This window comes from Curcuma longa, chromosome 12 (genome assembly GCF_044706935.1).
Source record: "Curcuma longa cultivar G26 ecotype Majalengka, Jawa Barat chromosome 12, ITB_CL_G26_1.1, whole genome shotgun sequence".
Classification (NCBI taxonomy): Eukaryota; Viridiplantae; Streptophyta; class Magnoliopsida; order Zingiberales; family Zingiberaceae; genus Curcuma; species Curcuma longa.
This window is the reverse complement of record NC_133872.1, coordinates 6,470,559-6,609,303: the sequence shown is the minus strand read 5'-3', so window position 1 is coordinate 6,609,303 and position 138,745 is coordinate 6,470,559. Positions and strand designations below refer to the sequence as shown.

Sequence of the window (138,745 nt, the reverse complement as noted above, 5' to 3'; positions counted from 1 at the left end):
ACCATGTCTCGTTCGGATTTCCAAGTCAAAAGTTATGACTCGTTAAAGTTCGACTCCTCATGTGTTGTCCTTGCATCAGTAAATAGTAAAAAATAAGTTCGAAGACGAGGATGGAGCAATAACAATGTCAGATGGGGCCGAAAGTGAGCCGGTACGGGTTTTAACCAGTACCAAATAAAGGTCTTTGAAAGAGCTTCGAAACGTATCTGACCGTGCCTCGTTGTGATTTACAAGTCAAAAGTTCTGATCCGTTGAAGTTCAACTCATCATGTGTTGCCCCTGCATCAGTAAATAGTAAAAAATAAGTTTGAAGATGGGGACGGAGCACTAAATTATGTCGGATAGAGCTAAAAGTGAGTCAGAATGGATTTTACCTGGTACCAAATAAAGGTCTCAGAAAGAGTTTCGAAACACATCCGATCGTACCTCATTCTGATTCCATTGTCAAAAGTTATGACCCGCTGAAGTTCGACTCCTCATTTGTTGCCCCTGTATCTGTAAATATTAAAAAATAAGTTCAGAGATGCAGATGGAGCACTAAACGATATTAGATTGGGTCGAAAGTGGGTCAGTATGAGTTCTATACGGTATCGAATAAAGGTCTTTGAAAGAGCTTTGGAATGCATCCGACCATGCCTCGTTCTGATTTTAAAGTTATGACCCTTTGAAGTTTGACACCTCATGTATTGCCCCTGCATCTGTAAATAGTAAAAAATAAGTTCGGAGACGAGGATGGAGCACTAAACGATGTCGGATGGGGTCGAAAGTGAGCCGGTACTGGTTTTACCCGGTACAGAATAAAGGCCTCTGAAAGTGCTTCGAAAGGCATCCGACCTTGCCTCGTTGTGATTCCCGAGTCAAAAATTATGACCCGTTGAAGTTTGACTCTTCGTATGTTGCCCCTGCATTAGTAAATAGTAAAAAATAAGTTTGGTGATACGAATGGAGCACTAAACGATGTCGGATGGGGCCGAAAGTGGACAGGTACGGGTTTTACTCTATACCGAATAAAGGTCTCTGAAAGAGCTTCGTAACACATCCGACCGTGGCTCGTTCTAATTCCCGAGTGAAAGGTTATGACCCGTTGAAGTTCGACTCCTCATGTGTTGCTCCTGCATCAGTAAATAGTAAAAAATAAGTTTGAAGATGCGGGCAGGAGCACTAAACGATGTCAGATGGAGCTAAAAGTGAGCCTATACGGGTTTTATCCGGTATCGAATAAAGGTCTCTGAAACAGCTTCAAAACACATCCGACTGTGCCTCGTTTTGATTCCTTAGTCAAAAGTTATGATCCGTTAAAGTTCGACTCCTCATGTGTTGCCCCTGCATCAATAAATAGAAAAAAAATAAGTTCAGAGATACGAACGGAGCACTAAATGATGTCGGATGGGGTCAAAAGTGGGCCGATAGGAGTTTTACCCAGTATCAAATAAAGATCTCTGAAAGAGCTTCGAAACGCAATCGAGTACGTCTCGTTCTGATTCCCGAGTCAAAAGTTATGACCCGTTGAAGTTTGACTCCTCATGTGTTACCCTGCATTAGTAAATAGTATAAAATAAGTTTAGAGATTCAGACGGAGCACTAAACGATGTCGGATGGGACCAAAAGTTAGCCGATACAGGTTTTATCCAGTATCAAATAAAGGTCTCTGAAAGAGCTTCGAAACGTATCCGACCGTGCCTCGTTCTGATTACTGAGTCAAAAGTTACGACCCGTTGAAGTTTGACTCCTTATGTGTTGCCCCTACATCAGTAAATAGTAAAAAATTAGTTCAGAGATGCGGGTGGAACACTAAATGGTGTGTAACGACCCGACCTCTCATGCTTACTTACAAGGCCGGATTCGTTACTTATATACATACATAAACTACAGCGGAAGGCTTACTAAGGTGACAAGAAAGTGTCTAACATAAAATTTCCTTTGAACCCTAACTCAATCCGTATTTAGGGGTTTGAAGTGACACGACCGTGCTGCTTAGCACGGCCTGCCCGTGTCGGGTTCTGGACGCACGGCACTCCCACGCCAAGAGGCTACTTGGCACGGTCGTGCTGTTCAGCACGGCCTGGCCGTGTCCGTCTCTGGACGCCGAAGGGCTGTCTGGCACGGCCGTGCTGTTTAGCACGGTCTGGCCGTGTCGCCCTCTGGAAGTCGACGGTGTCCAACCAATTCACAGTAATATATGTCACCCTGCTCTAACATGCATCACAATTATACTACTATGGCTAAACATAAATCTTGGCATAGCATGAAGCTTCTATAAGAAATTATCATAGTCTAAAACATGTCCAGAATTCATAACTAATTAACCACAAGTCAAATTAGATCGTAGTTCCAGTTCCTTTGGCCCACACACATCTTTGCTTTTGCATTGATCTTCCAGCGTCCACCAGTTCATCAATCTCTTTTTCCCTTACCTTTATCTGCAGTGTAGGGAAAAATAGAATCTGTAAGCTAAAAGCTTAGTAAGAAACATTCTACCTCACTAAAACATGTACGATGCAAATGATTTGAAAACATGCCTCTTGAAAACATATGTGAACAGGAATTACATAGCATGGCATCGCACTACAATATCATCTGAATAAACTGTTGCATCATGCAATAGAATTATAAACAGCTTATATTTGTCCTTTTCTCTAAACTAACCTTATGCAACTTTGCTATTTCAGATGAATGAACTAGTAAACTGCATCTAATCATTACCTGGCTCTTCTTTGTGGGAATAGTTGTGTTTCTGTTAATCAATCTGGTAAAGATACCGCCGAGTGTCTCAATACCCAACGACAAGGGTGTGACATCCAAGAGCAGCAGCTCCTTGACATCTCCACGGAGAATACCACCCTGTATGGCAGCTCCCATAGCAACAGCTTCATCTGGATTTACTCCCTTACTAGGGCTCTTTCCAAAGATTTCAGAAACTATTTCCTGAACTTTTGGAACTCTAGTCATTCCTCCAACCAAAAGAACCTCATCGACATCCTTGCTACTTATGTTGGCATCCTTCAAACAACTTTTACAGGGATTTCTAGTTCTTTCAATTAAATTATTTACCAAAGCCTCAAATTTTGATCTTGTCAGAGTGATATTCATATGCTTTGCTCCAGAAGCATCGGCAGTTATGAATGGAAGATTTATATCTGTCTGGGATGTTGATGACAATTCAATCTTAGCCTTCTCAGCTGCTTCTCGAAGTCTCTGTAGAGCCAACCTGTCCTTCGAAAGATCTATTGCATCAGATCTCTTGAATTCATCAACCAAGAATTCCACTAGCTCATTGTCAAAATCCTCACCACCTAAGAAAGTGTCACCGTTTGTTGCTTTGACCTTGAAACAAAATTGCAAATCCTAAGAAATCAATAAAAGACAAAAGGAAGCACCAACTTTGAGTGTAAAAATGTTTATACCTCAAATACACCATTAGATATCTCTAAGATTGAAACATCAAATGTTCCACCTCCAAGATCAAAGACTGCAATAAGGCCTTCTTTGTTGTTCAGCCCATAAGCAAGGGCAGCTGCTGTTGGTTCATTGATAATTCTTTGCACATCGAGCCCAGCAATTCTCCCTGCATCTTTTGTAGCTTGACGTTGAGCATCATTGAAGTATGCAGGAACTGTAATAACAGCCTTCGAAACAGACTTCCCAAGATAAGATTCAGCAGTTTCTTTCATCTTTGTCAAAACAAATGCACCAATCTGGCTGGGAGAATACTGTTGGCCATTAGCTTCCACCCATGCATCCCCATTGGGTGCCTTCACAATCTTGAAAGGAACCATCTTCATCTCTTTCTGTGTCTGAGGATCATCAAACCGCCGGCCTATCAGACGCTTGGTTCCAAAAAGTGTGTTTGTAGGATTGGTGACTGCTTGACGTTTTGCTGGAGTTCCAACAATTAGTTCTCCCTTTTGGTTAAAAGCCACAACTGATGGTGTGGTCCGAGCTCCTTCAGAGTTCTCTATGACTTTAGCATTCTGCATTAGAATGCACCGAGATAATAACGTTGCCATAAACTTAAGAAACTTAAAATGATCAAATAAGGCAGCAACTATAGAAAAGATGGATAAAGTGTAACCTTCCCCTCCATAACTGCAACACAACTGTTTGTAGTTCCCAAATCAATTCCAATTATATCACCGCCAGCAGGCTTTGAGCTATATTAAAAACATAACATTAGTGAAAAGAAGGAAAGAATAGCATAATGCAATATATGACATTGTTGAAGTAAACATTAAATTGATACCTGAAAGGTCTGAACAAACTAGCCCACTTGTGGCCCAGAGATGGTATATTATTGCTTCCGGATGACTGCAGAAATAATAAGCAAATAAATATATAAAGACTATTTTGCAACATCTAGCTTAACGACTGTCATGTTAGTCACTGCTTGAAACATCTATCATTTGCAAAGTATATTTAAGACTTATATCATCAACATGTTTTCGTTTATGCTGGAAACATTCAATATGAAAAACTTAAACACAAAAATACAAGTAAAAGGAAATAAAAAAGGAACATGAAATGGGAAAAGTAAAGAATCATCAAGACTATTAAGAGACATGAGAGCATTTCAGGCATATAATTAAACCAAACATCATAGTTTAAATCAAATTGATGGCGCATTTATAAGAGATTTATATATATATATGCATTTGCGATTTTAATAATGGTAAATATGCTATTTCATAGTTTTATAAATGTAAGTATTTTGCCACATTTATATATGATAAATTTTAATTTTTGTTTACAAATTTGCATGCAGGTCAGAAACATACTAATAAGAATTATTTAACTTTTAGATCATGAAAAGTTTTGGCAATTTATAAGTGTAGGTGTAATTTTGACTAGCTAGTTTCCGTTCATGTATATATTTCAGCTTCAATTTTTTCGTGCTTTTGTCACTTTGCATGATGGGCATTTAGACATCCGATACATTTAGTATCCCAATTTCATTTAAAGTCACTTCTAATGCTGTTGAGTTCTTCTTGATTTAAACTCACAAACAAGCCTATATCAAATGAGTATATATTTTCACCAGAGTTTACACCCCGAATTTGTGATGTATGCATGCAACTTTAGTTATAATTTTTTTTTTCTTTTTTGAGTATTTGTGGTGGTGATGGTGTAGGGATTGAGGTTAAGAGTTGTAATATGTGGTGGTGATGGTGTAGGGATTGAGGTTAAGAGTTGTAATTGGAGGCTCATGGTTATGTGATGATGTAAGCTGCAAATTTCAACATAGTAAATTCTTCTCTTTTGCCTATGGTTTTTTACCCATTTAGGAATTTTTTGCGTAAATTTGTGTGTTTCTTGCTTTGTGTTGTTTGCCTATCTTCCATATTATTGTTGCAATTTTAATCAAAAGTAATATAAAAACTAAAAGTAAATTAGTTAGACCAACTTTTTGACCACTCAGTTAAGCCCTAAAATCCCCATACAATTTCTTAAGATTCTAAGAATTCCTAGTTATATTTATTTAATTTTTTTCAAAAAATAACAGGCTTACTAAGGTTTCTATATAATGACCTCAATTCTCAAACTAATTTCATGAAAAAATTCTAAACATTTGGAGAAAGAGAAGATGTTGTCTTTTAGATTTATGAGGTAGGCTCTTCCCTTTTCTTCCTTTAGTGGTGCACACCCTTGTTAACTTCTGTATTAATCTTTCTTTTGGATTCTTTCTGATTCATGAATCTATCACAAACAATACTCTAGTTATAAGCTTAGATCTATATAAGTAATATCTCTGATTATTACTTTTTGTTTCATAAAAAAAGATCATTGTTATTCATCTATGAGATTACATTGTTTGGCTTGTTCAAAATAAGGGAGTTTCTTATAGAGGTTGCAGAGTTATCTGGAGATAAAAGGGATCCAAAGGATCTTCATCTATGGTCAAATAACATTATCAGCTAAGTCGATTGCACACAAGCTCAACTAAGGTGGAACCAAATATGTAGATCATGTTGGTGCAAGAAGCACTAGATCTTGCCTAGAGTTTCGATGTTTGACAATACACCTAGGTCTGGTCAGTTTGACCAAGGGTTAATCCAAACAGGACCCTAATGTTTGGATGTCAATGAAGTCTAGTCAGATGACTAGCAAGAAGTCCTAGTCAATTACCAGGCAATGGAAGTCCTGATTTGGAAGATTAGGTAAGGAAGTCCTGGTGAGTGAAGCTAGACAAGGAAAGTCCTGGTCATAGGCCAGGCAAAGGAAAGTCCTAATTGTAGGCTAGGCAAAGGCAAGTCCTGATTTGGAGGATCAGGCAGAAGTCTTAGCAAGACCAAGTGCACCAGGTATGCAGTGTCAGAGAACCGAGAAGCATGACCAAAATCCAAGCGAGTACGGTCAGGATGATTAGAGGTTTAGTAAAGTCTAGGCGGTCAGAAGGACCGGGAAAACCTAGCAGCAAATTCCTGGGGACTAAGGACCATGGTTAAGCGGGACTTGTTGGGAAAACTTTTCCCGAGTGGAGTGGGTAAAGGCACGTTCCCGGAGTGGAACAGTATGCGTTAGACTAACCCAGGATTTCAGTAGAAATCCGAAGTTAGACCCATAGGGTAAGGTTTAGGTTGTTTTGCATGTTTGAATGCTTGTCTTGCAGAAACCAGGAAATAGAAGCAAGATGGAGAAAGCATAAGTGAAGCAAACAGAGACAACTGAACCAAGCCCGGGGTTAACTCAGGTCAAACCTGAGTCAACTGATTCCAGGCAACCAGAATGATTCCAGGCGATCGGAATGTTCCAGGCGACCGGAATGAATGTTCCAGGCGACCGAAATATAAGACTCAACCCGAATAGAATCGAGAAGATCAAATCGGATCAGATCCTTATCCAATCGCCCGAATAAGAATTCAAGTCGACCGAAAGGTGCTATAAAAAGAGAGTGAACGTGCACAACAAGAGACATCAATAACAAGTCATCCTTCCCTTCTAGTGGTGATTCAGAATGCGAACGGGGCCAAGCATGTGCAACCGAGGAAGATCCAGGAGAAGTGTGCGACGCTCAAGACTTCTATATCGGCGAAAGTGTTAAGTTTAATTTTCCTTACTTGTCTTACTTTGCTTTAATTTATTGTATTCTTTATTGGACTGTAAGACGGGTTTCTTCGCCTCCGAACGAACGTTCGAAAAGGAGACCACTAGTGGACGGACACCTCTCATACATAGGCCTCGGATGTACTAACCCTGAGGGGTTAGGAACCAAGTAAAAATCCGCATGTCCCTGCTTTTGTTTCTAATATCCGCTGCTTAGTTTTCTGATAGAACGAACGAACGAAAAAGCGACGACCGCGCTATTCACCCCCCTTCTAGTGCGTTACAAGATCCTACAAATCAAATCACTTTAATGTGTGCAACTGTAGAGCAAGCCAAGAGGAGCAAGACTACTCTAGAGGATCACTTCAAAGTACTAAACATGTGGTGGACCAATATTTTAGAAAGTTGGATTGTTAGGTTTGTTTCAATACTAAAAGTTTTGCCCAAGTGGCTTAATAGTGCCACCCTAAATATGTTTTTTTTTAAATAGCAATATAATGGTTGAAAAATCATCTATGAATTTCCTAGTAGTGGAGTATTCTAGAGCCTGGGAGATGCCATAAGGTGTGTTTGGAGGCCATAGGAAGTTGAGAGGCTTGTAGAGGACGCATTTTCTTTTCAAGGAGATTTTTTTGTCTCCATGAAGTGAGGTGAAGTTTTCACTTTTTTCCATTGATGTTAGGAGGGCAGTCTAGAAAGTATTTTGAGGGGCTCTTGTACAAGGTGGGCTACAAGTTTGCTTGATTTTCATTATACTTTTGCTCTCATATCACATAGACTTGAATTTTTTTTTTGTGGGCATAGGCTATATTATGTTATGTTTTTTTCTAGTGTTAGTACTATTCTATCAAGATCCATCATATTGATTTGTGGTGGTGATTATTCATCATTTGAGGCATCAAATTTTATCTTCAAGTGTATAGCTTGAAACGGTCAGATCAAACAAGCAGTGCTAAGGTAGTCTTCAACCTCATCCAATGGTATTAAAGGCACTTATGATCCCAAGTCCCAACAGTATGTTGCACTTAACACTACAAGTTGACACTAATTTTACCCCTTTTTGTCAGGGTAAATTCTCATAGTAACCTATGGTGTTCATGGATCTTCATTTAAGTTTAGAGTGTCTTATATAACTGGAAGCGATAGATGATCATAGCTATGACAAATTTATTAGCTATTAATTTTCTTTACATCTATCTCATCTAACAAATACTATGCACAACATTGTTTACTGTTGCACTCCAGGCTCCCTTTCTTGCCTCTATTACATCTGAAATCATACACCCCAATCTGCCAACAAACCCTTGCATCTATTATACTTTAAACCAATATACCTGCATTACCACACACAGATCTGGCGCCTTCTGTTTTGTTGTTCCCCTTCGTCAATTTGTACTATACAGCTAGTTCTCTATCCAACTAACTGTTTCATAATCCACCAGAACAAGGAACATAGGTTTGAACTTTAACATTAACCCATATAAATGCGATCTTTGTTAGCTTGTTTTTTCATTTCATACCTAAACCAAACGAATAGATCACGTGCTCCTAAAATAACACAGACGGAAGAAGAACCCGTTGTCTGACTCTCAAATAGATGCCAAGAAAACATTTTTCGTTCACAAAAAAGCAGGAAATTCGGACGCAATGATCCAATAATCAAAAGAGAGCGTACGGATCCCAGGCGGGAGTAGAGGAAGGGCGTCGACGGATTGCGCCGCCTCACAGCTCGAAGCATCACGGAAGCAGCCATGGGTCCCCGCGTCCGAGGAGAAACCAGTTGAGAAGGAGAATGGGGTTTAGGGTTCACTCGATGCTTAAATAGCAGCTATGGACTCCATTCGTCGCGGTCGGCCCAAATAAATTAGGAAATATTTTATTTCGGTTCTTATAATTTTAACATATTCAAAGTAGCTCCCAAGGAAATCTCAAACTGATCATTTTACCCCCTAAAACTTATTATTTTACTCCGCGAAACTGTTAATTGTGTTTGAGAATCACGTAGTGGTCAAAGTTCAACTTTGACCCTGCGTACTAGGGAGTAAGCGATGAAAGAGATCATGCACCTACGTACTTTTCTATGAAGGTTCCTTTCTGAAGTATATATCAGATTAAAGTGTAAATTATTTAACAGTTTTGATTGAATCACACACATCTTCTTTGATATATCCTACTGTTTGAAAATGAGCCTTCACAAAAAACTTAGATTCTTTGCAGGCCCCTCCATCCCAGTTTTCTGCCAAACTTACTCATCATGAATTGCTGAAAAGTAGTGTGTATATATCTGTTTCTTCTCCAAGTCGAAACAGAGTGTTCTGCAATCTTCTCAACTTTTAAATCAAAAGTATATATATCATGATAAAAAAGACAAACTAAGAAAAAAGTAGGCTTCTAAATCTACCAATCATTCACGACGACTCAAGAACCACAACAATAACTACAAACTTTTCCCGTTCAATTCATTTACGTCCAACATTGTCAAATGGGAATTTCTGCAAGCAAAGTCCGGGTGATTGATACAATTCAACAAGATTTTTCTTTTGGGAAAAAAAGAGAAATCAATTATGCTCGCACTCATGCACGCTATACAATTACACAACACCCAAATAATATAATACACCATAAATAATCTCCACCAAGAACTTAATTAATTACCGTCAGATTTGAGTTGTTCATCGATTAAGTGAACATGTCGTCGATGTTGGACGGAGCTTGATGAGGCTGATGATGATCGCCGGCGTTAATGATATCGAGGTTAATGGAAGAGCCTTGGATTTGCTCCCAGATCAACGGGCTGGACGACCACTCGCTGCTGGTGTCGCCGATGTTGCTCTCCATGCAGTCGTCGACCAGCGCCGCGAAGTTGCTCGAGTCCATGCACGTGCCAAATGCGAGAAAGGGCGGCGCCGCCATTGCATTAACAATGCTTGCCTGGTCCTGTGAGCTAGGGTTCCACGTGGTGGCGCTGCTGCGCGCTGACGATCCGGCGGCGGTCGAGGCATCGCCAGCGCCGAAGTCGAACATGAAGAGAGGCGAAGGAGGAAGAGGAGGGGGAGGGACGAAGAGCATGGCGTCGAGTTGGTCCGAGGAGGCGAAGAGGGGCTGGACGTGGTCGTACCCGGATATCGAAGTCTGAGCGGATTTGCTCACGTTCATGGTCGATTTGTGGATCTTCTTTTTGATCCACGAGTTCCAGTAGTTCTTGATCTCGTTGTCCGTTCGCCCAGGCAAGTGGCTCGCAATGTGAGCCCATCTACAATCGAAACACCAATCGACAATTAAGTGCAACGTGAGAAGGCTCTTCAAACACACACACACACAGATTCATTACGATCGCCGGCGATTCCACGACCTGTTTCCGACGATCTCATGGAGGCTGATGATTAGCTTCTCTTCCTCCGGTGTGAACCTCCCTCGCCGGATGTCGGGTCTCAAGTAATTGATCCACCTCAACCGGCAACTCTTCCCACATCTCTGAAGACCTACATTAATCAATCGCACAACCAGTTAAAATATGCTATAATCAACGGCAATGCGTGCGATATATATGAATCAAAGCACACTCACCGGCTTTCTCAGGGACCTCGCTCCAGCAGCCGTAGCCATGGGCGGTGATGTACCTGATCAGCTTCTCGTCTTCCTCGGGCGACCACAAGCCTCTCTTCACCTTCTGTTGGTTGCAGCAAGAGTGGTGCCCCATCACATTAACCAATAACGATATCTACAGCTGATTCACCCTATAATTAACCGAACACCTCGTCGATCGCTGGCCGGTGGTCGGACAGAATTAAAGCTCGAGCCAGCTATATATATAACCATTAATGGCGCAAAAGGTACAGTAGATCCTGATCTCTCTCTCTCTCTCTCTCTCTCTCAATGTGAATGGGTCGCTGTTAATTACAACGACAAGTGCACCAATTGGGGCCCTTAATTCCGGCCCTCCCCTTTGCTTTAATTATATCTAACCCTAAAACGACAGTGCATCAGACGCTTCTCATTTTCTCAAACCGGAGTAGTTTTCCACAAGCTCTTCCCGGTGGCCGGTGTGGGTATATGGCATTCTTCAGTTATACATCAACATAAAAACAGGTAAGATGAGAGATTAAATAAATACACATATAAAGCATATATGCCATTGTCTTGTTAAATTAAAATTGGTTATGACTTTGAATGCACTCAAACTATATATATATATTCAATGCATGCATGGCCTTGGTTAACAATAACATCATTTATGAGCTCATCCAGTGTCATTGTGAACTTTTGGCTGCCTTTCAAATGATGAGCCAAGAGCCAATTGTTCATATAGTTTAATTCTTGTACCTTTTTTTTCTTTTGTTTTCATAGCTAGTGGAATCACTCCTAGTAATGACATCATATCATGCAATGTTGGTAGTAGTGCTACATATATGCTAACTACGTCTATTTGTAAAAAATTAATTTTTTTAAGAAATGTATATATCACACTCTAACAGTGAAAAAAATTCTCCAACTATAAGTATAAACTAGCTAGGCTAAATGATTTTTTTTGTTATTATGGTCATAAATGTAGGGCTCTTTTGTATTTAGATTAAAAGTGATGCTACTTATTAATCTTACTGTCCTTAATATTTAGAATTTCAATGATCCAATCAATTACTCATTTAAGAAATCCAAGTACAAAATTGACACTCCAATGCCTCCTGTTTACCTATCTGTCTTCTCCGTCACAAATTAAAGGAAGCAACCATATGTCCAAATAAAAGTCACAAATAATAATGGTTTGCATCTCTTTTCCTGCTGCTTCATGCTTATTACTTAAGCACTCAAAAAGGGGGAAAAATCAAACAAATATAGAGGAAGCTAACGTGCATTGTAGGAAATCTTTTCTCTATCCAAAAAAAAATTGTAGGAAAATTAAGAATCATTCTTAACTAGAGCTCGAGAACATATACTGACTCATATTCATAATTTAAACTTCAATCTGTCAAAGTTTCCATTAAACAAATTGAACTGAGAATGATTTAAAGTCAAATTTGTTATTCATGTTTTGTTTTCTTTTGCATTTCTTATTGGAACCGTAATCATACATATTTTGACCAAAACTCGATAAAAAAAAAAACCATAAGTTGGTGAGTCGTCAGACGAAGAATCATCCATCTTCCCGGCCGGTTCCAAACGATATGCACACATGGATCATATGGCGCACTAAAACGCAAGTCCATTTCACAGTCCTTGCGGTTTTGACAAAAGATAGAGGGAGCTTTCACAGTCTGGTACCTCATCAATTTGTTCCTCTCTCGATCGCCTCAAAAAGATGAACTGGCAATCAGGTTAAGTAAGTCTCATTAATTGATCCATCGAATACCTCAACTCCCAACACTTTAACAGTATGTGGCAGGTATATGGCCTGGTTCGTGTTGTTATGGAACGAGAGACGGTTGCTGTCAGCTGTTGATGAAGTCGACGTCGTTCACGTCGTCGGGGACGAAGCTCCGCTGTCTGCCTCAGGGCATCGTCCCTCCCGCATTTTGTCGAACACTTAGCTTGCCCCTGGTGGACCAGCAAAATCCTGTACAGAAAATGCCATGCTCACCAACCAAATGGGCACTGGCACGCATGCAACGCAGCTTGATCTGTGCCCAAGATAGTGCGAGGCAGTCAAATTTTATACGTTGATTGATTTGGAGTGATTGATCGAGGCCAGTTACTGATCGTCGTAGGTGTTTGACGTGGGAGTGAGATCGAGGAGGGCTAGGCGATCGAATTAAGCCAGTTTTGCGTGGATGGATAGCAAAGGCTAGCTGTGTACTGACTGTGGTACAAGGGATCAAATCTGAGAAAAGGAAGTGAAATGATTAGCAGATAGCTTTGGGGAAGAGCAAGGGCTAGTGCATTGTGTGTTCCTTCGATCGGTGCCATTAATTGACACAAGGTTTCGGGTGGTTAAACCAACATAGTCTGGGACAGATGAGAGGTCCCTCGCTTGCTTATTAATTCAACCCTACATGCATCATCGCAATCATCCTATTTAATTAATTAATTCATTCATTCATTATTAAAATGACTTAAAGCCTTCTTATTACTTCAATTGGAATGAATATAACTAGGACTTTCATGCCCCATTAATTAATTATTATTCCTTGAATATGTATATATAATATATATATTCATAAGCATATTGCAAGGAATAATAATTAGATATATAATTGAGGAGAAGGTTCCTGATAAATTAAAAGTGTCCTGACCATGTTCACTTTTCCAAGGCAAATTAGGCTTATATATGTTGATTATTGATCGAATCATCTTTTGCCAAAACATATTTTTGAGGGTTGATACCTCTACTACAACTTTAATTTACAATACAATTATCGTAACTATGCTCAGGCTTTGATCGATATGACAATCAAATTTATCGAGGAGGCTCTTACTGATTGCCCATCCACTCCAATGAAATTGTAGTTGAGGCATTATGATAAATTCAAGTTTGTTAAATGCTGTAAAATAACAAAAGGATGTGGTAGAGATAAAGATATATACCATGTGGCATGGTTGACGTCGGATAAAATAATAATTATTCTAGAGGTTAGAGACAGATTTAGGATTTTAGATTTGTGGGGAGGGAGGTTGGGTTGATGTGCCTCCCAACTGTGCCAGTGTGATCGGTCGATCGATGGCTGATAACTCAAATTTTTCTTCTGCTTTCGAAGGTGTGGCCGGTGGCCCTAGTCCTATAGTAAAGTCATCCTTGTTGGAGGCTCATTTTCATAGTAAAATTTCAAAAAAGATATCAAAAATCATCAAACAGAACTGAGAGAAGAAGTCGCCTTTAAATTTTTAATCGAATAAAGTTGATTGAAAATTTAAGATAATACCCTAATAATATCTAAATAAAGATTTAAATAGTCTAAAATCTTATGAAGCAAAAAAATAATAATAAAAATAAAAATTGGAGCATCTGAAAAGGCTTTAAATGAGATTTTTTAGACCTAAGATTAGGTCGTTACGAGGTACATCTGGTAAAGAATATAGATATCTGAATAAATTTTGATTTGATAGGTTAAATGTCCTGTGATTCAATCCGAATCAAAAGTTAATCTCTTAAAACTTAGATCCCCTGCATCACAAAGTTTTAGGGTGCTGCCACTGTACCACAGTGATGTTGGTAAGCATGTGGTTATGTTGACTATTGGATATCTATGGTTGATCGAATACGACCGTGTCAGGGAACACAATCAGATCATGTTCAACTCTAAACTTCTCTTCGTTGGGTGCTCAAGCTTTGATCGATATGACCATCAACAAAGGCATTATGATAAATTGAAGTCTTTAATTTAAATGTTGTAAAATAATAAAGGATATATACATATAAATTATTAAGTTTCATATATATATTTTTTGTTTTTCTTTTACTCTCTTATATTTTTTATCCAAGTAGTTAGTTTATTTAATTTTTTTTTGTTTCAATGCTATATTTGTATTCTAATCCATTGTTCGTTTGAAATTTTAACTGTCTGAAAAATTAGATTTGGTCGGTTGGTTCATAAAATTCCAACATGGTGAAAAGGTGGAGGGGCATAGCCCAAATAAACATGGCCCATTACCTTCCCTTAATGACTAAAGATTTGTTTTTTGTTTCCATTTTTATTTTGTATTTTCTAAAAATAAAAATAAATAAAATAAAATTATTATTTTCTAAAAATATAAAATTGAAAAAAAATCTTCATGGGACAAATAAGGCCTCACAATGAAATTTAAGGTCTCATATAAAATATCACAATAGCCATTGCAAATTAAAGAAATATAGTATCATCTAAGAGGGCTTCATAGGCATGAAGGATTAAATGCAAAAGACAATTTTCTAAGCTTAATGAGTAGTAGTAATATATAAAGCTCATTATACATGGGCATGTAGCAAAGATTTTGTTCAACGATTTGCGATCGAGATGAAAAAAGAAATTAATATTAATTATCTAGGTAACAAGGATGTATATATAGGGCTTTTGTGGTTGTTAGGTAGATTGAGACATCAATTTGTTTTAGAATATTTAGGTCTATAAGTGGGCGTGTCATGTGTCATGAGCTGAGCTAATATGAAGGATAAATACAACGCCAAGGAATCATATATAAATCACATGAACCTCATCTTGTCTCACACATGCTATGCTACGAATGGAGGCTTCAATTGTTTAGTCACTTAGGGACTCGCCACCAAACTATGATCATTAACATTTAGAGACACTTTTAAGATATTGCAACAATAATTATATGGAATATTTTAAGGATGCAAAGAGAGGTTAATTAACGACAATTTAGCGACAAAGAGATAAAAAGTAGTAATTTCACGAAGGCGTTTAGTGATGATCTCAAAAGGGGAAGTAAAGATATCTTCATCGAGTAATTTACTTTTAATTTCTTGGCATTTTTAGGTGGAGTTCCAACTTATTGTAAGTCCCCCAAATCAAAGGCACAATTATGGAGAATGGTATTTTAATTTGTACATAGGGGTTTAACCTTTGACCTAAGGATAGGGGACAAATGTCTATTCTATTGGCTAGATTGGCGAATGTGTAATTTCTTCTTCGAGGTAGCTAGTTCTTTTGAAGAAAAAGGATGATGCAATTGATGTTATCTTTATCTGTGAAGTAGTTGGGTTTATTAATGATGCAACAATGACACAAGTAGTGATGATCAAGATGGCTTTGATATCCTTAGTCAAGTTCTTATATTTGTGTTCTAAATTAAGTATTATTGTTGCAATGATAGGAAAAAGTTAGATTAATCTCTTGGAATATTAGAGGCCTTAATATATTGGTGAAAGTGATATGACAATCCATTATAAATCTTGTTGTAGATCATGGCAATGATGTCATAAGGCTTCAAGAAATGAAAGCTATTTTGGGAGATATATGATTTCATAGCATTCTTAAATATAAAGGGGTCATGTACTCTTCCATATATCCTTTTAAACCATGTTCCTCCGTATGCTTTTAAACGAGTTGGCTTTGGGTTACTTGGTCATGTTCACCACAATTTTTAAAGAGCATGCATTTGGGGCATAAGAAAATGTGGTGGCTTGACACTAAAATGTATTCATCCTTTACTATATATGTTTTGTGCATAGCATGATATAATATTAGGACCTTACGAGCTATAAAAGGGGATTGAATAGTTCAAATTGCTTCTCTTCTTGATTGCGGACAGCGAAAATCTTGAAGTGACACAAGCATGATACACATAATGCTAACTTGGATGATTTTACTTGGTATCTATCTCTTTAAGGTAACTAATCAACAGGTCAAGGTTGATCGGATACTAGGCAACGAGAAAATCTCGACAGAGCAAACTTTCGAAGGTCATAATTTTTAATTCGAATATCAAAAAGAGACAATATAAAGTACGAAACGGAGCTCGTTCAGAGATTTATATTTTTATTCAATATTAATCGACTAATTTCGATCAGAATCGAACATAAGTAAGTTGGTTTGATTGTTCGATTTGATTGATGGCATTAGTCGACTGATGGTTTCGTAAACTAAACAAAAGTGAGTCAGATTTCCTTGTTTATCCAACTGATTTATTCATTCAAATGATAGTTTACATCAGTTGACTGATATAATCGTTCAATGACAAGAATAGTGTTGGAGATATATCAATTGACTGATAAGTAAAATCAGTCGATTGATAGGCGAAAATCAATTCCGATCTAAAGGTTTTAAAAGAAGGATTTCGAAGAGATTTTCTAAATATATTCTTGGAGATTCTAAGGCAAAGTGCTGGTGCATTTCCGAATCAACAAAAGGCATTTTCAAGCAACAAGAAAGCATCCAAAGTAAATTTCTCATTGTAAAGTCATTTTCGATTTCATTTGTCTTTGTATTCGTTTTCTTGTTGTATTCTTGTAAGAATATGTTGTGAGAGGCTTCTCCGCCTCTGAAAGGTATCCGAAAAAGAGAAGTTCATACTGGAGGGAGATCGATCACTAGGACTAAATCTTGGATTAGTTGCCTAAGAGGCGGATACAAGTAAATTCTCCAGTTATATGCATGTGGCGTTGGTACTGATTCAAATTCCCGTTGCACATTCAATGACGAACATGAGATAAAGACGAGAAGCGATTGAAGTTATTCATCCTCCTCTGGCTTGCATGGGTCTTAACATAAACAACTCAGAATCGAGTTATTTCTGTACCTTTTGTTGCTACCAATCGATTGTTGACCATTGACTATCTGTTGAATGATTCTCCATATCAATGACTGATATTACCTTGATTTTGAATTCCAATAAATTGGTGGGAATTGTCAATCGATTGATAGTGCCCAATCGATCAACCAATCGATTTGCTAGACTTCTGTTCGCTCGAGAAAACTCTATCAATCGATATATAATGCCCCATCGATTTATTGATTAGTATTGCAAAATTCAAAATGTCTTAGTAATCGATACTATATCATGCATAGTATGTGTCATTTTGAGTTTAGGGTATAATATTATCCACTTTGAGCCTAAGCTCTGATGATTTTATTTTTGAAGTTTACCCAAAAGACCTCATTCCAATGAGAATATCTTCAATTTCATCTTATAAACCTGTGATCTTCTCCATATATTTTCAATGTGAAACTTTGATTGTAATCCCAAGTACACCTTCAACTTTCTTGAACTTTTTTTTATCTTGCACACTCGTAACTCGAGTGAGATCAAACTTATTTACATAAACTTAAATAATTGTCAATCATTGAAACTTCTCATCCAGAACATAATTACACCAACATATAAAAATCCTACAATTTAAGTTTAGAGCTCCCACCTTGGGGCTCTCCTTTCTTAGGCTAATTCCCAACGAGCTATGTAATTCTTCGAGTTGAGACCGTGTGTTCAGATTAGGTTGATGAGTCAGTAAGCTAGAGATGGTGAGATATCTTTGTATAGGATATGTCACAAGGTGGTGGTTAACTTTGTTGGCCTTCATTATATTTGGCTTTCTCTACAATCAAATGAAAAGTGGTCACTTGGCTAACCATTAGGGTTGATTAGGATGTGCCTCTTGTATTTAACCTTAGCTATGGGAGCACAAATGATTTGATTATTAGAGAAAACCAACCACTTGAAAAAGCCAATGACTTATCTATACTCCACGACGACTCATGATCTTCAATGGAACAAAAGAAAAAATAAAGAAAAGCATAGAATTCAATCGATAATTAACACCATAACTTCTCCTTGGCACATATACTTGGATATTATTTAGTGAAAATTACAATAACTAACACCTAACTCAACGATCACCATCACTCGGCATTATGAACATTAACATATGCTAGCTTTTCGCTTTTAGGATGTTCAATTCCCCCTATTTGGATGTCAAGAATGAACTCAAATGACTTCATTATTTAATTGTTTATTTTTTAAAATATACATACTTTTGTTTTGTCTAATAAATCATTAATGCCAAGTTTTATTTGATTAAGCTATAGGTTTAATTGATTGGGTGTAATTAAGGAGAATAAACATGTGTACAGGGATCGGTGTAGTTAAGCCAAGGAGATGAGTCAATTAATAATCTAGTGCATGCTATCCACTATCATCAACACTTTAATAGCTATAGTTACACGATAGGCTCTATCATCATAGTGGGTCCCCCACCATCACATGGCACGCACACACTACTCCTTTTCATCTTTTCTAAATGATAATAATATTAATAATTATTATATATGCTTTGATTAATTATAATTAAACTGATGCTCAGCTTGGCCTCTGCCTCTAAATCTAATCTAGATTTGCTTTGTCTCCTCCATTAGATCCGCCTTGTCTCCTTGCGACCAGCATCCCATAGAACACTCTCATGCATGCTCATGGATTTGGCACTGTTGGATCGATCGAAACAACTGCATAATATTCATAATCATGGATCATATTCACAACAGGATTAGCTAGGGTTTGCAAGCCATGCATGGTGGAAGTTTAATTTTTAAACTGTGAAGGACTGATTACTAGATCTTCTTCTTCGATTGCCTGTTGCATGCATGCATGCATGCATGTATGATACATGCAGGTTAATCATGTATATTCGCTTCCGCACAACATGCATGTGACGCGATGAAGAAGCTCATGGCTCGAGGTATTGGGAAGTGCGAATCCAATCAATCATAAACTAATTGATTAATTAATAGCCATTCCATTTCCCCATTTTTACTGAATCGCCCTTCCATTTTAATTCACTCAAAACACGCTTTATATATTAATAATTTTAATTTTAATTTTTAACCCCCTCATAATCAAGGATCGACCTTTAACTCTTCGTACGTAGTTTTTTGATCGATTGCTTCTTCTTCGTAGTTTTGATATCTCTATGATTAGGTGTATAAGACTCTTTGAACAAAATTCATCCATTGAAAAGAAAAAGAAATGGAAGGATTATTGCAGAGCGAATTTAGTCAAAGTTGACTTGGCTTAGTCGACCAACTTAAGACTTTCTTGGGATAGGATACTTTTAACGGTCCTAAAGTAGAAAATAGTTGGGGGCTTAATATTTTTTATAAAACAAATATTAATTTTTTAAAAATAATTTTTTATATAAAATATTATTAAAGATATTTAATTTTATTAGTAAAATTTAAAAGAATAACTAGGTAGAGAAAGCCCTAATAGGTTAGAGACCGAATGTAAGGCAAGAAAAATCAAAAGGTCAAGGATTGGATTCTTGGCAAGAGCATGTCTATGCAGGTCAGAAAACTAGATGCAAGACAAAGAAGGTCTAAGAAAGTCAATAATCAGATTCTTGATAAAAGGAGGAAACCTGAGTAAATCATTGATCCATGGCAAGGGTGGATGAAGACTTAGAGATGAGAAAGCTCCAAACATGAAAGGCCAGGAAACATGAGATTCATCTGACATCAAATACTTAGGTAGTTGAGATGATTAAGTGATTTCAGCTCTTAGAAGGGCTGACAAAAGAGAATCAATTGACTGATATAAATATCAATCGATTGATACTCTGAAAATAGAAGAAAGGGTTCGGATTTAAGTATCAATTGATTGGTGGTGTTCATCAATTGACTAATGTCGATCAAGAACCAAACAGAAACTTATCGAATGTGACTGTTCGATTCGACTGATGACATCAATGATTGATGGTATACATCAATGAACTGATGTCGATAAAAAATTGAACAAAAACATATATATCAAATGCGATTGATGACATCAATCAATTGATCGTGGACATCAATCGACTGATGTCGATTAGGAACCGAACAGAAGCTTATCGAATGTGACTGTTCAATTCGACTGATGACATCAATCGATTAATGGTGGACATCAATCGACTGATATCGATCAGGAGCCAAATGACAGATTGATCCGTTTGCAGGATTCAATTGATTGGTAACAATCGATTGATGTTTAAATTATTGACATAATCAGACAAATTTAGTAACCGTTCAACGACATGAACAATTGTTCGAGACCATACCAATTAATTGATGGTGTTCATCAATCAACTAATGGCTGAAAAGCAATTTGTAACCTAGTTCAAGTTAAACTTTCATATAAAAGAAAAATGAGGAACATTTTGAAGTAGAGTTCTGATCTGAAGCCAACATTTTCATGCTAACTTCTTACTAAGAAGATCTTTAGCTCAACCTCTTTAATTGATGAAAGCATTTGAAGAAGAAGAAGTCATCTCTCTCAAGTCACTCATTGTAATTTTTTCTTGTTTCATTTTCATCGTTGCACTTTGTAATCTTGCTATAAGAAGGTTTCTTCACCTCCAGTTATTATCCATGAAGAAGAAGTTTTTAGTGGAAGTAAAGAATTAGAAGTAGATCTTTGGATTAGTTGCATCAAGAAGACGGATACTAAGTAAAATCACTTGTATTAGTATTGTGTGTGAGTTGTGCTAATTCGCTTCAACATTTCTGCTACCAAATCTCAACAAAGAAACGATTCAAGCTATTCAACCCCTCCTCCTTCCTTCTAGCTCGCAAGGTCTTAACAATATATACCTTGTTTGGTGGCGTCCAAACTAAGCCAAACTAGGTTTCTCAATCATCCCCTTTGAAGGATCTAGTTTGGTTAGCTTGGCCAATGGGTTAGTCGATATGCCTTATGGTCTTGACTTAATCGGCTTAGTGAGCCCAACCCAATGGGTTGTTTAACCTAACAATAGCCACACACTTAGTCTAGTTTAGTAAGCCTAAAACAAGCCCAACTTGATCCATAGCACGTAGAACGGATGCAACATGTTTGACATCTTACGTTGCTAGTGGCAACTAATTATGAGATCCATGGATCATAGAGAGAAAGTTGTAACCAAGAGATCAAGTCCATTGAAGAATCGATACCAATAGCCCTAGCTCGATTGATGATGGTGGTTGATTTAGTAAGATGCCTTTAATCAAATGTAATTTTAGGAGATTTTTTTTCATAAAGGAAGTAAAATACAAATAAAAAATTGTTTTATAAATTCAAATATAAAATGATCTTGTGGTGTAAAACAATTACATGATCATTTCAAACTTAAAATTTGGATCTTAAGGTAGAAAGCACTCTAATAGGTCTTTGTAGTGTACTCGATACTTTTTAAAGTGACCAAACAATTTAAAATAATTATATAATAGTTTTGTTCATAATTATTTTATAGTCATGTTTTACTCAAAAATAATTTGAATATATAAATACACTCTAAAAGGTCATTGTAGTTCCATAAAGCTATTATATAATTATTTTTACTTAAAATCTAAATTTAGATATATATATATAACTTCATTTAATAAATAGTTTTTGTCTGCAATTAAATGTCCTACCATGAAATGTAATACTTACCATAAAACAATTCTTGTCGAAAATTACTTTGCCATCATTTTTTGACTTGTTTTAAAATTTGTTAGCTCAAAAGCATGACCGAACTCTAATAATAGTCTCATAGAGTTTATTTATAATTTTGAATTTAAAATTTAAGTAAAAAAATCATGTAGTAGAAGTTTTGGTAAACTGTTATATGAATTTATATAATTAGATTTAAAATTTTAGTAGAAAATGATCATGTTTACTATATAGTAATTTTTTAAATTGTTTGGTCACTTAAAAAGTATATGTGAACTCCTGGCCTTCTTGCAAACAAATTTAGTTTAAACTATCAGATAATTAGTTTTATATATATTCTAAAATTTATATTTTTAATAATTTGTAAAAATTATAGTAGAATGTATAACTTTGCTCCATATTATTTTTTAAAATAATTTATATATTTTGATTGAGTGATTAATGTAATTTTCTTTTTGGACACACGTACGAACAAAACCATACTAGTTAATTAGAGAGTATTAATGCAAAAGATTTAATTTCAGGTGGAGTGTATTTTTAATATTTTTTTAAATGGCACTCTTTAGATATTAAAAAAAAAGCTGCATTTAAGTTTCGCCTAAATTATCAATATGATTTTGTCTCAGAGTGAAAAATGTCTTTACTATATTTTCATACATATCAAATTCAATGCGTATTACCCATTTTTTCCCGGCATTTTCTTAATGGAAGCATCTAAGTTTTTTAATTTTTAAAAAGATACATCATACTTTCATATTTATGAAAGGATGTATTTCTTTTTTCTAAAACATCATTTTTATTAAAAAAAATAAAAAATTCTTCCATCGCAAAGATAGCTCCAAGCATTCCGACCACGCGGTTAGGACTGTAAATGAATTGAATATTGATGAACAAATTTGATATTCGACTTAATAACAATTTAATTATGTTCGTTATACAAGATCAATTAAATAAATAATATTGAACACGTATATATTCAATTCGTTAATATTTATAAACAATATTCGTTAATTATATTTGTGAATTATATTAAGAAATTATGTTTATCAACATATTAAATAAATAGTTTTTTAAAATGAATAAATAAATTTATATTATTAAATTTAATAATCAATTAAATAAATTTAATATATAAAAATTTCAAATAATCAAATAATTTTGAATAAAAAATTTAATAACATCTAAATAAATCAAATTCAAATAAATTTTAAAACTACGTTTGAATAATAACATCAATAATTTAGATCATTTTTATTCGATTCAATTATCCTATCAAATAAATTTAAACAGTATACTGACGTGCGAAGTCAAGAAACTGCAAGCCTTGTTCTATCTCTCTCTTTGCTTTTGCCCTCACCCACTGAATAGTGTACTGACGTGCGAAGTCAAGAAACTGCAAGCCTTGTTCTCTTCTCCTCGCCTACACAAAACACATTCGGATGCATCACGGAGACCAAGAACCGACGCGTTATCGAGCGCCTCGATCCTCAACACGCGGCTCGTTTGTGACCCTCCAAGGTGTAAGAGACGATCGATCCACGATTAATTTCTGGCGTCAAAATCCAGCGCTTACGACGAGGTAATTATTGCCGTCAGAGCGAGAAAGAGAGAGAGAGAGGGGGAGAGAGAGAGAGGTGTTGGGATTGGGGAAAGTGGGGGAAGGAAGCAAAAGCTGGGAATGGAAAGAGAAGGCCAGCCAGAGAATTAAGCGCAGTGAATGAATGGGAAACCGAGGCCGCAGCAGCAGGAGCAGCAGCAGCACCGCCGTCCCCTTGGCGGCGTCGCAGTAGATGCTGCAGCTGCCTCCTTTCTTATCTCCTTAAACGGAAACTACTGTTCCTCTTCGTCTCGAAATCGAAGCGTGATAAAAGTTGCAGATCAGAGAGAGGAGAAGCCGGCGCGTCGACTGCCTGACAGCTGTCTGCCTCCCTCCCTCGCTGCTGGCCGGGGTAAAAACGACGACGGCAGAGAGTGGCTTTCATGCTTTACCACGCCCGGGGAATTAGGAAAACAAAGCCACGGATTGAATTCCTAAGCAAGCGGAGGGGGAACAACGTAGCGCTTTATTAAGCATGTCGTCCGGATTCCCTTTTGGCGGCGGCAGAGGAGACGGCGGCGGGATCCCTCCGACGGAATCCTTCTTCCTTTATGGCGGCCGCGGCGGAGGAAGCCGGAGAGACCCTGAAATCGGCGGTAGTACTTACACCCGCGGATTCGAGCTGACATGGCAGCAGCAGCAGATCGGGCAGCAACAGCAGCACTACTCGGCGGCGGTGGGGTTCCCCGGCGACCTCCCGCTCGTCGCGGGCCCCCGCTCGGAGGCGGGTAGAGGCATCGTCGGGGGGCATAGCTGCCAGGACTGCGGCAACCAGGCCAAGAAGGACTGCTCCCACCTCCGTTGCCGCACCTGCTGCAAGAGCCGCGGCTTCCAGTGCTCCACCCACGTGAAGAGCACGTGGGTCCCCGCTTCCAAGCGCCGCGAGCGCCAGCAGCAGCTCGTCGCCGCCGCCGCCGCCGCTGGCGAGTCCTCCAAGCGCTCCAGGGAGATCGTCGTCGCCGCTACAACCACTACCACGTATGGTACTGCAACTTCTCACTCGGAATCCAACATCGAAATAGCCATGGGAAAAAAAAAAAGCAAATCGTGCTAACTTCAATAATTACTCTACTAATAAAATTAAATAGCAGGAGGAAGTCAAAATCACGAGCTGTTTCCGGCGGAGGTGAACGCGGAGGCGATGTTCCGGTGCGTGCGCGTGAGCCCCGTGGACGAGGCGGAGGAGGAGTACGCGTACCAGACCACGGTCAGCATCGCCGGCCACGTGTTCAAGGGCGTGCTCTACGACCACGGCGCCGCCGGCCCCGGCGATCTCCCCTCCTCCTCCTCCTCCCGCTACCAATTACTCACCCACGGCGAGGACTCCTCCTCTCCCGCCACCACCGGCGCCGCCCCCATTGCCAACGCCAGCGCCAGCGACGCCGCAAACACCGCCGCCACCGCAGAGCTTCTGGAGCCGTATCCGACGCCGCTGAGCGCCTTCGTCGCCGGCACACCCTTCTTCCCGCACCAACGCTACAGGCCTAGCTAGCTAATCAATCAACTTCCGTTCCGTCCATGAATTAATGCGTGTAATCGGGAACATGCTATCTTGAATAACTCCATGACCGATCGAAATCTACTGCTGCTCTCCTATTATTTCCCAGCTTAATTAAATTCTTGAATATCAATTGGTGTCAGTTAATCTAGCTTGGTTCATGGGGGGCGATCTTCTTCTCTATTTCTTGTTCGTACACAGACTTTTAATAAGTTGAATTAAATCGTCGGAATGAATGCAGAATATCTGTGTGGCTTTGGATGGTAGTGGAGGATGATCATACGATATAGAGGGCATGGATGAATGCTTCCATCTCTGAAAGGCTGAAATGGTTCCAAAATGGAGGAGAGAGAGGGAAGCCTATATATGAGCATGTGGCTCGAGTAAGTAGATTGGTATTTAATTAACAGTGTGCTTTTGCTACCTATGCATGCTTTCCTTTCCTCATTATTTTAAGTTCTTTCTTCATTATATGGGAGCTATATATTCGATAGAAGCAGCATATAACCTAGTTGTTTTCTTTAATTTCTAGGGTTATGGTTTAGTTTGTTAAATATGGTCTGCTTAATTCAAGGAGACAGTAGTTTCTTTTGCTTTAAATCACGTCAATTTTGACATCGCTTTTCTTTTCTAATTTGTTTATTTTTTCTCCTTTAAATTACTACTCAAACTTTCAGCTGATATAATTAGTATTCATTAAACAGTGCAGTCTCTATTGTTCCAGTATAGTAGAAACATTTAATTGTACAGTAGGTGAATATTTTTAACTCATATACATCCGTTCCTCGATCACAATGCAAAATCATTTGAAGATGATACATGTTTAATCAATTAATAATGTTCACTAGCTATCAATTTTGTTGTGTTTGTGGAACTAATTGCAAAGAAACATGCATGAAGATAATATATACATGCATGCTTAATATATTTATCTTAACATGTGTTGTTTGAAAAATTAATGTCCTTTGCATATCCGTATATGGTGCATAAACTATTCATTAATTATTCTAGCTAGTTTCTTTCATGACAAAACGGTGAAAAAAATTGTTTGGACGACCAACATTGTATAACAATGAAATGGCTGAACTGATATAACCTTAAGATCTGTACATCCTATATTCTCCTCCAGAGTTCATATCATTGGTAGGTTTTACTATGCATTGATTTTTCTTACATTATTAATGTATATATATGCATGCAGTATGTATAGTGAGAGGGCATGATGGAGAGAAATGCACTCAAACTAAGTGATTTCTCTCGTTTGATGTGCTTTATAAATGGATTCAAGGAAGGTAACAACGATAATATGCAATTTTTGTCTGTCTCAGCAATTTTATAGATGTATAGGCAGTTAATTGGCTAGCGTCTGGGAGCCAGCTAGCTACTTGGAATATGACTGTGGATATATAGAGCGCTAGCATGCATGTTTGAAAGTGAAAGGAAGAGAGCTAGGAATTACTTTTGATCCAAATGAAAATAGTCTCAGGTATGAAAACAACTACATATAGAGCAATTTATTCATATAATCTCAGTATTTTCACTTTTGCATATTGAACTTTAACACAATCACTTATTTCTTGATTTTGCATGTACACTGCTAAGTTTTCTCACCAATAATCAGTATAGTTGATCTTCTAGTGTAAATAATGACTTTTAAGAATTACTGAGATAATATATAGGGCAATATTGAATTCATTGGTTTGACTACGAACGTCAGAAATAATCGTCTAAAACCTATTAATTCAAAAGAATTCTAGAAGATAAAAAATAAACCACACTGTCAAAAATATTATTAAACTAAAATTTTCTTTTACAAGAATCCTAACCCTGTTTAAATAGTCTAAGAAAAATTAAAACGAAAAAGTAAAAAAATTAAAATCTAACTTAGGTTTAGAAAAGAAAATTAATAAAATTAAAAAATAAAGTCTAAGCTAATTTTAGAAAAGAAAATTAATCTTAAAAATTTAAAATAAATAAAAGAAAAAGAATTTAGTTTTGATGCAATCCAATCGTGCCAACCGCGTCAGGAGGTCACAGGTTGGTCATCTTCCTTGTCGGTAGTCCCAATTGTCCTTTTTCAAGGTCCAAAATGGTTGGTAGTCTCGATTTCTTCTCATTACAGTTTAAATATAATATAGTGGTATTGGAGGACATAAATTGATTGTGAAAAAGTTTAAAGTCTGTACCATTCTTGACACATTTAAATGTTAAATTGATACATCTTTCTTGGATGAATATACATAAAATTTTTGTTTATTAAGGGAGAAGCTAGCAGGTTAAATGTAATTAATTAGCTCACTAGTTAATTAGTGCCTTTAGTGTTATATTTTTGATAACTTACCATTTTAGATGATTTTACTAGGGCAACAATGTTAGCATTTAGACCTGATCAATAGAGGCGAAGGAGCTAGGTGAAATACATTAATAATGGATGCTACACATGTCAACGGCGACTAAGGGAGATAGTGGTGATGAGTTGAGGAGGAGGAGGAGGAGGAGGAGGTAGGGGTGGGCATTGTTGAGAAGGAAGAGATGGTCTTCAATATGAACTCAATGGTATATAGTTAGAGACGATCGATAAAACATTAATTGGATCGTGCATGACCTAATTAGGTTTTTCTAATAATAATAATAAAATAAGAAAATTAAATAATAGAAAACATTTAAAAAAGTATATAAATAATATATATATATTTTAAAATTTTAATTTATTTTATTATACAATCATAAAATAATTATTTTCAGTATGTTTTTTAATCGTGGAGACAATTGATGTGTTCAATTTTTTCTTCTTCTTTTTCTTTTTGTTCAATTTTGTTTTGGTGCTTAATTCATCCCTTCCACACCCAAATTCTAGCCCACCTCTAATTCCTCAATCCGTTCTTGCTGGTGACCTTCAATTGAGCCCATCAACTACTGCTTGTGAGTTGGCCGTAAGTTCACGACTTCGATATTGAATCCATCAAAAAAATTTCTTTACGAACAAGAGGCGATTTTTTTTTTCTTTTCGAGCTAGCTCGTGAAGCTAGAAAAGTTTTCCTTTTTGTTCTTGAGGTAAATTAGAGATGGATATCACGATATCTTTCTGTTTGCATGGTGAATTCTTATCTATTGGCGTTATCCATCGATCCCTCTATTATTCGTCTTAATTATATTATGTAGTAATAAGGTGGCATTAGCGTGCTCCAAATAATAAACTAAGCATTAGGTTCTAACACTACGACGGGTCTTCCTATAAAGCTACTTGGGATTCCAACCTAGCTAGAATTAGAATTAGGGAACCAAAAAAGCAATATTCATTTCAATCATCATGAAGATGGGGATCAAGTTTCAACTCGGAAAAGAAGTCTCTCAATTCGATCGGGTAGAATCACATTCGTTGACTATGTCATGAACATGGTTTCTAGTATCAAGCAGCATGGAAAAATTTATCATCTTATTTTTCGCGGGGCTTAGGATTTGTTGCGGATCTTAGTCACTGTAGCAATCATACTTCCTATAACAGAACCCTTAATACTGTAGCAAATTTTAAAAATACCTCAAAACTTAATTTTGGAGTTTAGAGTCCATGGATCGATCAATTCACCCAATCAATCGATTAATACTCGTATTTCAACCTTTTCAAGGTTGAATTCGATCTCATCTTGTCTAGTATTCGATTAATTTCAACCTATTAGGGCTTCGTTTGCTCAAGATTTGATTAACCTTGACCTACCGAGACTTTTTGTTGCTTAACATCCGGTCAACCTTGACTTATCGGGATTTCGTCGTTGCATGACATTAGATCAACCTTGATCTATCGGGACTTCCTCGTTACCTGACATCCAATCAACCATGACATATCAGGACTTTCTTATTGTTTAGCATGCAGTCAGCCTTGATCTGCCAAGACTTTCGTCATCACCAAGTATCTGGTCCTCTATGACCCACTTAGACTTCATTTCTCATTAAGTGTCTGGTCCTCCATGACTCACTTGGACTTCCTTTATAATGTCAACTCCCTATTGGATTTTCAATTACTAAGTGTTCGATCAACTCCTAACCCACTTGGATTTTCCACTTGCTATCTTTCTGTTAGTTTTCTGATCACTAAGTGTCCGGTCAACCATGATTCATTTAGACTTTCCTTTTGACAACACCCTGTTGGATTTTTGATTATCAAGTGTTTGATCAATCGTGATCCACTTAAACTTTCATCTGGCCAACTCCCTGTTGGACTTTTCATTTCTTATCAAATTTCTGATCAACTTTAACATACTCTACTCTTATTTAATCAACTAACATATTGATTAAACATCTAAATCGAACTCGAGTCTTCTTGAACTTAGTCAACCCTCCTCGATCAACTTGATCAACTTTGATTTTAGGTCGATTGCACCAATAATATTTTATATTTTGAGTGTAAAGAAAGAAGACACTATAAGAGCAAGTGTCTCACATTGACAAAGAAAAAGACTCAAATGACACACAAGGTGAAAGAGAAGCCAAAAGAAGTCAGAATCTTGATATGCAAAGGCAAAGAGTACATTGTGTGCTTTTCATGCAACTAAAATGGACTCTATCAAAATCAATGTACAAAGGAGAGGAATCCAACTAAAGACCAAAGACGAAGCTCAAATCAAGGGGGAGCTTCTAAGATTCCTAAGGTATTATTTTATAATGTAATTTTCTGATATCATGATCACAAGTATGTTATGGCTCTCATGGCTTTGTTCTTGGGCTCTCCCCAAAAGGCTGTTCAATGGAAATACTTTCCATCCTTTTAACCCCATGATCTTTTCCATGTACTTTAGATGTGGGACTATTTATCATAAAAACATGTTAGAGAAATAGATTTTATCATCTTAGTGCTACTTATCATAAAAATTAGAATTATGGTAGACCTAGATACTTTAGATCATATCATGTTAGAATAATCTTATCTAAGGAAAGGAAGATAGAAAATAATCTAGACAAGAATCCTAAATAATTTAGACATATGCCTAGAAAAAGACATGATCAAGTTAATCATGAAAAATCAAAATTTGAGGATTGAAAATCAAATCTTAACATTAAGACTTAATAAGCTAGAGAAGACCCTTAGCAAGATGAAAAATACATTTAAAGGGTCAAAGAAATAAGATCTAGGCTTAGATAGACAAGAGTCATCTAAGAATAAATGAATTTGGGATACAAATCTAAGTTTAAGGAAATCATGACCTCATCATACTATAGAGTTTCATATAACTATGAAATTAATTTTAGATCTAGAAGTCAAGTCAAGATTACAAAAGAAGTTATCCCTAGTGTTGACTTTGAAAAGGCTAGCGGCTTCTAAAAAGCCTGAGAGAGTCATTAAAAAGACATCTAGGGAGGTTATTCTTAGTATATTTAGTACACCCAAAGAGCTCTAATAGATATTGGGTTCTTAAGAGAATAATTTCTTCACATTAAATGAGTTTTTAAAGCTAACAGATACTATTCATTATCTTGTTGCTTAAGCTGTTTGTATTGTAACTTTTCATTCAGATGCATATTCTTTGTATCACTTCTTTGAGTTGTTTGTCTAAATGCATAGATTCTAATTGTTTGTAGCAAATATCATTATTTTTTTACATACAACAAGGTTAGGCCAATTCGTTTATTGCCCACTAGGTTGTCCCCTCCTCATGTTAAGAGTTGTGGCTTGTGACATTCTGGTTCCCATGCCTCAAACAAGTCTCTTTTTTTTAAGCACAATAGGCTTGAGCCACATCAACAGTTTTCATAGATAGCCACCTACTTCCGCATACAAAGTGTTGGACATCCAAAGTGCTTAGCATCCTGAGCAAGAGTTGAACACCTACTTTGGCTTCGAGGGTGCTCAATAACTTAAACACCTTTTCAACTTCCGAAGTACTCAACTCTCTTTTGGCTTGCCTGACATCCCGAGCACCTACCTCGACACCTAAAGGCATTTTGAGTAGAGGTTAAAACCAAGTTTGGCTTTCAACTTTGTACCTTAAGCACCCGAAAAAAAAAAGATAAATTCCAGTCAGTTTGGCTTTCAAAGTGATCACCAGGGTAAATCGATCCGTACCCACCGATCACCAGGGTAAATCGGAAAACGCATACGGCGGCCAATCCAGAGCATCCTTATGCATTCCTCATTTGAAGAAAATTCTTGTACGCCGTAGTTGGAGATCGAACCGCGGGTCTCTAGGTCAATTTTCAAATATTTTGTGGAAGTCAATTTTCAAATATTTTGTCCTAGTATGGAAAACAAGATTAGCAAAGAATTTGCCTATCCTATCTGGTGCAACAAAATGTTCATTATTTATTTTGTGCTACCAAGTAAACAAAAGTTCGAACCTCAAGATCTTTCTCTAAGCTATTTTGAATTCCAAGCTAGGGTTAGGGAGACCAGGAGACCAAAAAAAAAGAAGCAATACTGGTTTATTCATTAACAATGTCAGTGTCATGAGTAACCTAAAACTCAACCCAACGTTGATACCAGAAGACTCTGCTTCTTTTCAGTCCAGCGGCTCTAATTCATATAGAACATATCCGAGATTCGATAATCCATTAGCAATGCTATTCTTCATCTCCATTCAATCCAGCGCGTTCAATTCAGTGTTGATTTTACCGTCGGAGAGTTCGCATTGATCACGCCGGTGCCCACTGACACAGGTTGCGTGTAGGTTCTGGAGCAGCTCGCTGGCCGTATCTGAGATGAAGACTCTACCGATGTGACAGTAAGAAGAAGAAGAAGAAGAAGAAGTCTCTCTTGCCAATCATCCTGTATTAGAAATTGACATGATCACCCATTCACTCACTCAATTACAGTCTGCGTTGTAACTAATCAAATGCCCAGTGCAACGTGTGTGGAAGGCATGCAAGTCGCCTGAAAGACGAAGTCCTAGTCAAATTGAGCTTCCTGGAATTTACGAGCAGCAGAAATTTCCACAATGATAAAGACAAGCGTGTGGAAAATCAAGTCTAAATTAATTATGAGAGCACAAGTCGTCGTGGACCTTTTCTAACTCCACACAGACGATCATGCTTCCTTCCTCTTTAATTTCCAACTTCAGCTGGAAGCCTGCAGCTTCCCTCAGTTAATTCTCTCCCCTTAAAAATTTTCGCCATGAATCGCCTACTCCACCCATATTCACTCTGCCTTCTCCTACTGCTTCTCCACGTTTCCAAAGCCATCGATACTTGGGCCGCTGAGGATCTGGAGGGGGAGGAGAAAGAGGAGTTCATCAAGGATTGCCAAACTAAATCCACCTGCGGGGGAATAGACGTCAAATATCCCTTCCGCTTGAGCTCGACTCCTGAGTACTGCGGCGCTCAGGGCTTGGACGACGTCTCGTGCTCCGCTGCCGGCGACGCCATCATCACGCTTCCTCGTTTAGGGCCCTGCAAGATCATCGACTTGGATCCTTATTCTATTAGAATCCAGTTATTAGGGGATGAATGGGCTCAGTGTCCACTGCGAAAGCTCAGCTTCACCAATCTCACCGGCTCAATTTTCGAGGACGGCTACTACTACCCTTATTATATGCTGGTGAACTGCTCGAGTGAAATAGAACTTCCAGATCGGGATGTGATCACCGGACCCATTCCGTGCCTGGGCAACGGGAGTCAAGGGCAGTGGGTTTATGCAGCGGATGCTTGGGCTTCCATGGACGAGCTCCCGTCAGGCTGCGTGGGCACTGGAATCGGTGGAGGTTGGATCGGATATACAGACGACGCACCAAGATTTCGAGATCGGGTTCAGCGATTCATTGGAACGCTACAGCTGGATTTATCTATTAATATTCCGGAATTGGCGAACTGCAGATCCTTCTGCTATAGCCAAGGAAAAGAATGTGGATTTAATCGCAGAACAAATCAAACTGCCTGCTTAGCGAGTGCGAAGCACCATGGTAATCTTCGTTCCAATATCCTCACTTTCCTTCATATTCTCTTGTCCAATAACATGATGAAATCTTAAGGAATACTGCCATGCTATTGATTTGGAGTTACCCAACTAGATATGCTAGTTTAACGATTATTTAAAGAGATGTAATAATTAATGTTTGAATGAAAAGAATTTAAATCATCACTGATTGCTCGCTTGCTTTCTTTCTATTTACAGGAATAAACATCGGACTCATAGTTGGTGAGTCTTCTTCAAAAACTTTGAGAAAATAGTTTCTGCATAATTAGTTTGTTAGGATGAAATAAAATTTTTATAATATTATTAGTTCAATCTCTTTATGGTGCAGGAGCATCTATTGCCGGCCTTGTAGTTGTATTAGCATCTCTCATTATATTGTACATTTTGAGGAGATCTGAGAAGGATCAAGAAATTCGTTTCAAGGTAGAACAGTTTCTAGCAACATATGGCGATGCAAAACCAACTCGATACTCTTTTTCCGATATTAGAAAGATCACAATGAGGTTCAAGAATAAGTTGGGGCAAGGTGGATACGGAAGTGTGTACAAAGGGGAGCTACCGAACGGTATTCCAGTAGCAATTAAGATGCTCGAGAGTTCAAGAGGGGATGGTCAAGAATTCATCAATGAAGTTGCAACCATCGGAAGGATTCATCATATTAACATCACTCGTTTATTGGGATTTTGCTCGGAACGATCAACTCGTGCTCTTGTCTATGAGTTCATGCCAAATGAGTCATTGGAGAAGTATATTTTTTCAAGACAAGACAAAGGAAGCAACAAACCATTCAACATGGAGAAATTGTTGAATATTGCGATAGGCATTGCTCGAGGCATCGAGTATTTACATCAAGGATGTGAACAACGGATTTTGCATTTCGATATTAAGCCACATAACATTTTATTGGATCATGATTTAAATCCAAAGATTTCAGACTTTGGACTAGCAAAGCTTTGCTCAAGGGAGATTAGTATGGTCACTATGACTGCTGCAAGAGGTACAATGGGATATATTGCTCCTGAAATGTATTGTAGGAATTTTGGGACCGTGTCGTATAAATCCGATGTCTATAGTTTTGGCATGTTGTTGTTGGAGATGATAGGAGGTCGAAAAAATCATGATCCTGAAATAGGAAGAGAGAGTGAGATTTATTATCCAGAATGGGTATATGATCGATTAGTTGAAAGACAAGATTTAGTATTGACGATGGAGATAGAACAAAAAGATGGAGAAATATTAAAGAAACTCTCTAAGGTGGCTTTATGGTGTATTCAATGGAGTCCAACTGAAAGACCTACTATGACCAAAGTTCTTCAAATGCTTATAGGGAGCTCAGAAGAAGTGCCGATGCCTCCTAAACCATTTGTCTCCAATATCAATCATGATTATGCTAATTAATTATTTTGTCAAATATACATGTGAGTTCTCTCCTTATGTGTGTCAGCTCTAAGTGACTTATAGTACACATGTAATTTGATCATGTCAAATATATTCTATGTGAGGAGGACAAGAAGACAACTCTTTATTGACCTTCTATTCTTGTACATAAAGCATATTATTATGACTTATTTATACTACCCTGTGTTTCTTATAAATTCTAAAATGTTCATAACTACTACCCTCTTTCTCATGTTATGATTGTGGCATGTTTTCGGGTTCCCATGTTGAAAGATGGTTAATTTGTGTTGACTTGAATTACAAGAATTATTTTTTAGAGAACAGTCAAGTTCCTGCCTACTTAACTTAATGCTAAGAAAAAGTTGAGTGAAAGATATCAATTTGACACTTCCTTCCCTACTTCTGATTCATTCACCTGAGTAGGAATGATGTCAGATAACTTCCTGCAGTTTTAACTTCCTAATGCTTCATAAGATCGAAACTATCACAAGTTCAAATGTTAAAGGAGTAGAAATGATGTTAGAATGAGCTTTTTCCTTTCATCTTTTCCCGAAAAGCAACTTCTACTCAATCATTTCTGTCATCTTTGTAATACTACTGTTCTGAAAGAAACGAACAGGAGAAAATAAAGTCTGAAGACTATGAATTCAGTTATGTGTAGATACTGAAAACGTCAATGATAGGACGAACAGCTAAAGGAATTCTAACCCAATGGACACCATCTTCCCATGTCAGACTTCCAAACAAGTATCCACTATGCACCTTTAGCTGTGACCGGAACGTCACCTTGAAGTTTAACTTACTGATAGTAGAATTGAACATTAGGATTGAAGGTTTGACACGAACACTCACTCCAGGAGGAGCTTCAACATGAGCAGTATAAGTGGATGTAACCGGACCAATATTTGTAACTGTTCTTGAGACTGTTAATTTGCCTTTTAATTCAGGTATGGCTATGGATGGAAGATTCAGATCCTTCTGTGATTTATATGTGTTGTGGCAGACAGTGGGTTGTCGCACAATGGAACTCACAGCAGTATTGTTATGGCCCATGGAGCACAAGAAATGCACATAATCCGACGGCACCATATCATATAACAAACCGGGATGTATGGCTCTGTTTGGATTCGCATGTCCACCTCCATAGTCGAATGGGTTTGCTTGCTTGTTAGGAGCTCCTTCAGCTGCTATATTAAGGGCATTTTCATCGTTGATAGAAGCTGTTGGTAGCACAAAACAATTTAGGTCACAAATGGATTGCTCGACAAAAACAATTCAAGCAAAGTGAATGCAACTTGCCTGTTGTGATTAGTGCAGATTTTATTGCCGCTGGGCTCCAATCCGGATATATTGCTTTGAGAAGAGCAACAATTGCAGTAACATGAGGACAGGACATGGAGGTGCCTGACTCGATTTTAAAATCAAGTGAAGGTCTACTGTTATGTGGAGAAGCAGGTGACCAAGATGCCAAGATATTTACACCAGGGGCAGCAAGATCAGGCTGAAACAGATGAGCAGATAAAGAATGTCAGCTTATTGATATTTAGAACTGAAAGTGATTTCACAAAGTGAAGACGTAACGATTGAAGTGCAGTTTCACCTTTAGCACATATGGTGAAAGTGAACTAGGACCTCGAGATGAGAAGTATGCTACTTCAGGAGCTGTAACAGTCCCCAGAGCTGTTTTTGTGGGGCTAAATTTAATCACTGGATTCCTGTGACACAATCGCGTTGAAAACTGTTAAAATTTGAAGTACATGTTCAAAAGAACCTGTTTTAGGGCACACCTTGTGTTGCCAATGTACATGAGTATATTTGTTCCAGTTTCCAGGTCAACTTGGATGCATGGAAAATCAAATGCAAAGGAAATGTCCTTCGTCAAGAACTGTGCAAAGATGACAGCAACCCCATGAGCTCTTCTTACAGTATCTGAAGCAACAAGCGGGGATCTTTGTTCCCGAGTCTGAAAGCAGATGACAACTTTTCCTCTTGTCAAAGTCGAGTTTAGTGAACCTGCACTACAGCTTCTAGAAAAGGCATCATAGTTAGAGAGTGCATTTGCCTTTAAAATGGATGTGGAAAATTTTGGACAATGAAAAAGGCCTACCGGGCATCAGAAGCATCTGCTTTATCTGAAGCAATATCTTCAGCATAAACAATCCCATAAAACTTATCTGCATGCTCTCCAAGGAATAAAGCTTGACCCTGAATGTTCATGATCAAAGATCAGATCAAGGTGTTCTTTGTTTTCATAAAATTGATATTCAGATAATGGAATATGGACTATTACTTGTTAATCCTAGTATTTCTCTCAGTCATAAAAGGAGATATCAAGTAAAGCGAGCAAAGCAGTCTCACATTCTGTTTGCACAATTAATTAAATAGTCATAGTTAGAAATTGAATGTTTGAACTTGAAATCAAGATGCAATGTATATTTTATCTCAATCAATTTTTTAGAATCAAGAACCCATGAAGCAAGGAATCAGTCACAAACTAATGGAGCATTTGGTTTACAGAAAGGAATTGAAAAGGAATGGGATAACTATTCCAAGATAATATAATTAACAAAGAACAGAATAGGAATATTTATCATGGAATGAAATAGATGTTTTCCTGTGAATTTCTATGTTTGGATTATAGTAATCTTATAAGTATTAGACAAAGAATAATGCTCATAATGATAAAGTATTCCTACATAAAAATAATTTGTCCAGTTCATACAACTTATCAGGCTCAACCTAATCCAAACAACCTATACCCCCACCTAGCCAGACTACCAACAGACCTAGTTTGCCATTCATAATATATATATTTACTCTTTGGAAGATTAAATAGAGTAAATTAGGCACCTTTGAAGAAAGGATAAATAAAAAATAGTTATTCCTAAAACAAAGTATTGAGTAGCTATTCTTTATAACTAGGAAATCATAATTCAATGGAAACTCATACTCACTCATACTCCGAGTTCACTTTTATAATCAAACATAGGAATACTTATTCCATGAGAATTCATAAGTCATGGAATAGTCAGTCCTATGAACCAAGTGCACTATAATTGATAGCCATTGGTATGGAGAAAAGGTACTCAGAACAGTAAAAAAAACAAAAAAGAAACATTCAGCCCAATGAGTTAGTTTCCTTATCTACCATTTACCATTACATTGAGATGTCTACTAAGCTGATAAGAGAGATATTTACTGATACTAGGAATGAACTGGTATTTAGTAATCATTATTATAAAGTGGCTAGTGTTACAATAAGTTATCCTTTTGTATTAATAAATTCAAATTCTCGCATATCATCTACTTTAGGAGCATTCCTATTCAATTAAATTATGGAAAAAATTGATTATAATATTTGTTTATTTAACTTATAAACTTATTTGAATAAAAGTCCAATTTTTAAATAAAAAAATACTAATTTGCTAAAAGAAATTCGAGTTTACATCCTTTTATGTCAATTTTGTTGTAGTCATCCTCACTACTACCACTTTCATGCCCCATGATTGGTATAAAGACGTGAACATCATCCTTGCTTGATGATATGCTGAGCCATTTTCTAGTTTATTGGAAAGAACAACCAAAAAGAAAGGAAATCAAGTCAAAGCCAAAAAACAAACAATAAAGTGAACTATTTTTTTATTCATTGGAAGGGATGCCAAGATAACAAGATGATGAAGATATTATGGCAAAAAGCTACAATTTGGGCACAATGCCAGTGGCCATAATCCCACCATCTAATGTAACAACCCAAAAAAGAGAGTTTTAGCACAATTTAAAAGATAAATTAATTTTATATTGAAACACACTAAAATTAGCTTAGAACAAACAATCAAAGAGATGAAGCTTGTGGTAGCACAGTTAGAGAAATTGAATGGACATAGAAAAGTAAAGAACACAAGGTACTTGTCAATCTAGCAAACTTGTGCTCTTTTAACTGCTATGGGTTCAGAATTTGCCACTATGCATGCCCAAAGTTACAATAGAAACAAAATAGATCTCATGAGTTACAAAACAATTATAATAAAATTAATTATCTTCTAAAGGTAGTAAATAAATCAGATTCTTAAGTCAATCATAATCAACACCTACATATGAAAGCATGAAACTTACTGCTTGAATTAGGTTATTCCCGAGGGTGATCCTTGTCACAAATATCCGATCTATTGTGCTTGCTGCAACAGTTAAAATCCAAGGAGCAGTGTTTATCACAGTTTGTGAATAAGGTCCAGAATTTCCAGCAGAACATACAACAGTAATTCCTCTTGCTACAGCATGAAAAGAACCAATGGCCAGAACATCTTCAACATATGCAGGAAGTGGCGGTGATTGGCCTAAAGACACTGAAAGCACATCTACCCCATCATTGATTGAATCATCAAATGCAGCAAGAATGTCTGCAGAGCTGCAACCACCAGAAGCCCAGCAGACCTTGTAAATAGCCAACCTGGCCTTCAAAGCACCTCCTCTTGCTAATCCACGAGCAATTCCCATAAAGCTTGCATTGCTAACAAATGCACCAGCAGCAGTAGATGATGTGTGGGTGCCATGTCCAACGGCATCTCGAGCAGAATGATACTCAACAACATCACTTGTATTTAACATCCCATATTCAGCTTCATATCCTCGAATGTACCATCGTGCACCAATTATTTTCCTGCAAAAGTCACTATAATGAAACTCCAACCACCACACGGACAATTTTACTCAAGATTCATCTCAAATACTAGTCTGGTACTAGTTTCAACACATGGTCCCCCCATATGAACTCATTTGTTCCATTAATATTACATTGATACATGGGATTTTATGGGTACATTTGAAATACAGGATTTAACACAATGTATTAGTGGTTTCAAATATCGGAATGATCCATGCACTTGTATTGTCTGAAATGTACAATTTGAAAACAAATACCGAACATCTTATTAGTGAAACTTGAGATCAACAGAGAAGTGTTTTCAAAACTGAACATGCAATCATCATCTTAGGCTGAGAAACAAAACAGGCCTGCGACATTTATTCCAATCAATCATCTCTTTTAGAATCAAGCTAAAATATTCAATTATGCATATAGGAAATATGACAATATAAATGAGGGCTCAGTTCCTTCTGAACTAGGCTTCTAATTTTCAACAAAAATCTGAGAATTATGCTTAACTAAACAAAAGAACAAAAGATAAAGAATATCAGATTGGAATATCCTACATGTGCTTTATTGTGCATCCAATACTATTTATATTGAACTTTCCCATGGATTTCTACAACCAAATATTGGGCATGCCGCTTCCAAGACTTCAACAAGATTTATTTGGCATTATTTGACAGTTAATAACTTGGTCATAATCCAACAGAATTGAAATTGGAAGAGATTGAAAAACTGGCGGCCTCTACATTCAACCCCAATTTTATCATTGGCAAGAACCTGTTTCAGTTGTTTTCCAAAAGGGATTCAATCAACTACTTCTAATGCAGTATCAAAAGAACTTGTCAACTTCAATATCCATGTGTTTATTAACTAAATGATAATTGGCACATACAACTCATCCAGCTACTTCTTGCAAGTTTTCATAACTTATGCTATACAAATGGGATATGTAATTGCAATAGATGCCTGAGTTATTATGTATATCATGATCAATGTAAAAAATATATATATCAAGGCATCTCTTCCTTTCCTGGAGAAAAGGAATTTTTTATTTTGCATGTCAACAATCATTCATCATGGAGTTTCTACATAAATTAATAAAGTGACAAGCATACTTCCCTTTAAAGAGTCTATCACTGTACCAAGGCAATCATATCAAATGTAGGATGCAAAACATGAACAGATAGACTTATAAAAAAATTAAGATATATTTTAAATGCTTCCTTTATTCTTACACATAAAGAAAGATCTTGTGCTGTTCCAATACACCAAAGAACACACCACAATTCAAATTCCAAGGTTATCTTTAGTGAAAGACCTAATAATACTAATATCAATGATGTTAGACTCAATGCTTATCAACTAAACTAAATATTTAGGATGAAGAGGAATACATAAATGGGTCACACAATATATATTAGCTGTCATGCACTGCTTAAATAAGAGAATTGGTCTATTTAACTTATCACACCCAAGCACTGCCCAAAATGCTTAAAACAAAGTTAATATGGTACCACATCTAACTTATAAAGTTCTTATATTAGCCCACAACTCAACATGGGGGAGCATATTGAGGTGGTACATTAGCTTTGCTGCATCTTAAACTCAAAATCACTTGAATTATGATTTTTAAGGGGTTATTACAAAATTACAACTAGGTTATAACTAGTACCTTCATAAAAAAAAAACATTTACATACAATGTGAAAATAATTGGTAATCAAGCTAGGGTATCATTAGAGTTGTCCACAGTCGTGCTTGAGCCAGGTCTCTGTCCAACCCATTATGACCCATGAGCAGCCGTGTTGAGCCACACATGCCCAAATTGGATGAAGTTCTTGCTTAGAACGAGCCCATGCCCAAATGAAACTGCCGGGCTAGAGTCCAACCCATGATGCCCCATGTGAAGTCATGTTGAGCCAAGCATGCCTAAATTGGCAAAAGTTCTTGCCTAGCACGAGCCCAGACCCAAATGGAGCCGAGCAAGACCTAATAGAGCTTGCTCTTGTCGAGCCTAATTTTTTTAAATATTTAAATATTATTTTTTAAAAAAATACTAAAAATTAATTAAAAATCCAAAATCAGATTTAATATTATTAAAATTGATAGTTTTATTAAATATTATTTAAAATTTTGATATTTATTATTAGTATTAGTATCGGGCTCTGCATTTAGTATCATACCCCATATAGACTCACATTGTGTTGGGCCCCACATGGACCCACATTGTGTCAAGATCTGCATGGGACCAACCCATTTGTGTTTGGACTGGCTTGGGCATGATTTAAACCATGTCGGGCTAGACCAACCACAGGCAACCCAACCTAATTGGCAGGTTTAGGGATCACAAGTAAGTTGACTATCAAGTACCCTATTAGACGCCCAAGTAATCTAGAAAAGATAATAAATGAATAAACTCAGCTTACAATATGAGAATACCTAACTTTTTAAATTGAAATCAACACAACAAGCATTTTGATACCTTGAGAACAGATTTCAAGCTAGATGACTGGAAATTGGTGTTCGATCCTCATTGTTGAAGGAGTGAGGATAGTGAAATTTGAATGTTAATCCAATATCAATTGTTTTATATAAGAGCTCACAATTTGCATCCCTCTTCCTAGCATTGATCATTGTACGCTAAAACACTCACTTATCAATATTGGTGCTGAAACCAAGATTTGTAGTTCAACAGTATGCTCATCTTATAGTAGTATATGCAATATTTAGACACATGTTAAATTATATAAATATCTTCTGATAATCTGAGTTTGATGTTGAATGTGAATAGTATCAAAACATCATATTTTACTAATAGTAGGAAGGCAGAGTTATGGTATGGCCTACCACAAAACACAGACATGGTACTCCTTCCTACGGAACACTTTAATTGGTGCAATATTGTCAGAAATGAAATTTAAAAAGAATAAAAATGCAAAATGACATTGCAAGTTTGGATTGAACCATATATCTAGTGGTATGATTTAATCTGACATGACAAAAAAAAATGTAATTCGCACCAGAAATTTAACTGAATTTTATGAAATGAAAAAATAATAACCTATTGCAGTTAGAAGCATTAAACTTCTCCCCTTGTTGGCATGTTCCTCTCCATCGTGATGGAATTTCGCCAATATCATGATCATTGAAGCTCTCAGATTCAGGCCATATCCCTTCAATCAAAAATAGAATTTTTTTTAAGCATAAATTAAAATATCTTGGTCTTGGTTACCGTTCCAAACTGTACACAGTTGAGTCAAAATTACCAGTATCTATAACACCGATGATCGACCCATCGCCTGACCTACTCATCGAGATAATCCCATTTGGAAGGTTTGCCTCTAAATGCATAAAATCCCAACTCCTAGTCGTGTGCAAATCAAGAATCCGATTTGGTACAACATGAACAACTCCTGGGTAATCTGCACTCCACGACTAAAAGCTTAATAATTCTATTAAGGCATGTTATGTACAGAAAAATAACAACCAAAATTTACAAGCTTACTAGCAATGTGAGCCGCCTGAGACTTGGTCAAGACGGCAGCAAATCCCGAAAACCCATGCTTGTAGTTGTACAAAATCGAGGAAGTGGCAGCTTCTTTGCTGAAAAAAGAATCAAATTTACAACTGAATCTGACTTCTACGAGCAACTACAATGGGTATGAAAAGGGCCTTGGCATACCACCCGAGCACGGTGGAAAGCATTTCGTGATGCATCTCCACCATTGCCTCGGTTTCATCCTGATTCTTCTCTCCCATATAAACAATGTAGACCTAGTACAGCAGCAGCAGCACGAAAAGCCATTGTTTAAGAAATTAAAAAAAAAAGTGATAAAGGATGAATCAAATAGGAGGAGAGTTCACATTGCTCGCAAAAAGAAGATCCGGGATCAGAAGGTACTGCAGAAGGAGCAAAGGAAGCATCAAGTGGGAAGAGGAAGAAGTCATGATTGGAATCGCGACAGCTGCAGATAAACACAGAAAATAAGTCACAGCTGATACATAAGCAACTGTACTTAACTCGATGCAGCGAATCATGGGCTCACCTTCTTCCTTTCTCGTCCCTTCTCTCACTCAGAAAGGGAAGGAGAAGCCAACGGAAAGGATCGCTTTTTCCGCCGTATCCTTCGATTGCTCCATAGAGCTTTCCCCGAGCAAACTAACCGCGCTTCACGTCCTCCCAAAACTGGGCGGCAGCACCCCAAAATGGCGGCAATACCCTTGTATCTGGGCGCCTTCACAATTCTTCTCGATCGGCGATCTACTCCAGCACTCGGTTATCGCCGGGTTGCCTCTTGGCCGCGTCCTTCGCAGTCACGGCTAATCCGGCCGCGACCTGGAGCATCTTCTCGCGTGCGCTTTGTCGAGCGGCGACAGCGATGGAGATCGAGAGCGATCTCAGGGGAGTGCGAGCTCCGGTGACGCCGCCAGTCAAACCTGGAAAGCTGGAGCCAGTAAAGGGTGATATATTATATTAATTTTAGGAAAGAAAAAACAAAAGTATGAAAAATCTATAATAAAAATATAAATATTTTTTATCTTTTTTTTTAAAAAAAAAGATAAATCTCTCACGAGACATTTTTCAACTGCCGCACTTGATTTTAGATTTTAGATAAAAAATAAAGTGTTGCGATTGCTATTTGAAAGTGAAGCACTTTGTGAGTGTGTGCGCCCTTTTTTAGTGAAGCACAAACCAAAGTAGGCCTTTGAAACTCATTTAATGCTATTTGCAGGCATGCTCCTTTTCAACTCCAGCATTTTTCAACTTGTTATGTCAACTGAGCTGGGAAGTGAAGACCCCTATTCACTTGGACTCAATAACAATAAAGTCTTTATTCTCAAGTAAAGTTAGGGCTTTGATTGATAAATTTGTTAGATAATAAATTAAATGGTGCAAAGCATATTATATTTGAATTTTTTTAAAAATTTTATGATGTTAAATTGTCTGCAAATTTTATTTAAATATTTGTAAGAATTTTGTCTTAGTCAAAATTTTCATGGGATTAAATCAATTACTTTTAGAATTAATCGGATTGTAACAGTTGTATATATGGATTATACCGACGTATGATTGCAAGATGTTTTTATAGTGGTCGGTGGGAAATTTCTAATTAAAATGCACGGTGCCACCTTTCTATGGGATCAATCTTGTAAGGTTGGCTGTGGAGCACTGCATCTGAGATTTATCATTTTTTTTGATCAAGTAAAGTTGATTGTGCTCCGACTATTGATCACGATAATAATCGATGAAAGGGAATTTATTAGATAATAAAATTTTAAATCTGATCGAAAGTATATTATATTTAAAATACCTTTTGAAAATTTTATGATATTCGTAATTATCTGTCAAATTTTATTTAATTTTTTTGATTTATCTTAATGGTTAGTCAAAAATTTCTATAAGATATTTTAATTTCATTGTTTGTTCATTTAATATTCACATGGCTTATCACTTCTCATTAATAAATTTTAATAGGACAATAATAATTTGATAGATAATTAGAGTATAAAAGGACAAGCAAATATAAAAGATATTTTTAAGCAATAGAAATAAATATGAATTCTTAATTAATTTTTCTTCTAATAAAAGTATAATTTAAACCTTAAATGTATGTATCCCTAATGTTCTCCTCATCAAAGCACAATCAAACATAAAAAAAAATTAGTATTTATTTTCTATCTATCATGCACTAAATTAATTCATAAAGACAAGCAAGAACATACAACACAATTTATCGATCTACTCTCTATTTCATATCAAACAATTTATAAATGATTTTTTTTATATCGCCATAATTATTTAATATCATTTATGTTGTATATTTAATGCGGAAAGAACCTTCACATATTCGTGTCTCAAATCACACGGACTCGTCTTAAGAGACCTTATGCTCCTTCCACGAGTAGATCAACATGTGTTGTAAATAGACTGTCGAAGCCAACACGAGACTCAGGATTGTTCTTCTTATTATGGTTGTTGATACGGCGAACACCCAGTGGTCCTATTTGACGGTGAAAGTCCCAATTAGATCAAGAATAGATATGACGTGGAAAAATAAGATCAAAGGCCTAATCCTTGTTGACCAATGCATTTGATCAATCCCACCCTTGTTAACTTGACTTGGTCTTCAGATTTCGATTCGTAAGGGTTCGATCAAATTAAACCACCTTGTCCCCCAAAGGGCTTAGCTCCCTTTCCGATTTAGCAGTCCTGATGATCAAGGGCTGAGCTCCCTTTCCGGTTCGACAGTTCTGATGCTCAAGGGCTCAGCTCCTTTTCCGGTTCAACAGTCCTAATGATCAAGGGCTCAGCTCCCTTTTCGGTTCAGCAGTCCTGATGATCAAGAGTTCAACTCCCTTTCCAGTTCAGCAGTCCTGATGCTCAAGGGCTCAGCTCCCTTTCTAGTTCAATATGCCTGATGCTCGAGGACTCAGCCTCATACTGCTTCAGTCATATCAGACTACCATGTCCTCCAAGGACTTAGCTCCCTCTGCCGCTCAACAATCCCTCTGTTCAAGGGCTCGGTCTCATACTGGCTCAGCATCCCTGCTGCTCAAGGGTTCAGGATCATATTGGCTCGGCAACCCTAATTCCCAAGGGCTTAGTTCTTCTTTCGATTCAACAGTTTTACTTCTTAAGGGATCAGTCTCTGCTCTGCTAGTTCGCTCAACCATAACAGGTCACTCCGTTAACTTAGCCACCTCACCCCTCCAGGGTTCGGTTACCCAGCTGACCCCTGAGTTAGCTCGGGTTTCTCTACCTATAGACACGACTCCCCTCTAACTATCTACGACGCTAGACGATAATAATACGTACGATCAGGATTAGAAAGACAAGGACGGTTACTAGGTTGTCAGGCCCGGTGCCCTAGATTCTCGCCTCCTTCTCCTCATAGCAAAATGACAAGAATAATCCGCATGGCTAAAATAGAAGGTGGTTACGAGGTGGCAAGTCCGGTCCCCTATATCCCATCCTATATACATATCTGTCAGTAATTTGCAGAGTTGGTCTGTTTAATGCACGACATTGGCTCACCTCACTTCAGATACACAGCTCCTTCCATGTGAGTATAAAACTCCCCCTTCAGGTATGAAAACTCTCTCTAGACTCTCGCAATCACTACTATTTATTCTTCTTTTCTCAATCGAGTATTTATTGACTTGAACGTTGGAGTAGATCTGTCAGGAATACTCGACACCTATCTAATCCTTTGTTCAGTCCTTATTCGCAGGGTCTCAGTGCGTGCGTAGGAAGATGAAGAACGATTGAGGTAATATAATATTAACTGATGTTTTAATTAATTGTCGCCGGGATTAACCGGAACAGTTGTCATCTTGTAGTTGGGGGAATTTGGGGACGACAACAAGTAATGAAGATATGGGAGGCAACCTCTCCGCCCAGACCAGTGGAATAGTCCAAAGACACGGTAACGAGGTCCGTGACAAGGACGACGGACAGATGTGGTGAAGCTCCGATCCACCGTCACCCACCGCCTCGACTTCCCCGCCGCCTAGCCTCTGCCTCCCTCGCTTGCTCTGATCTTCTGTAGTAGTGGACGACGCTGTTCTAGCATGTTCTCATCTCTCTTCTCTTTCTCTCAGTTTGCTGCATTCTTGTCGCCATCGCCATAAAAGCAAATGAGTCAACGCAGTGGCGCCGATGCATTCGCTAGCTCTCGTACGGCCCACTGGAAAATCACAAGACACTGTCAGAGCACCAAACCTTAAGGCTGCGTCTACAGGGAGGAGATTGGTAAGAGGGCAAATGGTGGTCAGCGGTCAGCGCTCAGCGGATGCGGAAAGGGAAAGGTGAGAAAAGGAAACGAAAAAGATTTGTGGTGTGGATTGTGGAATTGGTAAGGAGTAGTTATTTTATTGTAATTAATTTTTTATTTAATAAATATTTTTATATTTGAATGTAAAAATTATTTTGCAATACTAATTTTTCAAATTTATAATTTTAAATAATAATAAATATAATATTTTATGGGTAAAAATAAAGAAGGTGTTTTGTTTTTCAAATCATCAAAGAGATTTTATGACCTTATGTAGAAAAAAAGGTCAAACTCAACCACTCAGTTCTAAAATTAACTCGTGGACAGTAGTAACTAACTCTCGCCTCCAAAACCGCGCGCGCCATTTTCTATTATAGAACTTCTCCATATTCAGTATTTGGCCCCTCTATTTTCGTCCATTAATGCCACCGCCGGCGAAACCATGCACGTACGTGCATGCCATTTTGAGCCAAGCACGTCTCTTTATATAAGGCCCTGCCCGTCGTCCACCTCTCTTTATCAAGTTCCTGAGCGGGCTTGGTCGGGATATGCTGCAGACCTCTCTTCCCTTCCCCGTACGTAGGCAATATGGCAACCTCCTTCAACTTCCTCCTCCTCCTCCTCCTCCTGCTCCTGGCCGGAAGCACCGCTGCATTTCCTAACTTCTTCCTCTCGCCCTCCTTCTACTCCTACACCTGCCCTCAGCTCCAAGGCATCGTCCGGTCGACCATGAAGGAGGTGATCCGAAACGACACCACCAACATCGGCGCCGGCCTTCTTCGCCTCTTCTTCCATGACTGCTTCGCTGGCGTAAGACATTAATTAATTAATTCCCTTTTGAGTTAAGAATATCTGTTGCAATTAACTCGATCGATCGTCCGCTGTCAGGGCTGCGATGCGTCGGTGCTGCTGGATGACACTCCGGAGTTCGTCGGGGAGAAGACTGCACCGCCGAACAGGAACTCGCTCCGCGGTTTCGAGGTCATAGATCTCATCAAGAAGCGCGTCGAGGCGGCTTGCCCGCGGACGGTGTCTTGCGCCGATATCCTCGCGCTCACCGCTCGAGATAGCGTCGCATTGGTCGGTGCATGTTCTTTTAGCTGCTCTGTTTCGTGAAATTTTACGCGAAATGAAATGACACGCGGTGGCTGCTCTGCTGTGCTCTGTTTCGCAGCTCCATGGTCCGAGATGGAAAGTGTGGCTTGGGCGGAGCGACTCGATGGCGGTGGACCAGAACGCCGCCACGTTCAGCCTCCCGGGTCCGGGGTCCAACCTCCCTATCCTCCTCGCCATGTTCGCGGCGAAGGGCTTCAGCGCCCGCGACATGGTGGCGCTCTCAGGCGCCCACACGCTCGGTCGGTCCCACTGCAGCCTCTACCGCGACCGCATCCACGGTGACTCCAACATCGACCCGGCCTTCTCCGCCGCGCTCCGCGCCACCTGCCCGCTCTCCGCCGCCAATGCCACCGCCACCGCGCCGTTTGACCGGACGCCTGAGCGCTTCGACAACTGGTACTTCAAGGACCTGGTGGCCTTCCGCGGCCTGATGAAGTCGGACCAGGCGTTGTACGGCGGCGGCCTGGTGGATCCGCTGGTGGAGATCTACAGCGAGGACAACGAGGCCTTCGGGAGGGACTTCGCGGAGGCGATGGTGAAGTTGGGGAACCTCAGCCCTCTGTTTGGGTTCTACAGGGAGATCAGATTGAACTGCCGGAAAGTCAACGCTTAATTAATGACGACCAAGGGAACCGGTTTGGAGGAAGTTGTGGAGGATGTTTGATTAATTGCCATCCAATTCAATATTTTTTTATAAATAATTAATATCCCATAAGGCATAAAATCTTATCCATATCATTAACAAAATATTTTTTAAAAATTATCAAAACAACTCTCCACCTATTCGTAATTTAATATTCAAAATATTACTTTTATACTCCATCATAAAATAATTTTGATCAAAACTACGTTAAACATGAGTTTAAAGGTATTTTCAAGGGTAAAGAAATCTAGAAAAAGATTGAAATACTCTTTATTTTTATTAAAAAAAAAAAGACTAGCTTGAGAATATTTTGGGCACCTTCGGTGTAAAATCATCAAATCGACCTTAAAAAAATTTAAGAAGTTCCTAAGTTTTTTATATAATGCCCTCCAAAGTCCAAACCCAACTCTAATAGCTCGTCCTCTTAACTTTGATTCTCTCATCCTCATTCTCAACTCACTTGCTTTCTAATTTTCTTACTTTATCTCCCTAATTTTATTATTTACATTACAATAACATCTTTTTATCCTCATAATTTCTCATGATGTAAAATCCAATTATATGTTTTTATTAGAGCGAAATTGTGCGATGGTAACATGTCGCACAATTGATGGTTCATCAACTTTTATGGACTAAAATGTGGAGAACTCCATGGGTGGTCTAACAAAGAATGACACATGGAGACATCTTAAAGAGCTTAACACATCCCAAGGACTGAATATTGGACAGAAGCACAGGAGCTTAGAAGGTGTTGTCGAAACCAATAGAGTCATTTGGAAGAAGTTAAATCGACTGACTTGACTTGGACATGTTGGTCATAGAGAGCTATTTGCTTCAAAATTTTACTAAATTGCAAACTACTATAATTTGTGATCGCTTAAAGCTTGTAGAAGGAACTAAACAAGGGACTTGTAATTATCAGATCCTCGTACTAACGTGTACTTGAACAAAAGATTAGAATGAAAAAATATTGTGCACACAACAATGGTCCTGGTGTTACGTTGTTCTCCTAATCCTGGGCCTGTCTTTGTATAAATGAAAAAAAAACTTTAATTCAAAATGCCACTCTTAATAAATCAAATTATCTTATAATTCCTCTTCAATGGGTGGTACCATGATTTATGGGGTGACTGTCCAGGTGAAAATGAAAAAAAAAAATACTCACATAACTTTTAAAAGGTACTAGTTCACAATGTTTTACCTCAAATAACTGCTAACTAAAAAATGTAATGAAGCTTAGGAGTTAATATCTTATTATTTGTCACTATTGTTGTGTCTATTAAGACACTAAGACATCCTTCCACCAAGTGACATCTTTGGTTATTCAAGGTGGCCCTCAAAGGGTGATTCAATGGGTAGATTGCCTAATGACATAATGATAAATTAAGAGGTGTTTGAAGACTAGAAGATGCTAAGTGTACCTCAGTTGGTATTTTCCTATTTCATGGAAAAAGAACTCTTTTTTATAAATTATATTATTTCCTCTAAACATGCATTATGATAGAGCTAAGTATTCCTTAAACTATAAATTAATTGTTTGGGTTACTAACATGCTATATCTACATGCTAGATACTTAGCTTCATTGAAATCATTACCATGTTTTGTTTTTACCACTATTAGCACACGAAAAACAGTATCCAAGTTCTTCAGTACTCTGGTTTTATTTTCACATCTCCATTTGGCAAAGTATGCTGGGACTGTGCTGGTCTCCTTGATTCCTGCAAAAAGGAAGCCATACGATCAGCAAATAGACTCTTTATTTTGTCAGCGTGAGAGAAATAATTAGTCCAAGCAATTGTCGCTATGAAATGTTTGCATCTATAAGCTTTGATGTGGAGATTAGTAATATATCACGAGTAGTTTGGATGATAATCTATCGAAAGGCATATATTTCCATTTAAGCGTATAGATGAACATTTTATAACAAATTGGCATTCTGTTGCCTATATTACTCAGAACTATGATTTTCAATGTATTCAAAACTGGCCGCTGAAGGTTAGTGCACTCAATGGCCGACTAGAACAGTATTTTCTGAATCTATATACAATCTATGATCTGTCTTATTTCTTTTAGACAACATTTGGATGTATCCATAGCCTTCAGGTTTGTGCCCTCACAAGGGGGAAAAAGTTTTGGTGGTTAATAGTTCATCAAATTTACAGCTATTGCAGCAAAATAGAATGTTCAATATGATTCAATTTCTAGTAGTTGATATTCAGTGAAAAAAAAACGAATTGAAGTGTGATCTAGCAGTAGGTCATTCTATTCATGCATTTGTACAAATTTAGTAGTTGGATATATGCAGTAACGAGTAATCAGAGCAGAAGCACAAGTTAGCATATGTCCTGAATAGCAAAAGAAATGTTGGATTTTAGCAAACATTTAAGGATGACTCTGAAGTGTTAAGCTTTTGACTTACAGCAGCAGAAGTACGGATCTCCCTGTACATGTCTACTTCATCAGGAAAAGCATGATCAAGCTCCTCAAGGAGATGCTTTCGAAGGCTCTATTACCATAGTAAAGATCATGAGCCAATGCAATGATATGCAATAATAAAAAGAAAATGGCTAATCAGAACATATTGTATAAAAGCTATTGGCATTAAAGTTATTCCAAACTAAGAAATTATAGTCGATCACATTCTCAGTTGAGAAAGCTTAATACATGAATCAACAAGATTAGTGACATTCAGGATAACTAAAGCAGGACATAACAGGACTTTAATTCGAAAAGCAGGACTCGATAGAGAGTATTAGTACAACATGTAACATCAAAAAAGTGCAACTTGAAATTTTCATTTTATGCAGAAAAGTAAAAAAATTAAAATCTTCATATATATTTTAAAATTTTTTTATGTAGGGAATTAAAGTATCAAATTAATATTGGAAAAGCAATGCATTAAGATTGAAATCAATCTACCAATTTTAGAGGTGATTTGAATGGTAGAAAAAAAATTGTGGACTCCTTAAGATTGAAAGGTCAACAAACAAGTTATTACATAGCCCTAAACATGACAAAACTTCTGCTAAACAGAAATAAATATGAGGATTGATCTGAAACTCATTATGCATTCATTTATAGTTGAATCAAGGTTCATATCATCAATCATTTTAGAGAATTTTGAATTGTAAAGTGCATCAAATCATGAATGTCTAAGGTTCAATTAGGAATTGTAAAATAGGTTACAAATTTCTTGTATCCTATATATAAATAGTGTATTATCCTTATTTAATAGGATAATACTATATGATAAATAGACATATTGACCATGATTTATAATTACAAAAAGAAATGTATGTTTATATCTCATTTGATAAAAAAAAGTTCAAATTATCTAATTTCATTTCATTTAGAATTAAAATAAAATGAACTATATTTCACCATCAATTGCTTCCGAAACAAGATGGTAATCATTCACTCCACTCTGTCTATTGACTTCAAGTCTCTACAACACTGATGTGGTTGAAAAGAAGATGATGACGCTAAAGTGGAAAGAGGGAGGGGAAGACAATTTCAATGTCAGAGGATTTCTTCTCAAAGATCGACAACTCCACCATACCCATTGACTTTGCCTTGGCGCACAAGACTTGTTCTTCTTAATCAGCATTGAGTTTCAAGTCCACCCTCACCATCAACTCTGGGTCTTCAAGCATAGAGATTTATTCTTGTATGTCACCAGCAACTCAAATTCCACCGTGCTTGATCTCCATGTAATAGAAAATTCAATTTTCAAATAATGTAATGGGTTTAATTTTGGATGGGTTGGAATTGATTTAAAAGGCATGTTAATTTTAATGGCTTGGGCACAATTTCTGATGGCCTTTCCCACCCCCCACAAATATGATTTGTCCAGTCAATTGGGATCATAATGATTCTTTTTCAACGCATGAGACATGTCCTTTTACATCTGAATCTACCACAATTCATATGGCAGAAAACACAAATTGTGCAATTCTAACAACTATGGCGACAATTTAGGTAAGTGTTCAATCGCATTGCAACAGAAATCAAAGAAGCAAGTCTTTCCTCTCGTGATAAATAAATCCTGAAAAAACAAGGGAAACAGGGAATTTACCTTAAAAGCATCGGTCTTTCCTTTGGTTACCTGGTTCTTGGCAACACAACCATTTATCACATCCTTAGTGAACTCATCAGGATTCTTCCCATCATCAATCAAACTTCATGGAAAATGGAATCTTTTAAAGCTATTCAAATACCGACGGAAAGAAAGAGATGAATAAAACAAAAGGAGCCCAAATGAACGGGGATCAGAAACCAACCTGACGACCTCCAAAGGGATCTGAATGTTACACTTGTCCGCCATCTTCTGCATCGCATCGAACTCCGCTACCAAGGCGTTCCTGCGGTAACCAAAATACAAAATACCAAAAAACCCTAGAATCAGAGGCACCAGCATCTCCAACGGCAAACGAAGCGGAAAGAGAGTGAAGCAACAAAGGGAGAGGCAGAGGGCTTACAGTCTTTGGAGGAGAGGGAGTTGCGATGCGACGCTGAAGGAAGATACTGTGATGTAGAGCTGGTGGAGGATACCAAGGGTCTTGTCGATGGAGTTGATGACCTGGTTGAGGTTCTGCTTGGCCTCCTCTGCGGGGTCGGAGGCGGCGCCTGAAGTAGGGTTGGGAGCGGGGCTGGGTGTGGCCGAGGCAGAGGTGGAGAGACCGCCGTTACCGGTGGCGGAGGAAGAGTTCTGCGGCGAAGGATCCATGGAATCAGTAACAAGGTCGCAAGTGATTCACGCGACTATCGAAATCAGTGGTCAAACACTACCGGACCAATAATAACAACATTAAGTGGGCCTCCAATAAATGGGCCGATATTGGGCTGCACATCACCAAGCATATAATGTTCATGCATTTTTCATATTAAGCTGTAATAATAATAATAAATAAATTATTATAATTATTATTATTATTCTAGAGATTGCATTGTTTTCAACTGTTCTTTCACTCGCCAAAAAGAAAAAAAATTCAAAAAAAGGAAAACTGACCATCCTGAGTAACTATTAATTACCAGATATCAGTAATGTTCAATGAATCCACAATTAAACAATTTTCTCCCTGTTAATTATGAAGAAATATTAATGATTACTGTAATTTTTAGTTTTTCTTATTTTCCCCTCAGTGTTCAAACTTGTTTTTCATATCATGGCAGGACAAACTGACGTGGCATTCCTATGGTTTTGGAAGGTCAAAACCTATAGATTCTGTTTACATATCTAGCATTAAAATAGCTTTTTTTTAGAAAGATTAATGAATAAAAAAGGATTTGGTGCTTTTTTATCACTCAAAACTACTGAGGTATTTGCATTTATAAAGAAATTAATATTTAATAGAAAGGAACATGGATTCCTAATTAAATTTTATAACTCAAATATCATTATTAAAAAAATTACAAAACCTCATGCAAAGTGCAATGGTCTATGAACACATTAAAGCTAAAACAAAGAGCGTTTCAGTAATTTCCTAAAATAGCTCTCTGTTTTTAGATTGAAGACGAAAAAAGATTAATAACTAAAGTTTGTTTCTGACAGAAAAGCCACCGGAAACAACCCGCCTGTTCCCGTTCGCCTCCCCCACCAGCCCCCTCCTCCGGAGCACCGCCGCCGATAGTTTCCGCCGTTCCCCTGGCCACGGTCCTGACGCTAGGCCGTTCGAGGACTGGCACGCCACCGCAAACAAGAGGCACGACGTGCAGAGGATCGCGCAGAGGCGGCCAAGAAACACTGTCGCCGACAAGCTCGCGACGAGCATGAATGCGCCGGTGGCGGCGTCGTTGATGCATGGCGACTTCAGGCGAAAAGGCGCCTGCTTCCTCCGCTCCGCCGGCTCTTCCGTCTCCGAGAGAGAGGACAAGGTCGCCGTTGACACGCGCGAGGAGGAGCAAGAGGAGGAGGAGGAGTAAGTGAACAAGGAGGAAGTGGAGGACGACGAGAAGGACCCCGTTCGGCGCTCATCCTCCTCCTCTGACTTCTTCTCCGACGAAATCGACGGCCGCCACGACGAAGACTGGTTTGCCTTCTTCCTCTGCATCAAGTTCGTCGACAAAACATTAATAAAAACTGACAAAGCTTCAATTTTGATCATGTAAACTGATCAAAAGAGCTTTTTTTTTTTTTGGTGTGTGTGTATTTTGGTGTTCATACCAAATGACTGAAGATCTTGCGAAGAGACCGACGGTGAAGGCGGTTGCGGCCTTCGCCGACCGTCGCCGCCGCCGCCGCCGCCTTGCATTCGGGATCCGAGACGACGAAGCAGGCGAAGAGGCCACTACTGCGACTTCTCTTTTCTCCCATCTCAGCAGAATTGAGCGGCGCTGGACGGCCTTCAGTCTCTGTTTCTCTCGCCCAATGAATCGACCGGCGCCCCTGGAAGCGCTTTATAGAGACGGGCAGAGACAGAGACAGAGACAGAGAGGCGAGGCCGTGAGGGAGTGGCTTGGCCGTTACGTCCCGTTCCGTTCCAAGCCCCTTCTCGTCTCAGTTAACTGCTTCGGTTCCCGCGGATCATCTTCCCCACCCAACAGCCAACAGGCAATTTCTACGACATTTACGTAGGCCCCATTCTGTCTTCACCAAATAGCCAATCGGATGGGCGGTGGGTGCAAAAGAGACGGGTGCCACGGAGCATGCAGTTTCATACGGTTGCAGTGTCGTTGACATTTGACCGAATCGTGGGCAGTTTCGTCCTTGAATGTCGGAAATGGGCTTAGGAATCTTGCTTGACCGAGTCAACCCTCCGCGTTCTCGAAGTCATCGATATGATTAGTAATTAGCAGAAGGGCAATAATTTACATGCTAATTTCATCGTCTCTCTTGTCACCCTTTTCGTCCCTAGATGGAATAAATTCCAAGGATTATTTTTTGTCTAAAAGATTTAGAAAGATGGTGGAGGGAGCATCATCTCCTGTTGACTTGATGAAATAGTCATTTCCGGGAAGTAGACAATGCTTTTCAGTGACAAATACAGGACAAATACACACCTTAATCTACCACAGAAGGACAAATACACACCTACTCGCATCCATTAATATCCATCCTACATCGATACTACAGACAAGAATCTAACATGAAGATTATACATTTCGAGGGTGGCCATGGAGTTTCAGCAATAACTTGTCCTCTCATAGTCTGGTGGTAGGGATGGGCATCTCTCGTTCATGTGAGGATACGGCTCCATGGTGTTGTATCCTGGTAGTTCCATCCGATATCGGCCCTTAATTTGACAATAAGGAAGTTTCACATTGTCGTATCTGTTGCACCACTGCGGCAGACGGCTCGAGTTGCTCTCGAAGAAATTGAGGGTGTAGGCATCTTTGATCTGCATGGCACCGGGAGTTAGTAAAATCGCAGTTACAAACTATGGAAAGTTTTCCAACAAGTTCAGAGGAGAGGACTTACAGTGAACTCAGTAACTTGTATCGAGCTGGCAATTGGGTCGAACAATCCAGCTGCCTTGTACAGTTCGAGAATGAAGGCGATACATGATGTTGATTTTCCGTCAGAGTAGATCCAATCATCTTGTTCAGGAATCGTCAATAACTCATCGAACGAAGTTCCGTTATTTTCTGCTTCAACAATGATTTCAGGCAGATCAAGATCCTGCATGGAGATTTTATATTTGTATTCAGAAAAATCTGTCATCAAACAAGATTTTAAAGACAAATATCCTTTCAAGTATATCATATTGAATCAAATTATTCCCCAATGATGCTCTTCCCAACAATATGCTAGCCAATAATTTTCAAAGACATCTAATTTACAAATTTGAAAGGAAATCTTATCTTAAAAAATATCTCAACACGAAGAAGAAAAACTGATCTAGCATCATAAATAGATGTCATTAGTTCAAGTAGATCCATTGAACAGGAAAATAGCACAAATACATGAAAGGTGAAGTATGCCAACAGGATCCAGACAGCATACCTCAGTTCCAAGTCGCTTGTTCAGGGCTTCATTCCACATATTCGCAGCATAGTCTGGCTGGATTTTATTCCACATGGTCATCACAGAAGCCACCTAGAGGATCAAAACTAGAACTTAACAACTATTTTTGAGGTTAAATGCATAAATAAGACTATTGTGAATTTCAAGGGGAGACTTGTTATGAAGAATTTAGTTGAAAACATAACAGCTTGTGGTCTACACCCAGTGTCAAATAGTGCAAGTAGATTGACTGTCTAGGAGTAAATAGTTAGCTATGAAAGACAAAATTAACCATGAAAATAAAAGAAAGAAAAATAGTTAAAATATGGTTCATAATAGGAGCATAGAATCTGCTGTAGTAGACATGTATTAGTTAGAATCAGTGAAATTTCCAACGGATTAATATATTTAAAAATATGTAAGGAGACTCAAAATTTTGTAGTATGACTAACTCTGCAAACATGAGTACCAGGCAAATAAATGGCACAAAAATAAAAGACTTATAAGCAGAAAACCAATATCAAGTGTGGCAATATATCCTAGAAGAACGGCATATTAGCAAGATATAAGTGAGAAAAAAAATATACCACATAAGAGACAAAAAGGAACAGAAAATAGGCTTCAAAAGGAGACACTAGCAGTGTCATACCACATGTGAATCAAGAGGTGGTGGATAGTTCCCACTTGTAGTATCTATCCAGCTGAATATCATGTTATGATACCCGTAAGGCTTATTTGACATGCTTTTAGCATACTCCCAAGCTGCAGTGTTGTTAAATTTTGCTCTGGTATCTGGATGGAGAGGAAGTAATGCAATGTGTGGATTTGAGTCATCTTTGGTGAGCTCGAATTCCCACCACTCTTCCCATGGTAGAATAACTATTATATCCTCTCCCTACAAAAGAAGAATCAGTCTATGATAAATAAGAATAAAAGAAAGACCAAGTGTAAGAAGAAGGATTACTTTATTGATATAGTATGGTCCAGAAAACACAACTATTAGTTACCTACTCAAATAGTCAGAAGAAAAGCCTGAAACTTTAAGAACATCCTCTCAAGAGGCCAAAAGAAATCACATGGAAAGGAAAATTAGGAGACATTAGGAAATTTTGATTTGTTGCTGATATATAAAAATTGATGGAAGTTTGACTCCTCATAGCCATCTTAATTACATTAATGAAAGGTTTATCTTAAATTGATCTAAATTACATGTTCAGAAGCAGTTCGTGTGTATGCATATTACAGGTGCTTACGGATAGCAACAATTCGTTTCCCAAGATACAACGACGACGTCTCAGAATAGTAGCACATCAAATTCCGAGACCAGCGAACATTTTCGTAGACTTTTTGGACTCCGAATGCACAAGATGAGATAAATGCTCAAAGGATGAGTTGAATCGATGATTCGATGAAATTTCCAGCATCTGGAGGGATCTATTTATACAAAGGAAAGAGGTAGAATACCCTTTGGTGAGTGGTTGTGACCTTTGGGCAAGATCAATCTGGGTCGTTCGATCTGGAGGGTTGTAACCCTTCAGATAGTCCTTTTAATCTCATCCATCAGATCTGGAGGGTTGTAACCCTTCAGATCCCCTTTTGTCATCAGTCGTTGGATCTGGATCCAATGATCCATTCGATCTGACGCTTCAGATCAAGCCTCATCAAACTCTTCGCGATCCATCGCTTCAAATCGCATCACATGCGATCCATTACACCTCTTTGATCAACGGTTGTCATCCGTTCGCCCAGTCAGCAGTCCAGTCATCTCTCCCTGCCCACGTGGATGCCACATAGGCACTGTCACGTCACATATAAGCCTGACACGTCGTCCGAGTGCCACGTAGGCCACTGCCACATCCTCTGGAGCATAAATTTAAGCACCTCAATTATGAAGTGCAAAGTGCACCAATAAAGCGCTCATTGCACGCGTGGCGGGTGGCGGGTCACAGGCTCACAAGTGCGAGCACCTGCTCGCCCTTGAGAAGAGAACACATGAGCTTTTATGTTAACTCTATTAACACAGCAACATTAATAAGGAAGGGAAGTCCATCGAATTTTTCCGATGTGGGACTATTCCCCATACACTTCCTTATATAACATTAATTAACAATTAATGTTGTTCTGTGCTGACTTTGAACAATTAATTTCTCATTCACCCTTAATCGGTTTTGAGCAAATTAATAGTCTAAATCTATCTACGCGAAATGTAGATTTCAATTTTAAAGTCAATTTTGACTTTCATCGATTGATGACACCATGATTTTTTCACAAAATCGTATTGGTCCGTTAAGGCTCCAATATCCAACAGTATATCCACTACCTCAACAACCATTAGGTTTATTATATGTGGCAAAAGGGCAAAGCAAGGTGTCGGCAGGAGATTGGTCTGCGGGACCAAGTGAGAAATAGTACCAGCTACAATGTGGAAGGCCAACTAATTAATTTTAGGATTAACTTGGAATGCGACAGGAGGAAATCATTTGTCTCACTAGGTGTCCACTCTGGGACAGTTGGACACTGATCCTGAGGCTTATAAAAAGAGGTTGGGTGCTAGTGTCATGGGGACTTTGTGCCAAACTACTAATCACTAGAGACAAAAGGGTGATAGACTGGCTGATAACAGGCCACAATTGTGATTGGAATCCTGGGTCTGCATCTCTAGTTGGGGCTACTTGAAAAATTGAATCACCTTGAGATCAACATTGAAATATGAATCAACTTCAAAACAAGCAGTGTGCTGCAGGAGTTGCAGGCACCTTAGACAATTGAGAATAGGCTCGTGGCACTTTGATTGAGCTGGACTTACCTCAGTCGAATCAAGTGACCTTTAGAGAAGCCCTGAATTATCTCGAACGAATATTGCATTCCAACCTCTCACCATCCTTCAGTGAACTTACTTTTGGTCTGCATTCAGCGTAACTAGGGGATATCACATAATCAAGGTGTTACTTGACCACATTGCTAAAACTAAATCCAACAGATACACACATATAACCAGTGCTTTGACACTTGTTGAGAGTTACTAAGGAGCTTGAAGCAAGGTGAATGCATAAGGAATGCACAAGCATGAAGCATCATCAACATTATTATACTTGCACCGACTATATCCAGTTTACATAGCTTGTGTTCCTAATCCACCACCACATAATGAATAGAAAAAATGAAATGTGATTTTTAAAGATAGGGCTATAAATGAGCCAAAAACTTTGTGTTGTTCAAGCTTATTTGATAAGGTAACCGATCCAAGCCAAGTCAATCTTAAAATGAATCAAAATGTTGAAATGGTTGTTCAAGCTTAGCTTAGTTTCTTTTTTACGAGTTTGGTTTGTTTAGATGTTATGGAGCTCTTAATTCAAGTTTATTTGATTATTTGAAACTTTGATATTTTTAAACTTACTTGGTTGGTTAGTGAGCTTGATATTTCAAGCTTGTTTGTTCATTTGAAAGTTTTTTTGTTTATTTACAAGTTTAATAAGAACTTTCCATCGATCAACATGGTTCACAAGATTTGTTCGTGGACATTGCTCATGAATATTGTTCACGAATAGTTCACAATCTCTCATAATCTTTTTTTGTGAACAGTAACGAGCTGAACACATTCAAGTTTGTTTATTTAGTTTAATGAGTTGTTTAATATTTTATATTATATGCATTCTTCAAAGTAAGTTTTGGCTATACATCTAGACATTAGTTGTCTAGAAAGTTTTAACCATTGAATATTGTCATGATGAGAAGATGTGGTAACAACATAATAGTTATTTTGCCCATGTGAATGTTTAACTATTAGTATAATATCCAATGTTTGAAATTTTGAGCCGTATCGCGTGATACAGACAAAATTTTTCGTTCCGTCGATGCACCGGCACCGGCACAGCACCAGCACCAGTGATTCCGGCGGGGAGACACCTTCGAAGGCGTCGCCCAGGCCCCGCGACGCCACCGGAGGCGCCGCCCAAGTCCGGCGACACCACCGAAGGCGCCACCCGGGTCCGACGACACCTCCGCGAGCAGGCCGCGCGCGACCGAGGCGCCGCAGTCGCGACTCGCGATTTTGCTTTTTTTTTGGGTTTTTAACTTAGGATTTAATTGAGATTTTAATAATCAATTCCTAGTTATAATTGGGGATAATTTAAATAGGCTTTATTAAAATCTATAAAAATTATCTTATTATTTTTTAAAAATATTTTATTTTTTATTTTTAAATATTTAGATTAAATTTTTTATGTTAGTTAATATATTTTATATTTTAAAAATACCGAAACTATACCGGCACGGTACAATACGGTACCGAAACTGTATCGTTCCAGTCCGAGGCTGAAATCTCGGCACGGCTCGATATTTTAAACCTTGGTATAATCTTTGACTTTTATACTCTTACAACCTATCTAAGAAAATGAATATTTTGAAATTATTATTGTATCCATAAAGATGTCTATTGGGTACAATATTAGCAGACTTTTTTTTTACCACATCTAATAGATGAATTTTCCTAATAGCTAAGTTAGTATAAAAATCATTTGGATATCTCTCAACAAGTTTTTCTTTTGAATGATTATTGATCATCAAATTTTATAGAAGATGAAGGTATTATTATGCATATACTATTTTGGTTTTCTTGCTTCATGCATCATGCAAATCAAGCAAAAAGTAATGTAGCTTAATTGATAGTCTTATTCTGTATCAAGCATACAATCTTCTACATTCTTTAGTAATATATATATCTAAACGACTTCTCCTCTGCATTTACACACAAAATAACAATGCATCGATTAGTTTGAGATAAAACATCACTATGATACCGAAGATTAATAAAATAGTTTAGAACATGAAATAATAAATAAGATCTAACCTTTTCATTCTCATGGCCTGATTCACCAACCCAAAGTTTTCCTTCAGAATCCTTTAGGCAAACTGCACTATGCCCAGCATATGACCCACTGACCCACTTTTCTAAAGTCTCAAATCCACCCCAACGTCCACGAATTTTTGATATAACCAAAAAGTCTCCTGAGTGAATGTCATTAACGTTGATAGTTGAAATCCACGGTTGAGGTCGCTGCTCAAATTTAGCCCCCATATGCTTCTCAAGAAAAGCAAGATTTGAACTTTCACCCCATCCAGTATTTGTAAATAGAGGAAAGACGTCCCACAATGCCTGAAGAGTTCCAATCATTCCAGATTCCATAAGAAAAATTGACACTCCATGATTTTTCACCTGGTTTACAACATAGCGCCATAAACAACTTAGTGGAATAGAAGTAACAAATTATGATAATAAAATGCATCTTTTGTTACAATGTTACAAACTGATGAAGCAACTTACATATTCATATTCAGCTTCTCCATCCCACTCTTGAAAATCAAGAGTATGTTCACGAGACAAAAGGTAGTAATCCCATGTCACACGATATGGAGTAGCAAAGACATAAAGATCCATGCAAGTCCAACTATGGGCATTGCTTGTCTGCACAACCAAAAAAAGGCAAAAGTCATTGATAACAAAATAATATATTTTCACGCAAAGAAAGAAAAAGGATTAAGTAAAAACTAGATGAGAAACGACAATGCAAAGACTATAAGGGAACAAAAAGAAAGGTGAAAATAAGAAACTATTGCCATGTGTATCCCCTTCCCTCTTGATACCAAACAACTAAATGCCAACATAACAATAATTACATGGCAGGAAGATTCCAAAAAGTGAAATTAGGACTCTAACAGGTTGCAAGTCCTTGTAATTGAACTAAACAGCTTTCGGATTGGTGAACTTTAAATTGAAAACATAACGATTATGATTCACTCAACAACACGAATCCACATTGAGAGAAGTTGCCAATTAGCTTAGCAGGTATATCTCTTGGAAATAGTTGCCAAGGTTTTGCATCCATACAACGCTTCACCATTCAGGTGGGGTTTATCCTTTTGTTTCTCTTCAGAAAAGAAAAAAAAACAAGTGCCACTTTGAGTACTAGTAGATCTGGTAGGCTGCAATATGCATTGAACCACCAACAGAAATCCTAATCTAAGCAGAAAATGGAGATCTTTTTTTTTCAAGCAACTAACTCCGTAGCAATATACAAGCTTTTGGATAGTTCTACCTGTGAATTGGAAGATATTTTTGTTTTAAGCTTCACCATCCGGCTGCTTAGTAGGAATAAAAATAGATTTCCAGTAAGGTAAGCCTCAGTAATGAGAAAACCACAAGTTTCTTCACCTAAAGACGCTTTGTACGGTCTCAAACTCTAAACTAGAGAACCACTTATCGTAAACCTGCACCTTTAACCAATTTCAGAAATTTCTAATGCACAAGTAGAGATATATCCGGCTCCTATGTCTAAGGATCCACAATGGCCTAAATAACTCTCGTCTTCCACCAAGATAGAAGTTATTCCCTGATCAAATGGGAGTTTTTTTTCGTCATAGTACGGCAGGCACTTATTCAAGAAGAACTACATCCTAATTTGCTAACCATTTTCCCACACCTCAATTTACTAACTTCTCTAGCACAATTACAATGAAACTTAAACCACACGCTACCAAGAACCCCAAATTTCAAGTCAACCCCATAATTGTTCCGCCATTAATTAATTATGAAGGATAATACGCGAAAGGATCATCCGAATCAAAATTGCGAACCTTGATATGGATCGTACCGCCTCCGAATTGGGACTTGCTCTTGTTGTGGAACTCCATCCACGCGGTGCTCTTGTAAAAGCAAGCACCTTTCCATTGCAGGTCGGCCTCAGGAGAGGATGCGGAGCCGACGAAGGTGGGGAGCAGGTCGACGGCGCTACGGAGGGAGCGGAGGAGGGGCCACGCCACCCGCCGGGGAAGGAGGGGGAGCAGGTCCATGGCACGCAGCGGGGCCTTCCAGGAACCCTCATCGTCCCCACCCCAAGGCAAAGAGGAGGAGGAGAAGAAGAGGAGAGGGAAGGCAATTAGGATGAGGAAGAGAGGGAGAGAGAGGTGCTTGAGAGCAGGCCTTGGCTTCATGGCGATGGAGCTGGAGAAGAGGAACGGAGCAAGAGAACAGAAGACGAGCCGTGGCAAAGAAGGCAACGAAAGACAGCGAGAACGAAAAGGTGCTAACCCCCCAAAAATAGGAGACAGGGCGGTACATTTTCTAGGCGCATCACGAACAGCAGTTTCCGAAAACGGCCTAAATAAAATATCTCTAAAAAAATATTAATTAATTTTGATATTATCAAAAATAAAGTATTTATGTCTTTATTTTAAATCTTATTAATTTAAATATTTTTTTATAATTCAGATATTCAAATTTTACTATCCGAGAAATGCTACGTTGCGCAATGAGCAATCCACGATCTGTGCGTGACATCCGCGATCCACCGCTGTTGCCGCCGCTCTTGCCGCGCCATCCGGCCACCGTCGACCGCCGCCTCAGGCGCGATCGACACGCCGCTCGCCGACGCTCCGTCTGACGTCGGATTCCGATCGAAAAGTGGTCGGAATTTGATCGGAAACAGACTGGAAATGCCACGTCGGTCCGTTCTCTGCTAGTCTCTGATCGCGATTTGATCGAAATCTAGTCCGATCATCATCGACAGTGGTCCGCCCAGTGGGGGACGGCTATTTCCGACCAAATTCGTCAGATTCCGATCACTATCCGGTCGGAATCCGACGCCGGTCGAAGTGCCGACGAGTGGCGCGTTGATCACGATCGAGATGGCGACCGACGGTGGTCGGATAGCGTGGCGAGGGCGGTGGCAGTGACAGCGGCGGTGGGTCAACAAGTCGCGCACGGATTTCTCGCACAGAATACCAATCTCGTTACTATCTATATAATCTTGGAGTCTGGAGACGATATCTACTCTGCGGTACAATATATATATTTTAGAAAAATAATAATTCCAACTATATATTTATCTATTATATATATGATAAATATAATATATTCACTCAGGCACTTCCGGTATGCTTTGCAGCTCTGGCCTCCAATGCCCGGCGTGATCTTCGTGCTCACGGCGGGCCTCCCTCCACGACTCACTCGCCAGGTCCGCCAGCATTCGCCGGAACGCCACCCGCTCGCCGTTGACCTGATGCAGCAGCACCTCTAGCCGCTTCTTGCTTACTTTGATCTTGATCTTGGTCGTCGTAGTCCTCTTCCTCCTGTTCTCTTCTTCCACCTCCTCCTCCGACCTATTTAGTAAACGGATCCTGCCTCCTCTCTGCCTCTCGCGGCGCCAGCTTGGGCTTTGGGACTCCCACTCGTCCTCTTCGTCCACCCACGTCGCCGGCCTCTCCAAGTCGATGCAGTTCCCCATCGAAGCTCTGCTTCTTCTCGATCAGCAAATCTTGCTGTCAATTAGAATGCGTGTGACAGAAGGAATGAGAAGGGAGATGACTACGGATGACAAGGTCTCAATTTATAAAGGTGAACTGGCTGGCGATGAGGCATATGCACGCGAGCACGTGACGATCACGTTCTTGCGTTCGTGGAAGTCGCGGATGAGCCAGGCCAACACAGCCGGCGGCGTGGCCTGGCGGTGGTGGAGTGGAGGGGGCGGTTGGCCGGCTGGTCACTTGCTTCGGGGCCACTGCTGGTGGTGGGCGGCGGGGCCCGGCGGAGCCGGCATGGTGTGAACCGGCGATCGCGTGGAATCTTTGGTTGAATGACTTGTAAAACCATATTTGTAATGCGAAGTCAATGTGTTATTTTTATTTTATTTTACTTTTTTTTTACTGAGATTTACCGTGTCGAATCATCTTTGCTTTTGACGAGTAATCTACGAATGTTCAGAAAAACTATTCCTAGAAAAAAAATCCTGATTAATTGTTTATAAATCGATCTACCTTCCTTTCTTTTCAAAACAAGCAGTTATCTTCAATATTGAAGAATTAATGAGAGAAACTTCCCTTTAACGCAATCAAATACAGACTGTAGCTTCTCAATTCCTGTATTCATGTGCCTTCTCGTCAACAAAGTGTTCCTGTTTTCAAAGGTTCTTTGCCATTTCATGCTGCAGAAGATTCTTAATCATTTCTTAATACTTTTCGTTTTTTTCTCTGATGCTTCCATGTTTTGATCTTTCCTCTGCTTTTGCTTAAAGCTTCTTGACCTACAGTTGTGAATAGCATCTTCTTCCAACAAATGATTAGTAAGCCAATCACCTCCTTGCCTTCAACGCATTGAAGTCTTCGTCTCACAAAATTGCTAGCAGTTCATTACCACAGAAACCCTAAAGAATCAAAAAAAAAAAAAAAAAAGTTTGAGTGTGTAAGGAGGCCATGAAAGGAATCTAGACATCACAACAAGTGTGAAAAGCTTCTATTCTTCAAATTCAATTCTCTGAAACTTTAGGCATTTTCTTTAGGCCTAAGGGGTCTTCTTTTATTAAATGGAGGTCATTCTCTCATATACTCGTATAGTCCTTGATACGGCGGGTCTCTTAGGGCCTGACGTGGCAATAGGAGAGTCAATAATCAATCCGATCCGGTGAGTCAAGGGTCAATAGTCAGTGGTCGATGGTCAATGATTGGACCTTGTATGACTGGTCCTGTCTCGAATTTCATATTACTCGGCCAGCTCGGCCTCCCTATTACTTGGCCATCTCAGCCTCCCTGCTGCTCGGTCATCTCAGCCTCTATATTACTGGATCATCTCGGCCTCCCTGCTGCTCGGCCTCCATGTTACTGGGCCATCTCGGCCTCCCTGCTGCTCGATCATTCCGGCCTCCATGTTACTTGGTTATCTTAGCCTCCCCGTTGCTCGACCATCTCAGCCTCCATGTTACTTGGCCATCTCGGCCTCCCTACTGCTCGGCCATCTTGGCCTCCATGTTACTTGGCCATCTCGGCCTCCCAGCTGTTCGAATATCCCGGCACCCAATTATTTTAGCCTCACGAAGATAGGCCTGACTTGTTCTCTGTACTAGCTCACCTTGCTTGGCCCTGCCTTGATAGATCCGAGCTCTCTGCGCCACTCCGCCACGCCGCTCCGCCATTGTTCTTATCCTTTCCCTACCTAAAGGCAGCTTCACGACACCCAACTACAAGACACTCACACATGCGAGTCTCACCATAAAAGGGGGACGGTTATTAAGCTGCCAGGCTTCTACCTGCTCGGGTTTCTATTCTCAGCTAAAGGACAAGAATGGTTCGCACGCTCAAGTCTCCAGGCAGTTACTATGCCCGTAAGTTTTGTCTCCTAGATGTTAGCATGTCTGCATACTTGTCAGAAAGGTACAGAATTTATCTCCTCAGATGCCTCACCTTACTGCCATCTATCTCAGTGAGTATAAAAGCTTCCGAACAGGTATGAGAAAGCTCTCTAGAATCTTCTGCACTTTCAAGCTTTACTGCTTCTTCTTCCTCTTCGTTCCGGTACTGACTTGAGCGTCGAAGTAGTCCCGCTGGGATCTCTGACGACTAGCTAATCCTTTGGTTTAGTGTCTCTCTTTTCCAGGTGCCTTCAATTGGCTGGGCTCGTCGCGGTCTAAGTGGCATAACCTTTGACTGGCGGCTTGACTGTCTTCGATATTTAGCCCGAACAGTCCTGACTCGTGAAAGGTGTACCAATTGAAGGTCATGGAGGATCTTGGAGAAGAAGACTCATTCCAATTCATCACATCATTCAACCCCAATTCTTATAGTATAATCCAAAAAAAAAAAAAAAAGAGAGATGTTTTGTAATATAAACTACTGTCTGAAAGATCTGGGGTCGAGATATGTTTTTGTGATTGTTTTCAGTGATGTTAATGCTACAAAGCAGTGACTGGTTGTTGAGATGGCATTGTTCCTTGTGCACCTCAACATTCTCATCAATGGATAAACTGTGTTTCTTTCTGTGCTCCACTGGGGATCATGAGTTGTAAAGCTTCATGATTGTGGAACCCTAGAAAATGACACAAGTGGATGAATTCATCAAGAAAAGCAAATCACCACTGCACAATGGAGTTGCACATTAACACAATTTACAGATTAAGAGACATGGGCATGGCCCTTGAATACACAGAGAAGCTGGGGCATCTGCTTAAGAACCAAAAGACTGCAATTTACATAGAAATTAGTTTACAAGTTTTGCTTTCCATTTGACAGAGCCATCAGGTCATCCACTTGATGAGGATCTTGAAGTCCAGTACTCCTCAATCTCTTCAGCTGTTCTCCCTGGGATTCTCCCGGCAATCAGTGACCACCTGCTTCCCCAAAACAACAAGAAACAGTAAATAACAAACTTGCACGCCAAATAACTTGAAACAGATCAAGAGCCCACCAACCTTCTTCCCACTAAACTATACATTCTGGCAATTAAATTCTCTTCATCCTCTGAGAAACTCGTCTTGGAATCTCGACTATTTCCATCTTGAAGCAATAGAAGAGAGTAAAACATAAGGTCACTCAAACAGAAAAGGTACAATTAATTTCAAAGATGCACCTTTGGAAACCGTGGAAGAAGCAGTATCTGATGATTGATCCAACGTTGACATACTTTAACAAATATGACAGGCTACAAAACGAAGTACAAATGTATTGTAATGGGGAGAGGAGTTGTGGGGGCGTGATGAACAAGCAATGGGGTCATGAGTTGGACTATATAGGAAGGAAGAAGAAGACTGGATGGTTAAGACTGGTGGTTATTCTCTTCGAAACAGGACATTGACAGTGGAAAGGTAGATGGCTACAGTCCACATGAATTAAATTCTTTTTTTTGTCGATAACTAATAATTTGCTGGCGATCTTATCTCTGAACCATAGAGACCATCTCTTTTGAGTGCTTCCAATCCAAGTTCCAAGTCATTTGGAATTATTTAATCGATCTTTTTAGTTATTACTTTGAATTTCAACAATCACCAGAAGTCCATACAAGAACAAACACCATCCCTGAAATGGTGGAACCGATTCCTATCCCTCACAACTATCCCACAATCATAAGCCTTAGATGATATCTTAGTGAAAGAGTGGCAATCCTCACAAATGCGAAGGTTTTTCGTAATCCTGATAGTATTTCCCGGTTCCCCATTGATCAATCCAAAAGCAAGTGCTAGCTTCTCACTGTGGTGATGAAGTGCAGTGCCTTTCTTCTCTTCTTCATCCATCTCGATCAACACTTGATCAGTGCTAGGTTCATGTCCTGCTAGCCTCACCTTTCTACTCATCTCGTCTAACTTTGCGTAGATTTCTCTTCTTTGGGGGTGAGCATTATCTCCTGCAATGAACTCATGAACACTTCCTTTCAAATTTATGAAGCTACTCCCTGGAGTTTTGGTGACTCCTCTCTCTTTCATCAACCTCCTCAGCTCGGCTACTTCAGCCCACCTCCCTTTTGCTGCGTAGATGTTCGACAGCAATACGTAGCGCCCGCTGTTTCCCGGCTCCAACTCAAGGAGTCGCTTGCCGATACGCTCTGCTAAAGTGTCGTCCTTGTGAATTCTACAAGAGTTCAATAGGGCTCCCCAAACTGCACCGTTAGGCTTCATCGGCATTTGCTCAATCACCTCCTCAGATTTGTCCAACAGACCAGCTCGACCATAGAGATCGACCAAACAACAATAGTGCTGGACATTTGGCTCCAATCCATAAACGTTGTTGATTGTTTTGAAGTACTTCACTCCGTCGTCAACTAGCCCGGCATGGCTACAAGCATTCAACACGCCAACGAAGCACGCCTCATTTGGCCGCACGCCGTTTGCCTCCATCTCTGCAAACAAGTGCAGTGCATCTCTAGCACGCCCGTTGATCGCAAGCCCTGAGATCATGGCGCTCCATGTTGTCACATTCTTCTCTTCCATTGAGTCGAACCTCTCCAAAGCCTTCTCCACGCAACCACACTTCGCGTACATGTCCACAAGTGCAGTACCGATCCTAACAGTAACTTGAGCGTTCTTCCTTCTAATATACTCCTCCACCCACAGGCCTTGCTCAATCGCCCCAAAGTGAGCGCAAGCACAGAGGATGTTGACCAATATACTCTCATTGGGTTCCAATCTCTGCTTCAACATCTCACGGAACAACTCCAGCGCTTCTTTGAATTGGCTGCCTTGAAGATACCCATCGATCATCACGCTCCAAGTGATGACATTTCTTTCCGCCATTCCATCGAACAGCTTGCGTGCCTCCTCCACTTGACCACAGCTCAAGTAACCACCCATCATCATGTTCACCGAAGCATCGTTACGTTCGGAAATGCCATCAAAAATGAGTCTTGCGCGGTCCACCAGGCCACACGAAGCATACATTCGCACCAAGAAGTTTTGAGTGGGCGTTTGCGAGGTGAATCCAAGTTTCAGCGCCTGAGCATGAATCGTTTCACCTAGCTGAAGGGAGGGCATGCCAGCGCAAGCTCTGAGGAGGAGAGGGAAGGTGTGGGGACTCGGGAAGTCGCGAACGGACGACCGGAGGGCGTCGGCGTAGAAGAGGAGGGCGTCGATGGGACCAGCGCGGGCGACGTAGCCCCGGAGGAGGGCGTCGGCGGTGAAGGCGTCGGGGGAGGGGATCCGGGAGAAGACGAGGCGGGCGTAGTGGAGGGAGCCAGCTGGGGAGAGAGCGGCGAAGGAGAGGACGCGGGAGGCGACGAAGGGGTCGCGGAAGGCGCCAGAGGTGAGGGTGTGGGAGTGGATCTGGTGGAGGTGGCGCATGGAGGTGCAGGAGAGGAGGTGGCGGAGGATGGGAAATTGCGAGGCCAGCTCGGGAGGGGGAAGCCATGGGAGGTTCAGGTTCTGCTTGGGGGCCTGGGTCTGAGGGGGAGAAGCAGAGAGCGGGAAGGAGAGCAGAGTGGCGGCCATGCAACGGCACGGCACGGATGGCAGCGCGTACAAAAATAGGATTTCTCTCTCCGTGTTTGTCTCCATTTCTGTCCACTGTAAGAGAGAGGGAGACACTGAAACGGAGACGGAGTGAAAAACTACCCATCTCCGCTTCCGGCACCGTCATGCCGCCGTCCGGTCACCGCCGGCCGTCAGGCCGGGCGCGTTGGACGCGCAACTCGCCGGCGCTCCGGCCGGCGTCGGATTCCGATCGGATTGTGGCAGAAATCCGGCAGAAATCCGACCAAAAACAGAGCCGCGCGCCCCGGCCACTGTTGGCCGGAATTCGGTCGGATTCCGATCGGATTTCGGCCGAATCGGGGTCGGAGTCCGATAGCGATCGACGCGCCGGCGCGTCGACCGCGGCCGGACTCCGACCCCGATTCAGTCGGAATTCGGCCGAATTCCGACCGAAATCGGCCAACAGTGTCCCTGTCTCTGTATTTCTGTATTTCTGTCTCTCTACTGTATTTCTATATTTCGTCGATTTCTGTCTCTGTATTTCTGTCTACTGTAAACCAAACGCAGCGTGAGAGATCATAAATCGATGGATTCGGGTTCAAAAAAAGGTCGACCGGGATGAGAGCGGCTGGTTCAGTTAGCCGTAGGATGTTTGACATTTTACTGAATTTAAGAAATTTTAAATTATTTTAAATTAAAATTAATATATATATATATATATATTTTTGTTAGTTTTCGTATCAATATTCTCAAATCTAAATTAATAAATTAAAAATAATAAAATTTTAAATTTATAAAAATTTAATAAAATTTATTATAAAATTTAGGATAATGATATTCACTAATCTTTTAAATTTTCCAATGATGTAAGATAAATACAGTAATAATGCTTTATAGGATCATCAATTAGTTTCATCCAAAATTAATTGATGAATCAAGACAATTCTAAATTATTTAAAATCAATACTAATATGCTTTTAAAAATCTTCTTAATATTAAAACTTTCTTAATTAAAAAAATATTAAATTAATTTTCAAATCAAAATCAACGTATTTTCACAAACATCTTTAATATATTCAAATCCTTCAATAGTATAACTTGAAAATAATAAATTTGTTAACAAATTGAGAAAAAAATTAAATGTAAAAAAAGTTAAACGTGAAACAAAGAAAGAATATAATAGAATATGATACATGTTTTTAAAATTATAAAAATTAAATTTGTGAAATAAATAATATTGAAACTTTCTCACTCAGTAAAATACAGATTCAATAGATTCTTAAGTCTCTGGTGTCCTCATGAGAACTTGTTAGGTTGTTTTATATGTTGTCTGAAAGTTTATCGAACGCATAGGCAAGCTGCTCTTTATCTGCTTGTAATAATTCCCATTAGAGCTCTTTATCAGAATTGGTCTCTATTTAGCATTCTTCTTTCAGAAATTCTTTTCTTATCGAACTGTGTTAATCATGCAGCAGGCTAAAGCAGGGGTTGGTTCATCATCAGAAACTGGGAAGGCGACTTGATGTTGCAGATTATTGGCGAGCTAATCTTTTCAAGAACATATTGAAGGAGGTAAGCAAATTGTTTGCCATCTGAACCACTTATGCATGCCACCAATGAACTTTGATAACCTCAAATTGTTTGCCATCGAACCTCTTAAGCAAATTGTTTATTTGTTTGTTTGTTGCCTTATTTGCTCTGTTAAACTAACAAGCTTACAAGAGCACGCAATCGCGAGAACTATTTGCTCTGTTTTTAATTTGTTGCCGTCTGAACTGTTTTTCCATCCACTCGATTTGATTTTTTTTTCTTCCAGTTCAATTGTATAGATAATTCATATCGTAAGTTTGAGGATCGAATCGATGCAGTGAAGAACTTCATCAAATTCTGTCAATTCACTCTACTATTCTCTAATGGAGATAGAGAATCATGATATGATTAATAAATAGCTACGCGAACAAGACGATGGAAGAAGATATCTTATTGAAAGTTGGAGGCAGTTGGAGAAGCCCTTTCGAAATTCGCCATCATCGTGCCATTTTTGTTCGAACGCGAAGTAGGCAGAGAGCTCGAAAAGCTTCCCGTTGCGGGAATTTGTTCCCGTTCATGGTTTGGTCCCCTCCCCACTTCGGCCACCGGGGACGCCCATGCATCGACGTCATGGGAAGCGACAACACCGCTGCACAATGATGTTCGTGGGCCAATGACCACATGAACATCTTTGATTTCAAGAATTTTTGGTAAATTGAATGAACAGTGATCGATCGTTGTAATAATCTCTCTATATATGAAAAAGGGGATCGAAATGAATATAAAATTGAAAAATTCATGGTGTATTTTACAGAGAAATCTGTCGGAAAGATCACTGCCTCGTGCGTGACAGCCTGGAGCCGATCATCTTCTGCTCGAACCTCTTCACGGCGCCGGCGACACGGCGGAGGGTGTCGTCGAGCACGTACGGGGTTCCGTCGTAGGTGAGGGCGGTGGCGTTGACGAACTCCCTGCAGGGCTCGCGGCGGTCGGCGATGGTGCCGTGGTAGTGGAAGTATCTGATCCGGCCTTCCGTCTTGTGCGTGCTCCGGCCGGCGACGTTCTGCGACATGTGCACGCCCGTCGCGAACGCGCTCCGCGGCTGGATCGCGTACTTCCGGTCTCGCCTCACTCCCCTCTTCACGTCCCTGTACACCAACTTCTCCATTCCCCACATCCTTGGAGTCTTGCCGGAGGCACTGGATTGACAGAGCTTGCTGGACATGGGCATCTGCTCGATGGTGAACTGCGAGTATCCAGCGAGAGAGGAGACCACCGAGTCGAGACTCGTTTTGGGAGGGAGATAGAGGAACTCGTCGATGTCGAAGAAGAAGATCCACTTGGCCATGAACTTGTACCGGTGGAGGCAATCGTTCACCACCAGGAATTGGTTGTGGTAGTAGCCGTCGAACCTTTCCTGCTCTCTGATGTCCTGCAGGGTCACCATTCCCTTCTCCGCCCACGGCCGCAGCACCGCCATCACCTCCGGGTGGACGCCGCCGGCGTCGTGGATGACGAAGTGGGACTTGCTCACGCCGAAGAACCGCGCGTGGTAGGCCATCCATTCCCTTACGCGCTGCGGGCTGAGGTCGCCGTAGAGGGGGGAGCCGCAGTAGAGGTACTCGTACTTGGGCGGCTCCGAGAAGGTGGACTCGTCCACGCTACCCGCCGCCTCCTCCACCGCCACGAAACTCTCGGCGGTGGTGACCTCGCGGTCCCCGCCGCCACCCGTGGTGGCGTGGATGACGAGGCGGCCGCCGGAGCCGTCGAGGCCGACGGCGCTCGGGAAGGTGCAGTTGACGACGACGACGGTGTAGACGCGGCCGTAGCCCCAGTCGGGGAGGATCTTGTAACCAGAAGCGAAGATGGGGGCGGAATCTTTGCCGCCGCCGTGGGGGATCCACTCGCACTCGAATCGGGGCTTGGCGAAGACATGGAGAGGCTTGGAGGCGAGCCCCACGGCGACGAAATTGTTCGCGCCGCCCCGGTAAGCTCCCATCTGGATGAAGAGGTACGCGGCGGAGCCGACCGGATTGAAGGACCTCTTCACGACGGAGTCATTCCCGAGCCGTTCTGCTCTCAGAGGATGAACAATTTGAGGAAGAGAAGGAGAAGAAGAAGAAGAAGAGGAGGAGGAGAGATCAACAGGGTGCGATGGAGGTGAATCAACTGCAGAAAAACATGAGAGGAAGCTAGAAGTCGAAGGGAAGAGCTCAAACAGAGTGATCAAAGAGCAAATGCAGAAGAGGGAGACGAGGAGGAGCTTCACCTCAGCACATTTCCAGGAAACAGCAACAGAAAAATTCTTGTCATCCTTGTGCTTCTCCTTCGCCATTATTGTTACACAACCTACAATAAGAAGAAGAAGAAGGAAGAGAAGGATGACAGTGCGATAGAAAATCGAAGAAGATGCTTTGCTTTTAAGAGCAACAATGGCAAAAGCAACTTTCCTCTACGCGTCCACGATAATATTCTGGAATCGTGTTCTTGGAAAGATCTGAGGAAAGAGACAGAAAAGAAAAGGAGACAAGCAAAGTCTGAATTGGAGATGTGCTGGGCTGGTCTATCAACCGATCTGAACGCGCCATGTGAATTGATGTATGATGAAGCTTCCGGCCAAAAGCGACTGTAGATTTGGAAGTCAGTAATTTTTGCAAAATATTTCTCCCAGAGATCGCACCTGTGCACATCAAACTTTGACATTTAAGTTCTTGGTGTCTGATTGTCAGATCTTCCATTGGTATACAGTTGTAATTGGAGGTGGGCATCAACCTAGGAAGGCAGCGATGGAGGTGGCCGGTGATCATCTGATTAGGAAATGATTATCTCCACTTTGAATAAACAAATGCCTGAAAAATGCCTAGATATGGGCTAGATCAGATTAGGATATGTGAAACTTGTTTATTTTATTTTATTGGGATCGATTCTAGAGTGTGTACAAGGAATAAATTTATTGAAATGGACAAAGGTCTAATTTCGACATCGAAGCTAAGACAATATTCTTTATAATGATCAACTGCAATTTTCTTACTTACTTTCTCACATATGGTCATAAAATCGATCATGTGAGACGTTGAATAACAAATTCCAACTTTTACTAAAACAGATAGATAAAGAATAAGTTAAAGACTTGCATGGTATCCAAAGACAATTGCCGTAGCCTGTTGAAGAAATTCTACTAACATCAATAATCTTCAAGTGGAAACAGAAGATTGCATACTGGATTGAGTTTTATGCAAATCACAGCTGGAAGCAACAGCTGCACAGTGGTTTTAATTTGCCGATCTCCTACGAATTTTCTTTTCCCTAAGGCAGTACTCCGACTGGAAACAGAGTAGCACCCTATTGATTATCTTACAACAAGTGCTATATCGTTATCATCAATAATCTTCACAGAGCTTCCACGAGTACTCCCTCGAATCAAATTATCATTAACAACTATCCTTTTTCTTCGCAAAAAGTAGTATTGAGATGGCTTCTAGTGTTATCGAATTACACAAGTTCACAAAGATTGTCCACCAAAATTGTTCATGATGAACCAAGCTCGCTAGTGTTCAAATTTCATTCCCACTGGCTTAATGGGGTCACTAAACTAGATGAATCCATCCTCCCAACCCTCCATGAACCTCGACAAGAGGGCATGGTATATAAAGAAGATGCATATGAAAATACCAAAATGGATCTAAGTTGTTCCTGTTTAGAATCGTCTCAAGATGAGTCATCAGATAGCTATTCTCTATGTTGACAGAGTCGCTCAAAACCCGATAGACTAACCAGAGGTCTTCAATTCTAAAGCTCCAAAGAGAAAGATTGGTTAGAATGGACGCTAGAGGTGCTCTAGCTCAATTACTCCGACATTCAAATTAGATCACCGGTCAAAGGTTAGGAAGAAGAAGAGGAGATGGAAATAGAGAGATGTAAATAATGAATTTTGCATGTGTGCGCGCGCATATCTTGGCCCACGAAAGCGAACTCCTTTTATATAGTGTGATATAGGAGGGAGATGTCACATCCGCAATAGGAAAAATATACCCTCATTGTAGAGGAAGGTCCCATCATCCATGTCTCATACGATAAAAAATTATACTGCGCATTAATTACGCATTAGGTTACCATACGATTCGACATGCTATGTCATTCCATGTGTCATTCAAGTTGCTATTAAGCAGACTGAGATAGTTGGGTTGGAGTATTGAACATGTCAAGTGAGGGACGTTGAGCTGGTGGAGCTAAGCCAGCTGAGCAAAAGTGTCCATTCAACAAAGCTAAGCCGACTGAGGAGTCAGTCTCTATCAAAAAGATTGAGGAGTTGACTTTCATAAGGAAGATCGGCCAGTCAATCTTCGATTCAATCGGGAGGTCGCTCCTATTTCTTTTGTCTGACATGTCCCTTTCTAATGGGTTGAGTTTTAACTTTCTTGACCAAGATAAGACCGCCCATATCACGAGGGATTTACTAATGTTTGATAAAAAAAATTAATATGTTTAAAATGCTCAAGTTTATCTTATCTCAACTTATTAGTCTCTTCCTACTCTCTTCCCCTAACCCTAGCCCTAGCCCTCATGAAGAGTGAATGAAGAAATTTCTACCGGCCATGTAAACACTAAACTCATTAGAGGTGGCCTCCCATCCATCAATCTCAATGTTAATATACACTCCCATGAGTTGTGTATTTATTTGTTTTTGAAACATGGTCTTAATTATATTCTATCAACAAGGTTTTTGATTCACAGTTCTTTTGAGATAGATCCAGAATTGGTACATCAGATGCACGCATGAACAATATATGTACCTCAACTTAATTAACTTGCTGCCATTTGCAGCCAATAAAAAGACTAACTAATTAAGTAAAACAGTGAAGAAATTATACAACCTAGCAATCCCATTGCAGTTGCTCCATGGACGCTCCTCCATTGTAAAAGTCTCCACAAGGCAACAAAGAATTGTCCATCATCTCGAGATCGAACGTTGCGGCGGCGGCGGCGGCAGCACTGCCGCAATAGGCTTCCATCATCAACCCCTTCTCGCCGTCCAGTGTGGTTTGCACTTCCATCAGTTCATCCTTCCTTTGCACCACTTCATCTCCCACCTCGATTTGGTTTAGGGCTTCGAAATGCTCCATGTCGCTACCATCCCACATGCAATCATCCACAAAACCAGTTTGATTGTTGATGAACGAAGAGGAGGATGCAGTGTTTGTGTAGCCTAAAGAGGAAGAAGAAGAAGCATTAGTGAAGCTCATCAGCACATGGTTGTCTTGGAACTGGAGGTTGGACGCAGGGACTATGCTCTCATGCAACCCGACATCAGATTGTGGCAGTCTCACCAAACTAGTTATGGTGGTCAAGTCCACAGAGTTCTTGGCCATTATTTTATCAGAGCCTTTAGTTCTATCAAAGCCTTTGTTAGGGGAGCTAATGGTGAAGGGTGCAGTGGTGGAAGATTGGAAAAGCTCATTGTCTGAGTTGTTGGAGCTGTAAGTCGAGGGCCACGGCCGCGAAGCCGGCATTAGGTTGTGTGTCTTTGGATCCAAACCTTGAGCAATCAACTTCTTCTTTACGCATGAGTTCCAGAAGTTCTTCACCTCATTGTCTGTTCTTCCGGGGAGATGCTTTGCTATTTGAGCCCACCTGAGTGCACAAGTTACAAACATCAAAGGCCTCGTGCAGGAACCTGAGAAAAAATAATGAAACCCTAATTAATTAGGGTTCAGGATTGCACCTGTTGCCTAAGATTCTGTGCACATCTATGATAATTCTTTCTTCTTCTACTGAGAAGGAGCCCCTCTTTAGGTCAGGCTTCAGGTAATTGATCCACCTCAGTCTGCAACTCTTCCCACATCTCTGCAACCCTAAAATTGATCCCCCCACCCAAAAATTAAAGAAGTGAATAAAGAAAGATCAGAGAGAGAGAGATGAGATATATACCTGCTTCTTTAGGGACAGTGCTCCAGCAAGCATGGCCATGGGTGGTGATGTAGTTGAAGAGCTTCTCGTCTTCTTCAGGAGACCAGAGTCCCCTCTTGATCTTCTGCTTGTTGCAGCAATGGTGACCCATTAATTTCCAAGGACAAGCACTATTATCCCTGTCCAAACTATATAATTGCACCCTCGCTTGATTTATACAGCTCTGACTGGTCCAACCCTAATCGTACAGTGTAGTGCTATATTCTTGTGAACAATTCTCTATCATAAGAGCATATGACAAGGAAAAGTGGAGTAGCTTAATTCACACTCATGACCAAAACACCAGCTGGAACTTTCTTGTGTTTCATCCAAACCCTCAATTTCCCTGTCCAACGCACCAGAATATAATATCAGGTCAAAAGATGAATTAATGAACAGTGCATTAATTAATTCTTCAAGAAGCTTGGTAGAAATATGAGATCATATACCAGGTAGCTAGTATACATTGAACCTCTCTGTGTCCATGTTTAAAGTATGTACATGCAAGTGATAGCTATCGCAATGAAGTCTCTCACTCAAGCATTAATGGTACTTGTACTGAAGTGAAAGCAGCAAATAAACTATCGACATAAGAAAAGATTTGGTCCATTCTTATGGTACAAACCCAAAAGAATTGGTGGCTAAATAAGCAGGATGGTTGCTGACGCATTTTAATATGTGGCACATGAATGCATTTTTTAATACGTATCGATTACCCCACCATGGAATTCCTTGCGATCAAACATGGTCACCAAATGTACGATCAAAAATCTGGTGGCCCATGATTTTGATGAGTTGTTTGTCTGTAGGTGTTCAGTAATGCAAGATAAAGAAGAGCAGTGCGGTGCATGTAGCTTCTCTCCTTCCTTCACTCAAAGGTTTCTTGTTTCTTGGGGGTGTGTCAACGTTGTGGTGGATGGTTGTTTAATCCCCAAAGCTTTCTAATCCCTTTTGGTTTCATCCCTTCCTTGTTATAACTGAAAGAAGAAGACAGTGGTGAGAGACCTCATCACAGTTGATGAGGCACGCTTGTCAATGTTAATGCACATGATGCATCACGCTTTTAAGCCTTGCTTCACTCCTTAAGTAGTCCATCTCTCTAGATTTTGGCTCTCTAAGTTATCGAATCAAGAACCCTACTTTGACCTTTTTGATTTGACCTTCTAAACAACCTACTAAAATCCTATTAAACCTTGACCTCTTAGATTTTCAATTATTATAAAAAGCTTTGGTTAGCGTCGACTTCTTAGATTTTCAATCATTCTGTCAAACTTTTGATTAACCTAATTGATCCTTGTAGATTTTTTTTTTCAATATGCTAAGCTCTGCTTAAGCTTTTCATCTTCTGCATCAACCTTAACTGTTTAGTTAATCACGACGCAGAAAATTTTAACTTTTCATGACTTATACAACCTACATATTCAACACACACAAAAAATACAATATGATCTTAAAAACTTTTTGTTAATTATATCAAACAATTTAATCGAGCTTGACCACTTAAAACATGATTGTAGTGTAATTTCATTAAAGCATGTGCATGCTTTTATCTACCCTATGCCTTTACATGAGGTGAAAATGTTGTATTGATGTATCGAGCTTTCAAGCAACTTAACGACTCTATGGAAGGAGTGGATGAGCCTAACTCAAAGTTGCTTAGGAAGTATATATGATAGCTTGACAAGTAGATGACCTAAATCTAGTCGGGGTAAAGTATTCCATTGGTGATGATGTCCATCTTTAGCTTTCACAGTAGTTAGATTGGGCCAACACCACCATGTCATTTCAACTCATGTTCTTCCTTTTGATGGAGATTCAACACCAAACACAATGATGATTGGCTCACTCACCAATTGCTGATCAATCACAGGAGAAAAAACAGTTTTGAGAGTTGGACACTGCCCACAAATTTAAGTTTAGTTCCATTAAGATATGTTTAATTGTGTCCTGTCTTAGTCTCAACAGCTCATTTTCTTCTCGTTTCTTTGTAGTTAAGAAAGAGATGTAATAGGACCATAGCCTACTTTCCCTTTCCGTTTCTTAAATTTGACTTCAGGATTCTTGATGCTCCTTTACTTTTCTGAAAACCACAAAAATGCATCAGAATTGCTTGTTCATTAAAGAGTACTCTTCTTTTTTGGATCATTTGCAGGTCGACTGTGCAGCTTTGTCTGCTTCTAGTGATCTGTGTCCTCTTGATGCTTGCAAAATGTTCTTTATATCAAATTTATGATGATGAAGCAACAGCCGCTAAAGCTTTATCAGGCGCAGTCCAATCCATGCACCAATTCCTAAAGATCCTCACGTCCCTCACTGATAGCAAGGAATCTGCTAAACTCAAATCCCAAGACATTCTGGATTGCAGCACCATCTAAAAGTCTGTGCAAAATCTGAAAAGCTTAGATCAAGGGCCACCTTAAAGAATGATGAGTCTTTGTTTATAGCAATAAAGAGAAGACTAAAGCAGGCCATGCGACTGTAATAGATTACCAAGAACAAGGAATGTAGGTTTTTGTGTTTTGTTTATCCAATTGCTTTAGTAAATTAGTATCCTATGTTTAGAGCTCCCACCATTATTTTCCATCACATAAATTGGAATGTTTCAAGTATATTAATGCTCCTTTTGGTGCCATGCACATGGCTACGGCAGTGCTATTTTACTGGTGTGGGGGAAATCGACATTCTTTAGTTCATGTCTGGAAGATTGCCACATTTCAGTAATCTTTTAGTTTGTTTATCTGAGAGTTGCAGTGCAACATCAGAACCAAAACTTAGCTTGGAAGATCATCATTCATCATGGAGGACAACATCTTAACCAAGGAGAATGATGTTGATATAAGAATTGCAGGTCCTGCAAACTGTTACAGTACATGGCTAACAAACTTCAATCATCAGCCATCATAGTTCAACTGTCGTTAGGGAATGGTTAAGCTACAATATCATCTGGAGGAATAACTAAAGAAAATTGAAAGTTAACAAGCCACAAAGGCGATCACACCCCTCACCAACACTTTGAAAAGGACTGTAAAGCCTTGGTGAAGGGATGTGAGGAATAAAGCTAAAGGCAGCGAGGAGGAAAACCAAGGCGTAGGGAGCTGCAATTTGAATCCATTCCCTGCCAATGAAACAAATAGGCTGTCCCTTTTGTTCCTAGCTCTCGAGCAGCTCTCCTCTTATATTAGCAACGTTGATTGATTCAGCAAACATCTCCTTTGTTTTCTCTTGTATCTCGTTCCCACTGATTCCAGGCAATAACATCTTCCATCATTCTTGTGATCATAGCGTTGTAATGGGTCCGAGGAGCAGGAGGCACCAAGTGAGCTCTGTGCTGCCACTGGGACCTCTGATGGAAGGCCTTGATCCTGAAGCACATGGAGAGAGGTCCAAGGAGAGATACTGGGAAGTGTTCAGGACATGGCTTAGGGGGCAAGTGGATAAAGGCATGTCAGGTAGCCATTTTTCGATCTCGTGGAGCGGCGGCGGCTCGTCGAAGAGGACGGATCTGAGGCTGGTTATGGGCGTTTTAGGATGTCCATTAGCGCCGATCCCTCTGCTCCCTGCCGATCAACCAATTCGCCACTTCTCCATGAAAGATGGTCCAATTGTAATCCCTCATCCATCTCGAAATGAAGAATAATCTTTGAGGGTGCAACTTTTTTTCGCTTAATTTTGTTTTTGAATAATGCAGGAGACTTCCTCAGCTCGGTATATTGTTCAGCAGTACTTGGCGGCGACTGGATGTTTGAAACAGAGCAAGCGCATGAAGAGCATGTACGTGGCTGGTCGTCTGAAGCTGGCCTGCCATGAAACTGACGGCGGATCGGGGAGGATCGGTGCGAGAGCAAGGGGGGAGCAGGGATGCTTTGTCCTGTGGCAGAAGTCGCCGGGAATGTGGTCGGTGGAGCTCGCGGTGGCCGACCACAAGGCGGTCGCCGGCAGCAACGGAGAGGTGGTGTGGAGGAACTTGCCTTGGCTGGGGACGAACGCAGCCAGAGGCCCACGGAGGCCACTGCGACGCATTGTTCAGGTATCAAAGAAGCTTAAATCTATACATCCACTCGAATTTCTTCCTTTTTAGTAACAAATTCGTCGGAAATTCCATAAATCCGTCAGGGTTTGGACCCGAACGCCGCAGCGAGCATGTTCAACGGCGCACAATGCCTGGGCGAGAAGCGCGTGGGGGAGGAGAACTGCTTCGTGCTCAAGGTCTCGGCCGACCGAGCGGCCGTCGCGGAGAGAAGCGAGGGATCATGCGAAGTCATCAGGCACGTCCTCTACGGCTACTTCAGCCAGAGGAGCGGCCTGCTCATCTACATCGAGGACTCGCAGCTGAGCAGAGTGCAGGCGCCGGGCTGTGACGCCACCTACTGGGAGACCACCATCGGCAGCCTGATGGAGGAGTACAAGGAAGTGGACGGGCTGGCGGTGGCTCACCGGGGCAGGTCGATCGCGTCGGTGGTCCGATTTGGGGATGGAGCGTCGGACAAGGGAAGGATAAGGATGGAGGAGGAGTGGAGGATCGAGGACGTGGTGTTCGATGTTCCGGGGCTGTCGGACGAGTACTTCATCCCTCCCAAGGAGATCATGGCCATGGCCATGGCCGGCGGCGTGCGGCGCAAATGATTGGGATCGGATCTTGTAATTAAATTGTATGCCAAAAATATGGCCATTGGATTCTGCCGGAATGCATCTATTTTCGTATAGTAATTTTAATGTCGGGAAATTATTTAAATATAGTACGATCATAGTTTTTTTATTCCGTCGTACAAATATTAATCTCAGATCTCCTAAATTTAAAATACCATTAGAGATTCTAATGATTTAATTTATTTTATATTCGAGCATTATTGGTGGTTGAGCAGTGCATTTCATGCAATCAATTGGAGTATTAATACCTAACAGTGGAAGTTTAATAAAAATAATCTTTTTATTTGAACTTTAATCAAATAATTATATATATATTTTGCTCCAAAAAGTATATAAAAAATATGTTTTAATAAAATAGTAAAATTTGTATTGAGTTCCGCGACTGAGATTCCACGTGGTTTCCACGTGAATGAACCTGCTAACGGTCGAATTGTTCCATATCCCAACAAGCAACGGTCACTCCTCCGTCTACTTTGTTCCCTTCGTCTCCTTTGCCTTCTCCTCCTCCACCGCCACCGCCACCGCCACCGCTGGCTGCTGCCGGACTCCTCCTCTTCGGAGTGACATGGTGAAGGAGCGCGTGATCACGGTGGAGTACTTAGAGCCGTCCATGTCGCGCGAGCTCGTCGGCAAGTTCCCAGACAACTCCGCCTTCGACTTCGAATACTCCCAGAGCGGCATCTGGTCACCGCTGCTCCCCCGTGGCCACCACGCCCCTGCGCCGCTCCTCTGCCTCCAGGCCCGCAAGAAGCTCTTGTATGGGTCCTCAGTGACCCTCCGGAAAGTGAAGGCAAAGTTCTCCAACAAGAAGAAGCAGAGCGCTATTGGGAAGAACCTGGACTTCACTCCGATCCCTTCTCCTAAACTTGTAAGGCTACTTTGGAACTTAGTTTACGAGAAGATTGATTTCATTGAGATAAGAGAAAGAAAAACATCGCATCTTGCAGGGATGGAAGAGAGTGTTGAGAGCAGCAGCCAAACGCTTCAAGAATCGCGGGAAATCGCCATTGCAGATGGTGCTGCCAACCTCATGAATCATCTGAGAAATAGTTTCTGGTTTAATTTATATATCTTCTTCTTGTTTCCTTTTAAGTATTTAGATGAAATCTGATTGCAATATATGAATGCTTATCACAGTTGGTGTCAAAAGATTGAAACTTTTTATGAAAAACTGAAGCATTCTCAACTCAATCGTTCAATTGACTCTCTCTCTCAAAAGGAAAAAAAGAAAGAAATGGATGCCAAACAACAAGAGAGAGTATTTGAAAGAAAAAGTTAAAAACAGAAAAGATATTGATTGCATGAGAAGCCAAAGGCATGTTTGTGATACTGATAGCCATTTTTTGGAGGTTTCCAATCACCATCAAGAGGTGGGACACTTATTCTCACTTTGTCAAACCATCCATTTATGAACTCAACAACAAAATAATCCAGTTCCCTCAACAACAGATTGAAATATGCCGAAGTCTTCTACTTTCAGATGCAAATAGTGAGAATGAATGCACCACGATGCAGTGAAACAAATCAATGGCACTGTTTCAGCATCAAATCTAGCCCATAAACATCAGCACATAGATGAATTGCAAACACAGACAAAGCCTCTGCTCTACTATGGTTGCAGACATATTTCGAGCTAAAACTTCTGCAGAAGGGTTTCAGAATCGTAAAAGTCTCATTTTTCTGAGTATTCTTTTCTCCATCAAAGTTAGTTAATGCTGCAAGATCTAACAAAACCAGATATTTGAGAGGAAAAACTAGGAAAGAGTTAATCTCATTCAATCTTTCCAACAAATCCAACACAAGAGAAGTCATTTCCCCCCCCCCAAAAAAACATCGCGTTGGCCATGAAACTCTAAATAAAAATTCCAGCAAATAAACAGACCCAACCTTCCCTTTGGTCCTTTCTCCCTCCTCTGTTCTCTCCTCCCTTTCTCTTCATTCTCCCCTTCCTCTATAATAACATACGAGTAAAAACTTATCTCGTCTGCAATTTTGTAATTATAACAATTTGTTTGTCTATTTAGCAAATTAAATACGCCCAAAAATTCAACGCAAGGCTGAATTTTAAATATCCATGAGCTTGTTAAAGAAACGCCGACCCACCGAAATGTACCTTAAAAATGGAAAAGGGTGCCGACGTTATTTTCGAGGTTACCAGGGTGAATAGGTAAAAAGCCGCAAGCGAGCTTATTAGAGAAATGCCTGCTGCTTCGAAATTTACAAGGGTACTAATGTTATTTATATTATTACGAGAGTAAGTGTGCAAAAGTTCTTAATTTTTATTGAAACCCTCCCTCTTTTCCCTTAAATTTGCAAAATTGGACCAAGTCCAACGGAGACGAGGGCGAAAGGGGAAGAAGATGGAGGGCAAGTGCTGCTCCACCAGCGAGGCCGCCAGGGAGCCTCCTTCTCCGCCGCCCTTACCTCCTCCATCAAGAGCGGCGAGGGGGGTGGGCATGGGGCGGCAGTACAGGGGCGTGAGGATGCGGAAGTGGGGTAAGTGGGTGGCGGAGATCCGGGAGCCCAACAAGCGGTCGCGCATATGGCTCGGCTCCTACTCCACCGCCCTCGCCGCCGCACGAGCCTACGACACTGCCGTATTCCTCCTCCGCGGCAGCTCCGCCCGCCTCAACTTCCCGGAACACGTCCCCGCCCTCGACGACTCCCGCCCCGACGGCGCCGCGCCCTCCTCTGCCTTCATCCGGAGGAAAGCCATCGAGGTGGGTGCCAGGGTGGACGCCGCCGCTCTGCGACCTGTCCCGCTCCCGCCCCACCCCCGGCCGCCGCCGCCGCTGCCGCCTCCTCCGCCGCCGCAAAGTCCGCGCCTGCGGCGGGTCAAGAACCCCGACCTCAACCTTGCTCCAAGTCCCGATAGCTCCGACGTGGATTGACATCTTCTGTTAACCTCTTCTCAAGCGATTGTCTTTAGTTCTAAAAATCCTTCCTTTTCAATTCTCATAAACCTTTAATCTCTGCGAGTTAACAAGCTTGATCAAAAGTACGATTTTTACAACAACCTGCAAATCAAAGAAACAGGTAGAAGGTTTTTCCCCCCTTTTGATTCTGTGGCTTTGTTCTGGTTTCTTGAACTGGGAGCATCGAATTCCTGTTCCTGGCGAAGGGATGAGCAGCGGCAGATGATTCAGATTTCAAACAGCAACGACAGGAAGCGCAGAGGAACAATTTGTCCTCTGCTCATGCAGTAACAGTAAAAGAGAGTAAAACAAAGATTTGCCAACAAATGCAGTTCAATCCCTGCACTGTCTCTGTCCTTATCTTCTCCTCGACAGCATGCTTGCGTCTTTGCTTTCAAGTCAACATGATTTGGAGAGGATATGCAAGGTGGTACACCGTAATTTGCACTCCATCTAATCTGATAGCGATCAGTACAGTAAGAGGAAGAACAGAATTAATTATGATCTACTCAGGGCAAGGACGAGGTTGTGGTTGGTGGCCACTCCATTAAAGACGTAGCAGTGCTTGTGATAATTACAAAACCCTGAGGAGAATCGTGCTAAAAATAAATAATATGGGGGTAAAATAAAAAATTCTCTTTGCAGGCATGGAATGGGCCTTAGTCGCGGCCCAGGCCTGGCTTTGTTCCTATAAATGTTGGCCCGTTTAAGCGATGGTTCGCATTGAGCGCATAGCGCCTCGTTACCTCTTCCGCGCCTATGGACGACAGGGCGGCCGGTTACTACCGCCCACCAGCCGCCGCCGGCGGTTACTACCGCTCGCCTCCGACCTCCGGGCACCATTCTTATTACCCTCCGCCTCCGGGGCACGCTTCTCCTCCGCCTCACGGAGCTCCTCCACACCCTTACAGCCGCACGCCGCTACCCCCGCTACACCAGCCGCACCACTCCCCGCCGTACATCCTTCACCAACCTCCCATTTATGGAGCGTCCTACGCAGAGTCTGCAGACCAGCCGTCGTTCGACGAGGTTCGGACCCTCTTTATAGCTGGGCTCCCTGGCGATGTGAAGATCCGCGAAGTATATAACCTTTTCCGGGAGTTCCCTGGTTACGAATCATCAAAGCTTAGGAGCTCCGGGAAGTCCTCTCAGGTCCGCGTATTCTTATTTTCCCTTCTGTTATTCCCCCCTATTCATATTTTTAGGTTTTGGGTCTTTGGCGACCTCTGAGATTAGGGTTTTAAAATGGCACTATGTATCCTAAGTGAAAATTTTAACAATTTCTTGGTAAAATTTAACTTTTAATTCTTTTCCCGAGGATCTGAGAACAGATCTCTTTGCTCGGAGACCCCTTGGAAATGACAATGTTTCTCTAAGTAAACTTTGAGCTTCGTCTTGATTCGCCACATTCAATTGGATCTGAAGTATGGTGAATCTCGTATTTATCCTAAGTATTAGTGCAAGAAGATAAAGGATGAAGTTAAGATCGTGTGGTCTTTTACACCGGAGTCATGTTGATTATGTAAACAATTTTTTGAACCATAGAACTTTTATATGAAGTTGTTCGACTTTGTGATATCAAACTGAGGCACTACTAATTGCATGACATTAATCCCGATTTGACCTTGGATGTTTTGAATCTTTTTTCTTTCTTTAACCACATGTTGTGATATCAAATTAAGGCACTACTAGCTGCATGCATTAATCCCAATTTGTCCTTGGATAGACAAATATGATTAAGATCCTTGCATGGCATTTGATTTACCAGCTTGCGTTAATGTTTATTAGGGTTGTGAAGGTTATAATAATAGAAGTGAAAGTAAGTGTGGTCTTTAATCTTCTTCTTTACTGATATAGAAAAGGTTACAATCTGCAAATTCCGTCTGTCAGTTTTCATGTATTTCAGCTTCTATCCCTCTGCAGGAGAGTGTTTATCATGATTAATTTGTTGTGTCTATCATGATTAATTTGTTTTGTCCTTTGTTATGTCACAGGCTTATGCATTTGTTGTCTTTACTGATCAACAATCAGCGCTTGCTGCAATGCACTCCCTAAATGTATGAAATTGATTTGCATTCCTGCCAATGAATTTCTAAATGGTTTTATTTGTTGTCTAATTGAGTTGGTGTCTCAAGAATTTCATTTCTTTTCAAAACTCAACAATTAAGCATAATTTGTTTCTGAATACTTGTTTGAAAAAGAAAATGGACCTATTATATGTCAACTCAGGCATACATTATAAGATCTATGTTTCATATGCTAATGAGTTTGCTTTGTGATACTTTCAGCAGCTTTATTTCAATTGATTTTCTCCTGTGTTAATCAACTTTTCCAATTTCAATATTATAAAATGTGGTTAATGATCCTTTAATTTTTTAAACTTCATTCAATTCTTGTATAGTGGCAACTTTTTAAATTACTGAATATTCTTGATTTTTCCCCAGTACAACCTACTTATTTGTCTATATTATTTGGTTACCTCATTGTCTAAAGCTATTGGATAGGTGAATATGTATCTATTATCAGTGGTTGTCATGCTGCTGTTTCTGTAACATTTATATGCATTTCATGTGCCTGTCCATTTAAATTTCCTATTCATACAGTAAAAAAATTGTGTTACTCTTCATTTATTTTGGTGGGCTACATGCATCTTATCCTGCTGTTGAACTTTATTTAAAGTTGTGTTACATATAATATCCATGTCTTTTAAATCATTTTAGTTAAATTCAATATAGTTTCTTTCGGTTTGCCACTTCAATGGTAATAGAATTAACTTGTCTAACTACAGAATTTATTAGTCGTCTAGGTATGAAATTAGTAGAGTTTATTGTTTTGTCCCATATTGAGTATTAGTCATTGCCTATTTTGTCAGAGTCCTATATGTATAAGTTTGATGAACCCCTTTAGAAAATACAACATAGTGACTGTATATCATAGTGGATCCTCTCCTAGGTTTAAGTTTCTTTCTTCAATCTTCTCATGGAAAAGCTATAGTTTAGTGGCACAATCTTCCCTTCTTTCTCCTCCAAGTATGCACTTCTCTTTTGCTTACATTTCAGATCCAATTTGTACATGGATTGATGACTTGGTTTGCCCTCAAACTTCTGTTCAGTATGCTGCAATACTACTCTCACAACATCTCTACCATCACCACGAGTTTGTAGAAAACTCCCTTTCAACATTGCGTGTGGACAAATCTTGAGTCATCCCCTTTTGTTAGAAACATTTGCATGAACAGTCTCTAGCCCCCTCTTTACAACATAAAAATAGTAGCATCCCTGCACCATGCTGTCATCTTTCTTCACCCACAATTGTCACGTCCTTACTTGTGCCAACTCTACTCCATTTAAATAAAATTCGACTAGCTGCCTACTCTTCTTCTTCTTTCCAGCATTATGTCATTGTTGCAGGTTACTACTATTGAGTTCCTAATGCTCATCTAATGTGTGCCCAGTATTTTCATTTATGTTCTCTCCCTCCCTCTTGTCATGTTTTGTAGTTCCTGACAATTTTAAAGGTGCTTGTCCACTACTTAAGAGACAACATGTGAATATTTATGTTGACGCTCCCTTCTTGTCCTCCACCTCCTAAACCACTATGACAAGTTTGACCATCTTAACTATATCCATGGCTTACACATCTCCTCATCTCTCTTAGGATTCCCTACCCTCATTTGTTTTCGACCTCACTATAGATCTTTCCTCTACTCACATTCTCTGGCAGCATAGATTAAGAAAAGAGGGCAGATCATGACAGAAATTACATATATATTTCTCAAAATAAGTTGGTAGCAACATTGGTAAAGTATGATGCCAATGTTCTAGCTTTTCAATTTAGTTTTGAAGTATCACTTCATCTTCCTCTCTCATCTTCTTTATCTTAGGTTGAAGCAACAATAGAGTTTAAATTTCACCATAAAATTTTAGAGAGAAATTTTTCAACAAAACTTGAGGAAATTACCAAAGTATCGCTCTACCATTAATAACTTTTCAAAAGACCCTCAAGGTTTCATTAAATGTCAAAATGCTGTCAATGCTTTTATTTTGCTATTGAAATGCTCCCTCTCTAACACTTAAATGCCTATTTTTACCCTTGTAAATTAACACCTCAACAACTCACTTGTTATTGGAGAGGGGCATTATGACAACAAAATGAAAAAGTAGGGTATTTGAATATCAATGGAACCTCGAAGGCATTTTGAAAAAAAAAGGTATTTAACCTTAATGGAAATTTGAAAGTTACCCTTAATTTATTTTTGTCTCTTCCAATTTCTCTTTTCTGCCAAGATAGATGTTAGGCTTCATTCTGTCTCTCTCAACAGCTCTCTTACATGCAATATGTTTGAAAATTCAGTCTCTTTGTGCAACATCTCTCTGATAGATATTAAAACCCTAAATTTCATCCATTAGAGCCATTTTTTTAATCAATCTCTTTGTTTTTTGCAATATCAGAAGATAATTACGCCATTTCTCTTCCAGTATCATCTTGTTTTCTTATCTTTCTTTCCCCATTAGATGTCAAAACATTATTTATTCTCCTTTCCAAATTCTTCTTCTCATATCTTAGGCTAATATCAAATGTGACTTGATCTCTCTCCTGATATTAACCTCCCATCACAAGAATGGATATTAGAATTCTAATCTATATTTGTTTCTCTATAACCATTAGTAATTTATTTCTCTTGACATTCAGTAAGAAAATTATACTCTTAGAAATTAGTTTGTTCATTCGTCAAGTTCAATTGTCAACTCTTTTGGAGATCAGTCTAGAGTGTTTCATCATCATGTTTCTCAATTGTCACACAAGTAGTTGATCTTCGGCATCTTTATCATGTGCCTGTTCTATTTTATTTTGTATTTGCCAGACTTCTATTTTTGTGTAAAAAGTTAGATATCAAGAGAGCTAGATTGTCAGAACTAGGAGGTATATGTAGATGGTATAGTTAGTTGATTTATTGGTTGTTCCAAATCTTTATAGAATGCAATACCATTTTACTTCTCTTAATTGATTCTATCTATTTTCTACATTTATCAAATCATAATGTCAAATGATGACCCACAGGGATTGGTGTTTGACCTTGAAAGAGAATCAACTCTTCACATTGATCTTGCAAAATCTAACTCTAGGTCCAAACGTCCAAGAACAGGTGCATTGCTTCATCATTTTTTATGTAACACATAGGCTGCCTAATATTAGTTTATGGTACCTGAACTTTTTTTTTTTGTTGAGCAGATGAAAGCACATATTCTTCTGATAGAAGAGTTAGGGTGTCTGCTGCACATTCAAGAGACTTTCGAAATTCTGGTAATAGAAGCCATTCTTTGCTAGCAGCTAAAAATAGTTGTTGGGTTGACCATCTTATTTTATCTGCATTTAGTAGTCTGTCTCCACAATGCTACCTGATAATGTAACTGAAACATACTCTACTGGGACTAATGTCTATGATATTGGATTAAATATTTTAGTTAGATGTAGTTACCATAATTCCTCACATGGGTACACATTCCTCAAAATCTCACGTTTACACGTTTTGGCACAATCTTCACACTAGCAGGTTCTGGAAGCAACACCCACATGCCTGGAATGGTTTATTCTCCTTACAGCTTGAATGGTTATCCCTCCACACAAAGGTTATGCACACTACTTTGAGCACAATTTTATGCTTGATTTGGCATATTTAAACTTGTAAAACACCTTGGTAATAATACATAACTGCACCTAGGCTATGAAAATGCTGAACAAGTAGTGAGCAACTTAAAATGATTGTAGCTCAGTTGATTTATATTCAAGCATATGACTGACAAATATCTTGTTCCTTTAATTGCAGGAACCAAAAATTGGCTTATGATTCAGAGCATAATAAGTTGGTGAGTTGCATCTCAATTATCATACAGTAATACTCTAGTTTCTCTTGTCAGAGAGAATGTAAGCCTTGTGTCATCTTTGGTAAATATAGGGTTTCAAACCATTCTAATTTCACTAAGCCTATGAAGGGGAATTTGGATGAAATTTTTGCCATTGATGAGAACAGGAAAAACGCCTTTTCTCCTTTTAGATTTATCTGGAAAATACATTGTAATTATACTGCAACTCAGTTTGTATGGTCATGTTGATGGATGTTATGATTTTATTTAGACTAAGGCTAGAAGATTACAAAACTTTTTTTAAATTTAATATAAACTGTATCTCATCAGTTTGCTTCAGAGTTTATCCTTGTGGCGCATTTGGCTGTGAGATTGAACCAATCAAATCTCTCTCTGTTAACCTGAATGTTTCATCTCAAGAAAAGTTGTTTTCTGTTGAACTGTTGTAATCAATCGAATTTCCTTGAACCTTAGGATAGTTTTTATGTAACTCAGAACATGAAGAAGCTTGGTTTAAACAAAATTTTGACCTTTTCATCGACCAAATATCATTTAGATGCCGCACATTTGAATTCTACTTACTAGTTGACATTTCTAACTTTATATGCTTATCTTTGTAAGGGTTTTTTTAGTACTCATGCAGACACAACATCATGAAGGATTCCTCCATCTTTCAGTTGGTGCTTTATTCAACACCTACAATGCATGCTTTTACTTCAGAAGTTAACTGTTGTGTGGCATAACATGGATTGCCCTTTTTTTTGCAGAATAATTCATCCACTCATGCTACTGAAACTAATCCCCCATGTCCAACACTTTTTGTGTCTAATTTGGGTCCAAGTTGTACCGAGAAGGAGTTGACTCAAGTCTTTTCAAGGTTTTACAACTTTGTTAATGTACTCTTTAACTCATGATTTTACTTGCTATGCTTAAGACAATGTTGCTACAATGTGTAGATGCCCAGGCTTTTTAAAATTGAAGATGCAGAACAAGAAGAGTGTTCCTGTTGCATTTGTTGATTTTGAGGTACTACTTAATAAACCCATTTACTTACCATATGGAGTTGGTAAATGATTCTGTATCCTTTTCTTTTAGTTCCTACTTTCTTGTATGAATCAGAGTGAAAGATAGTATTTGGGGTAGTTAAAAACTTCATAGACTTCTCATCATGGACTGCAAATATATTGCTTTGGATAGTGAATTGTTAACACATTGTAGCATTTATCATGATATACCTATTACAATAACAACAGTCAAGCCTTATTCACTTGGTAGAGTCAGTTTATCATGATATACATAGACTTTTTTTTGCAACCCTGTATAAGGGGATTGAGAGGGAGTTTTGCTTTAAGACAATATGTTCCATTAAGCATGTTCCTAAATAAATTCCTTGTTTATTTTTCTTTGTTCAATGGTGTAGAAGGATCCATGTAGCAGACCCCACCTAGTGGGATAAAACTTGGTTATTGTTGTTGTTGTTGTTCAACTTAAACAAAGTGATAAACTTAGAGCAGTGTGTTGTATTAATCCTTCCTTTATATTCTAGAAGCACTATCCTTGAGTCCATGAATTTTAAAGCTTCAGTTTTACTGAAACTCTCATTGGATAGTATGTGTTTTTAAATGTCAGTTTGTGCAATGAAACTGGTAATGTAGCCAGGAAATTGTTTGCTAGTTCGTCAACTAGTGGTTTACCCATCATAAATTTCTGCTTCCTATGGTCATCAAACAGAATTGTGCTTATCGTCATGCTTAACATGCAGACTAAAACTGTTTGCGTCGTGTTTTCAATCACCAACTAGAATTATGTCAAAAAAATTTTCCACAAGCTGCCTTTTCTATACTAAAATATTTGCTCATACGGAACATTTTTATCAGGAACTGTAAGCTTCAGCCATTAAAATTATATTCCTTGTCATGCATCACATTACCAACTAGAATCAGTAGCTTCATATTTTGAGCAATTAGAATTTTGTTTTATGCTTAAGATGTGCTATAGTATCAAATCTTTTGCCTTTATTTCTTTCATCAAATCTCCTAGTTGGAATTCAATTTTTGCAGGATGTCAAAAGTTCTACCGCTGCCTTCAATCACTTGCAAGGGACCATTCTGGACTCATCCGGTAGGGATGGAATGCGCTTGGAGTATCCTTTTATCACGATGTTCTCATGCTAGTAGATAAGCGATACGAACAAAGTTATTCTCTTAACGAAACTCCTAGATATGCCAAAACTCGCATGGGTCTCCGAAAACGAGAAAAGAGGAGTTACGAGCAACTCAAATCCGGTGACGAATTTCAACATCTTCTTAGTGCTCGATCATTTGGCCCTTGATTCTCACTCTAGACACCTCCTCTAGATGTATGAGGTTCTGATAGCTTAGTTTATTTGGTGAAATGCTCCCTACTACACTATCCTGTAGCTCTTCTTGTTTACGAGAATTATGTAGTTGGATGACCATGATCTATAGAAACAAAGCAGTTATGAAGATCTCACAAGCTTCATATACAATTCTGATAGCCAAAGTTCCAGTGCAGTATCAATAATATAAATGATAATAGAAGTGCATTGTACTACCATGATTACGAGCTTATAATACAGGATCTTCTGGAGTCCATAGCTAATCAATCTTCTCACGCACTGCTCTTCAGAGCTTCAGAGCCAGGGCGAGCCCAGTAGGGAACCGCAGCAGTCCGTCTGGAGGCCTTCACGCTGAGAGCACTGTTCTTGCTCTGTCGACCAAACACACAAAGTCAGAGAGCAGTAAGAGCCTACAAATGGCATCACAAAAAACGGCATTACCACTTGGCAGATTCCGTCCCTGGTGTTGCAGATGGGGTAATCATGGGGGCAGCAGCTGTAGTGATCGTCGCAGCAGGTGGCGTCCTCGAGAGGGCAGCATCCCCAAGCGAAGCAGTAGCGGCCGTACTCGTAGACGCAGCAGCAGGTGGTGCTCTCCGGGCAGGTGTAGTAGTCGTCGCACACGGTGGGCGGCTTGACGGGGGAAGGCGGCGACGGGCCTGGGTTGGGCGGATTCGCCCCCGTCTTTATGGGATACGAAGGCTCTACGGCGATCCCGCACTTTCCGGCGGCGGAGGCGATGTTTCGTTCCAGCCGCACGTAGCCGTCCTCTCCCCAGTCATCCCCCCACGAGTTCTTCACGATCCAGTAGTCTGCGCCGTCCTCGGACCCGTAGCCGACGGCCGTCACACCGTGATCCAGTGAAGTTCCGCAGTATCCGGTGAATATTCCCTGAGAAAGTTTCCAGAAAGGTTTGATCGATCGAAGACCACATCACAGAGAGAGAGAGAGAGATGAGCGAGCCCTTACCGAAGAATAGAATTGGAAAGCCCTGCCAGCAGCTTCGATTGCAACGCTCACCGGCTGGCTGGCCACGGCCTTTTGCAAGGACGTCTCGTCATTGGCTGGAACATCTTCGTACGAATCGATCGTAACGACATGAGCATTTTTCTGCACGATAATGAATTAAGATTCATCATCCGCTCGCATTCCACAATCCAAACGGAAAAAAGAAGAGTGCTGATGATCAGAAGATTACCCTGTAAGTATCGCATACTGCATCCCGGGCCTTGTACGGGTAATCCTCTTCGCTGTCGATGCCGCCGTTTCGAATGATGAAGTCGAACGCATAGTCCATGAGTCCGCCATTGCAGCCCTCGTTGTAGGAGGTGTCGCAGTCCACCAATTCCTGTTCTGAAAGAGAAATCAAGTCGCCGGTGACGATCTGGTTGATGCCTTCCACAGCAGCAATCGCCGAGAACGCCCAGCAACTCCCTGTGAAAATTATTGTCTACGAATAAACAAAAGAAAAGGAAAGGGAGGGATTTCTACACAGAGAACGAGCAGATCAATATCTCCTTCCATTTTAAGTACTCTATGATCATGATTCCTAAAAATAGTAAAGAGCAGCGAGAAAAAGTCAAGTCAACGCAGGAAGGAGAAGCTCACCGCAGCTGCCCTGATCCTTTATGCCGACGACGGCGCCCTTCTCTCTCCAATCGATGGAATCGGGCAGGTCGTCGCCGTCCCTCAGCCGATAGCGGTCGCTGGGCTTCTCCCCGGCGGCTCTCCTCCGGCGGGAGGAGTTAGCCCGGACGCCGAGGTACCTGGTCCGGTACTCGTCGTTGGTGAGGTCGGCGAAGCGGTTCACGGCCAGACGGAAGGCGTGGTCCCCGCGGTCGGCGGCCGCGTTGTGCTCGTCCACGTACCGGAGGTTGTCCTTGAAGATCTCGAAGCGGTCGCCGTCCAAGTCGAGGGCGTTTTGCAAGGGGCGGTGCTTGGACCTCCACTCCAGGTAGAGCAGCCTCACCTCCTCGTCGCTGCGCCCCCTCGAGCCCTGCGCTGTCCCAGCGAGGACGTCCACAGCGGAGGCGGCGGCGGCGGCGGCAGCCAAGAGGAGGAGAGTGATGACGGCAGAAGCCATGGAGAGACGAGAGAAACAGGAAGAACTACAGTTCGAGGATGAATGGTACCAATGATATGGTGGAAGATAAATAGAAGCTTAATTAATTACCAAAATCAAAAATAAATCATGGTTCTTTTGATTTTTCATCTTGAAAAAATGGAAGTGCGTAGCTTCACGGAAGAAAATTTATAGAGATTTTTTTTTTTTAAAAAAAAGAATGAATCCAAAAGGTATCTAGATAATTGGTGGAAGATAAAGGGATGAGAATCATGAGGTTGATAGAATCTGAGTGGGGCCCTCACATAATAAATGATATTTTTCTAAGGTTGTTCACCTGTATTAATTTTTATAGGTCTCCGGGATTATGGTGCCACGGTAGGACATCCAGATTGTGACTCAGACATCCACGGTTCAATCCCCAACTACGACATATTTATAGAAATTTTCCTCCAAATGGAGATCACAATCAAAGGATGCTGGGCGTCTGGGTTGGCCGTTGCGTGCGCTTCCCGATTTATCCGTAGTCGATGGGAAACTTCTGTGGGACCGGATCGGTCACCCCTAGGGATTGAGTCCATGAGACTGATTGGGATTATCAATTTCTGATTTACTCTGGTGGTCGGTAGGAAACTTCTGTAGGACCGGATCGAAACTCATCCTCAAAGATTGAGTCTATGAGACTAACTAAGATTTATTATTTTTTTTATAAAATGAAATGGGAGAGCATTTGTATAATAAAATGAAAACATCATCATGTTGCTAATTAGAATAAAAATTTATAAACATTTAAAAATTATCTACCGTAAGATTTGAATATCTATACGGCAATATTGATGTGCTCATCTCCTAGTAGTTCTGTTCCACACTCTTTGTTCTCTCCCTATTAAATTTTTTTATTTTCATATTGATTTTTATAGGAGTTTCAATCATTAATCAACATTAGGATCAAGTAGAAAAGCAATTTTACTCAAAAATATTATATGAAATTTAAATTAATTTAATTTTGTAAATAAATACTTTTTTCTCCATGGACCACAAAGGTCCACCTCGAGTACGGGAGATTTTAAGAGGCGAAGCTTGCAATTCTGGATTTGGTACAAATCGAATCTAGCGAGCACGTGCCTTTCACACTAGGTAAAAGTAAATCCCATTAGGATCTAAGTGTTTTTTTTTTTTTTTGGGTTTATTCTATTGAAATTAGTTCATCACTTGAAAGTGAAATGAAAAGGAATGGGCCGTGCACGTCTCTTCTGCTTAAATGTAATTTATTTGTTTGATAAGACGATGTATTTGTTTATAACCGTGGAAAATTTCTATGAGATGGAATTCGGAAGAACTAAATCACTAGATAAAAAAATAAAATAATTGTGTTATTTTTACTAAGTGACAAGTTTTCATGTGCCGTAAGAAATTTAGATTGAGTGTGAGATTGCACTTGCTTTTGGATGTAATTAATGCCAAATTGCATGTTTTGACATTTCATATATATATATATATATATATAAAATTAGAATTTCATACCTAAGTATTTTTAGTTTTATTTTAAAGATTTTATACCGTCTCATGAAAAATATATTTCACCCTTTCATTTAAAATTACATTACATCTAGAGCATAAAAGAAAGGCCATCTACCTATTATAAAAAAAAAATCTCAATACTAAATTATTTAATAACAAAGATAATTATTTTATCCAATTAATATAATCTATTAGGTTGATAATCCATTGACAACTTTACTTTAGCTTTAACAATTTTAAGTACTACATTGAATATATCTAATATGTATGTTTGAGTGTTACATTATGCCCTTAGGGTATAGCTGAGTTGGTTACGACGTAGCAGAGTTGCAGAAGAGGACAAGGGTTCAATCCTGAAAAGTCAGACAATACCCTCGGTCGTGGTCATTCAACTGAAATATAACAAATATCTCAGGTAGCATAGATAGTGAATACATGATATTTCTGAAATAACAATCAGAGATCATCATACGTCTTCTTTCTATGTACTTGAATTTATCTTTTTTTATAGTCCCCTCTAGGGAGTCATTGAGATAACAAATCCACATAATAATAACCCTAAATACTCTATTGGTAGCCAAATCATTTAATTTAATTCATTTCGTTAGCAGATAGGGACTACTTATCTGTCGTAAATGATTGGAAAAAAAAAACATTCTTAATGCGATCATTAAACACTCACCATTGCAAGATCATGCATCTTCAAGGAAACATCTGAAAATACCAGATACACCTAATTCAGTGCCTTCATCAGGCCTTTGGGCACACTCAAAAGCTCTGAATTAAATGTTCTACAGAGAAAGAACAATGAAATCTCAGCCGAGCTATGTTCATTATCACATGCTTTGGAAACTCAATAAACCAATGGCATTCTCGAGCATTTTGCAAAACAGATTTTATGAAATTCCAGCTTCTTATGAACAATTCCAATCCTAATGATAGAGCCTTTACAGAAGTCCTCTGCATCTGCAGATGTTCGATCTTCGTGACCCAGAAGTGCAGGAATTTTTACTGGATTCAGTCATCTTGGCGAGCACCTCTGGGACTCGTTGAATCGATCGATCGTCCTGCAGCAGATATGGCCGTGGGAGGATCTATGATCCACCTGCGAAGAATCTTTGATGGTTGCGATCGATCGTCATGGTGGAGTTGTAAGAACAGTTACAGAGGTTTGGGAAACTGACCTTGGTGGGAATTTGCTGCCGCTGCTGGCTTCTGCGCGGAGCCACCATAGCAGGACCTTCTTCCCGCAATTCCCCAGCGGCTCCACCGGCGATGTGTCCTTCAACAGCGCCAGTGGGTTCTCCATCTCTTCACCCTCCTCGCTCACGGCGTCGAGGTCCCTTGCCCACTCGGGCTTCCCCTTGGCCTCCCTCCACACCAGTCTCGAGTTCAGCAGGAACCCCGCCCACTCGATTTGCTCCGGCGACGTGAGGGAGTTGAAGGTCTGCCAGCCGATAAAGTCGCCGGAGGAGTTGCATGCCGGGCCTTGGATGGGTACAGGGGGATTCTTTTCTTCCGCCTCGATCGGCGATGAGGGTTGCTCGGTGTCGGCGAGGATTCCGACGGAGACGGCACCAATCCAATTCACCTTCTGGGCTTCCTCGAACAGCTCCGTGCTGTGCACATTGCTGTCGTCGGCGAACACCACGACGCCGTCCATTCTTTCCTCTCTTATCATTCTGTTTCAAGGAAACCGCGGTCAAGATCAGAAATTTATGTCTTGGTCGACAAAAAGAAGTAAATTTTTAGGATCGAACAAAATTGTGGGGAAGAATGGTCGAACCTGAGGGCGCGAAGGCGCATGCGAGCCTCGGTGAGGCGGCGGTCGGGCCAGCAGTCGGGCATTGGGTCGGGGAAGCGGACGTGGAGGTAGCGGAGACCGGAGCGTGCGAGGAGCGCGGCGGTTTCACCGGAGGGTGGCTCAGCGGAGGGGGCGGCGGCCTCGACGACGATCCAGGTCAGCGGGTACGGCACGAGGAGGAGGGAATGGATGAGGCCGGTGAGGTGTAGCGCCTGAAAGGTGCGGACGTACGTCGGCGTGACGACGATGAGTGGCCTCGGGGTCTCCACGCCGCCGTACCGCAGACGCTGCTCGCGCTGCACTCGCTCAATGATCGAGTGCGCGCGCATCGTTTCCGCCGGGTTCGGGCGCGGCCACGGCCGGATGCGTATCCCCTGGCGCCCCACCACCACCCGGCTACGAGTCCTGTTCTCCGCCGCGGGCGGAAGCGGAGGAGGGGGAAACGAGAAAGCCAACGTCCTCGTGGTGGTGGTCGTCGTGGTGGTAGTGGTGATATTTGTGGTGGTCGTGGTGGTGACGGTGTGGAGCAACGGGGCGGAAGTGAAGAGGGAAGTAGAGGAGGAGAAGAAGAGGAAGAAGACGACTCGGGAGAACCGGAAACCGAGGGCGAGGCTGACGAGGCAACAAACAGCGTGGAGTACGATCCAAAACAAGGCGGACGGGGAGCGCAGCGCGACCTCGCCGCCGGCGCGGCGACTGGCCTGATTCTGGTGATGCAGCGACGACTGCTTCATATCAAACAAACTGAGCACTCCCCCCTAGATCCTTCTCCGACTCCCGATCGACCAAGAAACAGAGGAAAGCGCAGAAGACGAAGGCGATCGAAGACGGCAATTACTGAATATGATCAAATTATAATTCGGTGATTAATAATTGGTAAGAAGAAAGGGAGAGGAAGAAGGGATCGGCGTTGAGATTTGGTGGGAGAGAAAGGAAAAGCGCAAGCGGCGGTTGGAGTGATGTCGAATCATGTGCGAGGAACAGAAAGACGACAGGGTGGATGAACGCTTTGGTTTCAAGGAAGGAAGGAAGGAAGGAAGAAGAAGATATAGGGAATCTAGCGCAGATTTGGCAAGGGAACGGGGCCCACTCTGGCCAGATCAGTGACTTGGCAGATGAGCTGGCAACCATCGATTGGTTGTTTTCTGGTGGTGGTCCCCATGGTGGAAATTTCAAGTGAGTCGAGCCAACCCGTAGACAGCTCGACCTAACTAACCCGGTCAAAGACCGGACTATATATGATTTAATTAGATTTTTTTTAAACTTTTAAAATAATAACTAATTAAGTACAAAATTATTAAATTAATCTCGAAATTTTTAAATAATTTTATTTATATATATATAATATTCAACGGTCTAAATAGTTAATTAACTCGTGCTAATTAACAAGCTAAATAATTATAAAGAAAAAGAAAAAGAAAATTATCTCAGTGCTCTTCGCCAACTCCGAATTAAGAACGTAGTCCACGTACTAAATATGATGAACTACCCTAATTATATTAATTAATGTTGGAGTAATTAATTAGTTAATGTACATTTGCAAAGAAAGCAAGTTTCGATTGATTAATGTGTTCTTGTTTAATGACTTAATTAATTACACATCCTTAGGGATGGAGTGGCACCTACGTTTCTACTTTTTCCCTCACAAGGACCAATTTTGATGGAGTGGCATCGACAACTACTTCTCCCTCGCTAAAACTTTTGACAAAATGACTAATTTTGTATCGGTAGGAAGGGCAAAGTTTATCGATCGATCGATCGATCGCGTGCATTGAGTTTCCAAAACTCTTAGAATTAGGCCACAGCCCTAGATCTTTGACTACGAGGTTAGGCAGGGATGGGTAACAAGAGGTGTTATACGACAAGGCAATTGTTGGACTAATATTTGGTGTTCGCGGAATTAATTGAGTTTAAGATGAGGATGTATTTAATTTGAAAGTCAAGATCCTCGTCAATTATTGTGTGTTTGATGGAATTGGTGTGGAGAATTCCACCCATATAGATCGAGAGATTGAAGCTTGAAAGTTCCAACTTTGAAACCATTGCCATTAGCTTGGTGGAAAATTAGGTCAAGTTTGGTGCGTCATAGACAATGGGCTACATTGAATAATTAATATTGATATTGATGGAAATAGGGGTGATTAGTATGCATTTAGGACCTATCGTGTTCGATATATTTTGTGTAAAATTTTTTTCATCTTTAATTGAGTTCGACTTAAAGAGGAGTGGGATCGATACTTGCACACTTGAAATACTCTACCTATTATCAAAAATTAAACAAATTAAGGTCAAACCTTTACTTTAGGGCAATGATCAAAAACTTATTTGAACAAGTCATTAATGATATTTGTTGTTCCGGCTCGATGCCGACGACAGTCAAGCCACCAGTCAATAAAATGCCACCTCAACCTTCGTTAACCTGCCGACGAGAAGAACCTGAGGAAGAAAGATCTGAACGAATGGATTAGCAGGGCACAAAGGATTCCTGGCGAAGCCACTCCAACGCTCAAGTCAAAAGAGAAAAAATAGAAGTGGTAGTATGTGAAAAGAATTCCAAATGACTTTCCTTCATACCTGTGGGGTTTATATAGAGATAGCGATCGGGCGTGATCTTCGGATCTCACCGCTTGCGATTGGTTGTGACGGTGCCATCAACGGATCGATCTCTGACAGTTTCCAAAAATCTAATGGCTCAGTGGTGTTGATTATCTTCATTCGACGGCTAAGATTGTCAGGACCAAGTCTGGGAACTCGGTCTCTATCCTTATCCTTTTGGATGAGCTGATAAGTCTGGCGAAGGAGTCAGCATAATTGTTTGTTGATGGCTGATCTGATGCCTGAGGTCGGAAGATATGTGACCGAGCTTTCATATGTATGGCCGAGCTGTCCGGAGCATATGACTGAGCTTATTGTGTGATACTAGGACCAAGTCATGAGATCGACAAGTGAGGCCGGGATCAAGTCATGAGGTCAGCGCGTGAGGCCGGATCAAGTCATGAGGTCGGCTCTTGAGGCTGGGATCATGTCATGAGGTCGGTACGTAAGACTGTGACCAGAGACGGATCTAAGTAGGGGCTATCCTGGGCTATAGCCCAGCCCTGTGACTTAATTTATCATTAATATATTTTAAATATTTGTTAACAGGGTAGTGGCGCAGTTGGATAAAGCTCAATGAGTTATTCCTAAGGTCGCCAGTTCGAGACTCTCTCATTCATTGTATTATTACTTAATATAAATTATTTTGAGTTTTGATCTAATTTTTAAAAATTTATATAAGGTTGGGTTATTTTGGACTCTAATCTAACTTTTAAAAAATTACATAAATATTTATAATCTATCATTTGGTATCAAAGAAAAATTAATAGATTTTTTTTTTATTTTAATGTTTAATTCATCCTTTCCATATTTAAAATCAGCACAGTCCACTTCTAATTTTTGGATCCGTCCCTAACTGTGACCACTTCATGAGGTCGGCGCGTGAGGCCGGGACCAAGTCATGAGGTCAGCATATGATTACGGAAAGAGCTCGGTGTATATCGACTAAGGCTAGGAAGAGCTTGACACATGTGTTAGGGAACGTGCCGACCTTAAAATGAGGTCGGTGAATTCTTAAAGACGAGTATCGGAGTTGAAAGGAGAGAGATCAGGGCCTTCTAAATGAGTATTTTATCTATTTTTCCATATCTCCCTTCTTATCCGTTATCCACGTCATCACTAAATATTGTCGCCGGATCATTTGTATTAAGGTAAGAAGACCTTATTGTTTAGGGCACCACATACTTTACTTTGATGCCTCTCCCTCTCCAATTAGGAGTAGTGGGCCTTGATCCAATTAGCTGAGGGTCCATAGGCCCATTTAATTTTTTAGTGGGCTGTGGATTTGGGTTGGGTGTTGAAGTTTATTCCACTAATTTTTGAGTGGGCGAATGTCTTTAATTCTCTCCTTGAAATAATCATTATTCAATCTTTGAGGCATGTTTAACATGAGGATCTCTATAACTATATTATTATTATATATATATAATTACTGTTTAATATTTGATTTGAATGCATTGATTACGGATATATCATCAAGATGTTACGTGCATGGTAACAATTAAGATAGATATGGAGATTGAAGTGTATGAATTGGATTTGCATTAATAATGAGTCGATCGAAGCACATGCATGAGTAATTATATAAATATATATAATTAAAACACGTAGGAAGGAACTAAGAAAGATAATTAATTAAGGGTTGCCGACCTGCATGAAGGTGTCTCATGGCTGGCCTCTCAGTGTCATCGATGGATTAAGGGTACAAGTAACTTCCTCTCTAGATCGCTCTGTCTCATCGTTCATGATTAATGATCAGTTCCGGTCTCCATTTAACTAACAACTAAAGTACGCAAACTACCTTCTTTCATTCTCTTTACTTACTTAATCATTAATCATCATTAATAATTAATTCATTCATTTTTCACCATTAATGCTAGATATATATATATAATGATATTATCATGCATGTTCTAATTATGGTTCTATTATTAATTTGAAAAGATGCTTGGCATGGATAATCTTTGAACTAGATATAATTCTAAATATCATCGAAAAGACATCCTAAATTATACAAATCATCAAAAGTGCGTCAATTTTTTTAAAAAGTCAAAAAGGCACAACCATTAAATGTTTTATCTCTAGGATATCTCTTATTTTAGTATTATTGTAGCATTATTGATAACTGCTTATAAAAACTACTTTGTAGCTAATACAATGTGTATAAGATACACGTTATAGTTGCTACAACATATTTAAGATTTAGAGTTTATAGTTTAATTTGATTAAAGTGAAATAAATAATTTTTTTATATTGTAGTAGCAATCGGTAACTGTTACACACTTGTAGTTGAATTTTAAAATCTTGAACCTTAAATTTTAAATACTATTACATCAAAATATTCTTTATCAACTTAGTCAAAATCATTTTAAACTTCATCAAAATCACTTTAAAATAGTTATAGAAATTACTATAACACTAAAACAATATTGTATTAAATGTTATATGCTATAATAATTAAAAAAAATAAATTCTATACATTGCAGCAGCTAGTCATAATTGATACAATAATATAATAAAAATAAGGAACAATATTGTAGCAGCTATTTGGTAACTGCTAGCTACCATTAAAATATTGAAATAAGAGGTATTTTAGAGAAAAATTATTTGATAAGAGTGTCTTTGTGATCTTTTTTTAAAGGTATTTATGTGATGTTTCTTTTAATTTGGGGTGTCCTTTTAATTTTTATCCCTTCATTATTTGCTAGATTTTCTAATGACAAATCATCATATCATTTCATATGATATGATCGTATTCCAAAATTGACAAATTCATAGGTACTTTTTGGATATATGTTCCATCACAATAATTCACCTAAACGTCTGTTCATCTCAGTACTCTGGCTATATATCGAAAAGACATAAATATTCTTTTCATATAATTAATATATTAGCTACTATTTAAGAGTAGTGAACTTAATAATTAATATCAACAATTTTATGAAAAAGACCATTTATTCACAATATATAGGAAAGAGACGATTTAATTTAACCAAGAAGATGGCAAGCACGTACACGACATATATATCGTTGTAATTAAGATTCCAAATTGTCCAATTATTTTTTGACATTAATCCATGATTAAAGAATGTTCAATGAATTGCACAAGGTTGCCTGCCAAAGTCAGTCCCAAAATTCGGTTGGTTAAAAAAGGACGAGAATTACATATTAGGTTGCTAACTAGCATGGACTTTAATTCAAATCATGTTTAACGAATGAATTCATCAAATTATTATTAATCCATGATTAAGGAGTGATTCATATGCTCAAGCAATGTCGCTCTCGCTCATCTATAAATATGCCCAACACAACCCCGGCCATTCCCACACCCATCCATGCATTTCAACTAATTAGAAGAAGAAGATCACACACTTGTTAATTATATAATTACATTACAAGTGCTTAATTATAGATAATGATGCCATCCCTCACACATAAATTAGCATGCCTCATTCTTTGCATTCTCTTGCTGAGCAAATTGCACCACTGCTTTGAAGAAGAAGAAGCTAAGGCAGCTAGAAGTGTCTTTCTCGAGGATCATCAAGCAATCCCTTTGCATGGTTTGTGGAGTGGCTTGGAGTCGACTCAGGAGCAGTATAAAAGGAGGTAAACATGCACAAATAAGGATATTCAACTCAGAAACTTCTCTGCCAACTAGTGGTGCTTCTAAACGCGAACGGGGCCAGACACTTGCAACCGGGGAAGATCCAGGAGGAGTGCGCGGCGCTCAAGACTTCCAGAATGGCGAGTTTGGTTTAATTTATTATTCTGTCTTACTTTAAAGTTCTTGTTCTTCTTATTATTTATTTTGGACTGTAAGACGAGTTTCTCCACCTCAACAAGGTTTGGAAATGAGACCACTAGTGGACGGGCGCCTCCCGTACATAGGCCTTGGACGTATTAACTCTGGGGGGTTAGGAACCAAGTAAATTCGCATGTCCCTGTGTTTTGTTTTCTAATATTCCGCTGTAAGTTTTTATTTGATAGAACGAACGATTTTGAAAAGCAACGACACGCTATTCACCCCCTCTAGCGTGTCACATGAATCCTACAATGTGTTGTCCCTACATGAGTAAATAGTAAAAAATAAGTTTGAAGATGCGGACAAGAGCACTAAATGATGTCGGATGGGGCTGAAAGTGAACCTCTATGAGTTTTATCCGGTACCAAATAAAGGTCTCTGAAACAGCTTCGAAACACATCCGACCGTGTCTCGTTTTGATTCCTTAGTCAAAAGTTATGATCCGTTGAAGTTCGACTCCTCATGTGTTGCCCCTGCATCAGTAAATAGTAAAAAATAAGTTCAGAGATATGGATGGAGCACTAAACGATGTCATATGGGACCAAAAGTTGGCCGGTATGGGTTTTACCCAATAGCAAATGAAGTCCTCCATTTTATCCAGTAGCAAATAAAGGTCTCTAAAAGAGCTTCGAAACGCATCTGACCGTGCCTCGTTCTGATTCCTGAGTCAAAATTTATGACCCGTTAAAGTTCAACTCCTCATGTGTTGCCCCTACATCAGTAAATAGTAAAAAATAAGTTCAGAAATGCAGATGGAGCACTAAATGATGTTGATGGGGCCCAAAGTGGGCCGATATGGGTTTTATTCGGTACCGAATAAAGGTCTGTGAAAGAGCTACGAAACACATCCGACTGTGCCTCGATCTGATTACCGAGTCAAAAGTTATAACTGTTGAAGTTCGACTTCTCATGTGCTGCCCCACATCAGTAAATAGTAAAAAATAAATTTAGAGATGCGAATGGAGTACTAAATGATGTCGAATGGAGCTGAAAATGGGTCGGTATGAGTTTTACTCAATTTTGAATAAAGGACTTTGAAAGAGCTTCGAAACGCATCCGACCGTGCCTCGTTCTGATCCCTGAGTCAAAAATTATGAACCGTTGAAGTTCGACTCCTCATGTGTTGCCCTTGCATCAGTAAATAGTAAAAAATAAGTTCAGAGATGAGGATGGAGCACTAAACGATGTTAGATGGGGCCGAAAGTGAGCCGATATGAGTTTTACCCAATATTGAATAAAGCTCTCTGAAGGAGCTTCGAAATGCATCCGACCATGTCTCGTTCTAATTCGTGAGTTAAAAGTTATGACCCGTTAAAGTTCAACTCCTCATGTGTTGCCCCTACATTTGTAAATAGTGAAAATCAAGTTTAGAGATGCGGATGGGGCACTAAACGATGTCGGATGGGGCTGAAAGTGGGCCGGTACGAGTTTTGATTAGTACCGAATAAAGGTCTATGAAAGAGCTTTGAAACGCATCCTATCGTGCATCGTTCTGATTCCTGAGTCAAAAGTTATGACTTGTTGAAGTTTGACTCCTCATGTGTTGCCCCTGCATCAGTAAACAGTAAAAAATAAGTTTTGAGATGAAGACAGAGCACTAAACGATGTCGAATGGGGCTGAAAGTGAGTGGGTACAAGTTTTACCCGGTACCGAATAATGTCTCTAAAAGATCTTCAAAACGCATCCGACCGTGCATCGTTCTGATTCTCGAGTTAAAAGTTATGACCTGTTGAAGTTCGACTCCTCATATGTTGCCCCGACATCAATAAATAGTAAAAAATAAATTTAGAGATACGGACGAAGCACTAAACGATGTCGAATGGGGCTGAAAGTGGGCCGGTATTGGTTTTATCCGATACGAAATAAAGATCTCTGAAAGAGCTTCGAAACGCATCCGACCATGCTTTGTTCTGATTCCCGAGTCAAAAGTTATGATCCGTTGAAGTTCGACTCCTCATGTGTCCCCTACATCAGTAAATAGTATAAAATATGTTTGGAGATGTAGAACGGAGCACTAAACGATATAGGATGGAGCCAAAAGTTAGCCGGTACAGGTTTTATCTGGTACCAAATAAAGGTCTCTGAAAGAGATTCAAAATGCATCCAGCCGTGCCTCGTTCTGATTTTCAAGTCAAAAGTTATGACCGGTTGAAATGCGACTCCTCATGTATTGCCCCTGCATCAGTAAATAGTAAAAAATAAGTTCAAAGATGTGGATAGAGCACTAAATGATGTTGGATTGGGCTGAAAGTGGGCCGGTACGGGTTTTACTCAGCATCGAATAAAGGTCTTTGAAAGAGCTTCGAAACGCATCCGACCGTGCCTCGTTCAGATTCCCGAATCAAAAGTTAAGACCCGTTGAAGTTCGACTCCTCATGTGTTGCCTCTGCATCAGTAAATAGTAAAACTTAAGTTCAGAGATACGGATGGGGCACTAAATAATGTTGGATGGGGCCAAAAGTGGGCCGATATGGGTTTCACCTAGTATCGAATAAAGGTCTATGAAAGAGCTTCGAAACACATCCGACCATGCCTCGTTCTGATTCCCGAGTCAAAAGTTATGATCAGTTGAAGTTCGACTCCTCATGTGTTGCCCCTGCATTAGTAAATAGTAAAAAAAAAGTTCAGAGATGTGGACGGAGCACTAAACATTGTCGGATGGGACCAAAAGTTAGTCGATACAGGTTTTATCCGGTACCAAATTAAGTTCTCTGAAAGGGCTTCGAAATGCATTCGACCGTGCCTCCACCACATAAATATAAGGTATTAGCAACCAACTTTTACGACGAAAAATATTTGTCATAAATTTGCGACAAAATCTGCGATGAAAATTAATTTGGTCACCAATTTGCAATAACATTTGCGACTTATTTCATTGCCAATTTCCTATGGATTCATTTTTGTCGTGAAAATCGTCGCCAATTGGCGACGATTTTAAGATTCATGTCCAAATTTGGCGACGAATTTAAGATTCATCGCCAAAGTTGGCGACGAATTCATGCATTTGTTGCCAATTGGCGACGAATTCAGTTTTCGTTGCCAAATTTGATGACAAATCTTGAATTCGTCGCAACGTTCGGTAGACTTAACGTTGAATGGAGTTATGGGATCGGGTTGTGAGAAAAAATGTAGATTCATTGGCGACGAATTAATGGATTCGTCGCCAATTTGGCGATGAATTAAATGGATTCGTCGCTCGCTAATTTGGCGACGAATCCTTTTATTCATCGTAAAGTTGGCTAGTTTAACGAAGAAATCGGGTGGTGGGGTCGGACCGCGCGTGATAACTTAGGGTATTTGACGACGAATTTGAATTCGTCGCCAAATTCGTCGTTATTTGGCGACGAATCCTAGATTCATCGTCAAATTGGTGATGAATTCTAGGCTGGAACTTTTTTTTTGCATTTTCATTTGGTTCATATACTTTCACCTTCTTGAATTCAAATAAAGAAATTGGGTTTACTTTTTCAAGTTTATTCATTATTCGTTTTAGAACTGGAAAAATTTTGATAACCCATGGTTTTGAAACTTTTACTTTTAGAGGTAGAAAATAATTCTTTTTCACTTTTCGAATATTTTTTTTTAGTTCTTTATATATGGGTTCAAAAAAAGAAGGTAGGGTTCGGGCAGGACCAAAAGGAAGTTCTGTTTCCGTTCCCCAAACTGTTAAAAAACTAGAATTTTCTTGTTTTACTTTTTTTTTCATTGGATCTCCATGATGAGATCGTAGTTTAGATCTTCGCCAAGGTTTTAAACGGAAAGGAAATAGAATTTTTACCTGAAGACCATCTGTTAACCAATCTTGAGGAAATTCTGTTTCTGATAGTGGAATACCATTATACGTACATTTAACATGCATTTCACTCTTCCAGTCCTTAAAATCCTCATACCACTCGGGGTATTGGAATAATAACATACGTCCAACATTTTTAGCTATTATCAATGAAGGCAATATAATGTTTTTTCTAAGAAAAGCGTGGATCAGGAGTATCAAACTTCTTATTGCTTGAGCAAATATAACGCTATCCCAAATTTCTGCTATTGCCATTCGTTCATTTTCTTCTTCTCTCTTCTTCTCGTTTTCATCGAGAGCCTTCAGAGTTTTCTTCATCTTTTCTTTCTCAAAATCGTCAATTTTTAATTCCGTTTTTGGTTTTTTCTTCGCAAAATTCCTAAAAATAGACTTAATATTTTGATCGATCTTGTTTAAAAGAGAAAAAAAAAATATGTTTTCTACTCGATCAAAAAAAAGCGGAGAATTTACATATGCTTGGAATGTGTTCCAAATAACTGTTTTACGTCTTTGAGCGCGTAAGGATCCTTTGATTAGACCTCGACGAAAATCAGGTTGTTGTGAGTAACGTATCAAAGCCAACTCGTTTATTTCATCATCGTTAGTCTCGGGATTCACGCTGTAGTCAGTATAAATCACCACTCGTCTGGCTTTTCTTGTACGAATTTCCTGATCTTGTTTCATTAGTTGCTCATGTTCATCTTCTTCATCTTCATCCTGTGCTAGTGCTTCTAACTCTTCAGTTAGTTTGTATAACCGTTGAGGAATTTTTTGAATGATTTTTTCTTTAAGGATTTCTTCTCCTTCTTCAATGATTTCTTCTCCATTGGTTGTAATTATATCGAATACGGATTTCAAAGATTTTGCTTTATTTTCTGAATTTATTTTTATTTCTTCTTCCAATAAAGAAGATTTTTTCAAATGAGAATTGGGTATGTACTCAAAAGATAATTGATCAATTGACGTTAACGAATTAATAATATAATTCCATGGTGATTTTTCATTAAGTGGATTTTTTTCATGTTCAAATTCTTGGTAATTATTAGAAATAGAAAATAGCCCATGAAGCTTATTTATCCAAACTATTTTCGTGGAATTTTCTTTCGAAGTAATTAAATGATTCATGGTTGTATGTGAATAGAATTTGTTTATTTTTCCACGATATGCGCCATTCAAAAGAGGATCATATGCTTTTGGCAAGTATTCTTGTTTATTCTCATCATTGCATAATCTGGTCCTTTTTTCTAGTATATCTAGAGTAAGAGATACTTTTTCTTTTTCTAGAATTTTTATTCTACTTATTAATTCATTACTCAAGTTGTACTTTTTTTGCTCATTGGTAGAAACCCAATAATTATATAGGTCTTCATGGATAAATTTTTCTGTCGTGTACAAAGAAATTTTACGTTCTATCATTTTTGAAAAAATCAATAAACTAGGTGGATATGTAAAAGATATTGTTTGTTTTCCATCACTTAAACATGTATAAAAAAAATATTGTGACATTTCATTTCGTATAGAACGTGCAAGTCGATTATTTTGTATATACCGTGATGGACGATTCCACCGCTTATAATTGAAAAGAAAAGTTACAAGAGATTTTTCAAAAGGATACGTTTTTTCCACTCGGATCTCTTCCGTTTGATCTATTTTGTCCGGATCCTCCTTTTCTTCCCAATAAAGGGAAGGGTTTTTTTTGGTGGATCCCGCTTGTTCCTGTTTAGTCTCCTTCCTTTCGAAAGTAGTTTCTACATCGCTTTCTTCCTCACTTTCTCTCCTTTCTTCCATTTCGTTTATTTTATTAGTAACAATAGGCGACGGCATTCTGCCTAAATAGTAGACACAGGTGATAAATAAGAGAATACTAATGATTCGACCCATAGAATTTCTCAATTCTGCCATAAGGTACTCGTACTTATACCTATTCGATTTAGATCGAATAGAAACATTTTGACGTATCCAGAATAATACCAATCTAACCCATTTCATGAAGAAAATATAACCAATTAACCAACCAATAAAACTACTTGTTACAAATAACATCTTGTTGTTGCATCGAAACAGATAAATGTTGACTAATCTGGCTAACGTTGAACTTGGTAAAATTAAATGGTTGAATAATTGAAAAATTAGATTATTCAGGAATACACATTGAATGCTGAGATTACGCATTGAATTTCCGGTAGTAGACCCATAATCAAAAAAGTTTTTGTGATTGTTCCAGAAGAAATGAAACAAAAGATAGGGTAGAACTAGGACAGTTATTGTATGAGGTCTACCCAATGCTAGATGCAGAGGCGCATAATAGATCGATATGAACACATAATAGAGTCCGACCAAAACGACCGAATTTATTATCTTCATGCATGAAGATAATGATTCCCGAGTCAAAAGTTATGACCCGTTGAAGTTCGACTCCTTATGTGTTGCCCCTGCATCAGTAAATAGTAAAAAATAAGTTCAGAGATGCGGACGGAGCACTAAATGATGTCGGATGGGGCCGAAAGGGGATTGGTACTGGTTTCACTTGGTACCGAATAAAGGTCTATGAAAGAATTTCGAAACGCATCCGACCGTATCTCGTTCGGATTTCCAAGTTAAAAGTTATGACCCGTTGAAGTTCGACTCTTCATGTTTTGTCCCTCCATCAGTAAATAGTAAAAAATAAGTTCAAAGACGAGGATGGTGCACTAAACGATATCGGATGGGGCCGAAAGTGAGCCGATACGGGTTTTACCCAATACCGAATAAAGGTCTTTGAAATAGCTTCGAAACGCATCCGACCGTGCCTCGTTGTAATTTCGGAGTCAAAAGTTAATGACCCGTTGAAGTTCAACTCTTCAATTGTTACCCCAGCATAAGTAAATAGTAAAAAATAAGTTTGGAGATACGGACGGAGCACTAAATAATGTCGGATGGGGCTGAAAGTGAGTCGGTATGGGTTTTACTCGATATCGAATAAAGGTCTCTAAAAGAGCTTCGAAACACATCCGACCGTACCTCGTTCTGATTCTTGAGTCAAAAGTTATGACCCGTTGAAGTTCGACTCCTCATTTGTTGCCCCTACATCAGTAAATAGTAAAAAATAAGTTCGGAAATGCGGACGGAGTACTCAACGATGTCAAATTAGGTCGAAAGTGGGTTGGTACAGGTTTTATCCGGTATTGAATAAAGGTCTCTGAAAGAGCTTCGAAACGCATCCGGACCGTGTCTTATTCTGATTCTCGAGTCAAAAGTTATGACCCTTTGAAGTTTGACACCTCATGTATTGCCCTGCATCAGTAAATAGTAAAAAATAAGTTTGTAGACGAGAATGGAGCACTAAACAATATCGAATTGGGCCAAAAGTGAGTCGGTACTGGTTTTACCTAGTACCGAATAAAGATCTATGAAATAGCTTCGAAACGCATCCGACCTTGCCTCGTTGTGATTCCTGAGTCAAAAATTATGACCCATTGAAGTTCGACCCTTCATATATTCCCTAGCATTAGTACATAGTAAAAAATAAGTTTGGTGATACGAATGGAGCACTAAACGATGTCGGATGGGGCCAAAAGTGGACCGGTATGGGTTTTACCTGGTACCGAATAAAGGTCTCTGAAAGAGCTTCGTAACGCATCCGACCGTGCCTCGTTCTGATTCCCGAGTGAAGGGTTATGACCCGTTGAAGTTCGACACCTCATGTGTTGCCTCTACATCAGTAAATAGTAAAAAATAAGTTTGAAGATGCGGACAGGAGCACTAAACGATGTCAGATGATGCTGAAAGTGAGCCTGTACAGGTTTTATCCGCTACTGAATAAAGGTCTCTAAAACAACTTCAAAACACATCTGACCGTGCCTCGTTTTGATTTCTTAGTCAAAAGTTATGATCCGTTGAAGTTCGACTCCTCATGTGTTGCCCCTATATCAGTAAATAGTAAAAAATAAGTTAAGAGATATGGATGGAGCACAAAACGATGTCGGATGGGGTCAAAAGTGGGCCAGTAGGAGTTTTACCCAGTACCAAATAGAGGTCTTTGAAAGAGCTTCGAAAAATAATCGACTTCGCCTCGTTCTGATTCTCGAGTCAAAAGTTATGACCCGTTGGAGGTCGACTCCTCATGTATTGCCCCTACATCAGTAAATAGTATAAAATAAGTTTGGAGATGCGGAGAAAGCACTAAATGATGTCATATGGGACCGAAAGTTAGCCGATATAGGTTTTTCCCGGTATCAAATAAAGGACTCTGAAAGTGCTTCGAAACGCATCTGACCGTGCCTCGTTCTGATTCCCGAGTCAAAAGTTACAACCCGTTGAAGTTCGACTCCTTATGTGTTGCCCCTGCATCAGTAAATAGTAAAAAATTAGTTCGGAGATGCGGACGGAACACTCAATGATGTATGTGGGGCCAAGAGTGGGCTTGTACAGGGTTTACCAGGTATCAAATAAAGGTCTTTGAAATAGCTTCGAAACACATCCGACCATGCCTCGTTTTGATTTTTGAGTCAAAAGTTATGACCCGTTGAAGTTCAACTCCTCATGTGTTGCCCCTACATTAGTAAATAGTAAAAAATAAGTTCAGAGATTCGGATGGGGCACGAAACGATGTCGAATGGGGCCAAAAGTGGGTCGGTACTGGTTTCACTCGGTACCGAACAAGGGTCTATGAAACAACTTCGAAATGCATCCGACCATGCCTCGTTTGGATTTGCAAGTCAAAAGTTATGATCTGTTAAAGTTTGACTCCTCATGTGTTACCCCTGCATCAGTAAATAGTAAAAAATAAGTTTGAAGACGAGGATGGAGCACTAAACGATATCGGATGGAGCAGAAAGTGAGCCGGTATGGGTTTTACCCAGTATCGAATAAAGGTCTTTGAAAGAGCTTCAAAACGCATCCGACCGTGCCTCATTGTGATTTCCGAGTCAAAAGTTATGACTCGTTGAAGTTTGACTCTTCAGGTGTTGCACCTGCATCAGTAAATAGTAAAAAATAAGTTTAGAGATACGGACGGAGCACTAAATGATGTCGGATGGGGCTGAAAGTGAGCCGGTATGAGTTTTATCTAATATCGAATAAAGGTCTCTGAAAGAGCTTCGAAACACATCCGACCTTGCCTCGTTCTGATTCCTGAGTCAAAAGTTATGATCTATTGAAGTTCTACTCCTCATTTGTTGCTCTGCATCAATAAATAGTAAAAAATAAGTTCAAAGATACAGATGGAGCACTAAACGATGTTAGATTGGGCCGAAAGTGGGCCAGTAAGGGTTTTATCCGGTACTGAATAAAGGTCTCTGAAAGAGCTTCGAAACGCATCTGACCATGCCTCATTCTGATTCTCGAGTCAAAAGTTATGACCCTATGAAGTTTGACTCCTCATGTGTTGCCCCTGCATCAGTAAATAGTAAAAAAATAAGTTCAGAGACTAGGATGGAGCACTAAACGATTTTGGATGAGGCCGAAAGTGAGCTGGTACTTGTTTTACTCGGTACCAAATAAAGGTCTCTAAAAGACCTTCGAAACGCTTCCGACCTTGCCTCGTTGTGATTCCCGAGCCGGTACTTGTTCGGAGATGCAGACGGAACACTTAATGATGTTTGATGGGGCCAAGAGTGGGCCTGTACAGGGTTTACCAGGTACCAAATAAAGGTCTCTGAAAGAACTTCGAAACACATCCGACCGTGCCTCGTTTTGATTCCCAAGTCAAAAGTTATGACCCATTGAAGTTCGACTACTCATGTGTTGCCCCTGTATCAGTAAATAATAAAAAATAAGTTTGAAGAAGAGAATGGAGCACTAAACGATGTTGGATGGGGCCGAAAGTGAGCCGATATAGGTTTTACCCGGTACCGAATAAAGGTCTCTGAAATAGCTTCGAAATGCATCCGACCTTGCCTCATTATGATTTCCGAGTAAAAAGTTATGACCTGTTGAAATTCGACTCTTCATGTGTTGCCCTGCATTAGTAAATAGTAAAAAATAAGTTTGGTGATACGAATGGAGCACTAAATGATGTTGGATGGGGCCGAAAGTGGACCAGTACGGGTTTTACCTGGTACCGAATAAAGGTCTCTGAAAGAGCTTCATAACGCATTCGACTATGCCTCGTTCTGATTCCCGAGTCAAAAGTTATAATCCGTTGAAGTTCGACTCCTCATGTGTTGCCCCTGCATCAGTAAATAGTATAAAATATATTTGTAGATACGGACAAGAGCACTAAATGATGTCGGATGGGGCTGAAAGTGAGCCTGTACAGATTTTATCCGGTACCGAATAAAGGTCTTTAAAATAGCTTCGAAACACATCCGACCGTGCCTTGTTTTGATTCCTCAGTCAAAAGTTATGATCCGTTGAAGTTCGACTCCTCATGTGTTGCTCCTACATTAGTAAACAGTAAAAAATAAGTTCAGAGATACAGACGGAGCACTAAACGATGTCGGATGGGGTCGAAAGTGGGCCTGTAGGAGTTTTAACCAATACCAAATAAAGGTCTCTGAAAGTGCTTCAAAACGCAATCGACTATGCCTCGTTCTGATTCCCGAGTCAAAAGTTATGACCCGTTGAAGTTCGGCTCCTCATGTGTTGCCCCTACATCAATAAATAGTATAAAATAAGTTTGGAGATGCGGACGGAGCAATAAACGATGTCGGATGGGGCTGAAAGTTAGCCGATACAGGTTTTACCTGGTACCAAATAAAGGTCTCTGAAAAAGCTTTGAAATGCATTCGACCGTGCCTCGTTCTGATTCCCAAGTCAAAAGTTACAATCCGTTGAAGTTTGACTCCTTATGTGTTTCCCTTGTATCAGTAAATAGTAAAAAATTAGTTCGGAGATGCGGACGGAACACTCATTGATTTCTGATGGGGCCAAGAGTAGCCCTATACAGGGTTTACTAGGTACCGAATAATGGTCTCTGAAAGAGCTTCGAAATGTATCCGACCGTGTCTCGTTTTTATTCCCGAGTCAAAAGTTATGACCCGTTCAAGTTCGACTCCTCATGTGTTGCCCCTGCATCAGTAAATAGTAAAAAATAAGTTCAGAGATGCGAACGTGGTACTAAACGATGTCAGATGGGGCCGAAAGTGGGCCGGTACTAGTTTCACTCAGTACCGAATAATGGTCTTTTAAAGAACTTTGAAACACATCCGACCGTGCCTCGTTCAGATTTTCAAGTTAAAAGTTATGACCCGTTGATGTTCGACTCCTCATGTGTTGCCCCTACATCAATAAATAGTAAAAAATAAATTTAAAGACGAGGATGGAGCACTAAACGATATCAGAAGGGGCCGAAAGTGAGCCGATATGAGTTTTACCTAGTACCGAATAAAGGTATTTGAAAGAGCTTCGAAATGCATCCTACCGTTCCTCGTTGTGATTTTCGAGTAAAAAGTTATGATCCGTTGAAGTTTGACTCTTCATGTGTTGCCCCTGCATAAGTAAATAGTAAAATATAAGTTCGGAGATACTGACAGGAGCGCTAAACGTTGTCGGATGGGGTTGAAAGTGAGCCGGTACAGGTTTTACCCCATACCGGATAAAGGTCTTTAAAAGGGCTTCGAAAGACATCCGACCGTGCTTCGTTCTTGTTCCTGTGTCAAAAGTTATGACCAGTTGAAGTTCGACTCCTCATGTGTTGCCCCTGCATCCGTAAATAGTAAAAAATAAATTCAGAGATATGGACCAAGCACTAAATGTTGTCGGATGGGATCAAAAGTGGGCCGGTAAGAGATTTCCCCTGTACCGAAAAAGGTCTCTAAAAGAGCTTCAAAATGCATTCGACTATGTCTCGTTCTGATTCCCGAGTCAAAAATTATGACCCGTTGAAGTTTGACTCCTCATGTGCCCTGCATCAATAAATAGTATAAAATAAGTTTGGAGATGTGAATGGAGCACTAAACGATGTCGGATGGAGTCAAATATTAGCCGATACAGGTTTTACTTGGTACCAAATAAAGGTCTCTGAAAGAGCTTCGAAACGCATCCGACCGTACCTCGTTCTGATTCCCGAGTCAAAAGTTACGACCTGTTGAAGTTTGACTCCTTATGTGCTGCCCCTGCATCAGTAAATAGAAAAAAAATTAATTTAGAGATGCGGATAGAGCACTAAACAATGTCGGATGGGGCCAAGAGTGGGCCGGTATGGGTTTTACCAGGTACCAAATAAAGATCTCTGAAAGGGCTTCGAAATGCATCTGACCGTGTCTCGTTTTGATTCCCGAGTCAAAAGTTATGTGACCTGTTGAAGTTCGACTTCTCATGTGTTGCCCCTGAATCAATAAATAGTAAAAAATAAATTCAGAAATACGGACGGGGCACAAAATAATGTCGGATGGGGCTGAAAGTGGGTCGGTACTAGTTTTACCCGGTACCAAATAAAGGTCTATGAAAAAACTTCGAAACACATCTAACCGTGCCTCGTTCTGATTCTCAAGTCAAAAGTCATGACCTGTTAAAGTTCGACTCTTTATGTGTTGCCCCTACATCAGTAAATAGTAAAAAAATAAGTTTGATGATGCAGATAGAGCACTAAACAATGTCAGATTGGGTCGAAAGTGGGCCAGTATAGATTTTATCTGGTACCGAATAAAGGTTTCTGAAAGAGCTTTGAAACGCATCTAACCGTGCCTCATTTTGATTCTCGAGTCAAAAGTTATGACCATTTGAAGTTCGACTCCTCATGTGTTGCCCCTGCATCAGTAAATAGTAAAAAATAAGTTCAGAGACGAGGATGGAGCACTAAATAATTTCGGATGAGGCCAAAAGGGAGCCGGTACTGATTTTACCTAGTTCCAAATAAAGGTCTCTGAAAGAGCTTCGAAACGCATCCGACCTTGCCTCGTTGTGATTCCCGAGTCAAAAGTTATGACCCGTTGAAGTTTAACTCTTCATGTGTTACCCATGAATAATAAATAGTAAAAAATAAGTTTGGTGATACGAATGGAGCACTAAACGATGTCGGATGGGGCCAAAAGTGGATCGGTATGGGTTTTATCCGATACTGAATAAAGGTCTCTGAAAGAGCTTCGTAACACATCCGATCGTGTCTCGTTCTGATTTCCGAGTCAAATGTTATGACCCGTTGAAGTTCGACTCCTCATGTGTTGCCCCTCCATCAGTAAATAGTAAAAAATATATTTGCAGATGTGGACAGAGCACTAAACGATGTCGGATGGGGCTGAAAATGGAGCCAGTACGGGTTTTATCCGGTACCGAATAAAGGTCTCTGAAACAGCTTCGAAACACATCCGACTGTGCCTCGTTTTGATTCCTTAGTCAAAAGTTATGACCTGTTGAAGTTCGACTCCTCATGTGTTGCCCCTGCATCAGTAAATAGTAAAAAATAAGTTCAAAGATACGGACGGAGCACTAAACGATATCGGATGGGGTCGAAAGTGGGCCGGTAGGAGTTTTACCCGTACCGAATAAAGGTCTCTGAAATGTTAGTGAGAGCCTCTTCTGAGTCAATCATATGATGATTGTTGTATGGACTCATTGTATCATATTTCTGCATCGGTAAATAGTAAAAAATAAGTTCAAATTTATATGGGAAGGTAAAAAAAGGTTCTGAAAGAGCTTCGAAATGCAATCGACTACGCCTCGTTCTGATTCCCGAGTCAAAAGTTATGACCCGTTGAAGTTCAACTCCTCATGTGTTGCCCCTGCATAAGTAAATAGTAAAGAATAAGTTCAATGATGAGGACGGAGCACTAAACGATGTCAGATGGGGCCGAAAGTAAGCCGGTATGAGTTTTAGCCGGTATCGAATAAAGCTCTCTGAAAGAGCATCGAAACGCATCCGACCGTGCCTCGTTCTGATTCGCGAGTCAAAGGTTATGACCCGTTGAAGTTCGACTCCTCATGTGTTGCCCCTGCATCAGTAAATAGTAAAAAATAAGTTTGAAGATGCGGACAGGAGCACTAAACGATGTCGGATGGGGCTGAAAGTGAGCCGGTACGGGTTTTATCCAGTACCGAATAAAGGTCTCTGAAACAGCTTCGAAACACATCCGACCGTGCCTCGTTTTGATTCCTTAGTCAAAAGTTATGATCCGTTGAAGTTCGACTCCTCATGTGTTGCCCCTGCATCAGTAAATAGTAAAAAATAAGTTTAAAAATACGGACGGAGCACTAAATGATATCGGATGGGGTTGAAAGTGGGCCGGTAGGAGTTTTACCCAGTACCGAATAAAGGTCTCTAAAAGAGCTTCGAAACGCAATCAACTACGCCTTGTTCTGATTCCCGAGTCAAAAGTTATGACCCGTTGAAGTTCGACTCCTCATGTGTTGCCCCTGCATCAAGTAAATAGTAAAAAATAAGTTCAAAGATGAGGACGGAGCACTAAACGATGTCAGATGGGGCCGAAAGTAAGTCGGTATGAGTTTTACCCGGTATCGAATAAAGCTCTATGAAAGAGCTTCGAAACGTATCCGACCATGCCTCATTCTGATTCCCGAGTCAAAGGTTATGACCCGTTGAAGTTCGACTCCTCATGTGTTGCCCTGCATCAGTAAATTGTAAAAAATAAGTTTGAAGATGCGGACAAGAGCACTAAACGAAGTCGAATGGGGCTGAAAGTGAGCCTGTATGGGTTTTATCCGGTACCGAATAAATGTCTCTAAAACAGCTTCGAAACACATCCGACCGTGCTTCATTTTGATTCTTTAGTCAAAACTTATGATCCGTTGAAGTGCGACTCCTCATGTGTTACCCCTGCATAAGTAAATAGTAAAAAAAAAGTTTAGAGATATAGACGGAGCAATAAACCATGTCAGATGGGGTTGTAAGTGGGCCGGTAAGTGTTTTAACCAGTACCGAATAAAGGTCTCTGAAAGAGCTTCGAAACACAATCGATAATGTCTCGTTCTGATTCCTGAGTCAAAAGTTATGACCCGTTGAAGTTCGACTCCTCATGTGTTGCCCCTGCATCAGTAAATAGTATAAAATAAGTTTGGAGATGCGGACGGAGCACTAAATGATGTCGGATGTGGTCGAAAGTTAGCCGATACATGTTTTACTCGGTACCAAATAAAGGTCTCTGAAAGAGCTTCAAAACGTATCCGACCGTGCCTCGTTCTGATTCCCGAGTCAAAAGTTACGACCCGTTGAAGTTCGACTCCTTATGTGTTGCCCCTGCATCAGTAAATAGTAAAAAATTAGTTCAAAGATGCAGACGGAACACTCAATGATGTCTGATGGGGCTAAGAGTGGACCTGTACAGGGTTTACCGAGAACCAAATAAAGGTCTCTTAAAGAGCTTCGAAACGCATCCGACCGTGCCTCGTTTTGATTACTGAGTCAAAAGTTATGATCCGTTGAAGTTCGACTCCTCATGTGTTGCCCCTACATCAGTAAATAGTAAAAAATAAGTTTAGAGATGCGGACGGGGCACTAAACGATGTCGGATGGGGCCGAAAGTGGGACGGTACTGATTTCACTCTGTACCGAATAAAGGTCTCTGAAAGAGCTTCAAAACGCATCCGACCGTGCCTCGTTCGGATTTCCAAGTCAAAAGTTATGACCCGTTGAAGTTCGACTCCTCATGTGTTGCCCCTGCATTAGTAAATAGTAAAAAATAAGTTTGAAGATAGGATGGAGCACTAAACGATGTCGGATGAAGCTGAAAGTGGGCCGGTATGGGTTTTACCCGATACCGAATAAAGGTCTTTGAAAGAGCTTCGTAACGCATCCGACCGTGCCTCGTTCTGATTCTCGAGTCAAAAGTTATGATCCGTTGAAATTCGACTCCTCATGTGTTGCCCCTACATCAGTAAATAGTAAAAAATAAGTTTGAAGATGCGGACAGGAGCACTAAACGATGTCAGATGGGGCCGAAAGTGTGCTGGTATGGGTTTTACCAGGTACCGAATAAAGGTCTCTAAAAGAGCTTCGAAACTCATCCGACCGTGCCTCATTTTGATTCTCGAGTCAAAAGTTATGACCCGTTGAAGTTTGACTCCTCATGTGTTGCCCCTGCATCAGTAAATAGTAAAAAATAAGTTCGAAGATGAGGATGGAGCACTAAACGATGTCGGATGGGGTAGAAAGTGGGCCGGTACTGGTTTTACCCAGTACCGAATAAAGGTCTCTGAAAGAGCTTTGAAACACATCCGACCTTGCCTCGTTCTGATTCCCGAGTCAAAAGTTATGACCCGTTGAAGTTCGACTCTTAATGTGTTGCCCCTGCATCAGTAAATAGTAAAAAATAAGTTTGGTGATAAGAATGGAGCACTAAACGATGTCGGATGGGGCCGAAATTAGATCGGTATGGATTTTACCCAGTACCGAATAAAGGTCTCTGAAAGAGCTTCGTAACGCATCCGACCGTGCCTCGTTCTGATTTCCGAGTCAAAAGTTATGACCCGTTGAAGTTCGACTCCTCATGTGTTGCCCCTGCATCAGTAAATAGTAAAAAATATGTTTGCAGATGCGGACAGGAGCACTAAACGATGTCGGATGGGGCCGAAAGTGAGCTTGTACGGGTTTTATACGGTACCGAATAAAGGTCTCTGAAAGAGCTTCGAAACGCATCCGACCGTGCCTCGTTCTAATTCCTGAGTCAAAAGTTATGACCCGTTGAAGTTCGACTCCTCATGTGTTGCCCCTGCATCAGTAAATAGTAAAAAATAAGTTTAGAGATACGGACGGAGCACTAAACGAAGTCGGATGGGGTTGAAAGTGGGTCGGTACAGAGTTTTACTCTGTACCGAATAAAGGTCTCTGAAAGAGCTTCGAAACACATCCGACTATGCCTCATTCTGATTTCCGAGTCAAAAGTTATGACCCGTTGAAGTTCGACTCCTCATGTGTTGCCTCTGCATCAGTAAATAGTAAAAAATAATTCGGAGATGCGGACGAAGCACTAAACGATGTTGGAGCTGAAAGATGCGGGTTTTATCCGATACCAAATAAAGGAGCACTAAACGATGTCGGATGGTAAAAAATAAGTTTAAAGATACAGACCGTAAATGATGTCGGCCGAAAGTAGCCGATACGGGTTTTATCCCTCTAAAAGAGATTCGAAACGCATATTCATGAATTAAAGTGTCTCTACAAAGAGCTTCAAAACGCATCCGATCGTGCCTCGTTTGGATTCTCGAGTCAAAAGTTATGATCCGTTGAAGTTCGACTCCTCATGTGTTGCCCCTGCATCAGTAAATAGTAAAAAATAAGTTCAGAGATGCGGACGGGGCACTAAACAATGTCGGATGGGGCCGACCAGTACGGGTTTTACTTATTACCAAATTAAGGTCTATGAAAGAGCTTCGAAATGCATCTGACCGTGTCTCATTCTGATTCCGGAGTCAAAAGCTACGACCCATCGAATTTCGTCTCCTCATGTGTTGCCCTGCATCAGTAAATAGTAAAAAATAAGTTTCGAAGATACGGATGGAGCACCAAACGATGTCGGATGCGGTCGAAAGTGGGCTAGTATGAGTTTTACCAGGTACTGAATAAAGGCCTCTAAAAGAGCTTCGAAACGCATCCGACCGTGCCTCCTTCTGATTCTTGAGTCAAAAGTTACGACCCGTTGAAGTTTGACTCCTTATGTGTTGCCCCTGCATCAGGAAATAGTAAAAAATAATTCAGAGATGTGGATGGAGCACTAAACGATGTCGGATGGGGCCAAGAGTGGGCCGATACGGGTTTTACCAGGTACCAAATAAAGATCTCTGAAAGGGTTTCGAAACGCATCCGATCATGTCTCGTTCTGATTCCCGAATCAAAAGTTATAACCCGTTGAAGTTTGACTTCCTCATGTGTTGCCCCTGCATCAGTAAATAGTAAAAAATAAGTTCAGAGATGCAGACGAGCACTAAACTATGTCGGATGGGGTCGAAAGTGGGTCGGTACTAGTTTTACCCTGTACCGAATAAAGGTCTATGAAAGAGCTTCGAAACGCATCCGACCGTGCCTCATTCTGATTCCCAAGTCAAAAGTTATGACCCGTTAAAGTTCGACTCCTCATGTGTTGCCCCTGCATCAGTAAATAGTAAAAAATAATTCTGGAGATGTGGACGGAGCACCAAACGATGTCGGATGGGGTCGAATATTAGCCGGTACGGGTATTACCTAGTACCAAATGAAGGTCTCTGAAAGAGCTTCGAAATACATCCGACCTTGCCTCGTTCTGATTCCTGAGTCAAAAGTTATGACCAAATGAAGTTTGACTCCTTATGTGTTGCAAGTTATGACCTGTTGAAGTTCAGAGATGCAGACGGATCACTAAACGATGTCGGATGGGGCTGAAAGTGGGTTGGTAGGAGTTTTACCCGATACCGAATAAAGGTCTCCAAAAGAGCTTCGAAACACATCCAACCGTGCCTCGTTCTAATTTTTGAGTCAAAATTTATAACTCGTTGAAGTTTGACTCCTCATGTGTTGCCCCTGCATCAGTAAATAGTAAAAAATAAGTTTTGAGATACGGATAGAGCACTAAACGATGTTGGATAGGGCCGAAAGTGGGCCGGTACGGGTTTTACCCGGTACCGAATAAAGGTCTCTGAAAGAGCTTCGTAACGCATCCGACTGTGCCTCATTCTGATTCCCGAGCCAAAAGTTATGACCCGTTGAAATTCGACTCCTCATGTGTTGCCCCTAGATCAGTAAATAGTAAAAAATAAGTTCAGAGATGCGGATAGGAGCATCAAATGATGTCGGATTGGGGCTGCAAGTGAGCCAGTACGGGTTTTACCTGATACCAAATAAAGGTCTCTGAAAGAGCTTCAAAACACATCTGACCGTGCCTCGTTCTGATTTCTGAGTCAAAAGTTATGACCTATTGAAGTTCGACTCCTCATGTGTTGCCCCTGCATCAGTAAATAGTAAAAAATAAGTTCAAAGATATGGACGGAGCACTAAATGATATCGGATGAGGTCGAAAGTGGGTCGGTACGAGTTTTACTCGGTACCGAATAAAGGTCTCTGAAAGAGCTTCGAAACACATTCGACTATGCCTCGTTCTGATTCCCGAGTCAAAAGTTATGACCCGTTGAAGTTCGACTCCTCATGTGTTGCCCCTGCATCAGTAAATAGTATAAAATAAGTTCGGAGATGCGGACGAAGCACTAAACGATGTCGGATGGATCCGAAAGTTAGCTAGTACGGGTTTTATCCGATACCAAATAAAGGTCTCTAAAAGAGCTTCTAAACCCATCCGATCACTCTTGTTCTGATTCCTGAGTCAAAAGTTATGACACGTTGAAGTTTGACTCCTCATGTGTTGCCCCTACATCAGTAAATAGTAAAAAATAAGTTTGAAGATGTAGATGAAGTACTAAATGATGTCGGTGGAGCCGAAAGTGAGCCGATACGGGTTTTACCCGGTACCGAATAAAGGTCTCTGAAAGAGATTCGAAACGCATCCGACCGTGCCTCGTTCTGATTCATGAGTCAAAAGTTATGATCCGTTGAAGTTCGACTCCTCATGTGTTGCCCCTACATCGGTAAATAATAAAAAATAGGTTCAGAGATGCGGACGGGGCAGTAAACAATGTCAGATGGGGCCGAAAGTGGGCGGTATGGCTTTTACCCACTATCGAATAAAGGTCTCTGAAAGAACTTCGAAACGCATCCGACCGTGCCTCGTTCTGATTCCCGAGTCAAAAGTTATGATCCGTTGAAATTCGACTCCTCATGTGTTGCCCCTGCATCAGTAAATAGTAAAAAATAAGTTCAGAGATACGGACGGGGCACTAAACGATGTTGGATGGGGCTGAAAGAGGGCCAGTACGGGTTTTACCTATTACCAAATTAAGGTCTATGAAAGAGCTTCGAAATGCATCTGACCGTGTCTCGTTCTGATTTTCGAGTCAAAAGCTACGACCCGTTGAAGTTTGACTCCTCATGTGTTGCCCCTGCATCAGTAAATAGTAAAAAATATGTTTGGAGATGCGGATGGAACACTAAACGATGTCGGATGGGGCCGAAAGTGGGTTCGTATGAGTTCTACCAGGTACCAAATAAAGGTCCCTAAAAGAGCTTTAAAATACATTTGATCGTGCCTCCTTCTGATTTCCGAGTCAAAACTTACGACCTGTTAAAGTTTGAATCCTCATGTGTTGCCTCTACATCAATAAATAGTAAAAAATAAATTCATAGATATGGACGAATCACTAAACAATGTCGGATGGGGCAGAAAGTGGGCCAGTACGAGTTTTACCAGATACCAAATAAAGGTCTCTGAAAGAGTTTCAAAAAATATCCGACCGTACCTCGTTCTGATTCCCGAGTCAAAAGTTATGTCCCGTTGAAGTTCGACTCCTCATGTATTGCCCCTGCATCAATAAATAGTAAAAAATACGTTCAAAGATACGAACGGAGTACTAAACGATATCGGATGGGGCTGAAAGTCAACCGGAATAAGTTTTACCCGGTACCAAATAAAGATCTCTGAATGATCTTCGAAACGCATCCGACCGTGCCTCGTTCTAATTCCCGAGTCAAAAGTTATGACCTATTGAAGTTCGACTCCTCATGTGTTGCCCATACATCAGTAAATAGTAAAAAATAAGTTTGGCAATGCAAATAGAGCACTAAACAATATCGGATGGGGCCGAAAGTGAACCGGTATGGGTTTTACCCGATATCGAATAAAGGTCTCTGAAAGAGATTTGAAACGCATACGACCGTGTCTCGTTCTGATTCCCGAGTCAAAAGTGTTGGTGTAGGGAGCACCAGCAGATCGAACCTGAGTTTTGATAATAGAACTAGGTTCAAGTTAAGTGTGTATGTTGGACTAATATGTTGATCTAAGTGTGCAGGGAGCACAGATTTGACTAAGTCCTAGTGGAAGCTAGGCACTGAAGTCTTGGCATAGTCAAAGCACCATGTGAAGTTTGGGCTGGTCTGGAGGATCACGCCGCAGCAGAAGTCTGGGTTGGTCAGGAGGACCAAGCCGTAGTAGAAGACTGGACTGATCGGGAAGGATCGAGTCGCGTTTAGAAAATTATTATCTAATTCATCTCACCCGAATCTAAATGAGCAAACAGTTGATCCTATGCGTGTTGTGAGATGATTTTATTGATTTTCTCTTTGCTTATTGTTTGAGGTATCTATATTTGATTAATCTTGAACTAGATTCACGTTTAACCGTCAATCAATTAAGTTCACATTTCAAAAATTAGTTTTCAGGCAGTGGCGAGGCACAAAGACCTTCTTGGTTATCAGAGCAACGACTACGTTCTATGATAAAACTAATTTAGGAAATTATGAGCTTAACCAATTTATTGATAAACCTTGGTCTAACTAGTCTAGGATGTTGCGAGGTAGCTTCGGCTAGTTCGGTCTGACTAAGTGAATCAAGTCAGGTACTCCTTACCCTTCTTGACCACTTAACCTAAACCTCCCTAATGTACTATCATCTCGCCCCACCCTGGTACTAGGTTGGCAAGAATTAATCAAATAGTTGGTCCTTACTCTAGCCTAAACTTTCTATTTCTGGAAAGTAAAACTAATTTATACATGTAATCAAACAATGTGATTTGGTTCCCCCAGGATCGTGTCCCTTGATGGGTCGGACCAAGTAGACCTGATCCTTAGGGACCCAAAATTGGTTCAGCCTAACTGGATTAACCAGATTATACTTAGAAACCCATGCTTGGACTCTAGTTTGGTTTCGTGTTCTATGTGTTAGTGACATGAATGACCTATGTTTAGTTGCATATCCAATGCCCGATCGATTGTATCCAACCTTCTGTGAGCCAAGCATCATATCCAGATACTTGGACCCAAAGGTGAATTGTTCAAACGATCGTCTGAGTTCATCGACTTGGATTTTCAGTTGAGAATTTTCTTCCTCGAGTTGAACTCGAGTCGAATCCTCAACCGATTTATCTTGAGTCGGTGGCTCAGTGTTGACTTTCTCCTTGAGGAGTACTAACTCCTCTTGGAGCGATTCAACCAAAGCATTTGACTTAGCTAATCTTTTTGTTAAACTAATGATTATTGAAAGTAATATTTGGTTACTTACAGCGGGGGTCGAACCTTCTGAATCGGATACGGATCCGTGGCTTTCGTCGCTGTCCGAGTCGCTGTCGTTCTGATTTGGTTCATCTTGGGCTGGAAGAGTGAGAAATTGTTGTAGTCGGTTCCTCGTCTGACTCTTCAGAAGGTGACTCGTCCCAAGTCGCCTTTAGGGCTTTCTTTTTGGTCCTCCGACCTTTTCGTTGGTTCGGGCAGTCGGCTATGAAGTGCCCTTTCCTTCCACATCCATAGCACTTCATCTCAGTCTTATCGGTTGACGATGGCTTGGTTTTGTTGACGACCTTTTTAATTTTCGATCGTCTAATTCTGCGCTTCTTTCGGAACATCTTTCTGATGAGGTTCACGAGTTCTGAGTGACTTCATTGTTTGCCTCGGATTTTGAGGATTGCGAGTCCTCTTGCACCTTTTTCTTCGTTCTTCGTTCTTGCTCAGTACTTGTAATTAAGGCTATACTCTTCTCCTGCACTTCCATATTAGATTGCTCATATAGTTCGAATTCAAAAAATAAATCATCGAGCTTTACCTTAGAAAGATCTCGAGAAACTTTGTAAGCATCCACCATGGATGCCCACAGTGTGTTTCTCGGAAATGCTTTCAAAGCATACCTGATTACGTCGCGGTTTTTCACCTTTTGTCCCATTGCGTGTAGCCCATTGAGTAGATCTTGAATCCTCGCATGTAGGCCACTCACAGTTTCTCCTTCTAGCATACGAATGTTATATAGTTTATTAAATAACAAATCCCTTTTACTTACTTGGTGTCGGAAGTTTCTTCGTGAAGCTCGATTAGCTTCGTCCACAGATCTTTTGCACTGCTGATGGTTTGACGCGGTTCAGTTCCTCCTTTGTTAGTCCACACTGGAGGGTCTGTGTCGCTTTTGCCTCTGCTTCTATCTTCTTTCGAGTAGAGGCGTCCCAGTGCTTGCAAGATTGTGGAGTTCCATCACTATCAAACGGGATTGTGAATCCGATTTGTATGATGATCCACATCTCCACCTGAGTTTTCAGGTGACATTCCATCCTACTTTTCTAATAGGAGAAGTCATCTCCTGAAAATAGGGGAGGTCTTACGATGCTGAATCCTTCTTGAAGGGCCATTACTCTAGCACACAAGAAAGATATGCAAAACAAATTCCAAGACTTGGTCTTGGATTAGTAGTGCGGGAAGAAAGGAAATTTAAACAATAAATTTTGAAAAAATGATCAAAAATCCCCTCGATCAGTGGTTGCACTGGATTCGAGGACCCCGCTGTGATACCAATTGTAGGATCGATAGAGACGTGCTAGAGGGGGGTGAATAGCGCATTATCGCTTTCAACCGATTTTCGATAATAAAAACTTGCGGAAGCTTAAAGTATTACGAAAACCGAAGACGAGTACAGAAACAAGAGAAACAAGAAGAAAACACACAAACACGGTTCTTTTACTTGGTTCACAGCCCAAGACTGCTACTCCAAGGCCCACGGTCTTCGACCGTTTCCTGCAGACAATCAACTACTAGGACTTGTTCCTCATGGACACAAGTCGATCGATTACAAAAACAAATTTGATAACAATATTAATAACTTACAGTAAAATTACTTTTTTCCAAAAAAAACTTCTGCCGAATCTTGCTTGATCGTCGTTTCTTTACGAACTTGAAGTAGTGATGGCTCTAGGATTGCACGGGGATGCTCGGAGCGTCGATGTCTCAACAGAGTGCACGTGGGAATCATTGGAATTGTTGCTTCTGGCTACTAGTCGAACTGCTCTTTTATACAGGACTCAAGTTGACTCAACTCCAAGTTCAAGTCGACTCCAGCTCAGCTCCGATCCTATTCCTCCACTGCGACTGTGTACTCAGGTCGACTCGAGCCTTGACTCAAGTCGACTCTAGCCCGACGTAGAGCCTTACAGATAACTTTTTCTCTCTGCTGCGTTATCTGACAATCAGGTCGACTCGAGTGACTTCTCAAGTCGACTCTAGTCTGACGTGAAGTCTGCTGATAAGATTTGATGCAACAAGTTGACTCCAACGTCATCTCCAGTTGACTCGAGTCTTGCGTGGACAAATCCTGAACTGCGCTGACGTCCGAGGCTGCTGACCAGACTCAAGTTGATTCGAGTTTTGACTCAAGTCGACTCCAACAGCATTTTCTGGACAGTTTTACTTGGAGTTTACGTTGTTCAGTTTTTCTAACCCAACATAAGACGTTAGCCAAAATAACATGCAAATTTAATCTTTTTAGAGTCAGTTCCTAAAACTGTCTCTTGGTCTTAACTTCAGGTCTCGAGTGAGACCTTGGGTTAGATTGACGCCTACTGTTTCTCTTGGGAACGCGTCCTGACCCGCTCCTCTCAGGAGAATTTATCTTTTGCCAACTGAGTCCTCCTGATTCGTTGGACTTTTGCTCGGCTCTATCCTCAGCTCCCAAGACTTGTGCTGCGGCTGGGTCCTCCTGACCAGCCCAGACTTCTGTTGCGACTCGATCCACCAAATTAGCCCAGACTTCTACTGCGACTCGGTCCTCCTGATCAGTCCAGACTTCTTGCTGCGACTTGATCCTCCAGACCAGCCTAGACTTCACCTGATGCTTTGACTCTGCCAAGTCTTCAGCCTGATCCTCCAAATCAGGACTTTCTAGTGCTAGCTTCCACTAGGACTTTTCTCAAACCTGTGCTCCCTGCACACTTGGATCAACATAGTTAGCTCAACAATATACTTAACTTGAACCTAGTACCATTTATCAAAACTAAGGTTCAATTGTCTGGTGCTCCCTGCACCAACAATTGTGTCTCGTTTTGACTTCCGAATTAAAAGTTATGATCCATTGAAGTTCTACTCCTCATGTGTTACACCTACATCAGTAAATAGTAAAAAAATAAGTTTGAAAATATGGACGGAGCACTAAATGATATCGGATGGGCCAAAAGTGAGTCGGTACAGGTTTTACTTGGTACCGAATAAAAATCTCTGAAAGAGCTTTGAAACGCATCTGACCATGTCTCATTTTGATTCTTGAGTCAAAAGTTATAACCCGTTGAAGTTTGACTCCTCATGTGTTGCCCGGCACTACATTAGTAAATAATAAAAAATAAGTTCAAAGATGTGAATGGAGCACTAAACAATGTCAGATGGGTTTGAAAGTGAGTCGGTATAGTTTTTATCCGGTATCGAATAAAGGCCTCTGAAAGAACTTCAAAATGCATTCGACTGTGCCTCATTCTGATTCCCGAGTCAAAAGTTATGACCCGTTAAAGTTTGACTCCTCATGTGTTGGCCCTGCATTAGTAAATAGTAAAAAATAAGTTCAAAGACGCGGACGGGGTACTAAACAATATCAGATAGGATTGAAAGTGGGCCGGTACAGGGTTTTACCAGCAACTGAATAAAGGTCTCTGAAAGAGCTTTGAAACGCATCCGACCGTGACTCGTTCTGATTTCCGAATCAAAAGTTACAATCCGTTGAAGTTCGACTCCTCACTAGTATGAGTTTTACCTAGCACTGAATAAAGGTCTCTGAAAGAGCTTCGAAACGCATCCGACCATGCCTCGTTCTGATTCTCGAGTCAAAAGTTATGACGTGTTGAAGTTTCACTCCTCATGTGTTACCCCTGCATCAGTAAATAGTAAAAAATAAGTTCAGAGATGCAGACAGAGCGCCAAACAGTATCGGATGGGGCTGAAAGTGGGCCAGTATAGGTTTTACCAAGTACTGAATAAATGTCTTAGAAAGAGCTTCGAAACGCATTCAACCGTGTCTCGTTCTGATTCTCGAGTCAAAAGTTATGACCTGTTAAAGTTCTACTCCTCATATGTTGTCCCTGCATCAGTAAATAGTATAAAATAAGTTTGAAGATGCGGACGGAACACTAAACGATTTCAGATGGGGCCTAAAGTGGGCCTGTATGGGTTTTACTAGGTACCAAATAAAGGTCTCTGAAATAGCTTCGATACACATCCGACCGTGTCTCGTTCTGATTCCTCAGTTAAAAGTTATAACCCGTTCGACTCATTATGTGTTGCCCCTGCATCAATAAATAGTAAAAAATATGTTCAGAGATACCGACGGAGCACTAAATGATCTCAGATGGGGCCGAAAGAGGGCTCATATCGATTTTACTCGGTATCGAAAAAGGTCTCTAACAGAGCCTCGAAAGCATCTGACCCTGTCTCGTTCTGATTTCCGAGTCAAAACTTATGACCCGTTGAAGTTCAACTCCTCATGTGTTGCCCCTGCTTCAGTAAATAATAAAAAATAAGTTTAGAGATGCGGATGGAGCACTAAACGATGTTGGATGGCTCCAAAAGAGGGTCGGTACAGGTTTTACCCGATACCGAATAAATGTCTCTGAAAGAGCTTTGAAACACATCCGACCGTGTCTCGTTCTGATTCCCGAGTCAAAAGTTACGACCCATTGAAGTTCGACTCATCATGTGTTGCCCCTGCATTAGTAAATAGTAAAAAATAAGTTTAGAGATGCGGACGAAGCACTAAACGATGTCAGATGGAGCTGAAATTGGACCGGTACGAGTTTTACCCAATAGCGAATAAAGGTCTCTAAAAGATCTTCGAAACGCATCCGACCGTACTTCGTTCTGATTCTCGAGTCAAAAGTTATGACTCGTTGAAGTTTAACTCCTGTTGCCCCTGCATATGTAAATAGTAAAAAATAAGTTTGATGATTCGGACAGAGCATAAAATGATGTCAGATGGGGCTAAAATTGGGATAGTACAAGTTTTACGAATGTCTCTAAAAGAGCTTCAAAACGCATCTGACCGTGCCTCGTTCTGATTCTCGAGTCAAAAGTTATGACCTGTTGAAGTTCGACTACTCATGTGTTGCCCCTGCATCAGTAAATATTATAAAATAAGTTTGAAGATGCGGACGTAGCACTAAACGATGTCGGATGGGGCCTAAAGTGGGCCGTTATGGGTTTTACCAGGTATTGAATAAAGGTCTCTTAAATAGCTTTGAAACACATCTGACTTTGCCTCGTTCTGATTCTCGAATCAAAAGTTATGTCCCATTGAATTTTGACTCATTATGTGTTGCCCCTACATCAGTAAATAGCAAAAAAATGTTCAGAGATGCCGACAGAACACTAAATGATGTCGGATAGGGCCGAAAGAGGGCCGATACTGATTTTACTCGATACCGAATAAAGGTCTCTAAAAGAGCTTCGAAAGCATCTGACCATGTCTCGTTTTGATTCTCGAGTCAAAAGTTATGACCCGTTGAAGTTTGACTCCTCATGTGTTGCCCCTGCATCAGTAAATAATAAAAAATAAGTTTAGAGATGCGGATGAAGTGCTAAACGATTTGGATATCACCGAAAGAGAGTCGGTACAAATTTTTACGTGATACCAAATAAAGGTTTCTGAAAGAGCTTCGAAAAGTATCCAACTGTGTCTCATTCTGATTCCTGAGTCAAAAGTTACGACCCGTTGTGTAACGCCCGCCCTTACATGGGCCTAGACGGACGCTACAGTTTGCTTTCATTCATTCATACAATTAATCACATACAAAAAAACCACAAACTTCGCAGCGGAAACATAAAACCTATAATGTGGCAGTGATTTCATATGTGATAATAAAAATTTATTATGCATGTATCGTCTAGATATTAAGTTCTAATTAAAAACAACTTAGCATATCATTTTCTTAAAACCAAACATTCAAAACCATCCAAACATTCAACATGCAAGTATAAAAATTCATATTGCCAGGAACATCTGCCACGTCACCACCACACACATCATTGTCAGTCCTTTCTTGCTGCCTCCCATTGCTTAGTGACTTCTATTTGGCTCTGCAACATAAGAAAGAAAACTATAAGCACAATGCTTAGTAAGCTCCTTTCCTACTCACTAAAACCCAATCGTCACTTCAAGCATAACATTTATATCTCATAATAAACACATAAGCATGGAAACACATTATGATTGCATAAAACACATAAACATTCTTTCACCTTAACATTTAAAAATCATATGCATACAAAATGATGAAAATGCCTTTTAAAAACATAATATCATAATAGATTACCATAATCATCATCATCATTATTTGGGGTCCCCGGCTTGTACCCATTCATTCTTTGCGCGCATTCCTTCAAGTAAGTGTTGGTGCAATCTTTGCCCCAAGTGCATTGAGTTTCAATGTTTGGCTAAACCATGTTTGAAGTTAGGCAATACTTGTGATCTAACATGTGTGATGCAAGTTTGCAGGAAAGTCCAAGCGTAGTCTCGGCAAAAGAAAAGTCCAAGTGGGAAGTCTTGGCAAGGAAAAGTCCAAGTGGGAAGTCTTGGCAAGGAAAGTCCAAGCGTGGTCTTGGCAAGGAAAAGTCCAAGTGGGAAGTCTTGGCAAGGAAAGTCCAAGCGTGGTCTTGGCAAGGAAAAGTCCAAGTGGGTAGTCTTGGCAAGGAAAAGTCCAAGTGGGAAGTCTTGGCAAGGAAAAGTCCAAGTGGGTAGTCTTGGCAAGGAAAAGTCCAAGTGGGTAGTCTTGGCAAAAACTTGACATGACGAAACTGATGGAAGCATCTCAAGCTAGTGCAAGGATGATGGAGCATCCAGGGAAGGCATGAGGCTGTGGGAGATGTTTTAAGGCCGAGGTCTAGGTCAAGAGAAGCTGAAATGTGATTTTTCAGCTTCACCAGTCGACTGCTCATAAATCAGACGCACACAGAAAAATCAGTCGAGCCAGAGGAAGACAGGAGTCGGCTGGGCAGTCGACTGGTGTTATGATGAGTCGACTGTTGCCAGTCGACTGGTCTTGGACAGTCGACTGTGATTTGAACGTTGCAGAAAAATGGCAAGCATTTAATGCGCTTTAATGTAAGATTTTGTTGTCGATTGAAGGCATCAGTCGACTGGCCCTGCCAGCAGTCGACTGATGTTGCAGTTATAAAAGAAGCCTGCTCGAAATCTGATTAACAACTTCGCTATTCTTTTATTACTTTGTGCTTCTTTTGAGAACATTTGTGTTCTCTATTCTCTACTTTCTTCCTCTCCTCTTAAGCACTATTTCATATCATTCTTGAGGAGATCGAAAGAGTTGTAAAGGTTTCTCCGCCTTCGAGGTTTTCGAGAAGGAGAAGATTCATAATGTATCGGGTGTGTGCGTGCGTGTGGATCCTTGGATTAGTCACCTCTGCGGAGGTGGATACCAAGTAAACAAACCGGGTTAGCGTTGATCTCTTGTTTTCTCTTTTATATTTTTGCTTCCGCTAATCTCTGTGCAGAGAAAGATCAAGAAAAATCGAGAAACGTTATTCACCCCGCTCTAGCGAACCAACCGATCCTAACAAGTGGTATCAGAGCCGGTTACGTTTCGGAGGATCTAACAATCAACCGGAGCAACTCATGGCATTCCAAGAGGGTTACAGCACCGCACGACCACCATACTTCTGTAATACCCGAAATTTTTCCTTCAAAAATTTCTGGATATTTATTTATAAATGATGGATTAATTATGATAAGACAGGAATTAGTATAAAATACTAATTCGGGCTTTAAAAATTTATCGGCCTAAAATATTGCTTGTAATGAATGGTCCCCATGGAGGTTTTGCTAGAAGGAAAAAAAAGGAAAGAAAATATGGAGGGGCAAGGATTTGAACCTTGGACCCCTCCAATGTATAGCAAGCCTTAGACCATATGTGCAAGTAACTATTTCTTGTTAAAAAATAAGAAAATTTTACTTAGGGCTCAGGGATCATTAGGGAGCATAAAAATCAAATCAAGGAAACGTTGGGGTGAAATGGCGTTACTATACTGGGTTGATTACGATTTAATGGCTAATTAAGATGATTTATTACCTGACTAATTAAGAGGATTTATTACCTTGCGGTAACTCCTCTATCCCCCCTTATATAAGCTCCTCTCTTCACCAAAAATGAGAGCTTTCACCATGCGAGCACTTCTTCCTCTCTTCTTCCCCTCTCCTCTGCTCTGTTGCTTCTCTGGCCGAAAGCTTCGCTGGTCGAAGGTATTGGGTAATCTTTAGAAACTTCAGAACTCTGTAAGTTTCCCTCACCTGCAATGTAATAGTTACGATACTCTCAAGATTATGGTTATGGTGTTGACAGTTTCAGATTTACTCATGTTTATGTCTGTTTTAAGCTTCGTAAACATAGTCCTTAGTGCAAACTATAGATCTATGACCATGTTAAACATAACCAAGGAATTGGTTGAATCTGTTATTAGGTGTATGATTAGGTTTTTGATAGTTAGGATTTGAAAGAACGGAATTTACAGAGTCGAAACGGGTAAAAATCGATTCTGCGAATTGATCAGAAGGGTTTGTAATCGATCAAGGGATCAATTACAAATAGGGTAATCGACCAACAGATCGATTAATAGCCTTAAGGAGGAATAAAGTTACGTCACATAATCGATCCAGCGATCGATTAGGGGTAGTAATCGATCACCAGATCGATTACCAAGCCTCGGAAGAAGAAACTACGACACCTAATCGATCAAGTGATCGATTAAGGGAGAGGGTAATTGATCACTTGATCGATTACCAAGTCTTCTGTGAACGTAACCCGTAATCGATCATTCGATCGATTACAAGGGCACTTAATCGATCATCTGATCGATTAAGCCCTCTGTTTTGGTCGGATTGGATTCCAGATGGGTAAACTTTATGATTTCATGGTTTACCAGGTTCGGCTAAACTTTGGTTAGGCTTAAAATGATGTTCTAAACATAACCAGAGAATTTTGACTATCCTAAAGAGAGGTTAAGGTCAAAATTAGGGTTCCATGTTATTGGCCATAGGGTTATGTTATACTCTATGTCAAATGTATGTAATGGGTTCAAGTTAAAGGGGTTTTGATTATTTCGGGTAAACTTCAACTCGTCTAGCCCAACTAGTCCGAGTAAGACTAAACTTAAATCTTTTGTATTTAATCCGACTTAATTAGTTGTCAAACAACAAAACAGACTCAAGTTTGACCAGACTCAGGTCTGACCGGGTCAGACTGCATCAACAATCTCCCCCTTTTTGTTGTTTGACAACCTGATTTAAGTTGAGCCGGGTATGTTTCTTTCTAAACTTAACTAACTCTCTCCCTTTGTCAAACATCAAAAAGATTTTGTGGGGATCAGAATTTGGATTACAAAATACTCCCCCTTAAAGATTCAAGTCTAGCATGGTAGAATATCTTCTAAACTAACTCTCCCCCCTTAAAGATTCAAGTCTAGCCCAGTAAATTGATTCAAGTTTTAAGTTTAACCCGGGTAGAATATTTTCTAAACTTAACCAACTCTCCCTTTGTCGGACTGAAACTCTCTCCCTTGATAGCTACCCCTAGATTTCTCCCCCAAGATTCTCGGGTCAGATAAGAGTTATCAGATGACACAATAGGTTAGTATGGTATCTAGGTGCCATGTTTGAGTTACTATCGGCTATCATCACCAAGTAAGTCAGGAAAGAATTGCCGAGAAAAGAAATAGCTCGGCTGATTGGAGAGTTATGGTTGTGTGACTCGGCTGAGGAAGATTTCTTGTCAACACCAAGCAAGCTGAGAGAAAAGATGAATAGGCAGAGATAGAATATAGGTCGGCTGAGTGAAAATACTGACTCGGTTCTTAATATGCAATTGTTTTCCCGGGTCATTTTCTTGGGAAATATACACTCAACCATACTCCCCCTTAAGCTGTGGTTCTCTCCCGGTTAACTCTCCCACATAAATGTTTGATTCCCTATATCTATTTCTCCCCCTAATTAAGATCAGAATGTGGGTCAAGAAGTTGGTGTTGGATGCGACAGAAAACTCCTTATCCGACTGATTGACTTCATTATCAGAATAGGTCAAATGATATATAGATCAAGTCGGGTAAGAAATCTCAAATGGCACATTGAGTAGGTCGGTATAGTTTCTAGGTGTCATATGCTACAACCAATTATCCGAGCAGAAGTTGCCGAGTTGAAAAATAACTCGGCTGAGAGAAGAATTACTCGGCGTAGTAAGGGGTTAGCTGAGCCGAAAGATATGTCGGTAGAAAGGTGGCTTAGGATTTTAAGATGAGTCGGTGATAGATCACCAACCATACTTATAGACTAAACCCTGTTATGAAAATCCTTAATGATCAGGGAAATATTTTCTATGATCTTATTTAATACTCATTCCCTGATCATATACCCGGAGCATCCACTTTCAACCATTCAAGTTGATGGGAGCTCCCCCTTGGTCTATGCCGACTAGACGCGGAAGATAGATGTCTTAGGCACCCACACTTTGGGTTCTACTGCATCAACAATGCATGACTTCGGCACCCATGCCTTAGCCACACCCTTCTTAACTACAAGTGTCCTAGTCGTATATGATTTATCATGAAATCTGGACACTAATTGAAAACTAGCTCCCTTGAGTTGATGTTTCATTTTCATTTTCAAGAACCTCTAATCGAGGGTTATCAGTCTCATTCATCCTAACAGATGTTAACTTTTCTACTTCATGCTTCAAGGATTTAACATCGTTTTTTGACTTCTTAAGCATGGCAGAAAGATATGAAATTGCTTTATAACAGTTCTGCAATTTAACTGATGTTACCTCTTCATCATCCGGTTCTGAGTCACCGAGACTTGTGTGCTTCTAGACCACCACGGTCGAGAACTACTAAAGCTCGTCTTCCATTTCATAGAAAAATCTTTCGTAAATACTAAATTCCTGATCAAGACGGACTTCCACTCCAGGAAACAACACTTAAGGCTGATCGACCAGCTGGTCGATCAGCCCTATCTGATCGATCGGCTGGTCGATCACTTTGAAGAGTCGAGCTCTTTTCCTTCTTTATCCTTTGAAGGGGTGAATCCCTCCTTTACTGAAAACCACATGAAGATGTCAGTCTTCAAATAATACTCCATGCGGCTTCTCCAATATCTCCATCCTTCATAGCCATTTGATCGATCGGCTGGTCGATCAACACGGCTAGAGAGGGGGGTGTGAATAGCCGTCCAGCCTTTTCTTCCTTCGTCTTCGTTTAACGCAGCGGAATGATTAATCAAAAATACGATGAAATCAGCACGCTGGATTTACGATCGACTCCTCAGCGTGTCCGTAAGGTCAATCCCTCGATCTGGTCGATCAGGGCATGTCTCAAAGATACTCCTCCTCAGCGCTGTTTCTTGCTTCTCTTATAGCCTCTGCTTGGTTCTTGTGCCCAACGGATCCCTGCCAAAAGCTGACACCAGCTGCCGTCCGTTGTCACAGAACTCTCCCTGTAGTCCTGTAATCTGCACACTCAAAAGATGCATTAAAAATATTCTATAACAAGGACAGTATAAGGATGGATAAAACATTAAATCCAGGTCACGAGCAAAGCTACCAAAGCTTTCTCGGACCAAACAGGAGACCGGGCCACCAAGGTCCTCCTCCTAAGATCGAGCTACCAAAGCTCACGGTCCCGATCTACCAAAGCTCTCTACCATCCTAGCCATTCGCACCAAGCTCGGGTTCTGAGCCACCAAGGCTCCCTGAAATCGAGCTACCAAAGCTCACGGTCCCGAGCCGAGCTACCAAAGCTCTCTCGGACCATCCCGGCCACCGCTTTCGGCCACTGGTCGAGCCACCAAGGCTCCCTGAAATCGAGCTACCAAAGCTCATGGTCCCGAGCCGAGCTACCAAAGCTCACGGTCCCGAGCCGAGCTACTAAAGCTCTCTCGCTGGTTCTCACCAAGCTCCCGGCCACTCAGGGCATCCCTGCGAGCTACCAAAGCTCACGGTCCCGAACCGAGCTACCAAAGCTCTCTCGAACCTGTCCTGGCCATTCACACCAAGCTCTCGGCCAACCCGGTCCTAAGCCACCAAGGCTTCTCCTGGACCCTCTCTACAAAAGCTCTCTCCATTCTTCCACGAACACCAAGCTCCCC

General features: G+C 40.2%; 19 protein-coding genes and 1 long non-coding RNA gene across 24 annotated transcripts; 7 read left to right on the top strand and 13 right to left on the bottom strand.

Moving 5' to 3' along the window:
- Window positions 1-2,318: 2,318 nt before the first annotated feature.
- On the bottom strand, window positions 2,319-8,812 carry LOC141842814 (heat shock 70 kDa protein, mitochondrial-like). The gene is made up of 6 exons (XM_074730813.1): window positions 8,714-8,812; window positions 4,241-4,305; window positions 4,073-4,151; window positions 3,405-3,971; window positions 2,704-3,324; window positions 2,319-2,420 (listed from the first exon to the last, which is right to left on the bottom strand). Exons 1-6 carry the CDS (start codon window positions 8,789-8,791, stop codon window positions 2,319-2,321), a joined length of 1,512 nt encoding a protein of 503 aa, XP_074586914.1. The 5' UTR covers window positions 8,792-8,812.
- Window positions 8,813-9,717: 905 nt separating this feature from the next.
- Window positions 9,718-10,738, bottom strand: LOC141843154 (transcription factor MYB61-like). Its single transcript, XM_074731186.1, has 3 exons — window positions 10,606-10,738; window positions 10,391-10,520; window positions 9,718-10,291 (listed from the first exon to the last, which is right to left on the bottom strand). The coding sequence occupies exons 1-3, from the start codon at window positions 10,736-10,738 to the stop codon at window positions 9,718-9,720; spliced, it is 837 nt and encodes a 278-aa protein (XP_074587287.1).
- A 12,427-nt stretch (window positions 10,739-23,165) lies between these two features.
- Window positions 23,166-25,110, top strand: LOC141843247 (protein SHI RELATED SEQUENCE 1-like). Of its 4 annotated transcripts, none has more exons than XM_074731302.1 (2): window positions 23,166-24,418; window positions 24,532-25,110. In XM_074731302.1, exons 1-2 carry the CDS (start codon window positions 23,916-23,918, stop codon window positions 24,926-24,928), a joined length of 900 nt encoding a protein of 299 aa, XP_074587403.1. In that variant the 5' UTR covers window positions 23,166-23,915; the 3' UTR covers window positions 24,929-25,110. The 4 variants fall into 4 exon arrangements, with proteins under 4 accessions (XP_074587403.1, XP_074587401.1, XP_074587400.1 ...); XM_074731300.1 differs by having other exon boundaries at window positions 24,529-25,110; XM_074731299.1 differs by having other exon boundaries at window positions 23,166-24,423.
- Window positions 25,111-31,940: 6,830 nt separating this feature from the next.
- On the top strand, window positions 31,941-34,433 carry LOC141842986 (rust resistance kinase Lr10-like). The gene is made up of 3 exons (XM_074730994.1): window positions 31,941-32,824; window positions 33,037-33,060; window positions 33,167-34,433. Exons 1-3 carry the CDS (start codon window positions 32,041-32,043, stop codon window positions 34,234-34,236), a joined length of 1,878 nt encoding a protein of 625 aa, XP_074587095.1. The 5' UTR covers window positions 31,941-32,040; the 3' UTR covers window positions 34,237-34,433.
- A 358-nt stretch (window positions 34,434-34,791) lies between these two features.
- Window positions 34,792-43,270, bottom strand: LOC141842984 (subtilisin-like protease SBT3.9). The gene is made up of 12 exons (XM_074730993.1): window positions 42,930-43,270; window positions 42,748-42,848; window positions 42,566-42,657; window positions 42,389-42,486; window positions 42,150-42,305; window positions 41,945-42,056; window positions 38,350-38,893; window positions 36,344-36,441; window positions 36,024-36,263; window positions 35,837-35,951; window positions 35,536-35,737; window positions 34,792-35,456 (listed from the first exon to the last, which is right to left on the bottom strand). The coding sequence occupies exons 2-12, from the start codon at window positions 42,829-42,831 to the stop codon at window positions 34,888-34,890; spliced, it is 2,310 nt and encodes a 769-aa protein (XP_074587094.1). The 5' UTR covers window positions 42,832-42,848; window positions 42,930-43,270; the 3' UTR covers window positions 34,792-34,887.
- A 3,976-nt stretch (window positions 43,271-47,246) lies between these two features.
- On the top strand, window positions 47,247-48,387 carry LOC141842813 (peroxidase P7-like). Its single transcript, XM_074730811.1, has 3 exons — window positions 47,247-47,468; window positions 47,547-47,738; window positions 47,833-48,387. The coding sequence occupies exons 1-3, from the start codon at window positions 47,247-47,249 to the stop codon at window positions 48,385-48,387; spliced, it is 969 nt and encodes a 322-aa protein (XP_074586912.1).
- Window positions 48,388-49,934: 1,547 nt separating this feature from the next.
- LOC141843351 (mediator of RNA polymerase II transcription subunit 10b-like) lies at window positions 49,935-53,171 on the bottom strand. The gene is made up of 5 exons (XM_074731433.1): window positions 52,897-53,171; window positions 52,699-52,779; window positions 52,494-52,596; window positions 50,838-50,924; window positions 49,935-50,136 (listed from the first exon to the last, which is right to left on the bottom strand). Exons 1-5 carry the CDS (start codon window positions 53,142-53,144, stop codon window positions 50,065-50,067), a joined length of 591 nt encoding a protein of 196 aa, XP_074587534.1. The 5' UTR covers window positions 53,145-53,171; the 3' UTR covers window positions 49,935-50,064.
- A 628-nt stretch (window positions 53,172-53,799) lies between these two features.
- Window positions 53,800-54,761, bottom strand: LOC141842637 (uncharacterized). Its single transcript, XM_074730684.1, has 2 exons — window positions 54,582-54,761; window positions 53,800-54,462 (listed from the first exon to the last, which is right to left on the bottom strand). Exons 1-2 carry the CDS (start codon window positions 54,729-54,731, stop codon window positions 53,950-53,952), a joined length of 663 nt encoding a protein of 220 aa, XP_074586785.1. The 5' UTR covers window positions 54,732-54,761; the 3' UTR covers window positions 53,800-53,949.
- A 559-nt stretch (window positions 54,762-55,320) lies between these two features.
- Window positions 55,321-63,350, bottom strand: LOC141842996 (uncharacterized). The gene is made up of 7 exons (XM_074731008.1): window positions 62,994-63,350; window positions 61,684-61,824; window positions 61,210-61,575; window positions 57,010-57,255; window positions 56,361-56,453; window positions 55,836-56,036; window positions 55,321-55,755 (listed from the first exon to the last, which is right to left on the bottom strand). Exons 1-7 carry the CDS (start codon window positions 63,348-63,350, stop codon window positions 55,540-55,542), a joined length of 1,620 nt encoding a protein of 539 aa, XP_074587109.1. The 3' UTR covers window positions 55,321-55,539.
- Window positions 63,351-67,502: 4,152 nt separating this feature from the next.
- LOC141843020 (uncharacterized) lies at window positions 67,503-67,863 on the bottom strand. The gene is made up of 3 exons (XR_012603009.1): window positions 67,753-67,863; window positions 67,595-67,669; window positions 67,503-67,513 (listed from the first exon to the last, which is right to left on the bottom strand). It is a non-coding gene; the product is annotated as an uncharacterized LOC141843020 (long non-coding RNA).
- A 280-nt stretch (window positions 67,864-68,143) lies between these two features.
- Window positions 68,144-70,099, bottom strand: LOC141843019 (pentatricopeptide repeat-containing protein At5g66520-like). The gene has a single exon (XM_074731031.1). The coding sequence runs from the start codon at window positions 70,097-70,099 to the stop codon at window positions 68,165-68,167; it is 1,935 nt and encodes a 644-aa protein (XP_074587132.1). The 3' UTR covers window positions 68,144-68,164.
- A 2,245-nt stretch (window positions 70,100-72,344) lies between these two features.
- LOC141843018 (galactan beta-1,4-galactosyltransferase GALS3-like) lies at window positions 72,345-73,963 on the bottom strand. Its single transcript, XM_074731030.1, has one exon. It carries the CDS (start codon window positions 73,944-73,946, stop codon window positions 72,444-72,446), a length of 1,503 nt encoding a protein of 500 aa, XP_074587131.1. The 5' UTR covers window positions 73,947-73,963; the 3' UTR covers window positions 72,345-72,443.
- Window positions 73,964-76,485: 2,522 nt separating this feature from the next.
- Window positions 76,486-77,669, bottom strand: LOC141843497 (uncharacterized). The gene is made up of 3 exons (XM_074731552.1): window positions 77,540-77,669; window positions 77,334-77,463; window positions 76,486-77,242 (listed from the first exon to the last, which is right to left on the bottom strand). The coding sequence occupies exons 1-3, from the start codon at window positions 77,667-77,669 to the stop codon at window positions 76,486-76,488; spliced, it is 1,017 nt and encodes a 338-aa protein (XP_074587653.1).
- A 3,156-nt stretch (window positions 77,670-80,825) lies between these two features.
- LOC141842812 (uncharacterized) lies at window positions 80,826-82,180 on the top strand. The gene is made up of 3 exons (XM_074730810.1): window positions 80,826-81,161; window positions 81,246-81,584; window positions 81,671-82,180. Exons 1-3 carry the CDS (start codon window positions 80,847-80,849, stop codon window positions 82,178-82,180), a joined length of 1,164 nt encoding a protein of 387 aa, XP_074586911.1. The 5' UTR covers window positions 80,826-80,846.
- Window positions 82,181-82,769: 589 nt separating this feature from the next.
- On the top strand, window positions 82,770-83,238 carry LOC141842697 (uncharacterized). Its single transcript, XM_074730727.1, has 2 exons — window positions 82,770-83,093; window positions 83,152-83,238. Exons 1-2 carry the CDS (start codon window positions 82,770-82,772, stop codon window positions 83,236-83,238), a joined length of 411 nt encoding a protein of 136 aa, XP_074586828.1.
- A 1,295-nt stretch (window positions 83,239-84,533) lies between these two features.
- Window positions 84,534-85,245, top strand: LOC141843167 (ethylene-responsive transcription factor RAP2-9-like). The gene has a single exon (XM_074731205.1). It carries the CDS (start codon window positions 84,565-84,567, stop codon window positions 85,093-85,095), a length of 531 nt encoding a protein of 176 aa, XP_074587306.1. The 5' UTR covers window positions 84,534-84,564; the 3' UTR covers window positions 85,096-85,245.
- Window positions 85,246-85,859: 614 nt separating this feature from the next.
- On the top strand, window positions 85,860-93,435 carry LOC141843166 (uncharacterized). 2 transcript variants are annotated; one of them, XM_074731203.1, is made up of 10 exons: window positions 85,860-86,271; window positions 87,114-87,176; window positions 90,181-90,265; window positions 90,352-90,423; window positions 90,671-90,749; window positions 90,947-90,986; window positions 91,751-91,860; window positions 91,940-92,009; window positions 93,044-93,126; window positions 93,204-93,435. In XM_074731203.1, the coding sequence occupies exons 1-10, from the start codon at window positions 85,879-85,881 to the stop codon at window positions 93,313-93,315; spliced, it is 1,107 nt and encodes a 368-aa protein (XP_074587304.1). In that variant the 5' UTR covers window positions 85,860-85,878; the 3' UTR covers window positions 93,316-93,435. The 2 variants fall into 2 exon arrangements, with proteins under 2 accessions (XP_074587304.1, XP_074587305.1); XM_074731204.1 differs by having other exon boundaries at window positions 90,674-90,749; window positions 93,204-93,434.
- Window positions 93,436-93,437: 2 nt separating this feature from the next.
- On the bottom strand, window positions 93,438-95,458 carry LOC141843165 (low-temperature-induced cysteine proteinase-like). Its single transcript, XM_074731202.1, has 5 exons — window positions 94,951-95,458; window positions 94,541-94,776; window positions 94,312-94,452; window positions 93,784-94,233; window positions 93,438-93,713 (listed from the first exon to the last, which is right to left on the bottom strand). Exons 1-5 carry the CDS (start codon window positions 95,423-95,425, stop codon window positions 93,615-93,617), a joined length of 1,401 nt encoding a protein of 466 aa, XP_074587303.1. The 5' UTR covers window positions 95,426-95,458; the 3' UTR covers window positions 93,438-93,614.
- A 2,170-nt stretch (window positions 95,459-97,628) lies between these two features.
- On the bottom strand, window positions 97,629-99,730 carry LOC141843227 (putative beta-1,4-xylosyltransferase IRX14). Its single transcript, XM_074731274.1, has 3 exons — window positions 98,712-99,730; window positions 98,110-98,607; window positions 97,629-98,030 (listed from the first exon to the last, which is right to left on the bottom strand). The coding sequence occupies exons 1-3, from the start codon at window positions 99,461-99,463 to the stop codon at window positions 97,943-97,945; spliced, it is 1,338 nt and encodes a 445-aa protein (XP_074587375.1). The 5' UTR covers window positions 99,464-99,730; the 3' UTR covers window positions 97,629-97,942.
- Window positions 99,731-107,290: 7,560 nt separating this feature from the next.
- Window positions 107,291-111,284, bottom strand: LOC141842811 (protein TIC 214-like). Its single transcript, XM_074730809.1, has 2 exons — window positions 108,520-111,284; window positions 107,291-107,303 (listed from the first exon to the last, which is right to left on the bottom strand). The coding sequence occupies exons 1-2, from the start codon at window positions 111,282-111,284 to the stop codon at window positions 107,291-107,293; spliced, it is 2,778 nt and encodes a 925-aa protein (XP_074586910.1).
- Between the last annotated feature and the right edge of the window lie 27,461 nt (window positions 111,285-138,745).

Coding starts and splice junctions, on each gene's coding strand:
- LOC141842814 (XM_074730813.1), bottom strand. CDS start 8,791: ATGGCTGCTTCCGTGATGCTTCGAGCTGTGAGGCGGCGCAATCCGTCG. Junction 4,306..8,713: donor TCTACTCCCGCCTGGGATCC/GTACGCTCTCTT, acceptor TTATTTCTGCAG/TCATCCGGAAGCAATAATAT. Junction 2,421..2,703: donor TTCCCACAAAGAAGAGCCAG/GTAATGATTAGA, acceptor CCTACACTGCAG/ATAAAGGTAAGGGAAAAAGA.
- LOC141843247 (XM_074731298.1), top strand. CDS start 23,916: ATGTCGTCCGGATTCCCTTTTGGCGGCGGCAGAGGAGACGGCGGCGGG. Junction 24,424..24,528: donor TACAACCACTACCACGTATG/GTACTGCAACTT, acceptor AAAATTAAATAG/CAGGAGGAAGTCAAAATCAC.
- LOC141843227 (XM_074731274.1), bottom strand. CDS start 99,463: ATGAAGCAGTCGTCGCTGCATCACCAGAATCAGGCCAGTCGCCGCGCC. Junction 98,608..98,711: donor ATGCGCCTTCGCGCCCTCAG/GTTCGACCATTC, acceptor TCCTTGAAACAG/AATGATAAGAGAGGAAAGAA. Junction 98,031..98,109: donor GGCAGCAAATTCCCACCAAG/GTCAGTTTCCCA, acceptor GATTCTTCGCAG/GTGGATCATAGATCCTCCCA.
- LOC141843167 (XM_074731205.1), top strand. CDS start 84,565: ATGGAGGGCAAGTGCTGCTCCACCAGCGAGGCCGCCAGGGAGCCTCCT.
- LOC141842637 (XM_074730684.1), bottom strand. CDS start 54,731: ATGGGAGAAAAGAGAAGTCGCAGTAGTGGCCTCTTCGCCTGCTTCGTC. Junction 54,463..54,581: donor GCAAGATCTTCAGTCATTTG/GTATGAACACCA, acceptor AACTTGATGCAG/AGGAAGAAGGCAAACCAGTC.
- LOC141842812 (XM_074730810.1), top strand. CDS start 80,847: ATGGGTCCGAGGAGCAGGAGGCACCAAGTGAGCTCTGTGCTGCCACTG. Junction 81,162..81,245: donor CCATGAAAGATGGTCCAATT/GTAATCCCTCAT, acceptor TGAATAATGCAG/GAGACTTCCTCAGCTCGGTA. Junction 81,585..81,670: donor CACTGCGACGCATTGTTCAG/GTATCAAAGAAG, acceptor TAAATCCGTCAG/GGTTTGGACCCGAACGCCGC.
- LOC141843165 (XM_074731202.1), bottom strand. CDS start 95,425: ATGGCTTCTGCCGTCATCACTCTCCTCCTCTTGGCTGCCGCCGCCGCC. Junction 94,777..94,950: donor AAAGGATCAGGGCAGCTGCG/GTGAGCTTCTCC, acceptor TAATTTTCACAG/GGAGTTGCTGGGCGTTCTCG. Junction 93,714..93,783: donor GGGACGGAATCTGCCAAGTG/GTAATGCCGTTT, acceptor TTTGGTCGACAG/AGCAAGAACAGTGCTCTCAG.
- LOC141843497 (XM_074731552.1), bottom strand. CDS start 77,669: ATGGGTCACCATTGCTGCAACAAGCAGAAGATCAAGAGGGGACTCTGG. Junction 77,464..77,539: donor CACTGTCCCTAAAGAAGCAG/GTATATATCTCA, acceptor GATCAATTTTAG/GGTTGCAGAGATGTGGGAAG. Junction 77,243..77,333: donor CACAGAATCTTAGGCAACAG/GTGCAATCCTGA, acceptor TTGTGCACTCAG/GTGGGCTCAAATAGCAAAGC.
- LOC141842697 (XM_074730727.1), top strand. CDS start 82,770: ATGGTGAAGGAGCGCGTGATCACGGTGGAGTACTTAGAGCCGTCCATG. Junction 83,094..83,151: donor TAAGGCTACTTTGGAACTTA/GTTTACGAGAAG, acceptor CGCATCTTGCAG/GGATGGAAGAGAGTGTTGAG.
- LOC141843351 (XM_074731433.1), bottom strand. CDS start 53,144: ATGGATCCTTCGCCGCAGAACTCTTCCTCCGCCACCGGTAACGGCGGT. Junction 52,780..52,896: donor CTCCCTCTCCTCCAAAGACT/GTAAGCCCTCTG, acceptor TGGTTACCGCAG/GAACGCCTTGGTAGCGGAGT. Junction 52,597..52,698: donor ATCCCTTTGGAGGTCGTCAG/GTTGGTTTCTGA, acceptor TTTTCCATGAAG/TTTGATTGATGATGGGAAGA.
- LOC141842811 (XM_074730809.1), bottom strand. CDS start 111,284: ATGAAGATAATAAATTCGGTCGTTTTGGTCGGACTCTATTATGTGTTC.
- LOC141843154 (XM_074731186.1), bottom strand. CDS start 10,738: ATGGGGCACCACTCTTGCTGCAACCAACAGAAGGTGAAGAGAGGCTTG. Junction 10,521..10,605: donor CGAGGTCCCTGAGAAAGCCG/GTGAGTGTGCTT, acceptor TGATTAATGTAG/GTCTTCAGAGATGTGGGAAG. Junction 10,292..10,390: donor CATGAGATCGTCGGAAACAG/GTCGTGGAATCG, acceptor TTTCGATTGTAG/ATGGGCTCACATTGCGAGCC.
- LOC141842996 (XM_074731008.1), bottom strand. CDS start 63,350: ATGAAGCCAAGGCCTGCTCTCAAGCACCTCTCTCTCCCTCTCTTCCTC. Junction 61,576..61,683: donor GAGAAGCTGAATATGAATAT/GTAAGTTGCTTC, acceptor GTTGTAAACCAG/GTGAAAAATCATGGAGTGTC. Junction 56,037..56,360: donor ACAAGCGACTTGGAACTGAG/GTATGCTGTCTG, acceptor ATCTCCATGCAG/GATCTTGATCTGCCTGAAAT.
- LOC141843019 (XM_074731031.1), bottom strand. CDS start 70,099: ATGGCCGCCACTCTGCTCTCCTTCCCGCTCTCTGCTTCTCCCCCTCAG.
- LOC141842984 (XM_074730993.1), bottom strand. CDS start 42,831: ATGACTTCTTCCTCTTCCCACTTGATGCTTCCTTTGCTCCTTCTGCAG. Junction 36,264..36,343: donor GCAGATGCTTCTGATGCCCG/GTAGGCCTTTTT, acceptor TGCCTTTTCTAG/AAGCTGTAGTGCAGGTTCAC. Junction 35,457..35,535: donor ATCTGCACTAATCACAACAG/GCAAGTTGCATT, acceptor TGCTACCAACAG/CTTCTATCAACGATGAAAAT.
- LOC141842813 (XM_074730811.1), top strand. CDS start 47,247: ATGGCAACCTCCTTCAACTTCCTCCTCCTCCTCCTCCTCCTGCTCCTG. Junction 47,469..47,546: donor TCCATGACTGCTTCGCTGGC/GTAAGACATTAA, acceptor GTCCGCTGTCAG/GGCTGCGATGCGTCGGTGCT. Junction 47,739..47,832: donor CTCGAGATAGCGTCGCATTG/GTCGGTGCATGT, acceptor TCTGTTTCGCAG/CTCCATGGTCCGAGATGGAA.
- LOC141843018 (XM_074731030.1), bottom strand. CDS start 73,946: ATGGCGAAGGAGAAGCACAAGGATGACAAGAATTTTTCTGTTGCTGTT.
- LOC141843166 (XM_074731203.1), top strand. CDS start 85,879: ATGGACGACAGGGCGGCCGGTTACTACCGCCCACCAGCCGCCGCCGGC. Junction 87,177..90,180: donor CTGCAATGCACTCCCTAAAT/GTATGAAATTGA, acceptor GATGACCCACAG/GGATTGGTGTTTGACCTTGA. Junction 91,861..91,939: donor TTGACTCAAGTCTTTTCAAG/GTTTTACAACTT, acceptor TACAATGTGTAG/ATGCCCAGGCTTTTTAAAAT.
- LOC141842986 (XM_074730994.1), top strand. CDS start 32,041: ATGAATCGCCTACTCCACCCATATTCACTCTGCCTTCTCCTACTGCTT. Junction 32,825..33,036: donor AGCGAGTGCGAAGCACCATG/GTAATCTTCGTT, acceptor TTCTATTTACAG/GAATAAACATCGGACTCATA. Junction 33,061..33,166: donor AAACATCGGACTCATAGTTG/GTGAGTCTTCTT, acceptor TTTATGGTGCAG/GAGCATCTATTGCCGGCCTT.